At 45.6% G+C, this 124,927-nt stretch overlaps 3 protein-coding genes across 6 annotated transcripts; 2 read left to right on the top strand and 1 right to left on the bottom strand.

Moving 5' to 3' along the window:
* The first annotated feature begins 23,212 nt into the window (after window positions 1-23,212).
* DENND2D (DENN domain containing 2D) lies at window positions 23,213-52,510 on the top strand. The gene is made up of 12 exons (XM_045016911.1): window positions 23,213-23,341; window positions 32,268-32,446; window positions 33,240-33,352; window positions 34,191-34,260; window positions 37,325-37,402; window positions 37,733-37,873; window positions 42,432-42,580; window positions 46,089-46,266; window positions 47,318-47,359; window positions 47,885-47,975; window positions 50,466-50,705; window positions 51,934-52,510. Exons 1-12 carry the CDS (start codon window positions 23,278-23,280, stop codon window positions 51,996-51,998), a joined length of 1,410 nt encoding a protein of 469 aa, XP_044872846.1. The 5' UTR covers window positions 23,213-23,277; the 3' UTR covers window positions 51,999-52,510.
* A 5,815-nt stretch (window positions 52,511-58,325) lies between these two features.
* Window positions 58,326-104,997, bottom strand: CEPT1 (choline/ethanolamine phosphotransferase 1). Of its 4 annotated transcripts, none has more exons than XM_045014629.1 (9): window positions 104,981-104,997; window positions 100,255-100,660; window positions 93,630-93,777; window positions 91,123-91,264; window positions 68,853-68,937; window positions 63,145-63,276; window positions 61,259-61,417; window positions 60,284-60,409; window positions 58,326-59,214 (listed from the first exon to the last, which is right to left on the bottom strand). In XM_045014629.1, the coding sequence occupies exons 2-9, from the start codon at window positions 100,591-100,593 to the stop codon at window positions 59,095-59,097; spliced, it is 1,251 nt and encodes a 416-aa protein (XP_044870564.1). In that variant the 5' UTR covers window positions 100,594-100,660; window positions 104,981-104,997; the 3' UTR covers window positions 58,326-59,094. The 4 variants fall into 4 exon arrangements, with proteins under 4 accessions (XP_044870564.1, XP_044870561.1, XP_044870562.1 ...); XM_045014626.1 differs by lacking the exon at window positions 104,981-104,997 and adding an exon at window positions 103,946-104,065; XM_045014627.1 differs by lacking the exon at window positions 104,981-104,997 and adding an exon at window positions 103,822-103,946.
* Window positions 104,053-124,641, top strand: DRAM2 (DNA damage regulated autophagy modulator 2). The gene is made up of 9 exons (XM_045014630.1): window positions 104,053-104,187; window positions 109,019-109,151; window positions 111,841-112,103; window positions 114,348-114,415; window positions 115,306-115,445; window positions 120,174-120,336; window positions 122,422-122,504; window positions 123,506-123,598; window positions 124,268-124,641. The coding sequence occupies exons 3-9, from the start codon at window positions 111,973-111,975 to the stop codon at window positions 124,373-124,375; spliced, it is 786 nt and encodes a 261-aa protein (XP_044870565.1). The 5' UTR covers window positions 104,053-104,187; window positions 109,019-109,151; window positions 111,841-111,972; the 3' UTR covers window positions 124,376-124,641.
* The last annotated feature ends 286 nt before the right edge of the window (window positions 124,642-124,927 follow it).

The following is a 124,927-nucleotide window of genomic DNA, read 5'->3' as shown; positions in this document are numbered from 1 at the left end:
AACTATTTAAAACTCTCCAAGAAGCAGAGGAGGCTGGAGGGTAGAGTAGGGTCTGCAGAAACAAGGAGAAGCCCAGATAGAGTAAATCACCATCCCTTCTCCACCAGGAAATCTCCACTGCAGGGTCTTGTGGTAGGGGATCTGTAAACAGCAGACTATCCCAGGGGAAAGGCTGAGGATGGCTAATTAGAGACCTCCTGAATTGGGGCAAGGACGCCTGGAAACGCTCAGGGTGAATCAACATGCATTAACCAGAGACTGGTTCCTGGCAGATCCCCAGGCACCTCGCCCTGTTTGGAAGGGATGTGGAGACAGAGAGCTCTTCCTCCATGTGTGGGGGGGGATGCTCAGGAAAGGGGTGATTTGGGCACTTGATTGGACTGTATACCCTGGGGTGTTACTAATCTGCATCTCCTCTTCGACCCCCACACTCTCTCTCTCGCTCTCTTGGCAATCTACCCAATAACCCATTTCACTGGCAGTGTGTAGGATTCACTGGGTGTAATCATCTTACACTGGGAACGGAGGAGTTGCCAGATTGGGAGTATATCTAGCACAGGCTCCTGTCTCTGACAGCAGCCTGCACCAGCTGCTTCAGGGGAAGGTGCAAAAAACCCCTATTGCAGAACAATGGACTATGCCCTTTTCAGTCCGTGCTTGGCTCATGCTGCAAAAGGAATTCAGCTCCAAACAGGGACAAGGGATATGACCCATGACGGAGAAGGATCAGCCAAAACCTTTACTGAGATACAAGGCCTGATTTTTAGCAACTGCATGAGCAACGTGTTGCACACAGGTCTAGAGCTTCTAGGCCAGCCGAGCTGTGCTTGGCGTGGGCCCGAGGAAAGCAAAGGTCACTTTAAGTCTCCTTTGGCCACAGAGGAATGGTGCCCATGGCTCCAAAGGTTCTCAGCCAGATGCTGCTACGTCCCAGCCATGCCCTCGTTGCCTGGATGCATGGGGCAGGGGCCGTAGAAGCAACTCGAGTGCCTCTATGCTGCCAGAAGATTCACTTGCCATGGGGGAATCTGTCTCCTGGATCTACAGATCTACTCAGAATTTGCCTGTTCTATTACGGCAGTTCAGCTGAGTTCCCGCAGTTGTTCAACGACCTGCAGACTGGGCAGATCACGTGCCTGCTGCTCTAACTACCTGCCCCATGAATTGCTGGAACACAGAACCATCTGAAACACTCAGAGTCAGGAGCACCATCAGCTTTTTTGGTGCCCTAGGTGGCGGAAGGTCCCGCCCCCAAAATGGCGCCCCCGACAGAGGCGGCGGAAGGTCCCCCCACCGAAATACTAACGACAACCAGGGCGGCTGAAGATCCAGCCGCCGGGGTCACTGCCCCCCAGATGTTAGTGCCCTAGGCGACTGCCTAGGTCGCCTAATGGGTTGCACCGGCCCTGCTCAGAGTCTCCCTCCACATGCATTGCCAAACCCGAAGGCATCAAAGAACTGTAGGGTACGGGGATGACACAATGTTGAGAAATGCTGGGGGTGAGCATTGATAGTATGGGAGATGTGGGTAAAAGCAGAGAGCAACACTGCTCCTGTCTGATGTGAAACCCAGACACAACAGGCAACATTCTTCTCTGGGATTGCAGGAAGAAAGGCTGATTCACATCCCTGAAGGGAAGAAGAACTGGTCCAATCTGCAGGCAGCCTCATTAAACCAGGTGGCTTTGGACCAAGCACAGAAGCTACGAGTGATTGGATCCTGACTGCTTTGACCAGTGTCGAGGCAAAACCTGGGGAGAACTGCATATTCTTTCCTGGTTTTCAGTGCGTTTGGGGAGTTGTCACCAGTGGCCTATCAAATGGACTGTCCTGCATGCTGATTAAAGCAAATGGAGAGATTTGGGGGTGGATATTACTGACAACTGGTTAATACCTTCTTTGGGAGAACAGGGACAGCAAGTGGGGATTAAACCCTGGCTCAATATACAGATCTAGTGGTGAACAGACTCTGCCCTCATCACCTTAGGCTGAATGTCCCTGTCTAGGGAAGGTTGCTGAGAAGTGGTGATCCAGCTACACTTAGAGATCCTAGATTTATTTTGGTCCATCTTCCCCTGAAGCCCTACAGAGAAACAGCAACGGGAGAGGAAGTAGGCGCAGCCAGTTCCAAGTGTGTTTTACCCTTCTATAAACTGCCACCCCTGTTACACACACACGTACACACAGTGCGCGTGCAGGTGTCTTTTTGCATATAGTTATTTAGAGGGACCTTAACTGTCTACGTAGCAACATGATCTTAGATTGATAGTGTGTGTCCACCCCCTCCACACACACACACCCCAGCTCTACCCCCCCCCCCCGTCCCCCGCTGATGATAATACACAGGTCTGAGTGTCTGTAGTTCAGACTGACAAGGTGGGTGAAGTAATATCTTTTATCGGAGCAGCTTCTGTCGGTGAGAGAGACAAGCTTTTGAGGTTACACAGAGCTCTTCTTTGGGTCTGTGTAAGCTGGAAAGCTTGTCTCTCTCACCAGCAGAAGTTGGTCCAATAAAAGATATCACCTCACCCACCTCGTCTCTCTAATCTCCTGGGACCGACACAGCGACTGCGACCCTGCATCCGACAATGTCATTCAGACTGTGAGCTCTGCCTGGCTCTCAGCACTTCTGGGGGCTCGGTGAACAGGTGTCTCTATCAGCTGGGGAGGAAGCAGAGACTGTGTGGATATTGATGGACAAGAGCGAGGTGGCCACACTGACACCGCAGGGTCTGTCATGGCTTTTGATAAAACTGACCATGCTGTGCTGTTTCCTGACCTGGGGGCTGGAGGAATGGATCTATAGGAGGTTTGCACCTCCCTGTCTGTGAAATTCCAGCTTCCCCCTCAGAGAGTCCTGCAGGCTTGTACCCCCTCCCAGTCAACGTGGGCGAAGTCTTCCGCAAGGAGCTGAGGATAGGCTGCCATCACCGGACCCAGAGACCCCAGGGACTGTGTCTGTCCAAGGCAGGGATCTACTGACTCAAACTGGCAATGACTTCACCCCTACGAGCCGGACGTGGAACTTGACAGATGCAGTTATTATCCAGACTACAAAGCTCGCTGGGGAGCAGGGTGCCGGAGGCAGGAAGAGATCTGTTGAATTAGGCAGCCTGAGGGACCCTGTGGGGGAGAGAAGCACAGTAGAAACGAGAGGGAGCTCGGTGACTCTCCAGCCTACAGACACTGCAGGATCCAGGGGAAGAGAAGGGCCACAGAACGTGAGGAGCCGGTTTCATTTCCCAGCCTATGCAGCCATCAGGCTCCCGTGTGGCCACAGCTGCTGTGGAATGGGAGGGGCTGGTTCATTTTCTGTGCCAGGTTCTGTGACTCGCAGAGGGAGGTCAAGGCCGCATGCTGTGTTAATATTTTCCTGAACGGCTGTTAATGATTTATGAATAAAACTGAAAGCTCCCCCACCAGCATCCACACGCACACATACACTATTGTGTGACATGGCTTTTGCTTTTCCCTCTTTCCCGAGCACTGCTGGCCGAAGCTCAGGGCTGCTTCCTCATTCCCTGTTTCTGGGAAGTTGTGTTGTTTTGAGGCTCAGGAGTGAATGCAGCCGGTGCAGCCAGATATCTGAGCCTGTCCCAGCTCCAGGGTAAACTTAGCCTGGCCTTTTGCAAAGTACTTGCTGTGGCAAAATGCACAGTAAATCAGTGCTCCAAATGCCAACAAATACTTAGGGATTATCAAAATGTATGGAATGGCTCAGTGGGAACGTGGAGCTGATTGGGAGCTGATTCAGCCTTCCTCAACTAACCCAGGCAGAAGACAACCCAGCTGATCCCTTCACCTTGGCCCAGGGCACCCTGGGGAACAGTCCCTAACATGGGCCCTTATTGTAACTGCTCTTTATTCCTTCCAGCTTGAAGGTAACTGGGGAAGATGGTGGACCCCAGACTGTCCAACCAAATCCCATAGATACAGGCTAACAGAAGAGCAGAACCTGTCAGGTACCAGAGGCACTGTGGGCCCATGATGAAGCTGGAATGCTGCTTTATTACCCGTTGCGTCCTCCGTATTTTTTCCTTCATATTTCCATGGGAATTTCGTGCTGGTGAAAGGGGAGAAGGTGGTGGCCCCGCAGAAGCACACAATCCCCATCACGCCACTCCCATGACGCCTCCTTTTCCTCTGGCATTCGCCGTGTGACGCAAATCGTCCCCGACTTGCCTCATGGTCTCTCTCAGGGGTCAAAGGTTGACACATACGCTCCTCAGCGCCCACCCATTTTTCCACTCTAATTATTGGGTGCTAGAAGATTTCCGCAGTTGTAGAGGAGAGCTAGCGCCTGTGACCGAACGCACCCTGGTGTTCACACCCTACTCGCCAGTGTAATCATCCTTGTATAAAATATGCCTTGTGAGGTATCATTTGAAAACTAATAACTCCCTGGTAAAATGTGGGTAGCAACATTCTATGTAAAGTTATAAATTCCCACTGAATGATGTTGGTGGCACATGTTCAAACCCACGTAGCCCCAGTTAGGCAGGACTGGTCAAGGAGGGTCTAAACAAAGGAATGTGTGTTTACCTCAGTTTACATTTAAGTTGTAAACAGGATCCCCAGACATTGAGAGGGGGAAGCCAGGAGACAAGAAAAATCCCCATTCCAGAAAACAGATGAGAGAAGAACCAGCTTGTACCCTATTTCACCACCAGACACCAGCTCGCCTTCTTTGCTATGAACTTCAGCTAGGGGTAGCCCTCAAGCCAATGCATTTCAAAGGGTAATTGAACTATAAAAGCAAGGGTCAAAACCACCCCAAGTCATCGCTCCCGATTAATCTCTCTCTTTTTCACCTAAGACGACAAAGAAACAGCCACTGGGAGTCGATCCTGGCCTGAGAGTTTGAACAGCAACGTGCTGAAAACATACAGTAAGGGGCTTCACCTTGAATCACGTCTGGTTTGTTACGTTTAGAAAGCATATTATCTTCATTTGTCTTGTAACCATTTCGGACTTTAATGCCTCATTAGTTGTACTCGCTGAAAATCTCTCTCTCTGTAGTTCAATAAACTTGCTTTATTCTGTAATTCAAACTAATCCAGTGTTATGAACTGTTTGGGGAACTCCACTTAAGTCAGCAGACTGTGACTTAGAGGGGCAACAGACCTAATATACCTGAACTGCCCAGGAGAGGGCTGGACAGAGCAGAACACATGATTTTGGGGGGAAATCCGGGCATGGGAGTGTGTTGGGATCACCCTGCAGGTAGTAACTCAGGCTGGTGGGAGCCAAAGTGTGGTTGGTATTTGCTGACAGCTGCTGGACCAGAGCTGTGGAGACAGACACTCAGGATGGGACCTGCATGCTGTTTGGCTGTTCTTGAGGAGCCCTGGTTGGGAGCTGCAGCAACGGCGCAATGGGAGGCGCCCCATCTTACAGAGCAAGTGGTAGCACAGCCCCTCACTGGTCTGGTTGCACCCTGCAATGTCAGAGTGCCCTGAGTCACTGACTAGAATACGAGGAGAAAATATTGGTGCTAAAAAGCTTTGTAATCCAGTGGAAAAAGGAAGACCAAGAACCAAGGGCTGGACGTTAAATCTAATTTGAAATGAGGCACACAGGTAAACAGTAAGGGTGAGTAACCACTGGAGCAAACTGGAGAGTCTCCATCTCTTGATATTTTCCGATGAAGGCCAGGTGCCTTTCTGGAAGATGCGTCAGTCAAACACAAGTTACTGGGCTCCGTGCTGGGGTAGGTGGGTGAAATTCTCGGGCCTGGATTATGCAGGAGGGCAGACTAGAGGATCTAATGGTACCTTCTAACCTTAAACTCTATGAGCCTCTGATTGGCACGCAGCTGGAAGAGTCCAGTCCCTGTCCGTGGTCTCTCTGCTCAGACTGCCAGCTCCGTCTGCTAACAGCCTTTGCTCATGACAACACAAGGCTAAATCTGAACCTGTGACGTGGCAGTAAAGAAGCGTACAGCCCATATGATTCAATCAATCTAGAATCATAGAAGATTACGGTTGAAAGAAACCTCAGGAGGTCATCTAGTCCAAGCCCCAGCTCAAAGCAGGACCAACACCAACTAAATCATCTCAGACAGGGCTTTGTCAAGCTGGGCCTTAAAAACCTCTAAGGACAGAGATTCCACCACCTCCCTACGTAACCCATTCCAGTGCTTCACAACCCTCCTAGTGAAACAGTGTTTCCTAATATCCAATTTAGACCTCCCCCACTGCAACTTGAGACCATTGCTCCTTGTCCTCTCATCTGCCACCACTGAGAACAGCCAAGCTCCATCCTCTTTGGAACCCACTTTCAGGTAGTTGAAGGCTGCTATCAAATCCCCCCTCACTCTTCTCTTCTGCAGACTAAACAATCCCAGTTCCCTCAGCCTCTCCTCGTAAGTCATGTGCCCCAGCCCTCCGATCATTTTCGTTGCCCTCCGCTGGACTCTCTCCAATTTGTCCACATCCTTTCGTAGTGGGGGGCCCAAAACTGAACACAATACTCCAGATGTGCCCTCACCAGTGCCGAATAGAGGGGAATAATCACTTTCCTCAATCTGCCGGCAATGCTCCTACTAATACAGCCCAATATGCTGTTAGCCTTCTTGGCAACAAGGGCACATTGTTGACTCATATCCAGCTTCTCATCCACTGTAATCCCCAGGTCCTTTTCTGCAGAACTGCTTAGCCAGTTGGTCCCCAGCCTGTAGCAGTGTGTGGGATTCTTCCATCCTAAGTGCAGAACTCTGCACTTGTCCTTGTTGAACCTCATCAGATTTCTTTTGGCCCAATCCTCCAATTTGTCTAGGTCCCTCTGGACCCTATCCCTACCCTCCAGCTTATCTACCTCTCCCCCCATTTTAATGTAATCCTCGAACTTGCTGAGGGTGCAAGCCATCCCATCATCCAGATCATTAATGAAGACATTGAACAGTGCCTGTGGCTAGCCTAGTGTGGGCAAGGCACATGCTCAAACGTCATGAGTAAGGCAGCCCAAAATCCTGAGCTTGGCTCAAAACTCATGTGGGCTTTTCTAACTGCTGGGATCTTTTTCTTTCCTTTCTGGGTTCTGAGCCTTTAGGGTCACACACAGGGGGGCACATTGTCAAGCTGTTCTCCACAACCACGATGGCTAGAACTTACTTACCAAAAAAAAACCAAAAAACGAGAACAAAAAAAACCAACTCAGATTATCATACAGACTTCTGATTCCAGCCAACAAGGCTTTATGCAAAGTAGCAGGAGACCTGGCAGCCCTGCCATCCAGCCTCCATTCCCTGACTCACCAGCTTCTAAATCTGTATTTGCTAGAGCAGGGGAATGCTTGGTGATGAATGATATAGTCAACACACGGAGCCAACTTTTCTGTTCGTGACCAACTCTTTTTTAATGTTACCCACATAAAATGCTCTGTTACTCACACACCTAGGGCACCTGCTCTTACTCTGTTCCTAGGGCTCAGGCTTAATCCTCCGGGTTTGCAGGACTTTTACCAGAGAAAGAGCCTTACACAGTAATATCAGTATTCTCTATTTATTAACAATCACTAAAAATAGACTGCACACGCTACCCATACAGTGCTCCCCATTCCCAATAAAACAGATGAACGTTTCTTGCTGGCCAGTCAGGATCAGGTCGTCTAGGGGACTCCAGTTTCTGCACAGTGTCATTGGTAGAGTGTTGAGGTCTGACAGCTCTGATCTTGGGGGCTGTGTCCTGGAGTTGGTTCCCAAAGAACTTCCTTTTGGAGCACAGTTTATATAGTGAAACTTGAGTCCTTAACCACTCATTATACAAAAATTTGACTAACCAATCCTAACATAGTGTAACAAAATTCTCTAACCAATCCTACCCCACCACCTTAATTCATTTACACCTAGCAAAATTAATTATGTAACAGACAGAAACAATCAAAGAACCAGACAGCGACCATTCAGATAAACAATAGGGATGTGGGGACCATAATGACAAAACAATAAAGAAATGAGGATTTCACAACCACAACTATTGAGAAGTGATTTCTTGCCAGACAGGATGCTACCAAACTAAGTTTTCTTTAATTCTTTTAAGCTCTGTTTCTCTAGCTGGTGATAGTGGGGGGGGGTGGGGGGACATTAGGACAGGGTCTCCTTCTTAACAGCCTGACATTACATTGTTTTAGTGTAATTTAGATGGAATCTGAGGAGGTGACTTCCTGCTCTCAGCTAATGGCTGCTGCTCGGCTGCTCTTTTAATCTGGCTGCAGACAAAAGCCTTGGGCTGTAGGCCTTGCAATATGGCTGGAGACAAAGGCCTTGTTCTTACACTAACTTGTTCAGTCTGACCATTGTTTTACTGTTTATTTAGGTGTGTGGATTTAAAATAATTACAAGATGCCTACCTAGGGCTCTAACCAGTTGTTAACAGAACAATCAATGCAATGAAATCCAAACACCATTAAAGTGAAGGCCTATAGCTCAGTGATCCAGCATTTGATGACATCTGAAGAGATTCCCTGGTCCAAATCCAGGTGCTTGCTCATTGCAGGAGAGCAGACTAGGTGATCACTGGTCTTATACTCTGTGAAACTCAGCTAACCAGACACCAACGGAGCTGGCTTTTCATCCCTTCACCATGTGGTGAAACATACCCTCATTCCTCTCCAACGACCATACCAAACATTTTTCCATGAACAAATTTTAGCCTATGGACCACTTGTACTTGTTGAATTCTTACTTCCATGGTGTCACAGAGCATTGCTCCCACTTACTGATTGGATGAGTGAAACTATAATTAGCAAAGGCAGAGTGTGGCCAATTAAGGGGGTCTTAGTGGGAGCAGTCTGTGGCATTAGAAGGATCTAGGCCGCCAGGATGAAGGAATTTTTAGGAGTGATACACCTTTTCCTCCCCGGGAAGCTGCTGCTGTCGTATAGTGTAACAGACGGGCCTTAACTGAAATGGCTCCTAAATCACTGCTCTTTCCACCCCTAGTGAATTCTGTTTAATCACAACATCAGCTGAGCTCTTTGAGCCAGGGTCTGTCTCTTTGTTCTATGTCCGTACAGTGCCTAGCATAGTGGGGGTCCTGCCCCTGGCTGGAGCTCCTAGGCGCTAGGGTGGTGCAAATAAGACCCAGTCATTCGCTTTTCACAAACATTCTGCGAGTGAAACACCACTTCCAGTCTGCTGAGTTCTTTGTGAACAGTCGTTCACCACCTGAACCAAATTGATTGAACGCCTGCCCGTAAGCCAGGCCGGTCACCCAGTAGCGTCCCTACCAAGCAATGACTCAGCCAAGTACCTGCAGCTCTCACACTGGACCCAAATGGCAGATTCCCTCAAACCCAGCCACGTATATCCAGGAGGCGGCTGTTGCTCTCATCAGCACCCCTGCTGGCTCTTAAAGCCATGGGCATTTCACCCTCAGAGGACACCCTCAGCACCCAAAGAGCCGAGTCTCTTCTCAGCTGGTGACTATGTGATATCAGATCTCCACTATCCATGGCAGCCAGCACCCCATGGACCAGCACAGGATCTCATGCTGAAACAAGAGGCAGTGATGTGGCAGTCGCCAGGAAAAGGCAGATTATAAGCAGGCTGCAGAAGAGAATCAGGACAGAGGGTTTTCCCGTGGGGACTGAGGGTGTCTAGCAAGGGAGTGACAGTGTATTTAAAAATAGCTGTGCAAAGCAAACCATTAGACCTCAGCTCCATCCTCACATCTTCCACCCACATTGCGCTTTGATTCATATGCAGCCAGGCCCTGCCTTGCAGAAATCCCTCCCTGGAGCAGGGCAGGAAAAGCATCTTTATCTTTCTCACCTATTTAGTCCTGTTCTTATACCAGTGCTGTGAGCATCTGATGGTAAAGAAACATCCCTGGGAAACCGGTGTCTCTCGTGTCACACTGTGCCTGCCCTGGGCAACGGAAAAAGCCATCCTGCTGCACCATACTGTGCTAGCCCCATCCCAGGCTAATTGCCCGCAGCTTGCACACTCGCCATTCCAGCATTCATGTTCCTGTGCTGCTGGCAGCACCTGTGTCTCTCTTCTGTTACTCGTGGAGAACCCTGGTGAGGGGCGGCTCTATCTGATACTGGGCAGGTGGGTTATGATACATGTGCATTGGCAGGGACTCCGGATCAGCTTCCCTTCTGCATATGTGCTGAGATGAAGTGCGGCAGCCCTGCTCAATATAGACACAACAAGGGGACCTGTCAGTTGGTCCTGTCTTACGCTAGCATTGTAAATGGGAGTGGTCTCTCTTTCCCTCTCTGTTTCACACTAACAGGAAGTGGAAGTCTTTGCCCACCCTTCTCACTCCCATCTCCTTGGCCTTTCAGGATGGGTCATCTGGTCTACCTCATACACACGCAGTTTTTACTCTTTACCACTAGAGGGCTCACTCTTTAGCTAGCCCATACACCAGACAGAACACATAGGATCAGCCTAGGGATCCATCTAATGCCATATTGCAGGGTGGCCAACCTGTGGCTTCGGAGCCACCTGCGGCTCTTCAGAAGTTAACACGTGGCTCCTTGTATAGGCACCAACTCCGGGGCTGGAGCTACAGGCGCCAACTTTCCAATGTGCCGGGGTGGGGGGGACTCACTGCTCAACCCCTGGCTCTGCCACAGGCCCTGCCCCACTTCACCCCTTTCCATCCCTCCCCTGAGCCTGCTGTGCCCTCACTCCTCCCCCTCCCCCCCAGAGCCTCCTGCATTCAGAAACAGCTGATCAGGAGGTGCGGGGAGGGACGGGGAGGCGCTGATCGGCAGGGCTGCCGGTGGGCAGGAGACACTGGGAGCAGGGTCAAGGAGCTGATTGGGGGCTGCTGATGTATTACTGTGGCTCTTTGGCAATGTACATTGGTAAATTCTGGCTCCTTCTCAGGCTCAGGTTGGCCAACCCTGCAATATTGTGTCTCCAGTAGTGGCCAGCATGAGCTGTTTCAGAAGAAGGTGCAAGAAACGTCCCTTAGTGGGCAATGATGGAATAACCTGCCTATGGGCTTGGGGGGAAAGGGGGGTTTTCCTTAACCCTTCCTAGCCCAATTACACCTGCCTAATCTGAGCTGTTCCCCATTAGGTCCTTTCGGGTGTGTACCTGCCACCCACTCAGTCTGGCACTCTGCCCCCCACTAGCAATGGCTGGGCCATACATAGAGGTTGAGGAGCCTGCTGTACGCTGGGTTAATTAAACTGGCTTTTTTTTCCAGCTCTGGAAGTAGAGACTCGTGTGCTAAAGTCCAGAGATTCAATCCCCACAGACAACAACCCTCCCTCCCCCACAGGGAAGTTGTGTTCCAAGATCTCCCATGCTGAGTGGATGTGGGTCACAGGGGCTTCAAATAACCTTTATTCCTCATCTAAACCTGCTCCTTGCTGAAGCCCCCTTGCCACAAGGGCCAGTCTCCCTTCATCGTGTGCAGATAGGGAGGCGAGGAAGCACAAGGCATGTGCCCAGTGCCTTCTCCAGCCACTCGCATTTACTGTCCTCTGCTATGACACTCAGAGACCTACAGAGGCACTTCCCTAATCCATTTGGAGCTGCCGCAGAGCAGGTATTAAACTGACTGGAGTACATGTTCCTCCGGCAACCCAGCCATCCACACCGCTCTCACTGATCCTCCCTGGGGGGAAGCTGGCAGCTCTATCTAGTGACTAGCACCCCAGACCTGGGCACATCATTACACAGAATTGCCTCTGTTAAAGACAAATAGAGAACCAAGAGCACGGGGAGGAGAGATGCAGAGGGCCTGATGGGGCTCTGCATTACCCCGCCATGAATCAGGAGTCACTCCATTGACATCACGCTGGCATCTAATCGGCCTGAGTGGGATAGAGCTGCAAAGATATATGTGCTGAGTGGAGCCACTGTTTAAAATGCACGGAGTTCCTACTATAGCAGGGGTGCAGGGAGAGCTGTATGCAGTGTCTCTCGTTGCCAAAGAGCCCGACAGAAAAACGAGCGAGGGGGGAAGAGGCCTGAGCGAAATACAAAGGAGCTCACCCCCAGCTTTCAGTCAGAGGCATAAAAGCCTCAGAGCTTAACAGCACAACAAGAAAGGGAAAAGGGAGTCTTCTGCAAGGATCTTCCTCTCTTAGGCAATCAGGGGATTTTCAACACAGCAAACTACTTAGGGCTTGGCTACTCTTGCAGATGTGCAGCGCTGGGAGTTACAGCTGTCTTCGTACAGCTGTGTAGGGAAAGCGCTGGAGTGTGGCCACACTGACAGCTACCAGCGCTGCAGTGTGGCCACATTTGCAGCATTTGCAGTGGTGTTGGGAGTGGTGCATTATGGGCAGCTATCCCAGCGTTCAAGTGGCTGCAACGTGCTTTTCAAAAGAGGGGGGTGGGGTGGAGTGTGACAGGGAGCATGGGGGGGAGAGAGAGAGAGAGAGAGAGTGGATTTTTGGAGCCGACACTGTGTCAGCTCCCTGCCTTGCAAATTCTGACCACTTCCCCAATGCCTCATTCACTCTTAAATGCAAACAGTCTGCAAACCAGATAAGCAGCTTCTCTGACGGACTCCCTTTCCCCCACTCCCCCTCCCCGCCGTGCTGTTTCTCTCCTAAAGCAAACACTAGCTGTAGACATTCATCCCCCTGCCTGCCTCATTCACAGCAAACAGGAGCTGTGTTTGTTTTTTAGATAAGCAGCTCCGGGAGCCCCGAGTTCACAACAAAACAAAGAGAGGCATCATAACAAAACAAAGAGTTCTTTAGTTAAAAGCATTATGGGAAAATTCTGCTGGAGGCCAATAACAGCGCTTTTGGTGGCCACACTGGCGGATCAGCACTGCATCACCAGCGCTGCAATAGTTATACCCGAGGCAGAGTAGGAATACAGCCAGCGCTGCAGCCAGGGAGATGCAGCGCTGTATGTGCCTTGCAAGTGTGAACGGTGTGTAAGTTGCAGCGCTGTAAACCCACCACCAGCGCTGCAACTCTCCAGTGTAGCCAAGCCCTTAGTCTTGGAGTCTCTCTCAGGCCTCTCCCCGCCCCGGAGCAGTTATGTTGCTGTAATACTGCCCTCGGGTAGTGAAAATTCCATCCGACGAAGTGGGCTGTAGCCCACAAAAGCTTATGTTCAAATAAATGTGTTAGTCTCTAAGGTGCCACAAGTACTCCTGTTCTTATTGCCTAACATGGCTGCCACTCTGAAACCTAAGAAAAGACTGAAGATCAGATCTTTGGACACCACCCCACAGACACCTCCTACAACTTGAGTTTGCTGTTAGAAAAGGCCGGGAACATCACACCCACAGCGGTAGGATCCAGGGCAGCCTCCACCAGGGAGGGAGCTGTGTTTGGGTCATTGACCCTTTCTCTAAAGGTAAAGCTGCAGCTATGGACTAACCTTGCCCAAGTCTGTCTATCTTAGGTATTGATACAGCCCTCCTTACTCCAGTACCTGGGCCCCTCACAATCTTCACATGCCCCATGAGGCAGGGCAGGGCTCGTATCAGATGGGGCACTGAGGCACAGCGCTATGAAGGCCAGGGCTAGAGCCACAAAGATACTTAGGTGCCTCACATTTAGGTCAGCACCAGCATTCTCAAAACCACCGCTCAGCAGCAGCCTGACCATGTAAGTACCTAAATACCAACTGGCGCCTCAGTTTCCCTTGGTGGGTCTGCACCCGACCACCTAGGTCCTGACGCCAGCCCACAGCTAATGAACTGCCTAGCCCCCTAGCTCACACCTCCGCATGGTGGATAAAAATCCAAGATTTTTTTTTATCAAAACAATCATTTTTAAAAACTTCAGTTCAGATTTGTATGTATTTAAAATCAAGGGGGTTAATTATAACAATTAAAGGGCACCACACAATAATCCTCTGATAAAGAAGACTACAAGTAATCACAACCAGGCAGCAATATGGCTTTGTGATGGGGTGCCCCGCAGAACTGATGATAATACCAAGCTATGTGCATGGGTGAGAAAGGAGAGGCAGTCAGACAAATGTGCAGAACGGATTAATATCTATCCGAAGGGTCCAAGGACTTCTACAAATCTATCAGGGGGAAAGAACTAAAAAAAAAACTGCTAGAGACAAAACACGCCTCTTAATAAATGAGGAAAGAGCTGAAATGAAGGATGACTGGGTCATGGCTAGGATACAAAACAGCCTATTAAACTGTGTCTTTACGTAGCATTTCCCTTTCTTAGGACCATAAGAATTGCCAAGCTAGGTCAGACCCCATGTCCATCTAGCCCAATAGCCTATCTTTTACTGTGGCCAATAGCAGATGCTTCAGAGGAAGGTGCAAGAAACTCTGCAGTTGTGCAATAGCTGCTTACCCTCAGGGAAAATTCCTCCTGACCCCATTGTAAGAGGTTGGCTTAATTAAGCCCTGAAGCAGGAGGGTTTAGATCCCATCCAAACCCCTTGGGTTTTCTTTTAGTGTTCGTGACTGTAACTCTGAATATTCTTGTTAACCATTAAAAGGTCCACCCCTTTTTTAAAAAACTTACTATGCTGTCAGCCTCAGTGATACCTTGCGGCAATGAGTTTCTTCTTTACCTGTCTAAGTTCTTATACTAGAAAGAAGGAAGAGGAAGAGTTCCATGTATCTCGAAAGTTTGTCTCTTTCACAAAGAGAAGTTGGTCCAATAAAAGATATCGCCTCACCCCTCTTGTCTCTCCAATATCCTGGGACCAACACAGCTACAGCAACACTGCAAACAACAATGTAAGCTCTTATACCTCATCTAAGCATCTGCTCCCAGAACATCGTGTGGCTAGCCACCCCAGGGACACCTTATGGAATTATTCGAGTGCTTGTGGAAGCAGTCTGGATGAGCTCTCTCCTTACATCTCGTGGTGATCTGTGGAAAAAGACTTCAGAAGCTGATCTCATTTGTATGGACACACCCACCCTGCCTAGGTGCTCAGCATGATGGGATTGCTTGCCCAAATGATCACTTGTGGCTGGTGTTCGATCCCCAGTCTTTTTGTTATTGGGGAAGGAGTAATAAGGGGTTGTCATCCTTGTTGTGTGAACCAAGGGCAGCAGAACTGTACCTGGCATACCCCAATGGAGGGACTCACCCTCAACTCAACAGCACTCGCTAGGCAGGGGACATGGGTTCCAAAGACTACAGCCACCCCCTTGTGTTTAAGGGTCTTAGATATTAGTTGGCCCTTTCTCTTTCATGGTATAATAAAAAAGCTAATTTAGATTCAATTGGGAGTCTTGTTACAGGCTGCAGAGCTGAAATCACTGATACCTTGGTCTAAGTATTAGACCTACTTTGGGATAGTGTCTCTATTGCAAGAGACTCCCTGTGTGCATCAGCAGTGAGGCTCCTCTACTAACAGCTGAAATTAGTGAGAGCTGTGTTGTAAGTGTGTGTGGGGGGGAGCGCTGAAGACATCTTGGTGAGTGGGCAGCTGGTAGAGAGGTGCAGCTAGCAGGGTGGCTGGCAGGAGGCATGGTAAGCAGCCAGCAGAGCCCTGCAGAGGCGTGGCAATCGGCTGTTGGGGTAACGAGTGAGTACCAGTGCAGTGTGTAAGGTGCCTCCTTTACCCCTCCATGCCTTCCACAAAGGGTGGGAGGTGAACTCTGCGGATTAACCTCTGAACTCTGGGGCTGCACTGGCCAAGGACAGTAACTGTGAGTGGGGTACAGAGAAGGGACAGGCACGTTAAAGGGACTTTTGGGTTACTGGGCTTAAGATCCTGAGGGGTAAAGAACACTGCCCAACTTACTTGGGGATGGGTCCTTTGCTCATGGTTTGTGTTCATGAACCCTAGTTGCGTTGTTTTCCCAAATTAATGCTGAGTTAATTCCCTCCTTTTATTAAAAGTTTTTGCTACACTCAGATTCTGTGCTTGCAAGGGGGAAAGTATTGCCTCTCAGAGGCATCCAGGGGGTGGTGTGTAATTGTCACAGGTCACTGGGTGGGGGCTTGAGCCGGTTTTGTGTTTTATTGTTAAAAAGGCACCCCTAGATACTGAACCTTGCCCTTGTTGCTGCTGGCTCCACCTGACAGAAGGATTACACCTATATGATTCATAAGAATCTTTATGGCACAGCAATGCTAGCCAAACTCTTCGTGTCCATCCTGCAAGGGCAGTGACATACAAGAAGTTAGAGAGGCTTCCTCCAGCAGCTCTGTAATTGCATATGTGGGGTGCATTGTAAACATACAGCCCTTCGGGGAGGGATAGCTCAGTGGTTTGAGAATTAGCCTACTAAACCCAGGCTTAGGAGTTCAATCCTTGAGGGTGCCATTTAGGGATTGGGGTGGGAACTGTCAAGGATGGTACTTGGTCCTGCTAGTGAAGGCAGGGGGCTGGACTCAATGACCTTTCAAGGTCCCTTCCAGCTCTATGAGATAGGTATATCTCCATATATTTGCCTGGGAGAACATAATATTTGCAGAAAGTAAAAATCTCAATTCTGTTTATTGGCCCTGGAGTTAAAAAAAAATAAAATCTCACCCTGTTTTTTGTTCCCTGTGAGCAGAAGTGATCTAACCATCATGAAACAACAGCCTGGTAGTAAAGTTTGTCTATCATGGCAACCAGACAAAAGAATACAATTCACACCCTACAATGTGTCCATTTTGCTGTCACTGTGGGTGGCTCTGTAATTCCTCAGAAAGGCGCTTGCAGTGCAAATGTTAAAAGTTCAGCCCTTTTAGCATTGCCGAGTTTGCTCAATTGTGTTATCTGCACAAAGGCGTAGTGTTTCTTCAGGGATGTGTTGTAGATAAGACTCTTGGCTTTGTTTTCTTCCAGCCAGAAGCAACCTCAGCAGTATCCAGGCTGTAGCAGAGTGGGACAAGATCCATGGACTTTCCCTAAGAAAAGATAAAGATTTGAACAATCCCTAAAGAAAAGAAAGGATTTCAGAACTAGTGCCTGAGCAGGGGCAATAACCATTCTGTCAGTGTGATCCTCTGCTCTCAGCTGTTCTCAGGAAACTGAAAGTACAGAGACCTTTTCCTCTAGGCATAAGAAAAACTGGATTTTTTTCTTCTGCAAACATCAGATTCTGCCAGGGGAATCACCTCTGTGTACTGCATCCTGGGTATGCAAATTCGCTGTTGCTGCCCCATGAGTGTAATTTAGCCTCTACCATGCTTCCCTGAGTTGGTGGAGCAGAATGGCAGAGGCTAAATTATACTCATTACACTCAACTGAATAACAGTTAGCGGTGACTGCCCATGCCACAGGCTCTTAGTACAAAGGCCCCGTACCATTCCCCCGACATGACTGCCAATCCTGCAGCACTTTGCATCCTCGCTCATCCCCAGGCATTGGCTCCTCACTGCCACCCTGGGAAAAGCACCCCCCTGTCGAATTGCTAACACTGCTTTGTGCTATAGGTTCCATACTTGAATCTCCAGCACCAAGCTCTGCAACAGAGCATCAACTAGTGCCTTGCTGGAGCCTTGATCTGATGGAGGAATATGCACCCTCTATTGAGTCACCAACTGCTCCTCCTGCAGCACAGCCCCCTGAAGAGTGTGACAGGGTATTGCAGGGAGGGGGTATCAGTATTATTATACTATCATGTGTGTTTGTAAAGCATCCACCAATGTTGCATATGGGTGAGTTTCAGGCTGGCCTGCAGCCACCAGACATGATTAATTCCACAACAGCAGCTCTGTGTTTGAGAGTCCACAGTCCCCCATGAACCTGAGCTCCAAAAACGTTCCTGCTGAATTTAGCAGAGCGGAGAGTGCCCCCACCAGTCTCTGCAGTGCAGCACCACTTCCTAGTGCAGCGCTGGAGCGCCAGAATCAACGCCAACTCTGATCTGGATGATGGGATGTACTGCACCCTCAGCAAGTTCACAGATGACACTAAACTGGGGGAGAGATAGATACACTGTGGAGTAGGGTCCAGAGTGACCTAGACAAATTGGAGGATTGGGGGCCAAAAGAAATCTGATGAGCTTCAACAAGGAAACGCGCAGAGTCCTGCACTTAGGATAGAAGAATCCCATGCACTGCTACAGGCTGGGGACTGACTGACTAAGCAGTTCTGCAGAAAAGGACCTGGGGATTACATTGGGCGAGAAGCTGGATAGGAGTCAGCAGTGTGCCCTTGTTGCCAAGAAGGTTAACGGCATATTGGGCTGTATTAATAGGAGCATTGCCAGCAGATCGAGTGAAGTGATTATTCTCCTCTATTCCGTACTGGTGAGGGCACATCTGGAGTATTGCATTCAGTTTTGGGCCCCCCACTACAGAAAGGATGTGGACAAATTGGAGAGAGTCCAGCAGAGGACAATGAAAATGATCGGAGGGCTGGGGTACATGACTTACAAGGAGAGGCTGAGGGAACTGGGCTTATTTAGTCTGCAGAAGAGAAGAGTGAGGGGGGATTTGATAGCAGCCTTCAACTACCTAGAGGTGGCTCCATGCCCCAGCACGCCAAACGCGTGCTTGGGGCAGCAAGCACAGGCGTGCCTGCGGAGGGAGGTCAGCCGAAGCCACGGGACCAGCGGACCCTCCGCAGGCAAGCCGCCGAAGGCAGCCTGCCTGCCGTGCTTGGGGCGGCAAAATGCCTAGAGCCGCCCCTGCAACTACCTGAAGGGGGGGGGGGGGTTCCAAAGAGGATGGAGCTTGGCTGTTTTCAGTGATGGCAGAATGACAGAACAAGGAACAACCATCGCAAGTTGCAGTGGGGAAGGTCTAGGTTGGATATTAGGCAAACCTATTTCACTAGGAGAGTGGTGAAGCACTGGAATGGGTTACGTAGAGAGGTGGTGGAATCTTCTTCCTTAGAGGTTTTTAAGGCCTGGCTTGACAAAGCCCTTGTTGGGATGATTTAGTTGGGGATTGGTCCTGCTTTGAGCAGGACATTGGACTAGATACCTCCTGAGGTCCCTTCCAACCCTAATCTTCTATGATTCTATGATTCTAAAAGTCACGCCCCACTGAATCCTGCAGCACTTAGGTTTTCATTTGAGGCCTTCCCCCATCCCCTACTGACTCAGTTTAGCTTGGGAGATGTGAAAGGTTGAGGGGTTACAGGGAGCTGCCGAGGGGATAGCTAACTATAAGCAGCTTTTTACTACATCAGCTACTTCAATTTAACGAAAAAAAATCTGGTTAAGGGAAGTGAAAGCAGTAATAAACAATACATATGTATAAACATGTGGGGAAAAGGGAAAGTTTGCAGTAATGATTATAAAGGAGAAATTATGAGATGCAGATGATTGATAAAGAAGATAAAGGCAACAATGAGAAAAATCTACAGCTGCTACAGCAAGGACAATAAGAAGCAATTCTTTACACATATCGGGAACAAAAGAAATTCTGGCAATGGGAGAGGGCTGTTACCAAATGGAGATGGGTACATCGTCTGTAATGATACAGAAAAGGCAAATGTGTTCAATAAATATTTCTGTTCTGTGTTTAGAAAGAAGCCGGATGTTGTAATCACAGTTTACAGGGATAGTGGAATCCTCCCTATTCCAACAGTAACCAGCCTCGAATGAAATGCAGCATTTTTAATCGGCAGGATCAGATCACTTGCACCCAAGCGTATTTAATGAATTAGCCTTGGCACTCGCTCACAGCCCCTAATGTTGATTTTTAATCAATCTCGGCTTACTGGGGAAGTTCCAGAGGACTGGAAAAAAAGCTAATTTTGTGCCAATGTTTCAAAAGGGCAAACAGGAGGATCTGGAACTAAGGCCAGCTAGCCTGGCGGTGATCCCTGGCAGAATCGTGGAATGGCGATATAGGTAGAATGAGTGAAAAGAAATTGAAGGAGAAAGGGTAATTAATGGCAGTCAGTAATGAGTTGTATGGAAAATACATCCTATGAAACAAACTGGATCATTTTTTGATGAGATCGCAAGTTTGGTTGGTAAAGGTAAGTGTTAAGATAATGGACTTCAGTAAGGTGTTTGATTTAGTACTGCACAGTGTTATACTTCAGTCCAAATGTACCTGTATTCCCCCTCCAGGGTTTAGCAAGGGCATCCATTCTAGCCTCCAGGCCCCTCTCTTGGGTAAAGACCAGTGTCTCTCTCTCCTCACCTCCAGGTTTTCCAGACTGCATAGTTCCCTGCTGACAATGAGAATTCCCCAGCAAGTCAGGGCTGTTTGGTTTTCTCTGCAGAGGCTCTGAACAGCGTAACTGCCCACAGGTGTAAGTTACCCCCCCCCCACCTCTTTGTAAGCAAATACATTTATTCTTAAGGTGAACACTTTACTGAGAAAACACATTCAAAACAATAAAAGAATCAATGCTTCCAGAGATCACCCCAACTCAACAAGAGCTCTGGCCGGTGTGCACTGGTTCAGTGGGGTTATCTGTGGTTACAGATTCATAATAGACATTTGCTCAGAACAAGCACACAGACTGGGCCAATCCTTCCCAGGAAGGATTGCCCCCCTCCCGGACAGAAGGTCTTGTCCATTTTCTGGATCAGAAAACAGGCCCTGAGTCAGTTTAAACTCAGGCTATTTATCCAAAAGTCCTTTCTTTGTGTGCTGGCCTTTGGAGAATCCAGTGTCAACCAGTATGTGCAGCTTCTGGAGGTGTTACGGCCTGAGACAGTTTGGCTAATCACTGTCACTATTCTTAGTTCATGGAGGGCTGGGGTCATCCTTCCCCATGGAATTAAAGACAACCACTGACCCACAATAATATATAAATGTCATACAGTGAGATCTCCCAAAGACAGTGCAGGAAATCAGCATGCCTGTCACACACTGCATTCAGATTAACAGTTTAGCACTATACAATACTCAAAGTAGCACATATAAAATTAATTTTAAAAAACTGGTTAACTGATAGATCAAAGTCATTTTAAAATGGGAACTCCTCATCTAGAGGAGTTCTGCAGAGCTCTGTTCTCAGCCCGATGCTATTCACTATACCTACCAATGATCTAGGAGGAAATATACATTAATTGATGGTAAAATTGGCAGACAACACAATGATTGGTGAAGTGATAAATAGGTCAGTGATACAGAGCACCTTGGAGCCTTGGAAAACTGGGCTTATTTGAACAACATGCATTTTTAATACAGCCAAATAAGGTCATACATCTAGGGTCAAAGACTGTATGTCACACTTACGGCAGGACTCATGGAAAGAGTGACTCTGAAAAGGACTTAGAAGTCCTGGTGGAAACCAGCTGAACATTACCTCGCAGTGCAATGCGGGGGCTAAGAGAGCTAATATAATCCTTGGATGCATAAACAAAAAGATGTTGAAACCACTGGGTAACTGAGGCTCTCTGGCCTGTGTTATGCAGGTCAAACTGGCTAAGGCCATTGTGGCCTTCCAATCTTAGAAATGTTGTGGTCCTACCACAGGCTGTCTGTGCTGTGCTAAAGGACCTGAAGCTGGCTTTGTGCCTGGAGGTTTCCCTGGGTGCCAGGCAGTGCATTTTGCCTCTGGGCCCTGGCTGAGGCAGGAATCCTTCCGCTGGTCCGGATTTTGGCAGCCACACTGGCTGCCGAGTGACAGATGAGGAGCACAGCCCCTTCTATTGAGAGGCCCCTGCAGCAGGAGCTGGAGCAGAAACGTGATGGGGCAGGGCAGCGGGGCCTGACAGCAGCTGCCCCCAGGTATGAAGCAGAGCTGTCCCACCTCCCGCCATAAGGAGCAAGGCTGTCCTGTCCCAATCTCACCTTCTCCTTCCCTGGTGTGCAGATTAACCCCACTTCTTCCCCTACAGGGGCAGGTTCACAACTCCCCCACAGGTGCAGCTCCCCCACCAGGGGCAGGGTTCCCCCCTCCAGGTGTACAGCCAGTGCCCCGCCCCAAAATAGGGCCCTCCCCCAGGTGTGCAGGTCTGTAACACTTTCAAGGCTACCTGAGGGGTACAGAGTAAATTGCTACTGCCTGCTTGTAGCACAAGGGAGCCTTGTCTGTGCCCACTTGGGGAACCCCGCCCCAAACGACCAGCTGTTGATGACACAAGCATCCCACTCCGGGCTCTGTGAGCCCCATTCTTTCCCTTTGCCGGCTAAGCGATTGACACACCCCAGCCCTTAAGATCTCTAAGTGAGCAGAGACAACCTGGGGCTAAATCTATGGATTTTGTTAGCCCCCAGAGCTCACACTGGCCCTGGGGCACAGGTGCCCCCCTTCTTGACAGCACTTTGGTACCCTCGAGTGCCCAGCCCTTCAACTTCTGGAACACACCTAGCTTCTCTGCCTCTGCCACCCAGCTCAATCGCTTCCCCTCCTTCAGCGCTCCCTGAGGCACCTTTCACAAGACATTGGCAGAGTGTCGCCTGCATAATGGACACCATCTTGTGCCTTTCTTTCTCCCTTTGTACAGTTCCAAACTCTGTGTCTCTTTTCATAGCTGGGGTATTTTGTTCATTTCAGTTCGCTCTGATGGTGCCCCCACTGAGAGTATTTTTCATGGGCTATTTTGGGCTTTGCAAAGGCTCAAGCTCATGCCTTGTCTGGACTGTCAAGATGTGGCCGGGCTGGGCCAAAAGATGTCAAGGGTTCTCATGCTTGTTGCAGGGCTGCCCAGAGGATTCAGGGGGCCTGGGGCAAAGCAATTTTGGGGGCCCCTTCCATAAAAAAAAGTTGCAATTATATAGAATACAATATTCTGCGGGGCCCGGGGCAAATTGCCCCCCCCCCCCCCCGTCGGCCCTGCCTTGTCAGAGTTAGCACTGAGACCCGCCCACTCCCAGGTGACCAGTTTCACCTAACAGCTTTGGACCCCAATATTCTACAGGTGACAGAACCCCCAAAATATTTTCCATGCACACCTCCTGCGAGAGCCAGGACAACCAGTGAGTTCTTCGCTTTCGGCAGAGACTGCACCCCACCCCCATGGGTGAAATATTGTGAAGATGGTGATCAGAGGGGAAACATGCCCATTGGGGCATAGGCAGGGGCCTGGGTAGAGACTCAGAACTGTGTCCTCGGTTTCCAACGTGGGGCATCTGGGTCACAAACTTCACTCCCTGGGGGTCAGGGCTCTGTCCTCCATCTAGGTCTGCAGCCAGCTCCCCAAGGACTTGGTTCAGGGCCCTCCCCTCATCCCCAGGTATGCAGCCAGCCCCCCCCCCCATATATGCAGCTCCTCACCCCCTATCAGGGCTCCCCCAGGTGTGCAGCCCCCCCTCCCGTCAGCCCCCCCAGGTGTGAAGCTCCCCTCCCGTCAGCCCCCCCCCCAGGTGTGCAGGGCCCCTCCCATCAGCCCCCATCACCCCCCCCCGCAGGTGTGCAGGGCTCCCCCCCATCCCGAAAGCGAAAGCGGCGGCGGGAGCGAAGGCGGAAGCGCGGTGCCCGCTCCGGGCTGCAGAGGGACCCGCCGGCCGGGCGCTGCGCTCAGGGTCACAGCGGCTCCGAGGGGAGCGAGCGGAGCCGGCATGGCCGGGACAGGGCTCGTCAGCTTCTTCCGAAACAGCATGCGGCGCAGATCGGCTCGAAGAGGTGAGGGGGGCGGGGGGACCGACCCCCCAGCCCAGCCCCACCGCGGGCTCTGGGACTCCGCATCCTGCCTCTGGCCTCACTCCGGACCCATTGCTGCCCTCCCCGCGTCTCCCTGTCCCATTGCTGCCCCCCCCCGCCGGGTCTCCCTGCCTCCTCCCCGCTGCCCCCCCTCCCCGCGTCTCCCTGCCCCATTGCTGCCTCCTCCCCGCTGCCCCCCCCCGCGTCTCCCTGCCCCAGTGCTGCCTCCTCCCCGCTGCCCCCCCTCCCCGCGTCTCCCTGCCCCATTGCTGCCCTCCCCCGCCGGGTCTCCCTGCCTCCTCCCCGCTGCGCCCCCGCCCCGCGTCTCCCTGCCCCTTTCCTGCCTCCTCCCCGCTGCCCCCCCTCCCCGCGTCTCCCTGCTCCATTGCTGCCCCCCCCGCCGGGTCTCCCTGCCTCCTCCCCGCTGCCCCCCCTCCCCGCGTCTCCCTGCCCCATTGCTGCCCCCCCCCGCCGGGTCTCCCTGCCTCCCCGCTGCCCCACCTCCCCGCGTCTCCCTGCCCCATTGCTGCCCCCCCCCGCCGGGTCTCCCTGCCTCCCCGTTGCGTCTCCCTGCCCCATTGCTGCCCCCCCCCCCGCCGGTCGGGTCTCCCTGCCCCTCGCTGCCCGCCGCCCCCCTTCCCCTAGCGCCGGGTCTCCCTGCCCCTCACTGCGCCCCCCTTCCCCCCGCCGGCCGGGTCTCCCTGCCCCTCGCTGCCCGCCGCCCCCCTTCCCCTAGCGCCGGGTCTCCCTGCCCCTCACTGCGCCCCCCTTCCCCCCCCGCCGGGTCTCCCTGCCCCCCCAGGCGCTTGGCTGGGACTCGTAGCTGTTCGGGAAGGCGGATCCGGGACTTTCCTGCGGGGGCAGCAGCCTGGGATTCCCGAGGCCGGCGCGGGAAGGCAGCCCAGGTGCAGCGCTGGCCCGAGCCACGCGGAGCTCGGAAGGCAGGACCGGGCCCACTCCAGCTGTGACTGTCCCGCTGCGAAGGAGCTTTACGGGGGCTCCCTCTGCCCAACCCGCTTTGAATCCTGCCTCCCCCGGCACCTGCTGCCTCCCCCCCCCCCAGCCCAGCACGATTTGGGTGGAGAGCTCACAGGAGCTCCCCCCCCCCCGCCAAGTCTCCCTGGCCTGACCTGCTGCGGTCATTCACACCCCTGCAGAGCCCCACCTCCCCGATTCACACCTCTCGGCACTGGTGCGAGTGGCTGCCCACGATGCAGGGGCAATGGACATTCTAGTTTTACACCCTGGAAATGCTGCTGGGACAAGCTATTAAACAGGGTATAGCATTCAAGCCTGTGGTTCTTACATGCCCCAGTTACTAGAGAATCCCAGCCTGGCCCAGTCTGTCTTGTATATGTTCGGTGAGGTAGGGCAGTGCCACTCTCCCCGATTTACAGGTGGGAAACTGAAGCACAGAGTGATACAGCCACACAGGACAAATTGAACTGAATGTGAGTCTCCTAAGTCCCAGCCCTAACTCCTGGCCCTATCTTGGCCTGGCTCTGTCAGTCCTCAAGATGGCAGGCCCTACAATCAGCTCAGAGTTGCCCTGCTGGGAAAACATTCTGACCATCATTGGAAAACTGGGAGATGGCTTGCAAGATGATGTACCTTGAAATTGTCACTGGTCTCTGGACCGGGCAACAAGAGAGACCGTTTTACAGGATGCTTTTAGTGTCCCAGATACCTCGGGCTCTGTGCTGCCTGAATTCAAATGCCATGATTGATAGAAGTGGAGGCAAAGCTGAGGGTCGCCTCATTAGAGGCAAAGCACTGGCTGGGCCTTCTTTTTCTCATCTGGTGTTTGCCGTGTGGCACCCAGGGAGTAGTGGACCCCAGGGGCCGCCTTGCCCGGAATCTGCATGCCCGTCATTCTAGTGCTCTGCGGGCACTGGAGCGGCAAGCCTTTCGGCTCTTCTGGGGGAGGCTGGGTTTGTTTTTTTGATCCTTGTCAAGTGTTGGTAGAGCTGTAGAAAACCCATTTCCTCTCCGCTAGGGCAGCTGGGTGTATGCACGTTGCAAACAGAGCATGAAACAAAATTCTGCTGCACCGCAAAAAGTGGCCAGAGAAATGGAACATTTTATGCAAATAGTAAAATATTAAGGTAATTCTGCGCTTAAGAGGCTGATGTTATCACAGCAGGAACCGCCTTGCTAAGCCAGAGTGAGCCTAGTAATTATTCCCAGTTCTGATCTCATGTAGACAAGGCAGAAAGTGTCCCTTCTGTACCCCCCCATGCCATGCTGCCGGGAGCCTGATGGGAGTGTGTGCAGGGCTTATCTATGCAGAGAAATTACACTGAGCTTAACTCGCTCAGTTCAGAAACCAGTTTAGTGAAATCAGGGCAATTTCAGTGTCGATTGGACCTCAGGGGCATCTTCCCCCCACACCCTCTCCCCTGAGGGTCATGCCACGCTGTACCAGGAGAAAGAGGTGGAAATCAGCTGCAACCGCTTTGGGTTCCAGCTGCAGCTGTTCACAGTACCTGCTCACCCAGCCAAACAGACAGACTTCCCTTAGTGGGATGGAGTCTGGAGCCCAGTCCCCTCTCCCTGAGATGGTCACACTACCCACCTACTTGCCTCCCGCGCACTCACCCTCCTCATACCCAGCCTTCACCAGCCAGGCCTGTTCCCTCCCCCGCTTTCATATCATCATTGATGGAGAGATCCATCAGAACCACTCCCACCTCAGTAAGGAAAAACCTGCCCCCCACTTCACAAACTGATGGGGACCAGTTCTGGATGATTCACCATCAGCATGAACTCCCCTCGCCAGCCACCTCAGACCCAAAACCAGCAGGGCAGCCTCTGGGAGTTACTGGGGTGTGGGCCGAATGTCGGGTGAACGAGGAGATGTAGCAGCAGCACTAAATGTTTGTTGCAGAAGCCGAGACCTTCCCTTCCTGTTCCATGGCTTCTGAGTAGGGTGACCAAAAGGGAAAATGGGACACAGCGTGGGGCTAGCTCGAACGCACCCCCTCCCATGCGGGGCTGGCCTGAGCTGCTCCTCCCCCTGTCCATGTGGGGCTGGCCCATGCTGCTCACCCCCCAGGCCCAGGCGGGACCAGCCCAAGCTGCCTACCGACTCGGGACCGGCCGACGCCACTTCCTCCACCCCTGCCCGTGTGGAGCTGGCCTGGCCGGAGCCACTCGCCCGAGCCCTCCCTCCCCTCACGCTGGCATTACCCCCTGCACATTCCTCTGTGCCCCACTCAGGGTCACACTCCACTTTTGGGGCAAAACTGGGCATTTGTCCCATTTGCTCTTGCCAAAGTCAGGTTGGCCGGGACAGGGCTTAAAAAAGGGACTGTCCCAGCCAAAATGGGACGTATGGTCACCCTACTTCTGAGTGGATTGGTTCGTGTTTCTGAAAGTGCTTTGGCGATCAAGGTCCCTGCAATAGATTTGTAGCCAGTCTCTCTAGCTCTGGTAATGGTGCTCATTGCCAGTCTCCAGTTCTTTCCCACCACCCCGCCGGATTATCACCATGGCAATAGCTATGTGTCCCTTGCTGGAGTTCATGGCATGCTTCTTATTTAGCGTGCACGGGGCCCATTGGTTGACCTGTGTAACCAGTTTGGCCCAGTTTCCTTCCTCCCATCTCTCTGTATGGTAGGATGTCCTAGAGTGTAAGTCCTCTGGGCACTCTCATCTCCTACTGAGGCCCTATGGGATAGATGCCCAGATTTTCCCAGCATGCACTGACACAAACCCTGTTGGCCTGGAAGGTATGGATAAGCTCAGGTGGCTTTTATGACTGCCAAGCTGCTGAGTGGACACAGTGCTATTGTAACCCATTAAGATGATTCTCCCCCTAAAATCTCAGCTGCATTTGCAAGTGGAGGGGCTCTAAAAGTGCTGTTGGTGCTATTTTCAGTTAGGGGTGTCGGGATTTCAGAAGGGAACCAATTATTAGTGCTTGGTCACTTGGTAGCTGGTGGAGAGATTCAGACCGGGGGCGTCTTGATCCTGCCAATATTGGAAGCGCTGTAGCCGGAGTGTATTTTAAGGTTAGACCAGGCAAAGCGTTAGCGAGGACATTTAGCCATGAGCATTCCTGCATTGGATCCTCAGACATGGGCTGGGTGGGGCCTAATCAGGCTCTCACTTCCCAGGTGGCAGCTATATTACTGGAAATCAGAGGATAATATTTGAATTCGGTCAGTAGGGTAGAAACCAGAACCTACTTTTAGCTGCAGCCTGCTGCTTGGCTGAGGGTGACCTTACCACAGGGAGGGTGCACTCCAATAGGAAGTGCAACCTTTTGACCATGGCAGCTCCCTCCCGCAGCTGCTGTACACTGGCATGGAAATCTTCCTCCACTTCCAGTGCTCGCAGTTATGCCTGACCAGGCTGCTGTCCCTGCTTCCATAAGTACTCTGAGAAGAACCTCAGTACCATCCAGGAGGAGCCTGGCTCCACCCTGCACCCAGCGAATCTAATCTCTTCCCGTAAAGGACACGCATCGTCTAGGTGCCTAGCAGGCGTGTCCCTGCTGCTCCTTTCCGAGGACAGAGCAGCAGCACCTAATTGCAGTTCTGCTCCATGGTAAAGTCGCTCAGCAGCTGTGCCTTCCACGCCCATGTAGGGGGTGTGCAGGCCTGTCCTACAGCACTGGGGTGCGAGTGTATTACCCCTGGTGCTGCTGGTATCCGTCTGGCCCACTGCCTAAGGCAAACAGGTTTGGTATTTGCACTGCAGAGCCAATGCAGGGACATTCTGCTTTCCCTGTGCGTCTGCGTGCACTGCTCATCCATCAAACTGGTTTGATTTTTTCCTCTCGCATGTCAGCTTCCCTTGTGTGAGGATTTGTCTCCCCAGTGAGCTTCCCTTTGCATTGAATGGGTGTGGGAAGACCATGGTGCAAAAGCTCAGAGCAGGTGATGTCAATTTGGAAACGGATCTCCCCTCTCTTTTTGGAGGGGATCCTCCTACCCCTAGTCGCAGCTGGCAGGAGGCATTGGGGGGTGGGTGGGAGAGGGATAGTCGCGGGGCTGCTGCCTGAGTTGCACCTGTTCTGAGGATAAGGAGAGGCTGCCTGTTCTCAGCATCTTTCACTGGCTGGAACTAAAGAAGTAAAGGGATGAGGCTGTTGCCCGAAGAGGTCCCCTCCCTTCCCCCACACAATCTGCTCCGTGTCGGTGCCGTGTACGCCGGAGAATGCAGGCGCAGGGGTCGGAGAGCAGAGCGGAGGGGACGTTTGCAATGGGCATGTGCAGCACAGGAAAAAAGGAGATGGGTGATAAAGGCAGCCAAAGGGAGGATCCCAGGGACCAAGTCAAGATCACAAGGTTGGACCTGAGTCAAGATCACAAGGAACAAGAGTGGGAAGGGAAGAAGGAAGGAGGGCAGGAAAGGGATGGAGAAACTTGTTTCAAAGCTGACTTGCTGCTGATGCTGGACTTCCCTGCGCGGAGGCCCTGGCTGTGCCTGGGACAATCGGGGGACTGGGCTAATGTGGGGTTTGGAACAGGCCCCAGTGTGTCACTGACAATATCAGGTCAAAGCGCCCGATAAGAAATGCACACGGCCCTCTTCGGAGTGCATGCCCAGCGTGTGAGCAGTAGGAGAAGACTGATGCCAGGCTACAAGGATGGCACTGCACCTTTGGGCCCCCTCTCACTGGAGAAGAGGAAGGTGGTTGTAACTGGCCCATTAGACACCCCCCACCCTTCTGAGAGCCCATCCCCAAAGCTGTGGCAGAAGGAGAGGGTGGCAGCCAAGACCTTGTGCTCTGGGCAGAGGAGAAAGGGCTTCAGGGTGACCCACCATGCACGCAGTCCTCGCAGCCCTCCCTTACTCCTATAGTTGGTCAGAGAGGAAGAGAGCCTCCATTAGATCAAAAGACTCCATCTCTACTTCATCTGGGCCAGAGCTGGGGGAACAATGCGTCTTTGGAATGATGGCCTCACATTTGGAGTCCAAGGTTGCCCTAAAGCTGCTTTGTACAAGGAGGGATGTGATGCTTGCTTAAAATAAGATGGATGCTACCAGCGAGAACGCAGGGCAGAGAGGCTCTTCTCTAAACCTGCCTCGTATTCATCCCTTGCTGTCGGAGTGCTGTGAAAGGGGCAGACGTCAGGCCCGGGTGTCACTATGCTGGCTGCATCCAAGGCTCCCATCTGCCCAACTCTACTGACCAGGGCCGGCTCCAGACCCCAGCGCGCCAAGCAGGCGCGTGGGGCGGCATTGTCGGGGCAGGGCGGCATTTGGCTCCGGCGGACCTTCCGCAGTCATGCCTGCGGGAGGTCCACCGGAGCCCGGGACGAGTGGACCTGCCGCAGGCATGACTGCAGAGGGTCCCCTCTTCCCGCGGCTCCGCTTGAGCTCCCGCAGGCATGACTGCGGCGGGCGCGCTGGTTCCGCGGTTCGGACGGAGCTCCCGCAGGCATGCCTGCGGATGCTCCACCGGAGCCGCGGGACCACGGGACCGTCCACAGCCCTTCTGCCCCGGCTGCGGGACCGGGGAAGGGAGGCGAAGCGCGCCGCCCTGCTTGGGGCGCCGTAATTTATAGAGCTACCCCTGCTACTGACATCAGTTTGGATGAGAACTGGCAGGTCTACACTAGCAGGGTATGAGACAACACGGGACCCTGGCGTACTGGCAGAGCTGTTGTTCATAGGCTCCATGATGGGTATAGACACTCGCCATGGAGGTTGTAACTCAGCTGAGATGTGGCCCCTGGAGGGAGAACACCTCCCAGCTGTGCGCTATTATTCATCTCTAGCAGTCGTCCCCCTCATTCCCCCAAGAACGTTCTCAGGTCATTGAAGACAAAGCTGAGGATTCCAAGAAGATGGACGAATGGGAGAGTAGATCTAGAAATGTCACACTCGTTAATGCCTGTTGTGATAATTGGGCCTACCAATTTACCCTAGTTGTAATCTCAGTTGTAAAAAGTATATGAAAGTTCATAAAATGTTACTTTCCCTTAAGGTTTGTTGTTATAGGTTATTGCAGGGATCGGCAACCTTTGGCCCACGGCCTGCCAGGGAAAGCTGCTGGCGGGCCGGGATGGTTTGTTTACCTGCAGCGTCTGCAGGTTCGGCCGATCGCAACTCCCACTGACCGCGGTTCGCCGCTCCAGGCCAATGGGGGCTGTGGGAAGTTTTATCCTTGAGATCATGGGTCAGCTGTGCACCAGGCTTACATTAACTGCCAGTAGCCAGAGTGTAGGGGAGCCCCCTCTCCCTATGCCAACCACAGGGCAGGGGGGTGATGTAGGAGCTGTTGCACCTGTTGTATGCTCCCGGACGTTTCCCCCTCCCAGGTCTGGCTATATCAGCTTTAGGGGCACTCTGTGCCACAGGAGCAAAGCAGCCTAGTACATGAGCTGGAATGACAATTCCTCCCAGAGTGCGCAGTGCAGAACAGATAGACTGCAGTAAATACGGCCCCATCATTTCATGATTTCTTGGTGTCCTAAAGTGCGTTTGCCCCATGTGCTTTGCTGATCCTCTGCCTACCCCCACCCCTGCGTTATACAACTTGTGGCTATTATTTCTGTTCTGTTGAGCCTTGGACTCGGGATGAGCAACCCTGCCCCACTCTGATAACCCTCTATTGTAGCCGCTTGTCACCTGCTCTGGGGGCAATAAAACTCGAAAGTTAATGGCACAATCCAAATGATAACAGCCACGTACATCCTGGGATGAAGAGGTTAAAGGAGTTGGTGTTCATTGCATTGAAAGGACACCTGCTTTGTGTGTGCACACAGTGTCTTGTGGGTCTGAAGGGGCCTGGCTGGGCTTGGTATAAAGTGCTAGCAGGTCTGGGCTGGGTTAGTACCGGGATGGGAGACCACTGGCTATTCCAGGCTTTCTGTTTTGCAATAGCAAAGGCTGTTCTTCGGGACACTGAATGGAGAAAACAGCGTTAATGCAAAACTCCCACACTCCAGATAAGTGGCCTTTGGATTCCTCGCTGGGGGACACCCTGCACATTTGTGGCTTTAAAATACTGCCCTTGCTGATGGGCGGGGTCTCTGATGGACTTCGGACGTACTGGCTCTGCTGTGTTGGTGCCAGGAGGTGCTTGGCCTCCCTGCCCTGGCTCAGTCAGCCTGCTCTGTACTCCTTCAGGGCGAGGTGTAGAAGTTAAACAAGCAGCGACTGAGTGACCTGGAGAGCCTAAGTTTCTAGGTTACAATGTGAGAGTGACTCATGTAACCTTAAGAAATAGCCCACGTGGCTCGATACTGCAACTGTTTTTAACTTCCTTCTCTCCGGAAGCTGCAGGGCAATTTTCACACCTGCTAGGATTTCCTTTTTCCCTTGGCAAATTTGTAAAAGCCCTTTCTGTTCTCCCCTGATGGTATTAGCTCTTTTTGCAACAGCAGCAGCCCTTGTCTGTTCCTTTCATGTCTGAAAAGGGGACTTCTCTTTTCTCCTGTCACCTGCGCAGCAGGCAATTAAACTTGAAAGTTAATGGCACCATCCAAATGATAACGGAGGTGGCCAAGTGCATCATGGGATGAATACATTATAGGAGTTGGTGTACATTGCATTAGGATGAAAGCTGCTTCCTGTGTGAACACAGTGTCTTATGGGTGCAAAGGGGCCTCTGGACGTTCTTATTCGGAATTAGCTTAATCCAGTTTGGAAGTGGATTAAGCTAATTTTGAATAAAATTCTTCTATTCCAGAATAAGATCATGCATACAGGGAGTTAACCAGGAATAGCTATTATGCTTTACATTTGCACACTGCCTTAATCCGAATTAACACCCCAGTATAGACAAGCCCACAGTCTGTGTTTCCTTGTTTGGTTGCCTCCCTTCTCCATTTCCGGTGCAGGTCCTGGTGCATTATTCCCTGCTCTCTGAGCCAAACTGCGTTCTGGATCACTACAAAAGGCAACCCCACTGGCTGCCACATCACCATGCACCATAACTTTTGGGTTACAGATGTAAATCGGGACGCACCCCGGGACGAAAGCAAATCTGAATCTGCAAGGAGGCCGGGAGAGCGAAGCCCCTTCTGCTACTCACCAGGACAGTTCTTCTTCGAATACCTCGTTGTGGTCTCCCTAAAGAAGAAATCGGGGAGTGATTATGAACCCAAGATAATCTACCAGTTCCCAAAGGTGAGGAGCCCTGTCCTGGTTACAGAATGTGCACATATTTATTAGAAGTCACCTCTAAATCATCAGGGCTCTGGGCAGCCTGAGCATAGATTACAGCAGCCTGAGGCCATTTTAACTTAGTCTGGGGGGACAAACTGACCCCCAGTGGGGCCAGAATATGGGAAGTGCAAAGGAGGCTGAGCACAGGCTCTCTCAATCAGAGCCGCAAACTCTTTTCTTCTGTCCCACCCACCCCACATCACCTAGCAGAATCCTCCCTGGGGGCGAGATGCGGTGTGTGAAATTTCAGGGACTTGATCCCTTTTTGGGGAAAGGAGGAGAAGGGTTGAAAATCGTGCTTCTGATGGGAGGTTGGCTCTTGCCTTCCCTTGGGAGGGTCAGCCCGGCTCCAGAATGCACCTCTGTTCATGGTCATGGTGCCTCCTTTTCAGGTTGGAAAGCTTCATTTTGGGCTGCATCAATACAGCTGAGTCTTGAGTCTGGTCTTGTTGCTACCAACCGCTATGCTGCCCTTCTTGCTCAAAGCCTATGCTCCCCCCAGGGAGCGGTGGGCATGCTAGACTGGGGAATCCTCCTGTCCACCCTGGAGGCAGTCTAGAGAGATCAGGAACCAGTCAGCTGTTGGACAACGGACTGGGTAGTGACCTGGGGCCCTGCACTGCTCTGCCGACGCACCGCAGCCCTGACCCACACAGAGCCCAGCTAGAGAGTCCAGACTTGTTTCCCTTGTGCAGTGGCCGAGGCTGGATCCTCTTTTATTGTGATTTTACTTCTTGTATCATTTTCATTTCAGCGCGAGAACTTACTGCGGGGTCAGAAGGAGGAGGAAGAGAGGCTGCTGCAAGCCATCCCCCTCTTCTGCTTCCCCGACGGCAATCACTGGGCCCCGCTCACGGAATACACCAGGTGACTCCCTGATTAATACGGGTTAAGGGACGAGCCCGGAGCCAGCGCTGCAGGCAAGGGCCCGTGGGCAGGGAGCGGGGAAGGGAAGGCGAGTTCTCGTGCTCCTTCCTACTGCCTGGATGTCACAGGAACCCAGTAGCTGCTTGAGTAGGGAGAATTTCCCTGCCTGGCTTCTGCAAAATCAAACCACTCCTGGCTGAGGTTTCACATTATTGGCTCTTAGCCATTGTAGTTTATCTGGCCAGGGGTTAGTGCTTCATCATCCCACACTGCTTGTTACTCACGGCTGAGCGTCTCCTCTAGAAGTTTAGTGGTCTGTTTATTTGTTCCTCTTGATAGTTATTATTCATTGTGATAAGAATTACACCTAGCTCTTATCAGGAGATCTCCAAGCACTTTGCAAAGCAGGTTGGTGTCATTATCTCTGTTTTACAGATGGGGAAACTGAGGCCCAGAGCAGGGTCATGACTTGCCCAAGGTCACCCAGCAGGCTGGTGGCAGAGCTGGGAATAGAACCCAGCTCTCCTGAGTCCCCATCCGAGGCTCTGTCCACTAAACACACTGCCAGCCCGTAGCGCCTCAAAGCCCCAGTCACGGGCCAGGCCCCCATTGTGCCTGCCCCACGGGGCTGACAGTCTAAGTCAATGGACCTGACTGGTAATTAAGTGGAGGATCCAGCTGTTAGGAGGGTCAGTCACTGGCAGGGTCGGGGGCTAGGCTGCCATCTTGGGTAGTGCTGGTGACTCTCTCCCCGCCCCCTTTTGCCCCGTCGCTCCTGCGGCTCTCGCACCTCAACCCTTAGCAGAGCAGTGGAAACACGTCTCTCCTTGTCTTTCAGTGAAACCTTTTCGTTTGTCCTGACCAACGTTGACGGCAGCAGAAAGATCGGCTACTGCCGGCGGCTGCTGGTGAGTATCCCTCACTTTAAATAATCTGGTCTCATGCCGGCCCTTAGCGCCCTGAGCAGCCAGCTTGGCTGCAGCACATCACCACCCCCATGGGCAGTGTCAAGAGAGCAAGCTGAGCGGGCTAGCCCCAGGGAACCACTTACAGGAGACTCACTCTGCAGTCGGCTCTCAGGGGAAGTGCTTGTGCCCAGCCCTACTGCAACTGCAGGCATAGCCTGACGCCAGACAGAGAGGTGATCGGGGATGGGTGTGTGTGTGGTGAAGGGTAACCAGCGACAGGTGCAGGATGGGGGTGGGGAAAATGTGCAGAGAGGCAGGAGGAAGAGGAGGGCTGGTGGCACCTTGGTACCTGCATCTAGTATGATGAAACTGCTGCACTCTTTCGTGGCTACCTTTGAGGGCCTGACTGGCTCAGAGGCAGGACGATGAGATATGGATGGTTACCTCTCAGGTGCTGGTTTGACTCCAGCCTAGTTTGGCTGTGGTGGAAGACTGTTGCCAGGGCCTCTGAACTGTGTATCGTGGTGTTGGTCACCTATAGTCAAGGTCCTGTGTTGTCTCAGGCAAGAGTCACCTAAATTCTGTGTGGAGATCACTAGATTCTTCAGCCTCTGGTTGAAATTTGCTGGCACTTTCAGATCAGCTTGATTTATCTGGAAGGTTTAGAACATAAGAACGACCACACTGGGTCAGACCAAAGGTCCATCTAGCCCAGTGTCCTGTCTTCCAACAGTGGCCAATGCCAGGTGCCCCAGGGGGAATGAACAGAACAGGTCATCATCAAGTAATCCATCCCCTGTTGGCCATTCCTAGCTTCTGGCAAACAGAGGCTAGGGACACCATCCCTGTCCATCCTGGCTAATAGCCATGGATGGACCTATCCTCCATGAACTTATCTAGCTCTTTTTTGAACCCTGCTATGGTCTTGGCCTTCACAACATCCTCTGGCAAGGAGTTCCACAGGTTGTGTGAAGAAATACCTCTTTTTTGTTTGTTTTAATCCTGCTCCCTATTAATTTCATTTGGTGACCCCTAGGTCTTGTGTTATGAGAAGGATTAAATAACACTTCCTTATTTACTTTCTCCACACCAGTTATGATTTTATAGATCTCTGTCATATCCCCCTTAGTCGTCTCTTTTCCAAGCTGAAAAGTCCCAGTTTTATTAATCTCTCATCATACGGAAGCTGTTTTCTGAACCTTTTCCAATTCCAATATATCTTTTTTGAGATGGGGCGAGCACACCTGCATGCAGTATTCATTGTGAGTAATCCACATCCCTGAGAGATGTAAGTTACACTGACCTAAGCACCAGTGTAGACAGCGCTATGTCAGCTGGACAGCCTCTCATGGAGGTGGAGTAATTCAGTCGACGGGAGAACTCTCTCCTGTCGGATTAGAGCGTCTTCACCAGACGCGCTACAGCAGCGGAGCTGCGCCAATGCAGCATTTTAAGTGTAGACCTGCCTATAGCATTCTCGGCCAGAAGGGACCCGCAGGTCATCTAGTCTGATCTCCTGTATTTCACAAACCACCACACACCACCGAACCCCACAACCAGAATTAGCCCAGTTTATTACAGCCCTCAGGAGTCTCAACTATTGGTGCGACAGGCGGAGAGTGGGAGGCTAGCAGTGCCTTCGGTTGTCTGCAGGCTCAGGAAAGCTGCAGAGTTTCGGTGACTCTTAGTTCATGTTTTCAAGCTTTTCTTCAAGCCCTTAAAGGCTAGGAGCACACCAGCTTGTTTTAGTTTGGTGCTTAGATTCTGAAGCACAATCCTGCAGGCCAGGAATTGTGGACCCCACAAGGTCCTGCCTCTACCCAGCACCAAGGCCCTGTTTGCTGTTCGTTCTATTCAAGGCCCGACGTGATGTGATAGCGGAGATGGGTGCGTGCTGGGAATTGTGCTGCGCTGAAATCATTGCCTATTTGGTTCTCTTGAAATAACCCTAAAGATGCCCCCAGCAGGGAATATATAGCGTGTTGGCTGGGGAGACAAGCCCGCTCAGCTGCCTGAGAGGCCTCACTGCCTTGGCATGCCAAAGCCTCTGTGCGCATTGAGTTCAGACAAGTCCGTGCTAGCGCTTCCCCCAAACAAGCCGAGGTCTTTGCCAAGCGACGCGTCCTTCGTCTCTGCACGGCGATTCCTGAACCAGACTCCGCCCCGGCCCCGAATTCCACCCTAGGAAGGGAGTCTGAATCCCTCCTGAGCCGCACCGCTGACTGCCTGCTCTCGGAGCTGGGGAGGCAGATGTTGTTGCGGGGGGGTGTAAGTGACGCCCTCCAGAGGTGGTGTGTGTGGAGGGTGGCAGCTCAGCACAGGGCTATAGTGTGCTGCCCAAACCACAGACTCTGCCTCAATGTCTCCTGCCTGCAGCTTTATCTCCCCTCCCCGGCCCCATAAGCCTGTGAACCCATCTCTCCCAAACCTGCCGTGCTTAGCTAGCCGCCAGTTTAATTCCTCACTTCCCTTCCTGACACGTACTCTGTTCCATGGTCTCTACTGTTACCCTGTGCCCCTCACCCAGACCTGCCACACCCCATGCCCAGAGGTTCCAGCAGCGTGCTGGGCAGCACCCTCAATGATTCCTCTAGTCGGTCTGCAGAGTCTTTTTCTGGAGGTCTGTTGGCCAGCGGGAGTCCTAGGTGCCTTCCCTTTGCCTCAGAGACTGTGTACATGCGTCTGCTTCTGGGGTGGGGCATCTTCTGCAGCTGAGTTTGGAGAGGAACAGTGCTGGTACCAGCCTCCCTCCTCTCCCTCCCTTGCTTTTTCAGCTTGTTCTGCAAGTTTCCTGACTTGTATTTTGTTAAGTAGCCGGTGAGGACCAGCTGAGCTGGGTGGTATCAGTAACCAGGTCTCTGGGATGCAGGCAAGGCCAAGCCATGGCAGGCTCCTAGCTTTGCTGACGTCTGACTTTGCATTCCTCTGAGAGGCCATGGCCCCACCCTTACTGGCAGTTCTCATAACAATGGGGGTAGCATGGGGGCTGTCTCTGTGCGCCTGATAGAGGGGATAAGAGATTGTGGCATACAGTTAACCCTTTGGGTGCTGATCTTTCTTTCAGCCTGTTGGCCGGGGCCCTCGTTTCCCAGAGGTCTTCTGCATCATCAGCTGCCTGGGCTGCTTCGGATTGTTCTCCAAGGTAGGAACCCTGATTCTCACGGGCAAAACACTAACCCAGTTTGCATGCCTGGCCCAGGTCTCATGCAGCTGCTGATCCCTCTCTTGTTGCTGCCTGATCTGCAACTCGGTGCAGGGAAGGACATCTGCCTGGGGGAGCAGGCAGTGATGCCACAGCACTCAAGGCCACTTGTCCAGAGGTGAGGAGGGTGAGGACTGTGGTGCTGAGGCTGGGGCTGGCTGCTGTTCCTCAGTGAGGAAGCAACTGAGTCACTGCTGTGGTGCTGGAGGGAGGGGGGTAATCAGGGAATTCATTGCCTTGCTGTGGCTGACGGGTCTCTCCTTCCTGTAGATCCTCGATGAAGTGGAGAAGAGGCGGCAGATCTCCATGGCCGTCATTTACCCCTTCATGCAGGGCCTCCGCGAATCCCCCTTCCCAGCTCCGGGGAAAACAGTCACCATTAAAAGTTTCATCCCTGATTCTGGAACAGAGGTTTGTGTCGGCTCAGTAATCTGTGCTCAGTTGCTGCTGACCTCCAGCAGGCCTGTCTCTCCAGCCCTAGGAGCTGGTCTATGAGGAGGCGATGCTGGAGCAGCCGGCTCTGCGTGCATGTGTCCGGCCGTCTGGCCAGCTGGAGCTTTGTAGGCTTTGCTCAGTGCAGCCTCTGCTAACGCACTTCATGTCTCCGGCTGCCGGGGGCAGTAATACACGAGGGTCACAGGTCAGGGTGGACCAGGAGCTCTGGTTGAGTTGAAGAGCAAGGTTGTGCTGTGTGGGAACGACAGGTTAGGGAACCACCCCTTGGAACAAGCTGGCCACTTCGTGCTGGTGGAGATCGAGCCAGCAGTTCAATCCATTCTCTACCCTCTGTGGGAGAGTTAGTGATGGTCGTATGTTCCATATCCCAGCCATCCAGCCTGACCCCTATGGCCGATTCTCCCAGGTGGCTGGAAGGTGCAGTGAGATGGGTGCTGCCCAGTGCATAACGGGTGTAGTGTTCCATGAAACGCTCAGTGCCGGTCCTACTGCGAGAATCTATCAGCACTAACAGCCGTTAATGCCGGCGTATGTGGCGTTCACGCTTCCCAAAGCTGCTATTGCAGCCTGTCTCTGCAGCCTCCAGACTGCAGTGCATTGGCTCTCTGGAGCCACAGCTCCCAGCCCTGCTTTCAAAGCGGCTGCTGATTTTGGAAGCCCAGCTTGAACCCCCTTGGGCCTGATTTCCAGAGGTGCCGGGCATCCTCTCATGTCAGCCAGTGCTAGATGTCTAGTGCCACCTAGAACAGCTCGCTCTGCTCCCAAGCGTGCTTTGGGGGCCTCGCCCTAACAGGCAACCAGGGGAGAGAAGTGAATTCTAGCAGTAAAACAGGGGGCAGAGCTGGAGGAGAAGAGGACTCCTCTATAGTAGAGGAAATGGGTGTGTGCCTTGGATTTTCCAGAGACACCCGGAAGTGTGAGAGCTGGGGGGAGAAAGCGGATGTGGTAGGGGGCCCACGGTTGGGGCGTGGTGGATCATAGGCGCCGACTTCCCCTCTTTCCCGTGGGTGCTTGACCTCGGCCCCACCCCACTCCACCCCTTCCATGAGGCCCCGCCCCTGCACCACCTCTTCCCATCCCCTTCCCCGCCCCCATTCCAACCCCTTTCCCAAATCCCCACTCTGGCCCCACCTCCTCCCTGAGTGTGCCAAGTTCCTGCTCCTCCCCCTGCCCCCCCCCCAGCTGTTTGGCGGTGGCTGGGTGGGAAACGCTGGGAGGTAGGGGGAGGAGCAGGGATGCGGCATGCTCAGGGGGGGCAGAAGGAGGTGGGGCAGAGGGTGAGGGGAGCTTGGCTGCCGGTGGGTGCAGAGCACCCACTAATTTTTCCCTGTGTGTGCTCCAGCCCTGGAGGACCCATGGAGTCAGCACCTATGTGGTGGATTGGACTGAATGGTGGGAAAGGGGAGCAAAATCATGCTGGGTGAAGACAAGGGTGGTGTGGCAGAGTCAGCTGTGCGAAGAAATGATTTGTAAGCAATTGTCATCAGTGACAGGGTAAACTCTGCCAGGTTAGGAGCTGGGGAGTTTGGCATCAGGTCAAAGGACATGAGGCTGATTTTGGAGACACCGGTGTGAATCTGGATTGAAGCTGGTTTCAGTGGAATTACACCAGTGTATCCCAGGTCCCTGGAATTACATGACACTGCCCCTAGAAGCCTGCACTGTTTTCCCCACCTCTGGAGTCCAATCCAATCAGTGCAGGATCCCTTGTGTTACTTAATGTTGTGTTACACTTAGTTGATTTGACTGTGTGTCCGGATTTTCGGTGTGCTCAGAATTCTATACTGACCGCTCCTAATTTGAGTTGTTTGGTCACCGAACCGGCGAAAGCTTGGACTTTCCGCACAAGGAAGCAGAAGCCTGGCCACTTTCACTCCCCCATTTGATCAGAGGCGGCAAGGACTTTAAATATGGTGTGGGTTGAAGTCCTCCTTCTCCAGCAGCCGCCCTTGCTAAGAAGTGACACACTCTGTGCTCAGCAACAGGGTTTCTACAAAAACAGCGGTGAAATAGTTAACAGCATGGCCTTTTTAATCACTTTCATTCACACCTCCCTTTGCTGAATGGGAGCCATTCATTCACACCTCTCCTTGAGCTATTGTTTCATGCTGAGTGCAGAGACTGCTTTGCATCTGCTCTTCTCAGCTGGCAGGGCTAGAGACAAGACACTGGGTTTATATTAGACAATTGTATTCATTTAAGGAAACAGATTTTAGATATCTATCTAGTTAAACCGTAACAAACCCTAATACAGATGCATGGGGATCAGTTTCAGCTTTGCTGGTATGTGTCGTTAGCTTAATTCCGTGCAGTCAGCTTTGCTTTAGGAGTTTGTAATTGTATAAGTCAATCCTGTCAGTGCAAGCCCTGCAATAGAGACAGCCTTTAGGCCTCATCTGAACTGGGGTGGGGGCTGCTCTGGTGTGGTTTATCCTGGTTTGAAGGGGGGCTGAGCTGGTGCATTGCTCGTGTGCAGCCTCGTGTAGACAACGCATTCATATTTCTGACACGAGAGGTTTGACTCTGCAATGCGCTGATGCAGCATTTGCTTTGGAATGGGGAATTGCAGCCACCTCGTCCCATTGCACATTGGGTGCTGCGTGTAACTGAGAGCAGCAGCAGGTTCCTCTGTGTCAGTTTCCTGGGTTATGAAATCTCTTGTGATTCTGCAGCAAGAAGGGTAAGATTGTGTAAAGACTTGGCCTATTGCTTCACGCTTTGGTTGCTGGCAGAACTGCAGAGATGGGAGCGTTTTCTTCAAAAGAGTCAGCGTGGCCGCTTATCCAGCACTGTCAGTGGAGAAGGGAGCTACTGCTAGGGAAGGCTAGACTGGGAGCTGGCAGTGCACGGGGGAGAGAGGGCAATGGAGACCTGTGGGTAGCCCGATGTGCAGCAAAGCACGGGATGGACTAAGGTCTAAGTAAGGCCCTTCACTGAGTGGTGGGAGGTTGTTCCAAATGCCTGGGGCTTCTCCTGGATCATTAACCAGGGCTGAGGTTTTGAGGCTGGGGAGAGGTTTGATTTCACCTGATGGCAAAGGCACATGATACAATGACACCAATTAGTTGTATGAGCTCACCTGGGCTCTTGGCTGGAATGAAGTCTAACCAGCCTAACAGGAAAAGATGTAGTGAAAGGTAGGAGTGTCTGGAAACAGGCATTCCAAATGGCCACCTTTGCCTTAACTACAGTGATTGCAGCCTCTCCATTACCTCTGCTTTTGTGCAGTCTCGATGCTGCTTAATGTGGCCATTTGGAAGAGACATGTAAGAGATGGTGCTGCATAGGTACCTGCATGGGGCAAAGCAGGAATCAATGCTAGCAGACAGAGGCAGATCAATGTCCAACTGCTGGAAGTCAGAAAAATTACAGCTGGAACTGGGATGCAAATTTTCAACAATGAAGGTTATTGTGACATCATCCCATGGAGTCTTGACATCCAGATTGGGTGTCTCACTCCAGCTCAATCACAAGTTACTGGCCTCAGTGCAGGTGTCACTGGGGGAAATTCTCTGGCTGGTGTCATGTAGGAGCTCAGACTAGATGGTCAGAGTAATTTCTTCTGGTCTTAGAATTTATACACTCCAGTGCCTAATGAACACTTGGGAGAAAGGATCTCTTTGTTAAAGATTCAACTCCACCCACCCCGTTCCGTGAGGCTCACAGAGCAAACCCCCAAAGGTCTGGTCTACATACTAGTTTTAACCGGGTTAACTATGGGTGTGCTTTGTAAACTGGTCTAGTTAAACCAGTACAAGTGTGTGTGTAGACAAGGACTAAGATATCCTCCATCAAAACCAGAGCAGGCCAGACATGACGCCCCAGATACCTGGGCTCCTATCAATGTCTCTCTGTACTTTCTCCCACCCTGCACTCAGAGAGCCCTTCATGAGAAGCTCTGCGAGGCGGCTGGGGGCTGGTGAAAACTCCTAGAGATTATTGGTAATTGGGGATTACCTATGAATTCATGGTGTTGGTAAAGCAGCTTTGAAGTGGAGGACTGGTCCCCGCTGGGGCCTTGTGCCAATTCTAGCCTGTGGCGTAGCTGTATGGTGCACACCAGGAAAGCTTTGTCTTGCCTGTCGCGATCTTATCCCGCTGTCAAGATGGAGTTATCTCCACCAGTAAACAGCGGCTGTGCCCATCTGCGCTAGGGGTTTGCATCGAGGCACAACCCCAGGGAGGTCACAGTCAAGTAGGGCTGCTTATTGCCTCGGCCATGCTCCTTATTTGGTGCACCAGTTTCCCCCCCTCTTGGCCTGTTAGATCAGTGAACTCTGGGTGGGACAGTGCTGGGCACTACCAAAAAAGTAATCCTAACAAATTGTAATATTGCAAAGATCTCTCATAACATCCCCCCGCACTCATGCCACACCCTTCCTGCCTCCTTTCTCCACCATATGGAAGCAGGCAAGGGCCCAGCCCAGCATGTCTAAAACCTTCTGGATGGTGCTTTTAATAGAATTAATTAGTGATTTGTTAGCTCACTCATGTCCCCTTTCCTTCTCAACAGCTCATCGAACTCACGCGGCCCCTGGACTCCTGGCTGGAACACGTGGAGTTTCAGGCCCTTCTGCAGCATCTTAGTCCGGAGAACATCCTTTGGCTCTTCGCCTCTGTGGTTCTGGAGCGACGGATTATCTTCGTGGCAGAGGAGCTCAGGTGAGCGCCCTGCATTTAACCAGAAAGCAAGTTCTGAGAGCTTCAGAGAGCTACAAGTAATTCTTCCGCTCTACTCTGCGCTGATTAGGCCTCAACGGGAGTATTGTGTCCAGCTCTGGGTGCCACATTTCAGGAAGGATGTGGACAAATTGGAGGGAGTCCAGAGAAGAGCAAAAATGATTAATGGTCTAGAAAACATGACCTATGAGGGAAGATTGAAAAAATGGGGTTTGTTTAGTCTGGCAAAGAGAAGACTGAGAGGGGACATAACAGTTTTCAAGTACATAAAAGGTTGTTAGAAGGAGGAGGGAGAAGAGTTTGTTCTTAACCGCTGAGGCTAGGACAAGAAGCAATGGGCTTAAATTGCAGCAAGGGAGGTTTAGGTTGGACATTAGGAAAAACTTCCTGTCAGGGTGGTTAAGCATTGGAATAAATTGCCTAGGGACGTTGGGAATCTCCATCATTGGAGATCTGTAAGAGCAGGTTGGACGAACACTTGTCAGGGATGGTCTAGATAACACTTAGGCCTGGGCTACACTAGCGGGAGGGTTCGAACTAAGATACACTATTTGTGTAGCTGAAGTCGAAGTATCTTAGTTTGACTTACCCGGCCGTCCTCACAGCGGCGAGTCGACCACCACGGCTCCCCCGTTGACTCCGCTTACTCCTCCTGCCGAGGTGGAGTACAGGCATCGATTCAAGGATCGATTTATCGCGTCTAGACAAGACGCGATAAATCGATCCCCGATACATCGAACACTGCCCGCCAATCCGGCGGGTAGTATACATGTACCCCTAGTCCTGCCATGAGTGCAGGGGACTGGACTAAATGACCTCTCCAGGTCCTTTCCAGTCCTATGATTCTATGATTCTCTCAGCTCATGAGTACAGGTCACGTGCAGCTCGCCCAGCCCTGGAATTCAGCCTGCAGGTGCCCTCAGTTCCACTCCCCGTTCATAAAGGGGCAGATGCAAATGTCAAATGATGTATCCTGAAGTCTACTACTCTGTGGATCTCGGTCCCAGGCTGGGTGTAGTTGGGGCTGTCTGAGGGCATCCTCCCCATCCCCACAGTGCAATGAGTGGTGATTAATTTTTTCTGCCCCATCTAGTTCAGGAGATAAAATCAGAATAAATTAATTCCAGGTGCAGGGGAGGAGAGAGAAGCCGAGAACCTTCCACTCTGAGAGCAGACCCTGAGGAGTCTGAGCAAGCAAAGGGTCACTGACCTCAGGCAGTTCATGAGGCATGGAAGTCCTGATCTAGTGGACAGAGCACTGGTCTGGGACTCAGGAGCCTGGGTTCTATCCCTGGCTCTGCCACTGGCCTGCTGCATGGCCTTGGGCGAGTTACATGTCCTTCTGTGCCTCAGTTTCCCCATCTGTAAAATGGGGATGATGCCCCTCACCACCTTTGCAGAGTACTCTGTGGATGAACAGTGCTAGATAAGAATGAGGTGGTATTATTATGTATGATGGAATAACAAGACAGATGGAGTCTGTTCCCAGTTGAGCCCAAAGGGTTAATTCTCACTAAGCTGACAAGCCCAGGGGAGGCAGGTAGCCAGGAAAGTGCCCCTCTCACACTAACATCAGCAAAGCGTAAAGGTTATGCTCAGTCCTCGTTAGACAGCCAGTCGACGCAAATCTCTCCTCTCCCTCTTGGATTTCGTCATTCCGACTCATCAGCAGGAAGGATGTCTCTGATTTGATCCCAGCCACCAGAGACTTTCACTCTTCAGGCCCTAGGAAGAAAAATACACATACTGACCGCCCTGCAGAAGGATCCTCTCTATAAAATTAGCAAACAATAACTATGTCTAGTGAGGATTAAGCCTTAAAAGCATTGAAATAAGGAGTGAAGGAGGAAGACTTGTGCACTCCTTTCAACCCTCCTATTGCCCCCAATGCTGTCGATATTGCACTCCAGCACTCCCCGAGGCTTCCACTTCCAACATATACCGAAAAGCAATTCATACCCCAGCCTCCTCAGACTCACGCTGTGAGGGTAGACCACCAGACCAGCACTCGGGAGACGTGGGTTCTGTTCCCAGCTCTGCCGCCGGCCTGCTGGGTGACCCGGGGCAAGTCATGCTCCCTCCCGAGCCTCAGATTCCCCATATGCAAAATGGGGATAATGAGCCTGTCCTCCTTTGAGAGCTACTGATGAAAAGAGCTAGGCATGATTATTAACTCAGAACCTTAACAGCTTTTGTGTTAACTGATCAGCACTGTCCCCCATTCCCTGCATTGGGGAGGTTATTTTGCCTTAACTCTGCCAAGGTCATTGTTAGGGTTTTGTGTTAGAGTGAAAGAGAATGAGGTTTATGACCCTCCGAAGAGGCAAACCAAACTGCAGCTTGTGCTGAGGGGTAGGGGTAGGGGTAGGGATAGGGGGAGGGGGAGGGGAAGGGGAAGGCTAGTTGTGTGGGCTGATGGCCGTCTAGCTTGTTGGGTCCTCTGCTGAAGGCAGGGGGTTTCCTCTTCTCTCTAGGGGAGTTTAGTCTGCAACTCAATTTATTGTTTTCTAGTTGGGGAAACTTTTTGTACCAAAAAGGCAAATCTGGAGGCGGTTGATGGGGCAGCACTGGCAGCAGGGCCAACTCCTGTGAGGCTTTGGCCCCCAAATCATGAGATTGGGTTAAAAATAATGAGTTGGTTTTTTTTAAAATATATATTTTGGGCAGGGGGGGTCTTCTGGTTTTTGAGCCCTTAGGGGCATGTATTCAAACTTTCCTCCGCAACCACAGAGCTAGAAACTTACTTTTCTTTAGATTTTTTCGTTAAAGAAAGCTGAGATTCTGATGTAATCACCTGACTCCAGGAGCTGGGGATTTAAGAAGAACATCAAATATTGATTTGTGATGAAATCCTGAGAGTTGGCAACACTGCCATGTGCTAAGGGGAGGGAGACTTCCCAAAAACAGCTGACAGAGACCAGTAGAATTGAGCTCCGGGAGTTCAATCTATTTAGCTTAACCAAGAGAAGGTGAAGGGGTGATTTGATCAGTCTTGAGCAGTATCTATAAGGGAAACAAAACTTTGATACTGGGCTCTTCAATCTAAGAGACAAGATCCAATGTCTGGAAATTGAAGCAAGACAAATTCGGATTAGGAATAAGGTTCAAATTTTTTAACAGCGACGATTATGAATCATGGGAACCGTTTACCAAAGGCCATGGTGGGTTCTCCATCACTGGCAATTTTTAAATCAAGATGGGATGTTTTTCTAAAAAATCTGCTCTCATTGGAATAGGAATAAATTCAAGGGTGGTCTCTGGCCGATGCTATACAGGAGGTCAGACCAGATGATCACAATGGTCCCTTCTGGCTTTATAATCTATGAAAAACAGCACCCACCTGTTTTGGAGCCTGTCTCTCCTTGGAAGTCATTTAGACTTTGGCTCCTGTGCCACTCAGATGCTCTTGAAAATCTCACCCAAGGCCTAACATGCTGGCCAGCTACTTGCCAAATCCAGTTAGTAACCAGAACCCTTATTTATTCGGCAGCGTCCTGTCCCAGTGCATCCATGCCGTGGCAGCTCTTCTCTACCCCTTCTCCTGGGCGCACACCTACATCCCCGTGGTTCCCGAATGCCTGATCGATACTGTCTGTTGCCCCACACCCTTCATGGTTGGAGTCCAGAAGCGCTGCCTAGAGCAGGTTCTCGATCAGCCGATGGAGGAGGTACTGTCTGAGGGGTCTCTGCCGGGGCAGCAGATGGGCTTGAAAATGAATGTTTGCCAGTTTGTGCCTCTTGATTGTTCTCTCCATGCGGCAGCAGGCAGGGATGGATTTACATCTTAGGCACCCCTAGGCACAGCATCTTCAGCACCCCTCCCCCCTCCCCCGTCCCGCCTACGGCTGACCTTTGTGTTGCACACAGTTTTAGAGAGGCAAGGCACCCCTAGAACGCAGGGGCCCCTAGGCATGTGCCTACTGTGCCCAATTGGAAATCTGGCCCTGGTAGCAGGCCCTGATTTTGTCTCCATCCCAGCCTCAGGAGGAAAAAAGCCCAGAAGGAAACAAGAGCGGACTCCAGCCTGCTCCTAGGGTAACACCCAAGCTGTTCCCTAGGCCAGATGGGATGCTGATATCACCTACCCACTAGCTGGGCAAGGACTTCAGCCCAGATCCCCTGGGGTAAAGGGGGCATGCCTTGCCCTCAGCTCACCCTGTAGTCAACATTGCCCTGAGTGTCTCACTGCTCATAGCTCATGGGAGGGGAACACGCATCTTAGAAAACTAGTGTAGACACTGCCAGATTTTCCAGGCCGGTTTGCTCCTTGGCCTTCTGCTGGAAGCACTGACAATGGGGCAGTTGTGGGGCTGTGGCCCTCTCCCCATGGGGATGTGGGCTGAGACTCCTGAACTCATCTCATGTGGGCTTCCCAAGAGACACTGTACGGGACGGGAACCACTTTCAGTCTGGGCTGGATTGGACCCAGTGACTGATTCTAGAGGTGAAAGGCTCCAAATCTCCTTTCCATGTCCCGGGTCCATTCATCCCCCCCAGGCCAGGCACTGCTGTCCCTCTTTCACCAGGCAGGAAGTTTGGAGGAGCCCTTTCCATTGCAGTGTCCTAGAGCAGTTCATCATCAGGTGCAGCTCAGAGCTTTTCAAACGGACTTGGAGCACAGAAGACTGATCTCGAAATACATTCTCTTAAATCGCTGCCGCTCAGAAGCAGCCTTGCAATGCAGCCTGGCTAATGTTGGGTCCTGTCTGTTGGTTTTAGGTGCTGCTGGTTGACTTGTGTGAAGGGAAGTTCTTAAGATCGGTAGGTGTCTCTGGTGCGATGCAGACTGTTCCCCATGCCGTCGCCAGACGCGGGCGCTTGAAATGTTCTTGTTCATCGCTTGACCAGTATTGCTGAGCCACTGCAGGCTCCTTAATCCTGGGTTTTCAGTAGCTGTCATTCACTCCTTCCCACCTGTCACTTATTTGCACTCTGCAGGCTTAGGGAGGCAGGGCCTCTTGGCCAAGCTTACAGAGCACACTCTCTCTCTCCAACATCCTTTGGGATAAAAATTGATAGGCGATGGATTCTGGCGGTAGCTAATGAGCCCCACTGAGACTATGGTAATGCAGACTGCACAGCTGCATTAAAGAATGGGTCACAGGGGATCTGGTGGGGGAAGATGTGTTCATTCCAAGATGCTTTGGGCCTGAAGGTATGCTCAGAAAGTGGTTCGGCGAGCTAGAATCCTCTGTCATGCTTCAAAATCACCAGTAAAAGCCACCATCTCAGGCTTCCCTGGTTTGCAAGAGCTGGCGGTGCTAACATCAGTCCATCCTCTTTCAGGTTGGCGACGAAAGAGACATCTTACCGGCCAAGCTGGAGACCGAGATGCTGACTTCTTTAAAGACGCACAACAGCAACAACAACATACAGAGTAGGCAGAGAGTTCTTTCTTTGGGGTGCACATGGTGGAGTATCTGTGAATGCCCCACAAAGACTGCCGGTGTCCCAGGTTAACCAGCCATCCTGGGGCTAGTGGGCTAAGAACCCGGGACCCAATTTCCTACACTGCCCTCTCAGCTCCAGCCAACCCATCTCTAGGGCTGTGTATGCTTTGGACTCACACGCATGCAGAGAGACTAGCTAAGTGGTCTAAGCAGCTGGACTGGAATAGACATGGTCCCTGGGTTCCACGCGCTCAGCTTCTGCAGGGACACCTCAGCCCTTCCCGCTTCAGAGGTAGAAAGAGACTGAGGTTTGTGCAACTTATGGAGTGTGGGGCAAGTTCTCAGCTGGTGTAAAATTATCACTCTGTTGGCTTCCTCTCCACATGGACTTCAGTGGAGCTATGACATCTCCCACCAGCTCAGGATCTGCCCTGGTGTGTCTGCAATACAACGCTCAAAAGACCAGCTTGGAACTGTCAAGGATCCCAAGGCACTTAGCTATGATTGGGGTTTACTTTGTGGTTCTTACCCAGCCTTTCGCTTCCCCCACCCATTCTGCCCCACCTGTTGTTCAATGTGATATGCTCTGATTAGCTGCAGCTCCCCACCCCAGAGGTGGCTGCATTTCACCTGCATTTCAGCGGTGCTCTCTGTCTGCAGGTTGGGAAGTGCTCTGCTTTATTCCCCATCCCCAGCTAGCAGGCATAGTACATTGTTTCTGGTCTGCATGGATACTAAAGTGCAGTTGTGGTCAGAAAAGCCCCTGTGGTTATAGCACCTTCTTTGTGTGTGCATCAGCGTCACCTGCTGACTTCATTGACAAAAATAGATCCTTTTTATTGTTAGCCCCGCAGAGCCAGCACAGCTCTGGGAGAAGGAGCTGAATTCTAGCAGACGTTACTAAATTCCAGTCTTCATTATTGGTGGTGATGGGCGAAATGGACAGAGCCCAGCGTGACTCTCAGATGCCAGGCTGAGTTTGATGGGCTGGGTGTTGTGTAGAGATTTAAAAAACCCCACCACCTTTCTAGCTGGCGCATGTGCACATGGGATCTGGAGTCTTTGGAACACAATAAATGTGGGATTTTCACCAAGTCATTTTCAGAATAGTACCATCACCTGCCAGTTCTCATAGAGCATCTTCCTCCCTAAATTCCACAACCATGTAGGACTGTGAAGACCAGTCAGGGAAGAGAAATAATCCATCAGTAGGGAGGGATGCAAAAAATCCAGAAGGCTCTTGATAGCTTTATCTTGACAAAATAGAAAGCCAGTGACCCTGAATCTCCCTCAGTGAAATCTGGATCTGGGAGATCTGGACAGCTAGACTCCCTTCTGTCACTACAGAGTGTACGTGCTAATGCAGCAGGTGGAGTCCTCCGTCCAGAATGGCCTGTGAAGAGCAGTACCATGTGCTAGTGGCTGTTACAACTCTTTAATGATTTAACACCAAGAAATTGGATTTTAGAGTGTGAAGGAGATGGCAATTGCTTCTGACATGAACACAGCATGTGAATTAGGTCAGCGTGCAGTGAGGGCATCCATCTAGCATCTCGGCAGGCTGGGGTACTTCACATTTTAAGGTGGTAGACACAATTCCTTGAATGTATATACAGTGCTCAGAGTTCCTTGGAAGCAAAGTGTTATAAGAATAATAGAATATCAGGGTTAGAAGGGACCTCAGGAGGTCATCTAGTCCAACCCCCTGCTCAAAGCAGGACCAATCCCCAACTAAATCATCCCAGCCAGGGCTTTGTCAAGCCTGTCCTTAAAAACCTCTAAGGAAGGAGATTCCACCACTTCCCTAGGGAACCCATTCCAGTGCTTCACCACCCTCCTAGTGAAAAAGTTTTTCCTAATATCCAACCTAAACCTCCCCCTCTGCAACTTGAGACCATTACTTCTTGTTCTGTCAAAGTTTGGTAGTCAGCAGTAATTATCCATTGGACTGGGGCAATTGAATACCACATTGGGATTGAACAATGGTTCAGTTTATATTCCTGCCGGCTCCTTAGCGAATGGGACCTCCTGGCTTTTCTCCCATGCCACGACTGGGTTTGGGAGTCACACAAGTTAGCACAATTCAGGTGCTACAGCTACTTTTGAATGGAAAAGCAGGGGGGTTGTCTTTGGAATGCCCCAGACTGTGGCACAGAGAGGAGACGAGAGGTGGGATGGCCCAGTGGTCAGCACTAGCCCAGGACTCAGGAGACCTGGCCTCAAGTGCCCACCCCACCACAGACTGGGTGATCCATGGGGGTGTGTCATTTCGGCCCAGATCCTTTAAGGAAATTTGGAGCGTAAATACTAATGAGGATCTGACCCTCCGTTCCCCCATGATAGCCCTGCCCTGCCTCACAGAAGGGTTCTGAGTGTAAATACATTCAGATTGTGAGGTGCCCACGTCCTGAGTTAATAGGGGTCGGGTGACTACCAGCCCCCATGCCAAAACTGTACGTCTTCTATTCCCATTTCAGCGTCCGAACAAGTGAACGCCCACGTCTCCAACACCTTTGTGCAATTCTTCGTCAAAACCGTTGGCCATTATACATCGCACCTCAAGTGGAATAAGAGCGGCCAGAGCTCCTTTCAGGAGAAGGCGTTCTGCAAAGCCATCACCTCCAGGTCCTGCCGCAAGTTTGTGAAAAGATTTGTGAGGACTCAGATGTTTTCCCTCTTTATCCAGGAAGCGGAAAGGAGCAGGATAACCCAAGAAGGTAAATTGCCCCATCTCCTCCTCTTCCCTGCTCCCTGTTACTGCCCTGGCATTCAGGAAGCAGCAGGATCCCTGGAGGCCTCTCTTTGGTTTCTTTGGGCTAGAGGGAGCAGGGCTCATTTGCATATTTGCTTGTGCAAATGAGATGCAAATGTTTTTGTGTGACTGCTCCTGAAAACACAACCCAGGAAGGGAGAGACGCTGTTAGAGAAGATGGTACAGGCAGTGATAGTTAGTCTCTCCAATAACTTCTGCCTGCAATGCACCAGCAGAGGCACCTGTATCGGTTGCAGTAGTCTCTTTCGTCACTGCAGCTCCTGGCTGGCAGAAGTAATTGCAGACTCCAGAACTCGGCCTGCATTTGTATTGGAAACAGTCAAAGGGCAAGGAGGAAAGCACTAGTGCAAAGCGCTTCTTGCTTATTCTCTTCTCTACAGTGTATTCCCTGACACACACACCCCGCGTAAGGGCTGTAAGTAATGCAGCATGGCCTAGTAGATGGAGCACTGGACTGAGCCTCAGGAGAGCTTCATTCTAATTCCTAGCCCTGCCACTGGATTTCTGGCTGATCTTGGGCAAATCACCTCACCACTCCGTGCCTCAGTTTACCTATCTGTAAAATGGGCTGTATAACACCTGGGTAGTAGTAGTATTGCCACTTTCAATAAGAATTTCAACGTCTCAGTTACTGAGCTAGCTGCACCTCTGATCCCCCTGCACACTCTGAGTGCGCTCCCCCAACCCCTTCAGTTTGGATCTGGTACCATTTTATCCCCGATATTTGTAATGCTTGTGCTGCTGGTTCAGCTTCAGCCCATCGTTGCTGAAGGTGCAGGTAGATTTGGAGCCAGTGCTGCTGCTCTGGTGCCCTCCGATGCAAATTGACAGGAACCGTTAGATTCTATTCCTGATATTAGATTCCACCAACCCCTCTTCCAGCCTGCCTCTCTACCTCCTTCAGCACCTAAATCCCATGGCGATTGGTGTACTATAGAAATGTATATGGAGAATATGACTATAGCTCCATTTCCCCGGTCCATCTTCAGGTTCTCTGCTTTGATCGCTGGTTCTTATGGAGTTTGTTGGGCTAATCTCTGCTTCTGCATTCCTTCCGTAGCATGTTGTTATAAAATAGAACCCAGCCAATGACCTCTACCACTCTGAAACCTGTCAATTGTTGATGAAACTCCAATGTAGTGTATGACTGATCCAGCTTTTGTTTTCCACAGGGTATTTCCAGCAGAAAGTAACTGAATATCAAGAACAAAAAAAGAAACAAAGGAGAAATTCCTGAAGTACTGTTCTGAAAGAGGGGAGCCCGGCTGGGCTTGGGCGGATATCTTCCTGCAGCAATATTCTGTCCAGACTGGGTCAGCATCTCACTCAAAGGCAGAGCGCCCTGTGCTCTGCTGGCTCTGAGCATCTCTGGAACCTTGCCCCTCTTCCTGTGAATGATGAGATGCCTGGTCAACACAGGATACCAGTCTCTCCTTCCTCAGGGCATGATTGCACTGGAAGCCTCTCTTCTACATCGCTAGCAAACATGGATGTGATTTTTTTTTTTTTTTATCCAGGCCAACTGACACCATGGACCAAGCTGCAGTTCTTAGCCGAAGGGCAGCATATGGCCCCGTAATGAGTTCCTATTGGAAGACAATCACGGACCTTACATAGAAATAGAGTGAAATCGAGGCGGGATTGTCTGCTTGCTGTATAATGGCTAAGAATGTAGAATAATTGTTAAGATAAAATGTATCTGTAAGAAATATTTTTAATTCTTATTAAAAAAAAAATCTAAATTTTCTAGCTGAGAGATGTTCTAGCCAATGTGTGTTCCTGAAGGGCTCCCATTAACAAGGTGGTTTCATGTTCTTTTTATAGCGAACGGCTTGTTTCAGACTTACATGAGCTAAAAACGACTCCGCAGATTTTGATGAGACTTCCTGAAAGTCACCTGTTGGCTTAGGCATTGATGAGAACAGTAAGCCCAAAATAGACCGTGTGAAGGAGTGCAAACTGGGGTTTGGCGTGAAGTTGCTTGTTTGCACTAGCTCCATTTCGAGAGGCTGTAGGCGATGTGCACCGTAGTGGGGGACATGGGAAATCGACAGCTCAGAGAAGGGAGACAGCATTGTTAAAATTCAGTGGTGCATGTGTTCCTGAAAAGCTGTACTCTTCTTTCCTGTTTTGGATGCTGAATTTTAAAACTCTTTTCCAGTTCATCTTTCAGAGGCTGCATTGAGCTTAATTATGCCTGCTCATCTCTCCCCTTTCTTTAGCACATTCTTACAGGGAGCATAGTGCCAGAGTCCAAACTGATACCGCCTGCAGTTTTGACTGGCCCCAGAGGGGCGGGAAATATCTGGATAAAGCCAGACACTTCACTCCTGCATGTGTTGGGATGGTTGCCCAGATGAGGGAGCTTGCTGAACTCTTTCCCAAAATACATATAGTTTTTTCACTTTACTCAATGATTCCTCAAATGACTGCTGCCTTTAGACCCTAGAGATTGTCCAGATGTGTGTGTTATATGTTACCAAAGATTATATTAGCCTTTGTTATTTGTAGTGCCTAGGAGTCGCTCATGGACCATGACCCTGTGGTGCTAGGTATGTACACTATTAGGTGTATTACAGTAGTACAGAGGATCCCCAGTCCTGGACTAGAACCCGATTGTGCTCCTCTCTTTCTCTCTCTGTCCCAAAGACTCTCCCTATTGTGTAGAGCTGATGCAATGGGTAGTTTTCAGAAAATAACTATTTAGGATTAATGGTTTCTTTTATTTTTCATAAGTTTTCCTGTTAGCAAAGACTGGCTTGTGAAATCTTCTTCAGAGAACCCCCAGGAAGAATTGCCTTTTTTCAAAATGACCACCACCTCCCATTTTTCCCAGTGAGAATGAAGCAATGAGGTAGTCAAATATTTTTTTTGTCAAGGTCCAAATTTCTTGGTCAAGGTACAGACTCCAGAAAAAATAATAATAAAAAAACCCCAATAATGAGAATTAAATAAAAAGATTTCAATCCATGCAAAAGCACCTGGGGGTCCAGATTTGGCCCATGGTCTGTCTATTAGCTACTCCTGGCCATAGAGAAGATGGTGACCTTCTGCTGTCAGGCAGTTACCTTAGACCTTAGTCCATCCCGTGCTTTGCTGCACATTTGCCATCCTTGCCTGTCATCTGCCCTTCTCTCCAAATCTTCCCATTTCATGCTGAGGTGCTGTCAGGAAGTAGAGAGAGAAAAAGGGAGGTGGCAGCCATTTTACGGATAGCTCATTGTATAGTTCTCTGCAACTGCTGAAGAAAGTTATGAAGAATAACTGCAAGGAATGACCATTAAGCCTAAGAAGATTTCTTCAAATGCAGAAGATTTCCATGATTTTTAACTATATGGGAAGTTTGAAGAGTCTGTGTTATCCAGTAAGAAAGAACATTAAGGACAAAAAAAATCTGAAACAGAGTGCTAAATTTCTTAAACTTATAAAATGCATTTTTTTTAATGGTATGTGCTGCAGTTGGGTTGGGGGACAGGAAAGACACCGTGTTCTGATGTAACATACATTGAAGCCTTGCTTTAATAGCAAAACTCGATCTCCTAATGGTTCTCTTTTTACTTACCTGTGATAATGCTCAGTCTCTCCCATTCCCATGGGGCTGTTCCTCTTTCTGACAGCTGATCTCTTGGATGCAATTGCAGTCTGTCTGCTCTTTCTAGCATCAGAGAGAACTGTCTCCAGGTGCTGCCATGGAGATGATTGTAATACTTTGGTTTCATTTCAATTGTTGACTTTTAGTGTGCAAGTCCTGGATGGGGCTGGTGGCTTGTGATGTGCAGGTCAGACTGGATGATCTGGTGATCCCATCTGGTCTTAAACCCTACGACAGTGCCCTTCTTCCCTCCTTAGCCCAGTGCTGGCTCTTGGGATGCATAGCTGCTAAGCCTTTGTCAAGCTCATTGTGCCACATATTGCTGTGCAGGCTGAATGGCGCAGAAGTCTCGCCATGACCTTGGCAGTATCAAGGGGCCATCTGCTGCACAGAGGCCAGATAAACAGCGAACTTGGCATTAGTGAGAGCTTTGGCGCACACATGGTGGATGCCCTAAGTTGATGGTTCTCTTTCCTACCACCTCAGTGTAAATGAAAATCTCTGGGTCCCCCCAGTGGTTACCACCCTCAAAATGTTTCATTTGCATAAGCTATCTGAACGATGTTCATTTTTGTACTGGCAATAGTTGTAAGCATTAGTTTTAGGGTGTGTGTGTATACCCTTATATACCCACTTTATATCCTGACAGGGTTGGCCAGTTTAGGATCTAGGTTGAATCTTCACTCTGTCTACACTGTGGTAATCTTGAATGCTTTATAAGAATTCCAGAAGGCCAACAGCTGTTGTTTGGTTTTCTCTCCATTCTCAAGAACTCTTAGGGTTGTTTTTCCCTTCCTGTCTCTGGTGGTGAAGAGGTGGAGCTAATAATTCCTTCTGAATGTGGTAAGACTTTGGTCACTCTGTTCTCTTGTGGGAGTGAATTCTAGTTATGGGCTATCTGACTCTGCCAGGATCTGTCCTCAGCACCTGTAAATCTAACCTATAGTGTTGATATTGCATCTGAGAAGCAGAGTTATTATGGCAAATCCTAATCAGAGGAGGAGAGACTTTGAAGATTAAGGCTTGAGTTTAATTTGATTCAGTATGCAGTGGGGAACCAGACCCAGATGAGCTTAAATTCATAACTCCGTTAAACACAAAAAATCATGATCTTTATACAGACACTGGGTTTATGGTTTATCACAACAATCAGTAACTCACTCTCCCCCCCCCTTTTTTTGTTTTTGTTTTTTTGTCCTTCCTCTAGCTGAAGCGGTGTTAACAGGCCACTTCACCTTGAATGGTCTCTTACAATGTGTGTTAATTACTTATGCTAAACAGTCTGTTTCACCTTGTAGTTAGCTGTGACAAGCACCTTTCCCAGACCTGAAGAAGAGCTCTGTATAGCTCCAGAGCTGGTCTCTCTCACCCAAAGAAGGTCCAATAAAAGGTATTGTCTATCCAGATCCTGAAAGGCATTTAGGTGCCTAGCTCCCAGTGATTTCAATGGGAATTAGGCTCCTCCATGCCTTTGAGTATCTGGGCCTTAACCTCCCCTGTGCCTCAGTCCCCGACCTGTAAAATGGAGATAATTGCACTGCCCTACCTCTCAGGGGCATTGTGAGAAAAAAAATCATTAAAGATTTTGAGATGGTCAGATATGACAGAAACAGGGTCTATATACGTACTGTATATAGACAAATTGTCTGTATCACACTCCTTGCCATAAGTCTGAGCCGTCTTATAAATTTAAAAAAAAAACAAAAAACAATGTTTTCATTTCATTAGCCCACAGGTGGAGGGGAAATTTTCTGCCTGGCAGTGTGGTTTTTAGGGGAAAGCTAGCTCAAAGTAGCTTATGTCACATTTTGTTTTCAAGACACTTGAGGTTTGTACTCATGCTGATGCGTTCCAGGAAGTTCTACATGCAAGAGAGTTCTGTAAAAGCGCTGCATCCAGTGCTTGCTTGTACTCTACATCAGAAAGGGCAAAGTTTAAGGTTGAACTTGCAACTTGCTGTCTCTTTGGCCTTATGAAGTATGATACACTTTACTTAGAAATCTCATTCAGTTTCTCAATTAATTCCGCAGCCTTAGGTCCATATGTCTATAATAATCTGCAATCACATACAGTATCATAATGCATAAGGGCAAAGTTCATTTATTACAGGCAATTTATACAGCAGCTATATACACAGTAACTGGATGTACTTTATGATCAGTAACAATTCTCAAGTATAAGGAGCAAGCTTACCACAGCACCTACTGAAACTTTACAAGCAGAAATGGGAAAATCTTCCTCTTAGAGTGAACACTAGGGGTACTGGAGCTACCAGTTAGTGAAAAGCCTGGGGAAAGGTGCATCTTATAGCATTTCCTGAGCAGGCTTTAGTTTAGATGCATTTCCAGAAGTGAAGGCCTCATGTTGGCTCCCTCAAGATTAATTGTTCCAGACCAACACAAATGGTGCAGTGGATCAGACTGGGAGCAGTGGTCTCTGAGATAGCTAGACGAGGAATTTTAAGGCTCTGGAACTTCAGCTGGTAAACAGCACTTTAACTTTCCTATCTTGGGGTATGGCTACACTTGCAGCTGTACAGCGCTGGAAGTTAAACCTGTCTTCGTACAGCTGAGTAGGGAAAGCGCTGCAGTGTGGCTACACTTGCAGCATCTGCAGCGGCATTGGGAGCGGTGCATTATAGGCAGCTATCCCAGCATTCAAGTGGCTGCAATGTGCTTTTCAAAAGGGGGGTGGGGTGGGGTGGAGTGTGACAGGGAGCATGGGGGAGAGAGAGTGGATTTTTGGAGCCGACATTGTGTCAGCAGCTGCCTTGCAAGTTCCGACCCCCTCCCCCACCCCTCTCTCACTCTGAAAGCAAACAGATAAGCAGCTACTCCAAAAGGGACCCCTCCCACCCACCGCGCTGCTTCTCTCCTCAAGCCCCCTCCCTCCAAGCAAACACTAGCTGTGGGCATTCCAAAGGGAGCCCCCTGCCTCTGCTCATTCACAGCAAACAGTAGCTGTGTTTGTTTTTTTGATAAGCAGCTCTGCCCGGAGTTCACAACAAAACAAAGAGCGGGACCTTCACTTAAAAGGATTATGGGAAGCTTCGGGAGGTCAGTCACAGCATACTAAGATTATTCCCTGTTTACACTGGTGCCCCAGCGCTGCAGCAGCAGCGCTATATTCTTTATTCCTCTCGGAGAGGTGGAGTACAAGCAGCGCTGTAGCCACAGAGATACCGCGCTGTATGTGCCTTGCCAGTGTGGACGGGGAGTGAGTTACAGTGCTGTAAACCCACCACCAGTGCTGTAACTCTCCAGTGTAGCCAAGGCCTCAATCACGGTCTTCTGTGCCATTGCTAGTAACCTGCAGCTCAGTGTAATGCACTGGTGTGGCTCTGAGCTGAGCCCGCTCATGAGCTAGTCAGTGCAACTGTACCTTTGAGTGGCTTTTACCTTTCATTTTAGTATTTAAATGGCAAGACACACTCCTGCTCATCTGTTGCAAGTATTCAGTTTTGATTGATTTCAGTAGATTACATTTTGCTTTGGTCCTGGAATTCTGCATCAGCACATACACCCTTAGATCAGCATTTGACTGCTGATGGAGCAATCATATGGGAAGAGATTCCTGGAGAAATATTTGACACATTGAGATTGTGCAACTCCTAATACCTAAAAGGGGGCTGTATGGCTTGTCACTCAGAAAAGAGAAGTAGACTCCAGACTCTTAGTAGTTCTACTCTGGACCCAATATGAACTATGGTGAAGTTATTTAAATTCATTGTGCCTCAGTTTACCACACATAAAATGGGCATAATATGCCTATGGCTTTGGGAGCTGGGCTGTAAGGCTTTGCTAATTAACAAAGAAAGTGCTTTGAGATGCTTGGATGACAAGCACTGTAGACACATGAAGCATTGTAAGTGTCTCTCTAAACAGCACACAAGATTTTGCTTCACCAGACCAAATACTTAACCCAGTGTGACAAAGCAGCTGACACACATGGAAAGACGATTGTAGCGCTTAGAATTTCCTTATTTATTAAAGAGCAGAAAGAAATTTTTGCTTAAATTCTATACGTAAAAAAGTAACAGTAAAATTTGCTTTTAAAGTGTTTCCACTGAAAATTGTGAAGCAAGTTTTCTTTTTTATTTAAAAAAAATTAATTTACAAAGACACCACACTATATTGCATGCTGATAGTCACCCCCTTCTCCGACACAGCCCTGCTAAAATATACTGTTGAACAGTATATGTAAGCAAATGAACCACCTCAATCTGGACTGAAAGTCCCTTCAGCTATTTCAGTCACACAAGCTAGTGGGATCTCTGTTTTACAAGCTCAGCTCTTTAGTAAAAGAAATTTCAAGTGAACACTAAAGTATTTCACTAAGATGATGAAATATTAAAATTATAAAGCACATTTTTTGCAGTTTGTAAATATACTACATTAGAAATTTCAGTTGTTAGGGATCCATTCACCACAGATAGTTTATTCTGTATTCAAGGTAATTACAAAGACAAAGCATTACTTCCTGCATGCTTTCCCGGGCACAGAACCAGTAGAGTTGACTACATGATGTTTGACTGGAGAGTACTTGGAATTCACTCTCTCATAGGCAAAGACTAGTTAAGGAGTGTTACCAGTAACAAAGAATAAAAGTTATACAACGTTGATTATTATAAATTAGATTTGTTCTTATCTGCTCCTTTTGCCTTAGTCTCCTAAATATGTTCATATTCTTCCCCATAGAAAACACTTGTTTCATATTTCTCATCACAGTAACCCCCCAGGGACTAATGGTGATTAGAATGTGTGGAAGAGACCTTGATTCTGAATACATGGATGTGTAGATGGGAAGCAATCTGATTGCACACGCTGATGCAGTAGCGGAGCAAATCAAAGAGGGAAAAGATCTGCAAAGGGAAAAATGGCATGTGTTAGATCTATCCATACTGGACATGAACGTACCATGTTTCATCTATCCTTCATGTTACCACAGTCTCTCTAAAAGCATCAAGGACTGCTCTCTGGAGTCATCCTCTTCCTCCACTAAAGGTTTATTCCTATAGTCTCTGAAAGCACCAGGCTTTTTTCATTTTTCAGCTAGAATTTAAATCTACATTTCAATAAAAGAAAGAAATTATAGTGACTGTAGAAAGCTTTTGTAAGATGCCCCATGAGCTGTGGATATTAATGATTTCAAGTGTAGAATTCTGATCTTACTTTGGGACAAAATGTACACAACGCTGTATTTGAATGTATTTTAAAGTGTTTCAGTGTAATTTATGCAGGTTGAACCATTATTACATACCAAGCTCCCAACTAAAACACATGCCCCAGTGAGCATGAAGTGAACGTACTGTAATTCCCTAATAGCTGGGCTATTACATGTTACACCTGCAGAGCATGCTTTAGAATGGCTGTCTAGAAAGTGGCAGCCTGATCTGAACTTGGTTTGGTTTTCAATGCTCTAATCAAGGAGAGACATGGCTCTATAGCCAAGACTTCCACCTCTGTGAGACTCATCTTGGTAGCTATCATTGCTCTGATACTACATGAATTTCAGGAATTCCACCTGTGGGTTTGTGTGTTATAGAGCTTTTGCTGTGGTGCACTCCAAAGTCTGGAAATTACGTTCCTGCAAAAATACATCTCAGCACATTTCTCCCCAATGGGTTCTAAACCTAGGACTTGGAGTACTGCTCATTCAACATGGCTTTAAAACTGTCTTTAAACAGAGTGGGGTCCATAAGCCCAACCAAACCATGTTTCAGCCAAGTTAGCCTGAACCTTGTTTAAAACTGATTCAGGCAAGAAGGTTCCCAAGTCCATGCTTCTTTGAGTCATCTGTGCACAATTGGTGCAAACTGTGCGTGTTCTGTACACAACTGGCACAAACTCTGTATGCGTGTGGGGAGCGTGAGCGAACAAGAAGATGCACAAAAAATCATTGATAAACAGAAAATACAATGACCTACTTACCATGGCTATCCAAAGTACAATATATTCATCAATAAAGCTGTTAAAGTACTGGTCCAAGAACAAAAGTGCTGGACCTATGAATGCTGTATCATGCAGATGCATTTCACTTTTGGTCATATGTGCAACCTATTTAAAAAAAAAAAAAAAAGACAGTAGTCTAGTCTAAACAAATCCCAAAATATATTTTGAACCAATGTTTTCAGCTGATTATTAACACTTCTGTATAGAGCAGGGATCTCAAACTCAAATGACCATGAGGACTAGTACATTGGCCTGAAGGCTGCATCACTGACACCTCCACCGCTGCCCCCGGCCCTGTCCCCACTCCACCCCTTCCATGAGGCCCCACCCCTTCCCTGCCTCTTCCCACCCCTTCCCCGCCCCCATTCCAACCCTTTCCCCAAATCCCCGCCACTGCCCCGCCTCCTCCCCTGAGCACGTGGCTCCCCGCTCCTCCCCCCTCCCTCCTGGAAAGCACTAAGCACCGCCAAACAGCTGTTTGGCAGCAGGAAGTGCCTGGAGGTAGGCAGAGGAGCAGGGATGCAGCGCCCACAGGGGGGCGGCAGGTGTGGGGAGATTGGCAGCTGCAGGAAATAACTCGGGGGCAATGGGGAGCTTGCAGGCCGCAGCAAATAACTCTGCGGGCCATATGTTTGAAAGCCCTGGTATAGAGTATTTTAATGAAATGTCACCAAAATTATTGCAATGTAAATTACATGCTGCTGGTTCGTTCCTTAGTGGGCTATGACAAATTCTCAAGAAAAATGTGTGTTGTAGGTACCAGTTAGAACCACTACAGATTCATGGGCTACGCAGAAGCAGCATTAAATCACTTTAATACAGTGAAGGAAGAGCGTGGATAATCAATTCAGGGAACTGACGTTGTGGGGAAGGTAGACCTTTGAGAAACTACAAAGACCATCTTATAGAATAACAAAGATGAAGGAAAAGAATCAATGACTCTGAAGCACTTACCACCAATTTGTTAGTTATCTTAGCAGATACAAAACCAAAAGTAAGTATATATAGGCAAGGATGCTTTTCAAAGAGCTGCACAGCAGATTTCTTGTAGATCATTGCAGCTAATATGATCACTGATCCAATATGAAGAAAGGGTGAAAGGACACTTGTTCCCTATAGTGAGGGAGAAGAAAGTGTTAGCTTAATGAAAAGTGCACACAATTGAACAACAGATGTGTTGTGTGCATATTATTTAAATTAAAATGTTCCTGTTTGAACTCACTTGTGCCAGTAGTGAAATGTGACTGAGTGGTGAAATGTGGTTGGAGACTTTGGTTTGAAGGTCTCAAATTGTGTGTTGTATGAAGGAAACATGCAGTTTCAGCTACAAAACAAAAATGTATTGGGGGGGAGGAGAGGGAAGGCTTCAAATTGCAAAAATGGTGCTGTGGTTATCTTCTAACTCTTGTACAACAGGCAGGAGAATATTCTGTTCTTAAATGACAGGGGCCCAAACATGTGCATCTGTATAATGGTGATAATACATTTTTGTTAAGATGTCAATGCTCAAAAGCAAAATATAACTAACAGACTAGTCCAACTAACTCAACTGGCACAAACACAAAATACACAGACTCTCCTAAAAAGTTCACAAAACCTTTCTCCCCCCACCCCCCAAAATAAAAAATCTGTTAAGAAAGAAGTCTGACAAGAATATTAACTTTGACTATCCCATCTCTTCTGGAAGGTCAATAGCTTTCATATTCTTGTCAGATGCAAAAACACCAAACAAAAAGCATGCATATCAGAGAGGGAGTTTGGAAAATTCCTGGATTCTAGAAGATAAGACCTTGTAGAACATAAGAATGGCCATAGTGGGTCAGACCGATGGTCTGTCTAGCCCAGTATCCTGTCTTCCAACAGTGGCCAATGTCAGGTGCTTCAGAGGGAATTAACAGAGCAGGCAATCATCGAATGATCCATCCTCTGTCATCCACTCCCAGCTTCTGGCAAACACAGGCCAGACAAACTCTGACCATCCTGGCTAATAGCCATTGATGGAACTATCCTCCATGAACTCGTATAGCTCTTTTTTTAACCCTGTTATAATTTTGGCCTTCACAACATCCCCTGCCAACAAGTTCCACAGGTTGACTGTGCGCTGTGTGAAGTAGTACTTCCTTGTGTTTGTTTTAAACTTGCTGCCTATTAATTTCATTAGGTGACCCCTACTTCCTGTGTTATGTGAAAGAGTGAATAACACTTCCTTATTCACTTTCTCCACACCAGTCAATATTTTATAGACTTCTATCCATATCCCCTCTTAGTCATCTCTTTTCCAAGATGAAAAGTCCCAGTTTTTTTAATCTCTCCTCATATGAAAGCTGTTCCATACCCCTAGTAATTTTTGTTGTCCTTCTCTGCCCCTTTTCCAATTCTAATATATCTTTTTTGAGATGGCGTGACCAGATCTGCACACAGTATTCAAGATGTGGGCGTATCATGGCACTTTGTAAGATTTTTTTGATTGCCACTGCATCGTGAGCAGATATTTTCAGAGAACTATCCACAATGACCCCAAGTTCTCTTTCTTGAGTGGTAATAGCTAATTTAGACCCCATAATTTTGTACGTACATAGGACTAATGTCAAAGCATGGAAGGTGATTTTATCATTCACCTATTTCAAATCCATCCTTTTAAAACCTTTTCTCAATTCCAAAAGCTACTATTTTCATTTACCCCTTTTTTCAAGCTAGTAAACGTGGTGAAAGAGGATTTTACACTCAAAGCAGACATTAAATTAACACACTTGAAAGCATACCAGTTTTCTATAAACCATCATGCAAACTACAGAGCACTCAGAAAAGAAAGTAACACAATAGCAGAACAAAGCACTCACAGCTATAGTTGATCCATTTTTGCCAACACCACCTGTGAAGATCACACCAAAATAGTTTGTGCAGGAGAATATGGTTCCTGCAACAGTACAAAGAGCTGGGAATATTTTCATTTGAATATTCAGCACTGGAATCTTGACAACAGAGAAATAAAAAGATTAAAATATGTACAATTAATCTAAAATCATGTTTACCTATTTCAAGTAAACTCAAACACTCCACTTTTCTAACTCCACATTTGGGTTGTCCTCTCTCCCCCAAAATTAGTTACTATCAGTTTAAATTTCTAGGAAATAAATTTGGGAGGAAGCTATATTTTCCTCACCCACTATATTAGCAAAATTCTCTGATCCATTTGCTTTTATATTTAATTACCGGAGAAGAACAGTCAGAGAGCATAATCTCTGTCTCCTAATATTATCCTTCACAATGCTGGACATTTATCAACCAACTTCTAAAACCCAAGTGAGGGGTTCCTCAGCACAGAGAGAACAGAGGGCTAGCAGGGGCCAAAGGATAGGCCCCACACTTAGTATCCCAGTCCTGAGTGCAGAGAGAAGCCAGGTATCAGTGGGGATTAACCTGTGAAGACCCATAAACTGGACCACATCCAGAGAACAGACCAGGTATAAAGAGAGGAGGCATGATAGGGAACAGCAGAGAGGCAACCAGCCACTAAGATTACTTTTCAAAGTAAAAGGGGAGTGGGTGGCTGGGTTGTTAGCAAGGGAGTGAGAAACGAGGGCAAGATGGGCTGGGAAGGAAGTCTAATAATCCACGCTCATCTTTTCGTCATAGTGCCTTGGGAGGAGACGTAATTATAAGAAGAGATGGAACCACCCAGCAACAAGAGTCCCCCAACCTTATCCAACCGACTGCTAAAGAACCACTTGGACCCTCCGGTAACAAGCATCTACACTCATAACTCTTTCGAAATGAGTAAATATGCTCCATAGTGAAGGTCCCCATATGTCTATTTCATATGGGAGCTTAAATGGGTTCAAGTTGTTTTTATTTTAGTATTTTTAATTGCCCGCCAAGTCTGGCTTTGAGGCTTTTCTAATAGATAATTCTTAGCCCTTACATCATGCTTTACAACTTCAGAGCACTGTGCAAACATCAGTCCATACACACCCCCATGTTTGGTACTTTATTAACCCCATTTTAGAGAGAGACAGGAAGTGACTCACCCAAGTTCACATTGAATGAGTGGCTGGAACTGGGATTAGAATGCAGTAGGTTCATGCAGATTTTTTGTTGAATTAAGGTGCAGTTAGAGATTAATTTGGCTCCATAGTTCTATCCATGAGTTGCCTATATGGAGCCTACAACCAATACCAAGCGGAGAAGGAGGAATAACAGCACCTCACCTGATTGTTGCTCTGCACTCTGGAGTTCCACTTGAGTAGGAAGTTCTAATTATGCTCTTTTGAACAACCTTAGGGACCCCTCCTGCCCATCCTGCTTACTCTGCACTTTTGCTCAAAGACAAGATTCAGACAGTGAAACCGCAACAGAGTGGAGAAAGCTAGCAGAACTGAAAAATTCAGTAACAAACACACTGTTACTCACAGAGGTGCTCCAAATCTTGTACCACTCTTATTAAACAGCCTGCCTGTGCTGCCATCTGTTTTGATAATGATGCTTTCTTCAGTGGAAGTATTTGAGAATGTGCTTCTTTGTACACGTGAGGAGAGAAGAATAAGAGTAACACTCTGCCCATGCTGGAATCTGGACAGAGGCGGTTTCAGGATGCCACAGAGAAAGGAGCTGCAATAATCAAGAGGTCTTGTACACTGGCAAAAAAACAGGATTTATAATTCACCACTAGGGCAGCTCCAGGAACATTGGACAATACGGACAGTGGAAGCTGTAACGTGAAGAGGGCTCAGAGTAGGGTGAGACTACAGAATGGTAAAAATGTTTGATTCCACCTGAGCCATATCTATATTACGGCTCCCACCACTGCTATCACTGATGGAGCTGCACCAAGTAGTTAATTACAAGGTCCTACTTTTGATCCGTGTAAATGGAGCCTACATGATAGCGATGAAGGCATGGACAAAGACTTCCGCAGTAGTGGAGTGAAGTAATATATTAAATTAATGTTGCAAAGCCATGACAAACCGATTTGCAGATAAAGTAAATGTGGAAAGAGTTCCTTGTCAAAGATTATGAACAGCTGAGACAAATGGATGGCGAGAGTCAAAGAAGGAAACAGGCGATAAAGTTGTGCTGGAGGATGATCCTCATACTTTATTAACACTTCTGTCTTTAGAGTGCTTAGCTAAAGGAGGCTGAGATGAAGCCCCAGGTTTACTTGCTCTTTGGTATTCCATATATAATTGTAGCCAATACTACAGTTTTGCCCTTTACACAGTTTGATCTTGCCAGGTGTTGACCACTGACTTCAGTGGTCGTTAAAGGTGTGCAACACTTAGTAGGACTGAATTTATAGTGCTGAAAAGAGTCCCAGGTCATATCTTCTTCAGGTAAATGATGCTTCTCTATTAAATCCTTTGAAGTTGATCAAGACTGGTTATGCTGCTGCAACAACAGGATACCCAACTTCAAAAATAGAATGTAGTCTGCTTAAAAGTAATGGGATTCCAAGTTCTGCCACAGAGACATAACCATGTCAATAAAATAAATGTCACAGTGGGTAAGTGTTCTAATCTGTCCTTGGGCAACCAATGTTCAAATCCAGATTCATTCACAAAGGAAAATGAGTTTGGGATGCTCATTCATGACTCATTCTAATTTGTTTACCTCCTATAACTAGGCTTGGAAGACCCAGATTTTGATCAGTAAATGTCGATTTCACTGCACACACCAACCAGTGAAAAAATATTACCATAGACAATAATCAAAGTTTACAAATAGGCAAAGTAAGAAAAATGCTACTTGAGAACTTATTAGAGTTTAAGGATATATACTCTGAATATTTTGACATGTGATGTTGACAATGTGTGTTTTAATGAGTGTAAAGCTCTAACTTTTTGAATCTCAATGTCTCCCGTCATTAGATAATTATTGTCTGACACCCCCATTATTTGACCTTCCCATAATTTCCATAACGGTGAATATTTAAACTGATAAAAATTGAAAAAAAAAAACTTAAAAATAATCAATATAATCCATCAAAATTTATAAAAAAAATAATAACTGAATTTGTCCAAGCCTACATATAACTGACGCACAGCTCAACATGTCCACAATCAACAAAACCTCCGGTCACGAGGAAGAATGAGGAAATCTGAGAGAGAGTCAAGAATGACAGTCATCAGAAATACATATACTTTCTATCTATTATTCCTGTTCCAGGAATAACAAGTTATTGAGCTCAGAACCAGATCTACCTTACATTACATGAAATGTATACCCAGCACACTCAGCAAAAGAATATTTTTTACTAAGTAATGAAAGTAATTGTTGCATTTTATTTCACTTCCAGTATAACAGGAACAAAATCCAAAGAATAATCTATTAAGAGCTCCACCTAACCTCACTACTCCACTGAAACCTACCAAATGGGAATCTCACCTGCAGTAATACTCACCACCTCTCAGAAAACACTGGATTCCAGGAGTCTAACAGAATGCAGTGGTGCTTTAGCCAGATTTAAAGAGAAACTTCGTAGACAGAGAGAAGGAAGCAAGTATACTGCATATTTTGCTGGGTACAAAAGGCCAATAAAAGCAATAATGGATGACAACATAGACAGTTAACTATTTCAGAATTTTCCTGCTTTCTAATTATTAGAGGGAAAAGTGGAATGTTTGAATATACAGCTGAGGTATTTTCATTAAATAAAAGAGGTCTTTCTTTCTTTTAATAAACCCAAAATCCCTCTGTGAGAGGTGAACAATGTTTTTTTTCTCTGTCAAAAATTAAATACATAACAAAATAAAACAGACTGACTGAAATATCAGGGCAGGTTGAATGAAATATCAGGGAAAGTCGTAAGTCCCATGGCAATCCTGGGAAAAGTTTTTGTCTTCTGAAGAAATGCATCCATAAATCTAATAGAAATATTGGACTTCAAATGCTTTCATCTTTTTGCAGCTAGTGAAACAAACCTCTACACCTCCTGAAATCTGCTATATTAATAGCTATTTGCTGAAGCAAAAATTGCTTGAAAGGATGAAATTTGTTAAATAATAAAGGGAAGACTTTCCAAGCTCTAAGCAATAATACAAGCAAATTTCTGTCACACTGAATTGTACCAGAAATAACTATTGCAGCAAAATAATTTTAACAACAACTGGAAACAGAAAGCGAGTAGTTATTTTATAGTACAGAAGTGTTTTTGTTTTAATGGCAGCCAGACATCATGCTCAAATAGCTGCTACAGACAAGATAAGACAATACACTTTTGAGAAGTAGTTCTGTCTACATGAATTCACAAGAGTTCAATCACATCCTTTAGGTGGTATTTCTTATATGACTTGCATCCGACGAAGTGGGTATTCACCCACGAAAGCTCATGCTGCAAAACGTCTGTTAGTCTATAAGGTGCCACAGGATTCTTTGCTGCTTTTACAGATCCAGACTAACACGGCTACCCCTCTGATTCTTATATGATGTTTGTCTACAAGCTCTGAAATCAAATACCTGTTATGGCAGAAGCCTGGCACATCTTTAACTGAGTCAGGCCCTTATTTTGGGCATTCTGTATATGGCAGCGTAGATTTCAGGATCTATTTGGCTGTAACAGATTAACTGTGCTACAACGCAACATATTTCGCCCTAAAAGAGTCACTGCGAATTGTTTTTTGAACATTTTGATGCTTTTTTCTAAAATTAATGAGAATTTTTTTCAGACCACCTTCGGAAGTGATTTCATTAGCTCTTCGAAGTTAAGCAAGGTCAGGCCCGGTCAGCACCTGAATGGAAAACCTTCAGGGAAATCATGCTTCAGAAGGTAATGCTGGCAATTCATTATGTAGCACATTTCTCTCTGAGTCAATTCTGCACCAGCACTCGAGGATGGTTTTAGACGGTGCTGATATAAAACTGAGTTGCTGAGCACCCTTAGGCCTCAATCCAGCAAGCTGATCCAAATAGGCAGTACCTTATACCCACACTGAGCCTCAGTAAAATCAACTGGGATCTGTATGGGTGCATAGATCCAACCATGCAGATCAGCTTACAGGATTGGGGCCACAGTCATTAAAAATCCTAAGGGAGAGAATGTTAACACCCGAGTTCTGACCAATTGCAATGATGGGCAATTACATGCTGCATTCCAAAAATTCCCCCTGTAATTTCAATTTGATGAAGTATTCTTCTCTTTCTGACCTAAAATTGTTATATATTGTTGATATCTTTGTCAAATTGATCCAAAAATCACTTTACAGACTTACGTTTACCAATAGAAAATTACTTAGTTCACCCAGAGGTGCAGGTAGACATTCTACATGAATGATGGTACAGCATGCAAAAGAATGACTGACTGTTTTTCATGTGGTGCTGGTAAAACCAGAATGCACCATCACTGCCATTTGTTAGATTTGAAATCATTCACGTTCTTCAAGAACACAAATCTTTTAATCTTATGGGAAAATGAGATCTTTCCCTCCCAAAGGAAACTGATGCTGTTCTAAATATGGTGCTCTTCCAGATGTATACCAGATTAGAAAAGACAAGACAAGAAGCAGAATAATCAGAAACATACATTAAACTTAATATACAATATGAGCAAAATTACCATTGATTGCCAAAAAGGTGGTCCTCCAATCACGGCCAGTAAATGCATGATTATTATGAAGATTTGCACTTCAGTCACATCAATTCTGATTAGGTACAAAAAAGCCAAAAAAGCAGAATTATTTGAAGCAATTTCAAGTCAATTATTTGCAAACTCAGCAGGTCTCCTCTATCATGCACAATAGAAAGGACTCACAATACTGGGGGAAAATTGAGAAGGCATCAATAATTTATTACGCAAATATATTTTTGAGCTTTAAGTAAAATCCATGCTGTAATGTGACTATTTGATTAATTTCACTGCTTAATAAAAACCCATCTTGTCAAAAGGAATAGTTAGAACTCATTTACTTATTTAAATTGACCATAACTAGTTGCAGAAATAAATACAAAGGTTTAACCTTGCCCACCAAATAAAATAAATAAATAAGAGTGTGTATGTTAACTGCGGGGGGCGGGGGAAAATCCCCCTTTATATTCCATCCTCTGCCACCTTGTAAAATTATATTGTTTTGAAAAATATCAAACTTGCAGTTAAAATATACAAGCAACATAAAACCCCATGGAGCTTGTGCAAATGCAAACTGTACAAATGAATGTATTGCTAAAGACTACAGTTCAATATGCAGCAAGAATAGGAAACCCTTTCTAGTTCTCAGTGTGGCAACTGTCCTCAGAGGAGATGCAGGAAGGAGAGCCTTATAGAAAAGGCTGCCCTGAAGGAAGTTAAGAATTTGCTTTAGGGATCCTGCATAAGTCTCACTGCTAGCAAGAGAGAAAAAACAGGGGCACAGAAATCAATGCCAGAAAATGAAATTACAGAAAAAGAACTAGGTCAAAAAAAATTTCGAAAGAAAATGGGGTCTGCTATGGTATATAACGTGAATAAGTTTATGAGGTTTCTAAGGGAATACTGTGATTTTTGTGGCATACAACATGAATTAGTACATGCCGTCTCATAAGGGAAGATTGTGCCATCAGACTATAGAGATCTGCCCAAATATTTACAATGTATCTTAGTTTGAATCGTAAAATGCCTAAAAAAGGACTCCAAGATCAGCCAATGCACTTACACACACAAATGTCATTGATAATGTATCAGAGAAGAACAGACTCCATATTTTTAAACTAGCTACTGAAAATATTAAATCTGTATCTGTGGCCTTGAATATATTAAATATTAGACTCCTGTGTACCACTCCCCCTCTTCTCTATTGGATCTCTGACCTAGTTCTGCAGTAGATCCTCTTTATTTGGAACAACTCCCTCCCAACCCAACCAAAATTTCTTTATTTTAGAAACAAAATATGAACAAGAGATTCTTTAGATAGGATGTGGCTATACAGTTACTTTTGATACATACATGTTTAATGACAAATGGAATGAATCAGGATGAAAAGAATCTGAACAGCTGACCTGGTGTGCGGTGTTTTCAATAAGGGGGAATTAGATTCAGAAGCAGACTCAGGAGATTAAGCAGGTGGCAAAGATGATCCACTCAGTCTTGGATGGAGTTGGGTGCACATCATACAGCTTTTTTTGCTTGATATATGAAGTAGCCTTTTGGAAGGGGAAGGGCCAGAAGTATAGAATTACAAAATAAAAATGGAGGGGAACTAAGTGCAGCGTCACCTACACAATACAAGGTTGTTAAGTAAACAGCGTATTTAATACAGTGAACAAGCAATCTCCTCTAATCTTCACCACAAATGCCAAAAAGGCATTCAATAGGCTCTCATGTTGTCCTATTTAGAAATACACAGAACAGCTAGAACATATAGGATTAGGCTCATACTTAGACCTTCCCTGATAATATGGGAAAGCGATAGGGTGAATTTACTTACCAGTAATTGTGTATTTAATGTAGTCATCTCTCATCTTTTAATATAAAACCCCTAACTCTGAGCTGTTGATTCCAGCTACCAGGAAGCAGAATGCAAAAACACGAATGTCTCTACGGTATAGGTCCACTTCTTTCCCATCAGTCAAAGAGACTTCCCGAACAACTTCCTAAGATGTGAAGTGAAGCTGGCAGAGAGGAAGAGGAGAAGACTCCAACAAGTATAATTCCCTTTACTTTGTAATATGTCTTTCCATTATATCTATTATGCCAGTGTGAGAGTAGTAACCATGTGGGTCATCTTACAGGCTGACTTCAACGTGATTAATCCTGTTGGGCAATCAGAGCCAGTTTGCAGAAAGATATTAGCAAAAAAGGTTGTCAGTCACCTGAAGATCTGAAACCTCAGTCCTCATCCAAACAGATGAAGCATCTACATGTTTTAGAAAAATCTTGCACAGCTGCAAACATTTGGGCTGTGCAAGAACAGTGAGCTACCATGTGCCTGAAAATATTTCTATATTAACTGCCCAAGCCAAGAAAATGCTTAGGAGCTGCTTCCTCTCAATCAATACGCTCATTTGACTAGATGAATGGGAAGGATTTGGAAATCATCATCTCCTGGGGCTGTTTCTAGTGGGGTTTTGCAGGGATCTGATGTTGGTCTAATGCTATTCAATATTTTTATCAATGATTTGAAAGTATAAAATCATAGTTGATAAAGTTGCAGATGAAACAAAAATTTATGGAATGGTAAATAATTCTAAGGACAGTTCAGATCTAGACAGTGATCTAGATTGCCTGGTAAGCTGGGATCATTTGAACTATTTTAATACCACCAAATGCAAGGTCATACATCTAGAAACAAAGAATGTAGATCACAAGATGGAGGAAATTTGCAATGCAATGACTCTGAAAGGGACTTCGAGGTTATAGTTGAAATCAACTGAATATGATCTCCCAATTCAATGTATTGGCTAAGAGAGCTAACTCAATCCTTGGATGCATAAGCAGGTGAATATAGAGTAGGAGTAGGGAGGTGACATTATTATTTCTATGTACAGCATTTGTGAGACCACTACTGAAATATTATGTTCAATTTTGGTGTCCACTGTTCAAAAAGGATGTTGAAAATCTGGAAAGTGTTCAAAGAAGAGCTACAAGAACGATTCTACGTCTGGAAAACCTGCCTAACAGCAAGAGTCTTAAGAAGTGCAATCTATGTAATTTATCAAAAAGAAGGTTAAGAAGTGACTTGACCAGTATCATAAGTTCCTACATGAAGAGGAGATTTCTGAAAGTAGGTGGCTCATTAATCTAGTAGACAAAGTTATAATAAGACCAAGTTGCTGGAAGATGGAACTAGACAAATTCAGCCTGGAAATAAAGTTGCAAAAAAGTCTTAACAGTTGGGGTAACTAATGATTGGAACAACTTATATGGATATGGTGGATTCTCTGTCATCTGAAGTCTTTTATTTAAAGATTGGATGTCTTTCTAAAAGATATGCTGTAGTTCAATCAGAAACAATGGGGTTGATACAGGAATTATTGTATGAAATTCTCAGGCCTGTTACGCAGAAGGTGAGACTAGATGATCATAATGGTCCCTTTGACCTTAAAAACGTATGAATATAGGGATCCACCTAACAAACGTTCCTGAAGCTAGGACAACGTAGGAGAACAACATTTGGGAAATGGGAACAGAAGGTGGGTGATGGGAAGAAGAAACACTGTATTCTTTCATTCATCTAGCTAGAGGACAAACTAAGAATGCTTGAATATGGGATCTCCTTCCAAAAGTACCTGAGCACTAATGCAATGAGTGGGAGTCAATCTATTTCACACACCACGGGAGTAGAAGTATGAATGGGAAGAAGTGAAGGCTCTTGAATTCTTATACAACCTTAAGTGAGTTATTACCAGTGTTTATTGTAATTCTGAAGTAGCTGAGTTGCTAAACTGCTTTTTAAAGTTTGTCCTTAACAAGAAAAATAAAGAAAAAATGATTGGTTAATTAGGAAAAACCATAATGAAGACCTTGTAAATTTAGGTGTTGATAAAAAGTAGAAAAAGGACTACTTGGAAAATGTTAACATATGTCAGCTGCCTAGATAATATTGATCCTATGAGGTTAAAGAATAACCAAAGTTTGTAAAGCACTTTCACAATAAAAAGTTCTCATTATTATTAAGGAGCAATAAACTTCCTTGAACCACTGAATTATTTTTGAAAATCTGAGAGACTGTAGAAACAGTAGACTGGAGCAAGAAAAACATGGGCGGGGGCAGAAGCCTGATTGACCAGTTTAAATCTAGATTGATTAAAGCACTAAAAAGCTGTACTGTTAAGAACAATACTGCACTGGCCTCTGGGGAAGATGGACTATATCCATGATTCTTAAGCTGTTTTTGCAAACACTTTACTGGGAGTTACCAATATTTCTATGCAATATAAGCTTTAATTTTAAAAAGTTATATTTTTGGCCCTTCTGTCTGCAAAGGAAACTTTCCAAATGTAAGCTGTTTTTTTAGTAATCAGATTAATGAACTATAAAGCATTGGGTAATATGCAATTCATGGCATTTTTAGTAAGGAATATTTAGAAGTATAATTTATATTTTTAATTCAAAGAAATAGAAGCTTATATGCACCAAACATAAGTGTCATAAAAAGCACAATAAATATTAAAAACATATCACATTTATTGCATTACAACCTATGGAGATTTTTTGGCTTAAATACACAAACACCACAAAGATGAGGAGAGAAGAGAGAAAAAAAATGTGGGATTTGGAAGTTAGGGTCACAAGTGAAAAGAGGAGAACCTTTGGACCAAGAAGGCCTTTTCTGCCTCCATCTTATATAAAAATCAGACTATCAGTCAGACAGATGATCTGCTCTGGTCCAGCGGGCCTGACCCTATGGATGGGAACCACAGAGCAGGAGAGGCAGGCCTAGCAGAAAAAAGGATCAGGAGTACTTGTGGCACCTTAGAGGCTAACAAATTTATTTGAGCATAAGCTTTTGTGGGCTACAGCCCACTTCTTCGGATGCATGGAATGGAACATATATTGAGGAGATATATATACACATACGGAGAGCATGTCTTACTGACAACTCCCACCTTTTCATGCTCTGTGTGTGTGTGTGTGTATATATATATATATATCCTCAATATATGTTCCATTCCATGCATCTGAAGAAGTGGGCTGTAGCACACGAAAGCTTATGCTCAAATAAATTTGTTAGTCTCTAAGGTGCCACAAGTACTCCTGTTCTTTTTGCGGATACAGACTAACACAGCTGCAACTCTGAAACCAGAAAAAAGAAGGTCCATCACATTTCAGGGTCTGATTCTAGTTTTTCTTGTGCTATTTTCTTATTTCATTAAATGTAATGATAAAAACAACACAGAAAAAAAGAAATCCAGCAGCACAAATACTAAAGCCAAAGTAAGAGGGCTCAGCAGAAAGCTTCTTGACTGGGATATTTTTAGCACCCCAGTCATTTTGGACCACTCTTCCACAAGACTGACAGTTCTTTTGCCTGGTGCTTCTTGATTTAGTGGAGTCATATCAGCTCAGCAGAAATATTTTTTCACCGGATAAGGAAGAGGAAAAATGCACAAACAGTGGATCCCTGATAAATATGATATGAAAACAAAAATAAATAATTTTCTTTTGTGTGATTACCTCAAGACAAGACCCAAAACCACAATGAACAGGAGTACTTGTGGCACCTTAGAGACTAACAAATTTATTTGAGCATATGCTTTCGTGGGCTACAGCCCACTTCATCAGATGCACAGAATGGAAAGTTTATGCTCAAATAAATTTGTTAGTCTCTAAGGTGCCACAAGTACTCCTGTTCTTTTTGCTGATACAGACTAACATGGCTGCTACTCTGAAACCACAATGGTTTTCTATAACTGGGCCAGATCCTTATCTTATGTAAATCAGCTTAGCTCCATTAAAGGCAACTTATTCAACTAGTACGGTGTACTTCTTTTCACATAGGCACTCACATTTTAATTATCCAGAATAAACTGGAGAATTACACTTTTTTAGACTCTCCAGAAACACAGACCAACTATCTCCTTGCCGTTCTTTATTAATATTTATACTGCAGTAATGTCCAGAGGCCCCAAAGAAGGTCAGGCCCACATCATGTGAGGCGCTATATAAACACAGACCCAACCTTGAACAGCTTACAATCTAAGTAAGACAAACCATAACAGAATCACAGAATTAGTCTGAGATGGAAGAGATCCTTTAAATCATCCACTCCGCCACCCTGCCAATGAAGAAGATACACTTTGGGTCTAGGAAGCCTTCTTTTAATATAGTAATTTAGAAAGGAAAAAAAAGGCTAGGCAAAGTGTTAAATTTGAAGCTTGAGAAAGTCATTTAAACCATAAGACTGAAAGAAAAATATATTGATTTGTAGCAAATGGACATTGCAAAAGGACAACTGAAAAAAGTAATTCTGCATTAACTTAAGGAGCTTAGCTATGACTAACTAAACAAAGACTTTACAGAGCATCTACCATTGTAGCTGCTGAAATTCATTCATTTTAGTTCTGAACTCATAAATTCAATGCTTATTTAGAATTGCAGCATAATTACAGCTGACTTTTTGAATTAATAGGAGTCACCTCCCCTACTTCACCCTTACAGTCAATACAGGTGCAGAACTAACTAAAGAATGTTCAACAATTGCTACTCTTAAACCCATCTAAGAATTCTAGTAGCTCCAAAACCATAAACATTTGGGTCTTTCAGTTTCACTACTTGCAAAACACAGAAACTCTCCCCGCTGCAACATTTCTATTCTCTAATCTGTTCATCAACATTTGTTTACAGATAAGAACTTTTTCCCAATTGAATACAAACACAACACAACATTATGGTGAGATCTTCCACCCACAAAGTCAGGAAATCCAAATGTAAGGCTCTCAAACTGACTAACTATATTTTGTATTACTCTAGATGGTGGTCCAGTGTGATTCTGTAGGAAGAGTGTATAAAGTGTCAGATCTATGACAAAGCTTAATAGCATTTTTTAAAAAGTGTTTTAATTTATTTGAGACAGGTTTCAGAGTGGTAGCCGTGTTAGTCTGTATCAGCAAAAAGAATGAGGAGTATTTATGGCACCTTAGAGACATATTTATTATTTATAAACAAATTTATTTCGGCATAAGCTTTCAAGGGCTAAAACCCACTTCATCAGATGCATGCAGTGGAAAATACAGTAGGAAGATATATATACACATGGAGAACATGAAAAAATGGGTGTTGTCATACCAACTATAACGAGACTAATCAATTAAGGTGGGCTATTAGCAGCAGGAGAAAAAAAACTTTTGTAGTGATAATCAGGATGGCCCATTTCAAACAATTGGGCCTGTCCTGGAGTAGGTGACTCTAGGACAGGCCCAACAAAGAAAGTAACAGAACGCCACTAGCTGTCACCTTCAGCCCCCAACTAAAACCTCTCCAGTGCATCATCAAGGATCTACAACCTATCCTGAAGGATGATCCCTCACTCTCACAGATTTTGGGAGACAGGCAAGTCCTCGCTTACAGACAGCCCTCCAACCTGAAGCAAATACACCTCTACCCCGATATAACATGACCCGATATATTAATAATAATAATAATTCGGATATAACACGGTAAAGCAGTTCTCCGGGGGGGCAGGGCTGCGCACTTCAGCAGATCAAAGCTAATTCGATATAATGCAGTTTCACCTATAACATGGTAAGATTTTTTGGCTCCCGAGTACAGCGTTATATTGGGTAGAGGTGTACTCACCAGCAACCACACACTACACAACAAAAACACTAACCCAGGAACCTATCCTTGCAACAAAGCCCGTTGCCAACTCTGTCCACATATCTATTCAAGGGACACCATCATAGGACCTAATCACATCAGCCACACCATCAGAGGCTCGTTCACCTGCACATCTACCAATGTGATATATACCATCATGTGCCAACAATGCCCCTCTGCCATGTACACTGGCCAAACCAGTTGGAGAACACTTCAGCCTCCCTGGTCACTCAATTACAGACATAAAAGTCACAATTCTCCAACAAAAAAGCTTCAAAAATAGACTCCAACAAGAAACTGCAGAATTGGAATTAATTTGCAAACTGGACACCATTAAATTAGGCTTGAAGTGGATGAGTCATTACACAAAGTAAAAACTATTTCCCCATGCTAATTTCCCACCTACTGTTACTCACACCTTATTGTCAACTGTTGGAAATGGGCCATCCTGATTATCACTACAAACGTTTTTTTTTCTCCTGCTCATAATAGCCCACCTTAATTGATTAGTCTTGTTATAGTTGGTATGGCAACACCCATTTTTTCATGTTCTCTGTGTATATATATCTTCCTACTGTATTTTCCACTGCATGCATCCGATGAAGTGAGTTTTAGCCCACGAAAGCTTATGCTTAAATAAATGTTAGTCTCTAAGGTGCCACAAGTACTCCTCATTCTTTTAACTTATTTGTGTATCTCTAGATAAACACACTGAGTCTCATAAATAAAACAAATTAGAAGTAATGCTAAATTCCCAGAGAAAAAGTACATTATTAAACTGAAAATTGTAAGTGAGGAAAATATTTAAAAAAGAGTATTTCAGTTAAATGAACAAACACTAGAAAGAAAGGAAATTCTGTTATGATAAAACTTTTTTTCATTGCTCATCCTCTGCCTAAACTCACTAAACTACCATATGCCTATACAATACACATCCCAACACTGGCAATGAGCCAATACCTGCATAACAGTGTACTGTATTGTATTTACCAAAGCCATGTACATGAGCACAGACAATACACCAATTCACTCATCACTTACAAAACCATCTCTCTCTTCTCACTCTTCATATATCATCAAGCCTTCATACCATCTTCCCTCATGACAGCTGCTGGAAATTTAACTACCATTTACAGAGGAGATGTGGGGGGACAAAGACATAGGGTCACATGCCCCCCCAGATTTCTGCCAGGATTTATCTGCACTGCCCTGAACCCTGCTGCATACCATCAGAACCTTTAAATTGTGCCTCCCACTACCAAGTTGCAGGTCATCTCTGACCACTTAAACATTTTATCATCTACAGAAGTCAAATTCCCTACAGCTTCAACCACCTAAATATGTATTTGGGTTCCCCTATGTAATCCTGCCACATAAACGATAGGGAAACATTGCAGTTGCAGACTTCAAGTCTACAAGCAAACTGCCAAAGTATTGGGGGGTAAGATATCTCTAACCTCAGGGGCTTGTGACCAAACTAACAAGGTGTAAAATGTTTAAGAGATCAAGTGAACAGGGAGAAGAGCAGCCTGTGAAAATTAGATGGTTTAATGTTCTTAACTCTACATTTCTGTAATTTTCAATTTTTTATTTTAACTTGACTGAATTGCCTAGCATTTCATTGTCTGTTAAAAATTTCAATGTTCTTTGAAGTATTTTCCCTAGCAGTTATTGATTCCTACTTGCACATTTAACTCTACATTTTTCTCTCTAGAAAGTTGCTTAGTGTTTTTTTTTTTAATTTATCAAGAATAAAACAATAGACCCCCGGTCATATGGAAGGATATATTGCATTAAATTAGATTATACCTGTCTTCATTAGCCTTCTTTGGATTCCTGATTGCTAGATTTGCCCCCAAATTACCTCAAAACTACACTTGCACATTTCATAACCTTTCAGCCCAGCTGATTCAGAACTGGACTATGAAGTCTTCAATCCGAGGCTAGGGCACTCCTTAACTTCCTTTAATGCAGCTGGTTTTGCTAATAGCATATGGAGTCCCTGTACAGCTTAGAAACTCTCCATGACATAAGTCCATTAATTCATACGTATGGTGGGATTGTGTGTTTCAGAAATGATGCTGGGGACATTGTGCATATGTTTGGGATGGAAGGCTGGAAAGGTGTCTTTGACCCAGTCCAAGTTCATATTGTGGTTTCTAAACTTCCCCAGAGTTTACATGGAGGTTAGAAGTCCAGAGACATTTAAATAAAGCTTAGGACGTCCTTCAATTCCTTTCAGGGTTTATGACCTCCACAACAAATCATTTCCTCAGTTCACCTTTGAACTGAAGACAATTCACCTTCCAAGAGACAAGTGTGAGAATGTTCTGCCTTAAGTCATTCTTTAAGTAATGAGAACAGGGGCTTTTACAAAAAATGCCTTCTCTTCAAGTGTAACTATAATGCCGTTACCAGGATACACTAATATTTTGATTAAACCTTTCCTTCCTTTGCTTGAAGCCATTGCTTGTTGTACTACCATTTCCTGAGTAATTTTTTCCAATCCTTCATATCTTGTCAACAAGAAGGTATTTAAAAGTCATAACATCTAACCATGTTCAGAGCAGGTCTAACTGACATATTGCTTAAAATGTCATATGCAACCAGTGGCCCAGGTACAATAATGGCTCCCAACGTTAACACAATTGGAGCTGAACCACAGCAGGGATTTTTGAAAAAAGTCCCCTATTGTAGAAAGATCTTGTGCCACAAAACTAAATGATAAACACAGGAGTATAATACCAGTTTCCATTTATGTCAGTGATGGAGATCCATATCCCCAGGTAAGTTGTTCTAATGGTTAATTCTCTTCACTGTGAAAAATTTTAGCCTCATTTCTAGTCTGAATTCGTCTAGCTTCAGCTTTTTTGTCACCAGCTCCCAAATTTCTGGGATTGCAAATTTCCTTGCTACTTCTGCCACTTTTTAGAATTAAATAATTATCTCATAAAGATTAAGACCCTGACTTTATAAAAGTGTCTTATCTAATAAATAATACAGCAGTTGAAAATCTCCCATTATTACAATTTCTTCCAATACTGATGTAGCTGAAACCTGCTTCATTAAGTAACTCCTCTTCCCTTGTTAGCTAGTCTGGAAAATACTCCCTCCTCCACCACACCCTATTTTTCTAACATTTATTTTAATATGTACTTATGGGCTATTTCTGTTTGAATGCGCTCTGCTGTTACGTGATGCAAAGTAAATCAAAATTATTTTAATGGATGTGAAACTCTTGCTTTTCCAGCCTATTACCCATTCTCCTAGCATTCACACAGATCCATAGGACAAGAGCATAGCTCTTGTGCTTTTTTAAATATTGCTTTAATAGTTAGCTATTCCCATTTCCCTTCACTATATAGGCCAGAGACCCAATGGGGTCTCTGCCTTCCTACTTTCTCTCTTTTTGGGGGGGGGGGGGGAGTGGAACACATTCAGGAACTCCCTCATTGCAGTTTCTTTTCAACTATCACATTGTTTCATGTAGCACTGAAACTATTTGTAGTCAGTTCATGTTCAACCACAGGCATCTATCTATTCATCTAGGTTTGCACACCATACTTGTCACTATGTTACTTGAGAGCTTATCTGGAACCTCAGTTACAGCAAACATGACAATTGAAAAGTCACATAAAATGTGAAGACTGAAATGGCAATAGCTTTGTCCTGGTAGCCATTTTAGCTATAGAGTGCAGTGCATTCTTGAAAGGAGGAAAGAGGGGGATTTCCCAGGCTACAATGTCTGTGACTCTCCCACTGGCATAGCTCCCCCTAACTCACAGGCATCCTTGCTTGGGGAAGTGACCACCACCTGCTCTCCTTTTCCTGAACACTGGCTTTTCCATTAGACTGGCTCTCTCCTGTCACCTCTTCCCAATGCAAAGAAACTTGTCTGTTGGCAGAGCTGTTTCCAGGGGCATCTCTAGGAATTTTGCCGCCCCAAGCACAGCAGGCAGGCTGCCTTCCACGGCTTGCCTGCGGACGGTCCGCTGGTGCTGCGGCTTCGGCAGAGGTCCACCGAAGCCGTGGGACCAGCGGACCCTCTGCAGGCAAGCCTCTGCAGACAAGCCACCGAGAGCAGCCTGCCTGCCGCCCTTGCAGCGCCGGTAGAGCGCCCCCCGCGGCTTGCCGCCCCAAGCACGCGCTTGGCGTGCTGGGGCCTGGAGCCGCCCCTGGCTGTTTCCCTGATTCAGACACTGTTTACGTCTACTCATTTGTCCCACATTCTAGCTGGTGCCCTAATCACTCCCTCCTGCCAGCCAGACAGCCTCCTTCTCACTACTATTCATACTTGGACTTTGCAAATACTGAAGCAAACCGCTTCCCAGTCACCGAAATGCTAGATTTGCACCTCCCTAATCAGCCCTTCATCTTAGATTGGAAAACCCCTCAAAATAGTGTAAAGCTCTGATGTCCTTCAAGAACAAAACTAACAAAGAGAGAGGGTTCAAAGAAAGGGGCGGGGGGGAACTGATGCAAGTTCTTGAGAGGGACACAAGTACAGAAGAGGGGAAGGAAGTGTTTGTCTGGATCCCAAGGGATAACAAGCTAAAGATGAAAAAGGATACATTTAGATTAAGTATTAGGAAAAGCATTTTTTAAAAAAGGTCAATTAAACAGTGAAACTGCTAATGATGAAGTTATGGTATAGTCACCAATTTCTTTAAGGAAAAAGCAATACATGACCTTTCCTGAGCTTGAAGCAAGGGTTTGTTCTAGATGGCCAAGATATAACCTTTATAACCTTAACTGGCATATGATTCTATTAACCACCCAAACAATTCTATTTTCTGGTGGGAAAGCATTTACCAAAACACAACAACTTTCAAAAGGTGGTTCCAACCAAATTAATCCAGACCCTTGTGTAAAGAGGTGCTTTCACCATTATGGCTATCTTTATATGCAAAGTTGAAGCCAGCACTGTAAGTTTTAGAATAACCAATGGGGGAAAAAAACCCAAAACTTTGTTTAAAAAGAAAGTTATCTGTGGTTTTAAGTAAACAGTGAAACACTCAAAACCTCATTTCCAATCAGAGTGGATTTTTTACTGCCCCTTCATACACTACAGATATTTTGTCTTTTAATAAAGCAGTTGTCTGTGAAATATCATTAGAAAGACACTTCTCATTTTCCAAGTTACTCTGTGCATGACAAAAGGTGTTAGCGCTACAGAATCTATGCCATTGTTTATCGGGTAGTATTAATTCTAGCGGTTACCATATAGTTCCAGAACCAGGGCCCCACCATTCCTGTGAAAAGCTGGGATACTAGAATACAAAGCAGGGACTCTGTAACATCAAATCTATGTGTGAGGGAAAGAAACATTTAAAAAATACTGAGATTTTCATTGAAGTAGCCCCATTAGAACCGATTTTCAATAACTGCTAAAGAGTATCAAATATATACTTTTAATCTAGAAAGGTTTCCCCTTTAAAACATACAATAGTTACAACTAAGATTTTTGGAGGTTTGGGGGTGGGAGGTGAGTTTAGCTTTAATAACCGTGAAAGATGATGGCTTAGAAGCCCCAAAGACTAAACACCACTTAGCACTTATATAGTACTTTATATGTTCAAAGCACTGTATGAACATTACCTAATTAGTCCTCAACACCCCTGTGAGTCTGATGAGCAAATACTATAATCTCCACTTTATGGATGGGGACACCCAAGACTTTCTACACGAACATTTAGTTTTCGGCACACTGGAATGTGAATCTACCCCGCACTAGTTTGCCACGGACTAATTGTCCATGTGGACACTGCTGAGGCACATTAGTAGTCCATTAATTAATGCACTTTGATCTAGTCCCATTTCAAAGAGGACTAGACCATAGTGCATTAATAAAGTGTTAATGTGCATAACCAGCATCCACATGGATAGTTAGCGCGTGGCAGACTAGTGTGGGGTAGATTCACACCCCCACTTGCTGCAAACTAAGAGTTCGTGTAGACAAACCTTGAGTAACAAAGGTAACATGGCTTGCTCAAAGCCACACAGAATGTTAGGGACACAACCAGAATTAGAATTCAGGACCGCTTGTATCCAACCCCATGCTCTTAGTTCAGACAATGCTGACCTTTTATTAAACATTCACATGCAGTAGCACCCTAAGTTTTCCACTGAACAAATACGTGGGCAGTGGTAGTGCAAGCTTCCTCATAGCAGCCTGGCCAGTATGGCTAAATCCTCAGCTAGCTGCCTCCAGTGAGCAGGGAGGTCTGTCTCCATACTCATTCAAGTCCTTGGCTTCTTGCCAGAGATTGCGAACAAGTGAGACAAATATGAGATGGACACCTGTCCAGTGGTAACAGACCTGTTACCAGTGTGCTGATCTTTATTAAATATAAGTTTGTATTTCTGCCAGAAAGAGTGGGAAGAGTAATAAACTGGGGCATAGTGAAGCAGAGAGCTAGCAAGAGGAGCTGAACATATTCCCCACAGAGGCGCAGTTAGAAAATACAGTACCTGTAATAAAACTAAAAGATATTTTTAGGTAAGGCTGAACAATTAAAAATAGAATCACAAAGCCAAAAACTTCATAAATTAAAGGTCGAGTAGTAACAGATCCACTATATTTTATATCAGTGGTTCACAAATTGAGATGCATGTAACGGTGGTATGTAAGCTGCAATCAAATAGCATACAGGTTAATTTAAATTTTAGAGTATAGTATCAGAATAAGAATCCACTGTAACTGCATTGGTTGAATTTATGAATATGGTGCATCAGATGCTTTTCAATTTTAGATGTGATGCATCAGGTTTCAGTGTGAAAACTGCTATTTTATGGTGTATGTATAATAAGAAACAGTAAGTATATTGCCACAGTTAAGGCAAGTGGGAAGAGAAAATTACATGTTACTCTTGAAACCTTGACTTTTATATTTTCTGACTCTATGCAACCTTACCATCGCATTTTTAATCAATTATTGTTTAGCTGTAACTTTACTTAGAGGGATTCCATTGGGCCACTCACTTAATTAAAGTTAAGCATGTACCTATGCAGGTGTAGTACCAGGACCTAATTTCTTATACTTTGTGTTTAGTTTTGAAAGAAAGAGATCAGCATTTGAAGCTTCTAAGATCTTGTGGTTTTCCTAGCGGGGGTTGTAAGCATATTGAACCAATGACTGTACAGCTGACTAGCCCTACATGCCTGTGCAGTATATGCCTGTTGTCTTAAAGTTTTCACTGTATATGTTTAATATGCAGTTTTTAAAATTATACTATTTTTGCTAAAACAAAATCAAGAAAAGACACTGCTCCTTCACGAAGATTATGTCCCCACCAAGTTTCAAACTCTGGCCATTTTTGCTGTAGTTATAGTCAAAAGTGTGGTTTGTTTTTCCCTTTTCTACAGTAGAGAAACAGTAATTTTATTTATACTTCATAAGGGATTTGGCTCAAACTTTTAAAAGATTCGCCTTTTAAGAGAACCAAGCAAATGTGGATGTTTTGGAAAGCTATGAGCACTAGAAAACAGACCGTTACAGGGGAAATTGTTCTGAAATCCCTTTCCTCACACATCTGCCAAGTGCACAGGATTACTGAGTTTGAGCACTGAGCTGTGGATTTAGGCATACATGACAAGAGACTGCTTTGCTACTTGAATCTCTGTACTAAAGAGAAAAATGCACAAGAACCCAACATAATTTAAAGGCAAAAAGAAAAGGTTAGTAAGTCTAAGGTGCAAGGAATGTGACTGTTGAATTTAAATGTATACAAGTGTCATTTCAGCTCATTCTAATCTAACATTTTCATATAAATGAATGCAGTGAGATGTGTAAATGGAATGAATACAGCAGTACTGTACAGAACTAAAGATAATAAGTAGGGCTGTCTAGCACTTAAAAAATAAATCGCATTGTTAATAATAGAATACCATTTATTTAAATATTTTTGGATATTTTCTACATTTTCAAATATATTGATTTCAATTAAAATACAGAATACAAAGTGTACAGTGTTTACTTTATATTTATTTCCGATTACAAATATTTGTACTGAAAAAAAAATAGTATTTTTCAATTTACCTAACATAAGTACTGTAGTGCAATATCCATCATGAAAATTGAACTCAGATGTAGAATTGTTTAAAAACAAAAACCCTGCATTAAAAATAAAACAAGTCTACTCAGTCCTACTTCTTGTTCAACCAATAGATCAGACAAACAAGTTTGTTTACATTTGCAGGAGATAATGCTGCCCGCTTCTTCTTTACGTCACCTGAAAGTGAGAACAGTCGTTCTCATGGCACTGTTGTAGCCAGTGTCACAAGATATTTATGTGCCACATGCGCTAAAGATTCATATGTCCCTTCATGCTTCAACCACCATTCCAGGGGACATGCATTCATACTGATGGCGGGTTCTGCTCAATAATGGTTCAAAGGAGTGTGGACCAACATATGTTCGTTTTCATTATCTGAGTCAGATACCGCCAGCAGAAGGTTGAATCTCTTTTTTTGGTAGTTCAGGTTCTGTAGTTTCCACATCAGCGTGTTGCTCTTTTAAGACTTCTGAAAGCATGTGCCACACCTCGTACCTCTCAGATTTTGGAAGGCACTTCAGATTCTTAAATCTTGGTTCGAGTGCTGTAGCTATCTTTAGAAATCTCACTTGTTTGTCTTAGCGATTGGCTGAACGAGAAGTAGGACTGAGTGGACTTGTAGGCTCTGAAGTTTTACATTGTTTAATTTTGGAGTGCAGTTATGTAACAACAACAATCTACATTTGAAAGTTGCACTTTCACAACAAAGACTGCACTACAGTATGTGTATGAGATGAACTGAAAAATACTATTTCTTTTATCATTTTTACAGTAAAAATAATCAAAAATATACACTGATTTCAATTACAACACAATACAATATATATGAAAATGTAGAAAAACATGAAAATATTTATTACATTTCAATTGGTATTCTATTGTTTAACAATGTGTTTAATGGTGATTAATTTGAGTTAACTGATTAATCAACAGCGCTAATAATTAACTGAATTACAGTTAAGCACTATTTCCAGTTATAGGAAATGCATCTTTCTAATTTAAAAAGGTACAGCCAGTATTTCCCCTTCCTCTTTTGTACTGTATTTTGTAAAACATGTGCAGCGAAAGGAAATCCCTAATTATTTGACATGGTTGTTTACAAATTTTGCACTGTAATTTTATAAATGTGTATGTAAGGTTGTGAAATCTTCCTTTATAATTAGAGTTCTCCTACAAGAAGTTTTCACAAGATAATTGGGTAGAAAAGCTGTCAGAACATGTATAAAAAGAAAAGAGGGACTTGAAAATTGCAAATGTAATGTTTTTTTAAACCAAAATGGGTTTTGAAAACATTAAATAGGACCATTCTTGAAAAAAACAAAAATGTTTTAGATCTAATTTCTTATCTTTATTTTGTGTGTCTCAGTCATTATACCACAGTAAAGGTTGTTTTTGTTTTGTTTTTTTAATTCATACATACTGTAGCAAACTTTAATTTCCCTGTTATTTTGAATGTCAAACAGTAAAAGACAAAATTACTTTATTTTGGAGGATATCTCCAGCTAGAAAGATCCTTTAGGGAACTTTTGTTTTACTTATATACACATCCTGCCAATAAGTGCGGTAGTAGTCTATGAAACATACCAAACCGATTCAAAAATGAAAATAAATGGGGAAAAAATATGTATTTTACAAAAATGGTTTAGGATATAGTTGGAGAGACTTATTGAAAAATAAAAAGGCAATAGAACAATTGTAATAAAATTGTTAAATATTTGTAACCTGCATTTTAACAGATTAAACCTAACATTTCATTTTTTCCCCCTTCTAACCATTAAGAGGAAGGTGGAGAGAACACTAAGAAAGTCAATATTTACTTACTTGTAATCTACCTCTTCACTGCTCAGCAATTTTATAAATGACAATATTCTAATGGGGTCCTCAAAAGACAGCATGCAATGCTAAGAACATTGTTGGTCCCAGTGATTATGCTGGTGCACAGATATACTGTCTAAATGCAGGTTTTTAACTAGAATGACCAGGTTAGATAAAAAACCCACAACTGTGAGCTAATAATGGACTATGTTTTAATACAAGTTCTATTGTGAACTGAACTTTAATTCTGTTTGATCATTTTCTTTGGGAGAAAATTAAGCATTTTGGGGTTACTGTCTCATTTCAACTTGTGCTAACAAAATTATTATGGTTGGACAGAAGGCATACATGAGGCACACAGAAGAATTAAGCTATTGGCACAAAATAGTTCCATTCAAGGAGCTTTGTTCTTACAGGTCTCTGTACCAATCTGGGGTTTGTAGGGCTTACTTTGCCTTCCTCAGTTCCTCACCAGCAGGTAGAAACTGAAGAAAAACTTCAGTTAGACACTACTTTCCAGTACACCTTTGCTCAGTTTAGTATATTCTACAACCCTAGGTCTTGTACCAGCTGAAGATATTCCTGGTATTGTATGAGGCTGATGCACAGTAGATTTGTTTTAATCCAGCCTGGATATGAAGGCTGGTTTATGGAACCTCAAGCAAAATGAGATACACTTTTACTCTTTATGCTGCATCTGAATTTGCTGATCTCAGACAGTTCTTCAGAAACTTCAGAGTATACCAGGTTTGGGGAAAAGTCTGTTCTAAGCAGGTGTTAGCTTCTGCAAAGAGTCAGATCCCAAGCATTTGCTTTCTTCCCCAGATACTTCATCTATATTTTAACTCCTCTTTAAATGAAGCATTTCTGCCCAAATTTCCATGTATTCCTAGTTTTGCGTGCACATACACACTTTACAGACAACAAAGCCAAGTACTTTTAGATTTAGAACTTTATTTCTGAGAGGCAGTGTAGCTGGAATTGTGGTCATGTTGGAATTTTAGGTTCAGCTCAGCTCGTGAGGGGTATGAGGCCTCACTTAATATTAATTCTGTGCCTTTCACAACCTTTATCAATCTGTCTCACTTTTTGTGGTGACTATCTCATGGTCTCTTAGTACCCAGAAAAGTACACCTTGTCAAAGGTGTAACAATGATGGAAAGCAGCGCAGGAGGAAGACAACAATGATCATCCTTTCTGCCTCTGCCCTGTCAGGAGGTTTGACTGTGTGTGGCATGCTACAGAAAGATGCATGCACAGTACTAATAGAACCCTGACAGACATCTAGGAAGCTCTACTGAGGAAAAAACAGATGGGAAGTAGCAACTGTTGACAACTTCTAACTCAGACAAACTAGAAGAGATATTCCTTGTGACAGCAAAAGGCACTTTCCTGACCTCAGGACAATCCTCTGCCAAACTTCAAGTTCCTTTCTGCATACCATGTAGCTGTTAGGATTCTTCAAGAAATAGAATAGTTTTTATAATGTGAAGTGTTAGACAACAAATATAGGGGCTGCTGCCATTTAATGAACTCAAATCCTATAACTGGTCCCGGGGTACTCCACTCGTATCACATTTTCAACTTGTAGCACTTCCCTCTATGCTTAGGGCATACTTCCTGATCTTAATGCCAATTTTCTATCCAGTACAACATCTTATCTCCTTCTCTGTAACTCTTCCATGTCCAATGAGCTCTGACGTGGAAAGTTGTCAAATGCTTTTTAAAGATACGTACGTTTACTAAATCTACCTCATGGCTTACAGTTATACCACCTTCAGAAGATCCCAGCAGGTCAGATGATCTATGCCAGAGGTAGTCTATTTTTTCCTCAAGGTCCAAATTTCTCGGTCAAGGTCCAGATTCCAGAGAAAATAATAATTTCTGGTATTGTGGAGTCCACGACTGACTGCAATATTGTGGATGTAGTCTCATCACAACATATAGAAAGTGCCCATCAACTCCTTGTTCTTTGATGCTTCTCTGTATACAGTCTACCATGGTATTGAGAGGCCATTTCTAATTTGGTATCAACTATCACCCTCAAGTCTCTTAGAGCATCACAGCTTTCTACTGCCCTTCCTATGTATTGTTTGGGGGATTACTTTCTCTCAGACATATACAGATGCGTTCTTCCAGACTGAATCTCCTTTTATTTCCTGCCCTTATTTCTAACCTCAGTAGATCCGTTTATATCTTTCTTCACCAGTTTATATGTCTCCACATTTTATTTCATTATTCTGTTTACTTCCTCTTTCACAGCTACTGTAACATATTAATTAATGATTTAACATCAGATCGCTGGGGTATTTTGTAGCCTACCTTCTCCAACTCATCACACTCCCATTTACAGCTGAATAGCCCATTTTCAATTTATGTAACCCTTGAATATGAGTTCTGTATTTGAATAAAAATATCAAGTCATATTTCTAGTGAATGCAGTACACAGATCCAGTTATACTGCCATTTCCCTTTGGGAACTAATTTTGTAATTTGACAAATAAAAGCATCAAATTTACTCTAACACTTCAGCTATACTTCTCATATTCAACTTTTTGATTTCCAATTAAATCCAAAATAGCCACTGACTTTGTTGGCTGTTAACATGTCAGGTAACAAAGTAATTCTTTACTACTAAAGACGCAACAAAAATAACCTTTGTTACTGTAGAATAGAAGTGACAAGTCATCCAAGGGGAAGCAGCCAATGAGAGCTATCAACATCTATTTGGAATGTAGAGGTTCCTATATCTGCAAGTCTCAGGAAGTAGGCAGAATAAGTCTTACAATGCAAAGACTGGTAAAGAGAAAGCTTCAGAGACAAGCTAATATTTAGCACTGCTTATTGTCTTCTTTCCTAATATTCATTCTCAGGTTTTTGTGGCAGTTTGTTGTAAGCCTATTAGCCTTATGACAGTGGGAATGTTAAAAGTATGAGTTCATTATACAAATGCTGATCTGATACCTGTAATATTAAGCACATAATATAGTTGTGTGACCTTTATGATGTATTATAAATATTGATTTATCAGAAAATACTGATAATTTTTCATTTTAACAGTGAGGTTCCTGTAGAATTAGATTTTGAAACATGGCATCTGTAAAATTAGAGAAGTTTTGGTGCATTGATCCCAGTGAAAGGGATCTTAGAATTTGTATGGGGAAATGAGAATATTTACATGGCTACTTCTTTGACTGCACCTGGAAATCAGATAGTTTGAGATGTAAATATAACTTGCACCTTCAACATTTAAGCCCATGCTTAGGCCTTTATAAAAATCAGACTCTTTGTGCTGGTCTGTGCAGGGTGCCCATTGTCCTCAATGCTCACTGATTTCAATGGGAGCTGAAGGTGCTCCGCTGTCCCAGGGTGGAGCCCTTATCGTGTTCTGAAAGAATAAGGACCTAACATTATGGGCATAAGTCTTATGTGGATAAGTCCAGGAACTGGGACCAAATTTTCATTTGTTACAACATGAATCTTAAAAGACGCCAATGAGGTTGCTAAAGTTGCTCTGGATTTGTGTGATTGAGATTAGAGTCTGACCCTTGATTTTTATGGAATACTGACTATACACTGAATACCGGTTATCTTGACGTTTCATATGGCTCTATCAGAAATCTATTCAATGAGCTAACCAATTAGACTTATCAGGTAAGATCAATGAATATTAAATATCTCCTTAAGGGGCTATTTCAGCCAAAAGGCTCAGAACTTGATTATTTTTAGTTTGATAAAATTTTGCAATACCCAGAAACCTGTTGACTGACCATTTAATGAATAATGTTTGTACCTTGTACATACCTTAAAGCTGGAAACCACCACAAATTAATAGAATATCTAAAATTTCTAGAAATGTTCAAAAATTATGATTCTTGTTCAACACAGAGGGCATCCTTCAATAGGCTGCTTAACCTCATTTGAAATATACTTGGCAGATGGACTTCATACATATGTAGATATTTCCAATAATATAAATATTGTATTTTGAGGACACTTTAGAGCCAATAAGATTACACAACAGCCATTGATTAGGGACTTGATCTTGCATCAGCCCTAATAGCCTATTCTTCTAGATGAAATCCTGCCACACTAGCGCCCCCATTGAGTCAATGGAAGTTTTGTAATTGATTTTAATAAGGCCAAAATTTCACTTCCAGAGTCAAACTTCTCACAAGCACTTGGGATCTGTTAACACAGACCCCAATGCATGGTCAGGGCTTCAGATTGTAGGCAAAAATGTCAATTTATATTAATTTTCCACATCAAAATCTCACCACATTCTATTAAGAGTTAAGTAAATCTTATTATTTAAGATCAGCGCTCAGGGGCTAAACATGCACATCTTGCAAAAATCAACTGCTGTGCAAATGCTGTGGTTGATTTTTCCCAGACACACAGGAATGACTGCATAACTGAAATCACGTTGCCATCTATCTAAATACACATTATTTTGTGTTTAATTCACATCAGAAGCTGTTAGCAATTATTTCAGACAGCAGCAGTTTTTCTTCTGATAACAAGAGGCTCAAAAATTCTTTAGTGTTATTTTTGTATGCAGTGGCTCCAATATATAGTAGTCATCACAGGTTATAAAAGTGTGTGAATATACGTATCCATACATACATACCCACCTTTTACTAATTTAAGAATCTTAGTACAGGACATACATTGAACAGAAAACTGACTTCACTGTTTACAGTTTTACTTTCAACTGAGTTACTTACATTCCAAAGCGCAATGTTCCAGAGACGTACGTCTGCCAGTGTGCACAATAAAACATGAATGTCCCAGCAAAACAACAAAAGAACATCCAGTCAGGGTTCGTCCCCAGCTGCACAGCAATACAAGTTCCCAAAACCACAAAGACTGCAGAAGAAATCAGACAAAAATAAACAAGCATGTACAAAGAAATCTTTACAAAACCATACAGGAGACAGAATTCTAGCAAAGGACCCACTGTGAGATTACAGTAAATTGCTACATTATATAGTAAAGACTTTTAACAAAGATTATAGGTCACATAATAAACAAAAAGTTCAATTAATGCAAATGTTTCATTGCTTTATTATTGCTGTTCATTGAGGGTGCTCAGCATCTCACAGGGTGACTGCTGAGATGCTGTTGATTATACATTACTGTGAACTACAATACCTCTGCATAATCTCATCACAACAGATTGCAGACCATCAGCTAAGAGAGTTTGCAGAGGGTACCCATTGTAGAGGGCACCCATTCCTACTGAGGTCAATGGGAGCTGAGAGGGGGCACAGCACTTTAAAAGAGATTCTCAGCAATTTATGGGATCAGGCTTTTAATTTGGAATTTCCTTGTTTTTGTTTACTTTTGTTCAAGTTTGCCATTTTCTTTCACTGTGTCTTTCATTAAAAGAAATTACCAAGTTTTCTCATGTGAGAATCACAAAAAAGGCAACTATTACTCCTGGGGGAATTCTTCGCTACTGCGCATGTGCAGAATTTCTGTCCCCTGCAGATTTCTTTGCTTCCCTGCAGAAAAATGATTTTTACAGGGAAGCAAAGGGAAGCCACAAGAGCGGTCATGCAACCCTCTCCAGCAGTATGTTCTGGGTGCCCAGGGAAGTCCACAGAGACGTAAATCACTGTGGGACAGAGGACGGAACTGGGGAAGACCCAGCTAGAGGCTCCTACCCTGCGCTAGGCTCAACTGCTAGTCCTGGCTAGGCTGGGGAGGACCTCTTCCCCTGCATGGCATCTGGGGCCAGGTCAGACCCAACCCCAGATTTCTCCCCCAGCTGCAGGAATCTCTGAGAACTCCCACACACACTCCTCAGCTGCCAAGGGAGGGATCCCTGTACAGGGAGCTGTTCCGCCATCTGCCCAACCCCCATGCATCCAGACCCCCTCATACCCAGACCCTCCCACCAAGCCTCACCCCCCCTACACTCCGAATCACTCCAATGAGCCCCACTCCCCATGTACCTGGAGCACCCCAATAAGCCACCCGCACCTGGATCCTCACCCCTCTAAACCCCAACCAACTGCAGATGGATCTCCACTCCCCTACACTGGCCTCCCCCAATGAGCCACAAGCATCTTGACACCCCCGGCAGAGTCCCATTACCGTTGCACCCAGAACCCTCCCCACAAGCCACTGTGCATCCAGATCCCCCCTGCACCCAGATCACCCACTGACCCACCCACACCCAGATTGCCCCACACAGAACCCTCTCAACCAACACCTGAATCCCCCCCCCACACACACTAAGCCCCTCCACATTTGGACCCTACCTTGCTGAGCCTGCCTGTCCACACCTGGTGTACCTGGCATGGAGGGCCAGGGCTCTGGGGTGTTCCTGGGGCAGACCCGGTCCTTGCGCTGCGTCAGGATTGGGTACAACCTCACCACTGAATCTGTGTCTGGGGAGGGGTGGGGGGGGAGAGGAGGGAGGGAGAGCTGCACAGTGATCTCCCACCTCTGTACAGCCAGTGGCCTGTGATGCCCAATGCCATGCTGGAGCCTCCACATTTATTTGACAAATAAAATTTACATCATTTTAAAATACTGTGCACAGAATTTTTGGCACGGAATGCCCTCAGGAGTAAACTATGCATTCTATACATCTAAAATTACAAAATCATAATAGAGTGATCATCCATCAACATTTAAATGTTAGAGTCTTATAAACTGTGATCTAAGTACCCAAACAAAAACAAACAAACAATCTCTTTCATTGAAGACAGGTTTAAAGTTACCTCTGCTTTCAACAGAGCAGAGTCGGGGATGAATTTGGACTCCCAGTGTCATAGTTTAGGCCCAAAATCTAACTTTAAAATTGTTTTAATAAAGTAAATCTAAAACTAAATTAAAAGCGTTCTTTGTACTCTAAATGTAAGCTAGGTAAAGTTACTAAATTAGGCTCAAATTTAGCAAGCCACAAGCCATAACGTCAACAGAACCACTCACATGCTTAGAGCTTTATAGATTCTTATATACCTTGCTGAATCAGGGCCTAAATTCCCTCAGTGTCAGTGTAACACTAAACTAGTCAGATTTAGGTTCTGCTTAAAAAAAGTAAATTACAACCAAAAGAAGATTTGTTTGGCAATACAACAATAGCATCAAATTGCTCATCTCTTCAATAGTATGCCTGACAAAAGGTTTTTCTTTCTATATTCTAGTTTATATTTTGGAGATTTTCCTAATTATAAATAGACTTATTTAACCATTATCTTCCAGTTACAAGTGACAATACCTGTGGACAGTGAATCACAACCATGGTCAAAAAGTTCTCCCAGAGGAGTACTACTATTGGTTCTTCTTGCTTGTTTTCCATCTATAGCGTCCAAAGACTGGTAAATGAAAAGGCCACATGCACAAGCAAGATATGCCCACGGAGGTGCCTAAGGGAGGGGAGGGGGGTGGAAAAAGTGAAGGTCAGTAAAAGATTAACAACAAAGATTTGAAACGCCTTAAACAGATCTTTATTCTCCTACCAAAGTATTTTTAATGTGCAGTACCCGCAAATATTAATGAATACATTTTTGATAGTTGATCCTTGGGGGTGGGGGGAAAATGGTGAGATGCAAGAAACAGAAAATTCCACGTTAAAAAAAGCTACATTAAGAAAGTGCAGTATTTATACAAATCTAAGGCTGAAGAAAAAACTGCACAGTACCAGTCTACATTTGAAAAATAATAACTGTAGAGTAACACATTTGTAAAATGGGGCACAATTAAGGTCGTTTCTAGGTACACTGCTACCTCGATATAACGTCACCCAATATAACACAAATTTGGATAAACCAGTGCGGGGGGGGGGGGGGGAGGAGCTGCACACTCTGGTGGATCAAAGCAAGTTCAATATAACACGGTTTCACCTATAAAGTGGTAAGATTTACAAGGACAGCGTTGTATCGAGGTAGAGGTGTACATTTATGGTTCCTGGGTAGCCCTCTGCAGATCTGAGCACCTAATTCTCAGCATTTAAACATCAGAATTATTTAAAGTAGGTTGCGGATGGTATGCATTCTTTGAAAATCCTTCGCTCAGCACAAGACTCTCGTGTGCTCCAGATGTCCAGGCTCAGAGAGCCTCACATAGTGAAGTTTTGAAAAAATCTCAGTGGCTAGAGAACTATGTTCTCATTCCTACAGCTCTTCCAGTTTCTAAGTAACACTGCTTTCTCCCAATCTGTGGTCATTAAAAACACCATGAACATTCCTCTTTAATAATCCAGATGTGGCTGTGAGGTACATTATTCAGTATTAAAATCCCTGTTTTACAGATGACAAAACAGGTACCAAGTCTTAGCTAGATCAAGGATTCAAATCCAAATCCTTTAGTTCAGTGGTTAAAGTCTAAGTCGCTATTAGCGCCATCAACGGAAATCCTTCAACCTATCTTTGTCTCAGTTTTCACATCTGTAAAGTGGGGCCAGTAATACTTTGCACTTTTTCATCTGTAGATCTCAAAGTGCTTTACAAAAAGGGGTATGAGAGATGCATAAGTAGTTCCATTTTCCATGAGTAGTTTATGGAAGCACAGTGAAGCTGACAGTCACACTAAACAGATGTGTAACAAATGAAACAAGACTCTTCCAGAACCATGTCTCATTTGCTATACACCATGAAATACGTATACTTGCTATGCCACTAGGGCTACGCCTACCCCTCCCCCACAAAAATTTGGATTAAAGAGGTGTGAACTGCAGAACACACTGGTATGCTGCACTCCAACTCCCTCATGTGGACACTGCTGCTGCAAGCTAAAAGGTATCAAGTTCATGTTAACAGTCTTCTTTCAAACAGGGCTAAGCTAACTAAAAGGTACCTAGTTCAGGTTCATGCCCACAGGGTCTACCCAGGAGAGTTACAGCATAGCACACTAGTGTGAGCTTCAGTTCACACCTCTGTAGTCTGAACTCTGGGGCCATGTAGACAAGCCATAAGTTAGCTATGCATGCATCCACAGGATAGCCTTTGCTCTGAATGTTGGTACATATGAAATAAGGCCCCAATCCTGCAATACGCTTCACAGTGGTAGGATCCTGACCTACATGTCAAGCTCAAAACTAACCCCAGGTTAATTGCAATACCAGTTATGCAAATAATAAATAATAATGTTTTGTACTAGAGTTCCCCCACCCCTCTCCTGAGGATCTCAGAATTCTTTGCAAAGGTAGGCATATAGGTATAGCCCAATTTTACACACTATAGCAAATCACATGGATCCAATACTTTGAGAAGCATTACAGTTTACTGGGTGAAACTTCATTTTACTCCTAGTGTACACATACTACAGTAGTTTTATGTCTTTATATTACTTCACTGTCATGCAGTTTTCTCCTACAATCTTAGAGTACCAACCTATACATTTACACTGTTTTCAATTTCAACTTATAATTTGTTTTTTTTAATACAAGTTCCTCTCTCTAAGATATGCGTTTTCATCATTTTTGTCATGCACTACACATAACAGGACAGTTTTCCCCATTGGAGACAGTCATCCCGCTGAACGCTAATTTGTTATTGTAGAATATCGCTAGCTGTTTGCTACTAAACTAAATATACTTTAGAACTGTAGTAACTTTATATTGTTTGATTACAGTAAGATTTTCAAACACATCTAAGTGACTTCAGAACTTAAGTCACATTGACTTACAGTAGATACTCATACTGTGGTGAGAACAGTCAAAGGTTACGTGATCCAAGTATTGTATGTTATTTGAATTTCACATAAAAATGTAAGCTTTTTTTTAAAAAACACCTAACATTATTTCTAAACGGAAAAGTACAAACTGAAAATTGAGATTTTTCCTAAATAGACCCATGTGTGTTTTTCTATATCCAGTTAAAATAATTAGCATTAAAAAGGTATTTAGAGTAAAATTTATTACCAAAGCACACTTAGGACAGAGGTGTTGAAAGTTATTTTAATTGTAAACCCCTTTCTGCCAGCTTGTACTTTTCACTATCATTATTCAGTATTACATATGTTGTCTAAGAATGTTTTAGTGTGTATTTTCAAATAAGTGACTTTCATTAACTTCACCTTGAATGGTCCCTTAGAATACATGCTAACTACTTATGCTAAAAACTGTCAGAGCTAAAAAACAAGATCTGAGACCCTGAATACCTTTCCCAGACCTAAGGAAGAACTCTGTAGCACAAAAGCTTCTCTCTCTCACCCACCAACAGAAGTTGGTCCAATGAAAGATATTACCCCACCCACCTTGTCTCTTTCATGAACTTTGTTATACACAGTATACTCCTGAGGCCATTCTGCACCAAAAAATTAAAAATTCTGCACACAATATTTTAAAATTGTGCAAGTTTTGTCAATAAATAAATGCAGAAGCACCAGCACAGCAGTGGGGTGCATAGGCCACTGGCTGCACGAAGGTGGAAGATCATCCTGCAACCCCCCCCCACACACACACACCAGGACACAGATTCAGCAGTGAGGCTGCACCTGACCCTGACACAGCACAAGGCCTGGGCCTGCCCCAGAAACACCCTGGAGCCCTGCCCCTCTGCACCAGGTGTGGGGCAGGTAGGCTCAACCAGGAAGGATCCAAGTGTGGAGGGGCTCAGTGTTGGGGGGAATCCAGATGTGGGGTGAGAGGATTCTGTGTGGAACAGTCTGGGTGCAGGCAGCTCAGTGGGGGAGTCTAGGTGTGGGGGGATCTGAATGCACAGGGGCTCATGGGAGGGAGGTCCCAGGTGCAGCAGCAATGGGACTATACAGAGGCTTCCAGGTGAAGGTGGTTGCAGCTCAGCAGAGGAGTCTGGGTGCTGGGGAGGGGGGGGGGTGTCTCATCAGGGGAGTCTGGGTGCAGCTCATGGGAGGGAGTGTCAGTGGCATGGGAGTCTGGCTGTGTGGGCTCAGGGTGGTGCAGGGGGTGGGGCATCAGGGTGGGGGGTTTGAGTGCAGGGCGCTCAGTTGGGGGTGGTCTGGGTGCAGGGGTGGGGGTCTGGAGGCAGGGGGCTCCAGATGCAGGGGCTGAGGTTCAGGTATGGAGGGCAAGGGGGGTTCTGAATGTACCAGATGGAGGCTTAGCAGGGGTGTCTGGGTATGAGAGGTCCAGATGCATGGCGGTTGGGTGGATGGGGGAGCAGCTCCCCATACAGTGCTCCTTCCCCCCACCCCAGCTGAGGAGCGATGGGGACAGGAAGCAGGGGAAGATGCTGAGCTCCCTGCAGCTGGGGGAGGTTTCTGGAGGTGGGTCTAACATTTCCCCTGCAAGGAGTGGCTAGGGCTGAGGAAGTCCCATCCTCTCCTGCCTCCAGCCCAGCCAGACTAGCAGCTAACCCTGGCTCAAGGTAGGAGCCATTGGCTGGAGTGTCCTCTGCCCCGCAGTGATTTACCTTTCCACCAGCTTCTCTGGACGCCTGAAATGATGTACCTGTATTGCTAAGGAGTACTGCGGGACTGCTCTTGGCAGCGTCCCTTTGCATCCCTGTCAAAGTCATTTTTCTGCAGGGAATCAGAGAAATCTGTGTGGGGACATGAATTCTGCACACGTGCTGTGGTGCAGAATTCCCCTAGGAGTAAGTATTATATTGTACAACAACAGATTGCAGTTAATAGTGTAGAACAAGTTTTATAATGTGTTGTATTATTTGAGAAGGAGTATGTGATCATGTAACTAGACTGCTGAAATACATAAGGGAAATAAAGTTAAAGCAGCATTCACCACCTTAACACAAAAACACTAGACTTCTTTCCAAAGAGTATGCCTCCACTGGTGATAATAGCAAGAAGGGCTGCAGGCAGATGCCAGAACTTTAAGCATTTGTCTTCTTAGACCAACCCGTTCTAAGCATGTAACAACAGCACTCCATACATTGCTAACACCAGTGGAGCTGCTCTACTGTTAGGGCATGGCTACACTTGCAGATGTAGAGCGCTTTGAGTTAAAGCAGCCTTCGTAGAGCGCAGTAGGGAAAGCGCTGTAGTCTGTCCACACTGACAGCACATTGGTGTGGCCACATTAGCAGCTCTTGCAATGGCCACAGAGAGCAATGCATTGTGGTAGCTATCCCAGCATGCAAGTGGCTGCAATGTGCTTTTCAAATGCTGGTGGGGGGTTGAAGTGTGACAGGGAGTGTGTTGTGTGTATGTGTGGGGAGAGAGAGTGGGTTTTTGCAGGGCTAAGAGCATGTCAGCATGCTGTCCTGTAAGTTCAGACAGTAGCAGACCTCTCCCCACCCCTCTCGCACGCGCACACACACACACAGCATTCCACAGTAATGGTTGCTTTGTCTCAGAGCAGATAAGTAGCCAGCTGTCAAACGGAGCTTTCAAAAGCCATATCCAAAACAATGACAAGAGTGGCCACTTGACTTAAGGGGATTATGGGATGTTTCCGGAGGCTGATCAGAGCACAGTAAGGCAACACCTCCTTCACACTGATGCTGAGGTGCTCCAGCAAACGTTATTCCACTCGCCGAGGTGGAGTACCAGCAGCGCTCTAGCCGCGGAGTCAGAGCGCTCTACGTGCCTTGCCAGTGTGGACGGGTAGTGAGCTAGTGTACCCGGGGCTCCTTTAACGCACTGTAACTCGCAAGTGTAGTCAAGCCCTTAGTGTTTTTCAACCCAACCTATTTTCAGGTGGATATTAAAAGGCCTATTCTGGTATACATGGGTATGCAGAAAGACACCATGGCATCCCTCACTGAGGAAGTAAAGTTTGCTTAATGAAAAAAGGATTGTCAGGCAAGCTTGGCTGAAAATGCTGGAAAGAACTTTGAGTGAGGTAAGCTTAAGGATAACTTGTTAGTTAAGTTTAGGCTCCAGAATGCATGTCCTGATTACCTATAAATCAAGCATTGTTCCCATCTCTCACACTGGCTTGTTTTTAATTGAATCTATTATAAAATACATTTATATTTTATAATTGAACTCAAGTGCTGTGCATAACACCGGAGCGGTAGTCTATGGTAAAAAACTGTGGTATACTGGGTGATCAGGGCTGGATACCACAGGGCAACACTTCAATGGGAGTCAGGGGCTGCAGTGCATCTATTGTCAATCTGCAAGGCAAAGCCAGGGCTGGTGTAGCCCATGGGAGAGTGCTTGAGTGGCTGACAGGCTGGCTGTGTTAGGGAGCTATCACCCAGCTGGCACAGGCAAGACTTCCTCATGCTGGAGGCAGGTAGTAACGAGGTGACTCACAGCCCTGTGTGCACCAAGAAGCATCAGACCCACCTATCAATTCAGTTTGAATTACAACACAACAAGAAACTCTAGTCTACACAGAGCTTCAGGTGACCACCGTCCAATCACAAGTAATAAAAAACAGGTGGTAACTAGACATGCAATGCCAAGACAGGATAGCTCCAGCTTCCTTTTCTTAAAGCTTCCATAGGAACTCAGCAGCTTCTTGTGACGATGCAAACCAAATTCTTCTGTCTGCAGCAGCCTCCACACAATTGCTCCTAGAACAGATTGAGCTCCCTTCCCATTCTATTGTGACATTACATATTCCTTGACTGAATGTTTCACATAGTGTTTGGGCAGGGCCAGACAGACAACACAACATTAGTGCATGTTGGCTCTTGACATCACTTCCACTTGCCCCAGTGTAACTAGCGAGCAGCAGAACCCAGCTGTTTTCTTCAGGAAGTGCCAACATGGAAATCCACTTATAAGCATTTGTGTGTAGTTAACATACCGTAAGTAGGAAGACCTCTTTAAAGAAAAAGAAAAAAAAAACCACTTATGTGTGTGCACAGAACAGCTCAAAATAAGAACTGTGGATCACTCAATGCAACACAACCTCTTCTCCAAACACAAGAACACAGCCAAAATAATGTTGGCTCCATGCTACTCACACTAAATATGAAGTTTGTCATAGTTAAAAGCCCATATCTTACCTGCTCTGCAGCTGATGGACAGTAATACACTAATATTACTGTTGTACATATGTTTATTAACAGTCCAGTAATGGTGATCAGATTTGGGGCAATCCAGGCTGGAATTCTTCCAACTAGCCATTCCCAGTAACCTTGCATTAGTGGCTCAAGCAAGGACTGTCCAGCACTCTGATATTTGTGTTCTTCTAACCGCTTTAGCTGGTGCTTTGACAATGGCGGTGTAGGCAACTGAACCAACTTGCGTAACACACACACTGTAGCAGGAACATGACCACAATCCATAGGGGATTCTAAGCGTGACTCTGCACATCGCTTCCTTGAGGATCGATGGCCACTCATGGATTGGTTAGCCTTGGAATTTTTATTTGGCAGGTTATAGTTGTGAAGTCTTAAGATTCTGATCTACCTGGAAAAAAGGAATACAGACATATTTAAGAGGAAGAAAATGTGATAACTTAGTAGCATTCAACCTCTAAGCGTAACACAATTATAAGTCTGAAATTTGACAGCCCGGGACAGTTGCAAACCAAATGTGTCCTAAGACAGTGTTCAGAGGCATTTGCAGAGAGGAATTTTTGAGGGGAATGGAAGTGTCATCGCAGTTCAGCTACTACTGAACATGTGAGCACATAAAAAAATTATAGCCACAAGTAGCACTAGCTTTCACCCCTTGTTGCCTCTCCCGGCAAATATACTGCTGCCCTTGGCCTTGTTTCTAGCTCCAGTGGAAATATACACCACTGATATGCATCAGAAACCAAAGATCATCACAAACCCAACCATCTTTCGATCCAAGTGCAAGTCCCACTTCTTCAAAATTGCCTTCTCTAATATAGAGCGTAGCATGTCTGGGTCTGTGGATGAGGGGAAAGCAGTGGATGTGTTATTCCTTGACTTTAGCAAAGCTTTTGATACGGTCTCCCACAGTATTCTTGCCAGCAAGTTAAAGAAGTATGGGCTGGATGAATGGACTATAAGGTGGATAGAAAGCTGGCTAGTTTATCGGGCTCAACGAGTAGTGATCAATGGCTCCATGTCTAGTTGGCAGCCGGTTTCAAGCGGAGTGCCCCAAGGGTCGGTCCTGGGGCCGGTTTTGTTCAATATCTTCATTAATGACCTGGAGGATGGAGTGGACTGCACTCTCAGCAAGTTTGCAGATGACACTAAACTGAGAGGAGTGGTAGATACACTGGAGGGCAGGGACAGGATACAGAGGGACCTAGACAAATTAGAGGATTGGGCCAAAAGAAACCTGATGAGGTTCAACGAGGACTAGTGCAAAGTCCCACACTTAGGATGGAAGAATCCCATTCACCGTTACAGACTAGGGACAGAATGGCTAGGAAGCAGTTCTGCAGAAAAGGACCTAGGGGTCACAGTGGACGAGAAGCTGGATATGAGTCAACAGTGTGCCCTTGTTGCCAAGAAGGCTAACGGCATTTTGGGCTGTATAAGTAGGGGCACTGCCAGCAGATCGAGGGATGTGATCATTCCCCTCCATTTGACATTGGTGAGGCCTCATCTGGAGTATTGTGTCCAGTTTGGGCCTCACTCTACAAGGAGGAGGTGGAAAAATTGGAAAGGGTCCAGCGGAGGGCAACAAAAATGATTAGGGGGCTGGAGCACATGACTTATGAGGAGAGGCTGAGGGAACTGGGATTGTTTAGTCTGCAGAAGAGAAGAATGAGGTGGGATTTGATAGCTGCTTTCAAGTACCTGAAAGGGGGTTCCAAAGAGGATGGATCTAGACTGTTCTCTGTAGTACCAGATGACAGAACAAGGCGTAATGGCCTCAAGTTGCAGTAGGGGAGGTTTAGGTTGGATATTAGGAAAAACTTTTTCACCTGGCTGAGATGATTTAGTTGGGAATTGATCCTGCTTTGAACAGGGGGTTGTACTAGATGACCTCCTGAGGTCCCTTCCAACGCTGATATTTTATGTACATTTAAAAATAAAATAAAACCCTACCCAAACACTATGTTGTACACTCAGCTCTCCTCCTGCAAGGAGGAGTATGGTGTCAAGTCACAGCATTAAACAAATTCAGCTAGGAGGAGGGGAGTATAATTACATGGAATGGAATAGAATAGAATTAAGTTTGCCACAAGTCATTGTACACTTCCAATATTTCATTTAAGCCTCCAAATATGGTTCCAGCTTTTCCAGTTGCAGTAGAAAATGGAATGCAATTTAAAGCAGAATGGTCTCTTCTGATAGCGCCTACCTGTGTTAACTCTACAGCCTAAAGATCACACAAGCATCAACACTGTTCATGAAAGCTCATGCTCCAATACATCTGTTAGTCTATAAAGTGCCACAGGACTCTTTGTTACTGTTCATTAGTTCACTGCTGCTTATTAAAAACATAAGAACATAAGAATGGCCGTACCGGGTCAGACCAAAGGTCCATCTAGCCCAGTATCTGTCTACCGACAGTGGCCAATGCCAGGTGCCCCAGAGGGAGTGAACCTAACAGGCAATGATCAAGTGATCTCTCTCCTGCCATCCATCTCCATCCTCTGATGAACAGAGGCTAGGGACACCATTCTTACCCATCCTAGCTAATAGCCATTTATGGACTTAGCCACCATGAATGTATCCAGTCCCCTTTTAAACATTGTTATAGTCCTAGCCTTCACAACCTCCTCAGGTAAGGAGTTCCACAAGTTGACTGTGCGCTGCGTGAAGAAGAATTTCCTTTTATTTGTTTTAAACCTGCTGCCTATTAATTTCATTTGGTGACCCCTAGTTCTTGTATTATGGGAATAAGTAAATAACTTCTCCTTATCCACTTTCTCGACATCACTCATGATTTTATATACCTCTATCATACCCCCCCTTAGTCTCCTCTTTTCCAAGCTGAAGAGTCCTAGCCTCTTTAATCTTTCCTCATATGGGACCCTCTCCAAACCCCTAATCATTTTAGTTGCCCTTTTCTGAACCTTTTCTAGTGCTAGAATATCTTTTTTGAGGTAAGGAGACCACATCTGTACACAGTATTCTAGGAGAAACCTCCAGATAGCATATTTGTGGATTACATTTGGAGAGACAATTTGCAACAATGCAAATTGTTGACTAGAATATCAAATACCTAGGAGTCCGGAAGAAAGGTGGTTGCATTTTGGGGGGGGAGGGGAGAAACAAAAGGATTACATAGCAAGACATTTAAATACAACTGACTTTCTAAACTACCACAAACCCCTAGATCGCTGAGTAACTCATAGAGCTTGTAGGACTTTCAGCTACATTTGCTTTTCAGTGACACCGATTTTCTGAGAAACCAGAGGGAATTTTGCAGGGTTTCCTGCCCGTGGCTGCCGGTCCCAGCGATGTTTTAGAGAAGCCCAAGCCCCGGCCCCGGCCCTGCTCGGTCGGTCGGTGGGTGGGATGGATGAGTCGGGACAGCAAATCGCCCCGCACAAAGGGAAGCTCCAGAACTCGCTCCGCCGGAAGCTACAAACCCGGACGGAAACACCCCACTCCCGGCATGGCCCCCCCGGCTCGCTCAGGCCGCCCGCCCAGCCGGCAGGGACCCCTCGGGGGCTAGAGCCAGGACCCCGCACACACCAGGGAGCCCGGGGCCAGAGACTCCGGCCGCCGCCTCCCCGGAGGAGCCGGTCACACAGAGCCCGAGGCCCCGCGGAGTTCGCGGCTCGGCCCCTCAGCCTCCGTCGGAGGACCCGGCATTTACCTCAGCCTCTCTCCGCACAAGCACGGGCGGCGCTTTTACGTCTCTTTTCCGGCTGCCGTAAATGAACCGGGGACGGGGTGACTCGGGAGCGCGCGCTGAGAGGTGGGTGTGGGAGCCCGGCTCGGGAGCGCGCGGGACTGGGCGTGTGGCGCGCGCGCGCCCCGGGCTCACTCGCCCTTGTCCCTGCCGTGCGCGCGCTGCCTGGGCGGAGAGGCCATGGGGATGAGCCAGGAGTGCCCGAGGTAAGGCACCCGCGGGGCAGAGAGCGCGCGCTCCCCCCGGGTCTGTCAGGCACCGAGCCGGGTCCCAGTCCGTCCTGCCCCCCCTACACTGATCCCCCCACTGCCCTGCCCCCCTCCTACCCCCTACACTGATCCCCCCACTGCCCTGCCCCCCTCCTACCTCCTACACTGATCCTCCCCGTACCCATTCCCCTCACTGCCCTGCCCTGCCCCCCACCTCCCTACACTGATTCCCCCGTACCCCTTCCCTGCCCCCTCCCACCCTCCTACACTGATCCCCCCACTGCCCTGCCCCCCTCCCACCCCCTACACTGATCCTCCCCGTACCCCTTCCCCCCACTGCCCTGCCCCCCACCCCCTACACTGATCCCCCCACTGCCCTGCTCCCTCACCCCTACACTGCCCTGTCCCCCTCCCACCTACACTGATCCTCCCCGTACCCCTTCCCCTCACTGCTCTGCCCTCCTACACTGATCCCCTTCCCCTACCTGCCCTGCCCCCTCACCCCTACACTGCCCTGCCCCCCTCCAGCCCCCCTACACTGTTTCCCCCATACCCCCGCCCCTCCTGCATCTTCCCCTCACACCTCCCCAGCCCCCCACCCCCTCCTGCCATTTACCTGCTGTACTAACTCATCCCTTTACACCTCCCATTGTCCTGATCCAGCTCCCCACCCCCTCTTTCTGCCCTGTCCCAATGATGCTCTTCACGCCTCCTGTTACCCTTCCTGGCTGATTCTCTCAGTCCTGATGTTATCCAACCCCTTCCAGCTCTCCTCACCCTTCCTGCTTACTTAACTGATGCTTTTTCCTTTGGAATCTCCTTTCTAAAGCTCCACCACTGCCTAGCCCCCTTTTAAAATCTTCCCTTCAGCCTGGCTCAGATCAGACTAACTGCCAGGGGGTTCTTTCTGTGCACCAATACTCTTACTTTGTGGTGTGTATTATTCCTTGTTTCTCTGGGCTTTCCAACCCGCCTCCTTTTTAGTCACCTTAGCTTTACCTTTAGCTTTTACCCTGAGACAATACAATATTCAAATGAATTCTTTTGACACATTTAATGACTCCTCCCTATCCATTCCTTGTGCTTGTCTTGACAAAGTAATGTGCACCTGTGTGCCTGCTTGCTTCAACACAATGTCTCAGGGATGGAAATACTTATTTCAGATACAGCTCATTCTCGTTTATCTCCTATCCATTCCTGAGAGGGTCACGCTGTATCTTTCAGAATTTTCCTTCTTTCACAGCTGCTGTTGGGCTTTCTGCTTACTCTGCAATACAGGCCGCCTAAGCAAAAATTTTAACTCTAACTCATCCATGCCTTGACAGCCTATCATCTTTATTATTACAAAATCCCTTTTCCATAGCCTCATAAAGTCTCCCTACTTAATCATATGCAGAATATTCCTGCACACCGCACACATTCAAAGAAACAAAACCACATCACACCTATCCTCAAAGGAGTTTTCAGGTTTTTAAGCTCTTCATTGACTTGCTCCAGCCTATTGATTTCCCCCCACACACACCTCATCTCTGCCCCCTTCACCCCACAGTTTTACTCCTGCAGCTGTGGGAGTTCTTTCCTCTCCAGTTCTGTCTTTTTTTTTCAGATTTCATTTAAAAGCATCTTTACTAACCCTTGCCTAGTCCTGATCATTTCTCTCTTCCTCTTGCATTATTTATCCAGTGTAATTATAGGTAATTAAGTGCTTTAATATTCTATCCAACAGAAGGCTAAAAAAAAACTCCTTCAGAAAATGGATATAAAGAGCCAGGGATTGAGATAACTATTTAAGAATACTTAAATACATAAGGAAAAAAGATGCCTACACTTGTGTCTATCTAGACCAGTTGGCAAAGGAGGATTTTTATGACGTAGCAAGGGAGTTTAAGTATTTGTTTACATAGTTCTTTACATAGACATAGGCCATAGGACATCTTCATAGAGTAAATTGTTAATCATTTATACCAGCGGTCCCCAACCTTTTTGTCTGGCAGGCGCCAGCCGAAGGACCGTGGCGGCGGTCAAGCATCCGCCGAAATGCCGCCAAATTTCAGCGGCATTTCAGCGGTGACGCCTCTTGATGACGCCACTTGTTGGCGGCAAGCAGCGTCATCAAGAGGCGTCACCGCCGAATTTCGGCAGCATTTTGGCGAATGCTCGACCGCCAGCCAGGACGCAGTGCCCGCGGGCACCACATTGGGGACCGCTGATTTATACAATACTATAAATGTACACCACACTTTACAGATAAAGTGAAGACACACTCCCTTCTCTGCTTACACTGTACAAGGCCTTTATATGCACAGGCATCTGCCCAGATAGCTCCAACTGCACAATACAGTCCTTAATTAGACAATTAGAAAAAATAAAAAGAGGCAGGACACGGCAGCTGTCTAGGTGAGGGAGCATGAAGAGATTGGCTATGAGGAGAGTAGAAGAATTCTTAGAAGTGAGTTTTAAAGAGAAATATGAAAGAGTTGAGAAGGGGTGCTTGGTGGACAAAATATAGAAGGCTTTTCTAAGCACAAGAAGTTGCTAGTGTGAATGAATTTTGTACACAAAATCCTGGCATTGGATGTTCACAAAAGCACAATTATATGGAGTGTCACCTGTATGCTTTCATGTATATCCTTACCATTCTTCAGAAAGTCTGACCTTGTGCTACATCTTAATATTATAGTGACATTATGTATAGATTAAATAAATACATTAGTCAAACTGATGTTGCACAATTAAGCACTCAAAGGCAGGAAATTCTAAAGTTAAGGCTGCATCTTCAGTGCCTCCTTGTGAGTATTGCACTGTGATATAGTTGATTACATCATCATGTTTCTCAAATACTACAATACATCATATCATCTTTTCTATATCTTTAGCTAGAGCTACAGAATTTTGTATGTTTATCATTTCTTGAATACTTCTACTAATTCAGTTGCCGTAATAATCCAGTATATGATAACTAACTTTTTTATGACAAATTCTCTGTTCGCTAAAGTTGGTAACTAAATTGAAGTACCTTACATTTAACAGGATTATTTTCCTTTGGAGACAGTTACATTTCTGAACAGGAGTTCAGTATTGTATCTCACAAGCTTTTTCTCAGACAGAGTTGTATAGTCTTATTTCTGACTTATCTTTTATGTGGATGTGTACATTAGTATTTTTGGTATGCTCAAACTATCTTAATAAAGCTCAAATTTTACTTACGACTTTCTTTAATTTCTCATAAGAACATGTGTGTAGAGATTATGCTTATTTGCCACTGATTTGCAAGTTATCACTATATTTCTAACCAAGCAAGTACAACACTTAAACATGTTGAGTTGTGACTTTAAAGCCAAAGACCTTTTTTAAATAGTGGATCTTGGGTTCTTCTTATTTTTGCTATTTGAGTCTTTAAAGCTCTTGTTTTCAAGGTTTTTTCTACAAAGGCAGACAATTAATTTAAAAAAATGAAAGCTGAGATTCTAGTGTATTCACATGAGTTTTGCGGAAGCAGTTTTAAGAAAATCCTCAATAAAATCAGAACAGTTGGTAGCATTGAATTACACCTCTACCCCGATATAATGCAACACGATATAATGCAGGTACGCATACAATGCAGTAAAGCTCTGATATGCTGCTCTGAGCAGCATGTTAAGGGTGCTGGGCCAGGCCGGGGCCGAGGGGTTCAATAAGGGGCAGAGGGTCTAGGGGGCGGTCAGGGGCTCCCCCCCTCCCCAGGGTCTGGGGGGCAGGAGCTGTGGGAGGGCACTTTTGGGGGCCCCGCAGTCCCAGAGAGGTCCGGGGGATTAGCGGGGGGCCTGGAGCAGCCCAGCCCCAGCCAGCTCCACTCCGCCAGCTCCCAGCTGTGGCGCTTCACTTCCCACCGCAGGTGAGTGCAGGACTTTTCCCCAGTTGCCCCCCAGCGACACGGCTGGGGCCGAGGCAAGGAAAGCGGAGCAGGCTGGGGCCGTGTCGCTCTGCTTCCTGCCACAGGTGAGTGTGGTGGGCATCCTTTCCCCAACCTCCCCGCACTCACCGACGGCGGGAAGCAGAGCACTGCAGCTGGGAACTGGCGGAATGGAGCAGACGGGGGCCAGGCTGCTCCGCTTTCCGCTGCTGCCGGTGTGTGCCTGTCAGGGGGTGGGAGGAATAGGGGTCGGAGCAGCCAGGGGCGTTGGGTAGGGATTGGAGTCCTGGGGGTGATTAGGGACAGGGGTCTCTGGAGGGGGCGGTCAGGGAACAAGGAACAGGGGGTCAAAGCAAGTTTGATATAACGCGGTCTCACCTATAACGTGGTGAGATTTTTTGTCTCCCGAGGACCGGGTTATATCAGGATAGAGGTGTACTAGTGAAATTCTATAGCTTGTGTGATGCAGGGGGTCATACTGGATGATTAATGGTCCCTTCTGGCCTTAAAAATCTATAAGCCTAAAACACTTATCTGACATCTTGTTATGTTAACACTTTTCTTTATGGAGTCTGCTAACACTTCCAATTAGGGCTGTCAAACGATTAAAAAAATTAATCGCGATTAATTGCGAGATTAAAAAAAAATCACAATTAATCAGTTTTAATCACACTGTTAATAACAGAATACCATTTATTTAAATATTTTTGAATGTTTTCTACATTTTCAAATATATTGATTTCAGTTACAAATCAGAATACAAGGTAATGTTCCCTTTATATTATTATTTTTTAGTACAAATATTCGCACTGTAAAAAAAGATAAAAGAAATAGTGTTTTTCAGTACACCTCATACAAGTACTGTAGCGCAATCTCTTAATCGTGAAAGTTGAACTTACAAAGGTTGAATTGTTTTTACCTGTTTGTTTTTTATAGGTTTTTTAACCTAACCTAACTGTCCAGAGGACGTTTCCATGCTGATGACAGGTTCTGCTCGATAATGATCCAAAGTGGTGCGGACCGACGCACGTTCATTTTCATCATCTGAGGCAGATGCCACCAACAAAAGGTTGATTTTCTTTTTTGGTGGTTCAGGTTCTGTAGTTTCTGCATCGGAGTGTCGCTCTTTTAAGACTTTTGACAGCAATCCTATAATGGAAGTTCACGAGAGTGCTAGTGTTATTTTATTAATAGCTTGAAAATGAAATATTAAGGGGCAGAAAGTTAGTACATGTGCACTTCAGATTCCCACCAAACCTTAATTCTGCCTCTGTATCCCCATCCACCTTCCACCTCCATGCTAGAGACTATCATGCGTCATAGCAAAATACATTTGCCTTTTTGTTGTATGATGTAACCCACACCCCTTCTTCAGGTTTTATCCAGTATAAAATAGGTTTCTGTCACATGTCAAGAGGGTTCCAGAGCCTGATTAATGGCACCCGGCTATTATGCTTAGAATCTACACCCGATACTTGAAGCGGTCCCCAAATTTATCAGCAAGTGGTGGACAGAGGATTGGTGCTGGTGTAGCATGTAAGACCCAGACTGTGTGGGCAGAGGACCAAGAGTACTTAAATTAGTGACCAACCTCAGGGAAGCAGTTGATGGAAGGATACTGGCAGCCATGTGCTGTCAAGCATGGCCGCCACACAAATCCTACACCCCTCCGTCGGGAAAGGGCAGAATGAAGACACCACTGAGGGACATGGAATACTCTGAGGTTTCAGGGAAGTATGCAAAGAGTGGGTAAGATGAAGATGCATGTCTGGCCTGTCTCATAGGGGTTGGATCAGTTCATAACAGAAGGGTAATCTGGATAACTAAATTATCCAGCCCTCTAGGACATGGAGGAGGTTGTCAGCTCTGGACCATATATCTTTTCTTCTCTTCATATCCTTCCTCTCCTATTCCTGCTCTGTCTCCTGGCTTTATGCTTGCCCTTTGGACTCTTCGCCTGCCACCCCCGATCTCCTTCCTCCTCCTACTCCACTTCCTGTCAGTCTGTTATCTCTGTCAGAGTTCACGGCTGAGGTAGGAGCAGATGCAGGCTGGAACCGGGGCAGGCTAGGTGGGAAACAGCCACAGGTACACGCTAGAGCAGGAGCAGCAGTAAGGGCAGTGTTCCCAGCCAAGTAGTGACATTGAGCAGACTAGAGAGGCTGCTTCCCAGGAACCTATGTACCTGCCTTGGGATCACCTGGCAGGATCTCGCCTGTGGATTGGCTGAACCCTGTAGGTAACTGATCACTCATTACACTCAAGCAGGCTCAGAGGTAACTCAGGGATGAGATCTCACACTTTTATCTCCCACTTCCTCACTCTGAGACCCATCTCTCTCTCTTTGACTCGGCTTCTGCTCCCTTCTTGGAATCTAGTTTCTCCTTCTCTCATTTCCCCATCCACTGGCTGGAGAGGAGGAGTCTCCTCATCACTTTCAGATTCTCTCTTCCCATACAATCTGTTCCTTTCTATCTAGTCTCTCCCTCCCCCTCCATGGGGTCCTCTACCACTCTGGCTCCCTCAGTCTCTCTTCCTGTACTTTGATGTCTGGCTCTCTCTATTCCTGTCACTGCAGCTGACCACCCTCATTCTGGTTAGTTTCAATGCTGTATTTCCTATCCAGCTCTGGACTGACTCCACACTGCCTTATTCATCATCTGGCTCTGCTCTTTTCTGAGGGTTCTGTCTTTGACTTTCTCTGATCACCACTCTCTCCACATTGCTCACTTCTTGTCTTTTTTGCCCGGTCCATTGCTCTGTTCACAGTCTCCAATCTTTCATCTCTTTGGACCCTTACATCTACTAGGCTTAACCAGTTTCTGTGACCTTTGTTTCTTAAATGTAAGACTGGCCTTGTGGTTAAAGCACAAGACCATGATTTTGTAGAACTGGGCTCTATTTTTAGCTTCCTGATTGGAGCCGGTAGCAAACTACTGTCTTCCCCTCCCACCAGCAGCAAGGGAGGAATTACAATTCCTTCCCTGTGCTCTTGTGGGGGTGCCACAGCTACACATTGGACCTGTGCATCTAGCTCTGTATGAAGGGTAATCTTGCTCTGAGACTCGGATTTTCAAAACTGGATTGGTGCATAAACGCAGTGTGATGCACTTAACTAACTAGGTGTGTAAGTGGAACTTTCTCTGCAGCTGGATTAGGTGGTGGTTGTCTCTGGAGGTCCTAGATGGCAGCAGCCAGCTCTTGCCAAAAGAAATCTATGAACATATTTACTGACTTAAGTGTGAGGTGGTAAAGTGTCTTGAGAGCCTCAGATGGAAGGTGCTCGATAAGTGCAAGAGTTACTAATATTTCCGTGTTGTCAGGTCACTTTGTAAATATGACCGGTTTGTTGTTAGTGGCAGTTGTAGAACCTTTAATTTCCTTTGTTGGTAAAACTGTCACTGAGGCATATTCTGTACTCACTGCACTCATATCCTCTCTGATCCCTGGGGCTTAACCTTGGAGAGATTTTATGCACAAATAGAGTTGAAAAGAAAGAATCACAACACAGTGGCTCTCCTGACACAGCTGTGGAAGCAGACAAATGTTAAGGCAGTAAAATGACATCCGTGAGTTTCTTCTCTAGCTTTCTTCTGTGAGTTGCAGTATGAAAGTTTCCAAAATAAGTTTCTGCTTTTCATTTTAAAGTTCCTTCTGGGTTGAAAGAGCAGTGACTTCCTGAAAGCCTCCTGTTGTGCTTTCAATGACAGTGATACTAAATCCAATTTGTCTTCTCTTACTATGGCTGTTTATAACAGGATGCGCATGGAGACTGCATGTTAACACAATTCACTCTTTGGCTTCAAGAAGAGAAAAACACTGAGACGAAACCAAAGATCTTTTGCATATTTGATTCTTCACAGCGTTTGGACTTGTGAAACAGTGCTGCAATGTGGTGGTTTCAGCAAGGCCTCTGTTTCTTGCCTTCGGCTTTGGTTGTTTGGTCAGCCGCTTCTTTCATATTTTCATATATTACTGCAGTCCTTCTACATCATATCGACCCTTTGGTGCCCTACATCAGGTCAGTAAAACTCTAACTGTTGCACTGTTAACTATACCACAGTATTCATGCCAGAACTGGCCTTTCCTTTTTATGCAGTTGTTTCCCCTAACATTTAAAAAAATTGTAGTTTAAAATATATAGTTTTGGGATTAGCAGTTTTAACATTAAACTAAGAAGATATTTTTTTAAAAAACAAACATCAATACTTGTCTTGTTAATTTAATTTAGTTTAATTTTTTGGACAAACACAAACATTTACATTTTAAGGTTTTCATGGCCTGTGTTAATGTCATTACGATATCATAGGGTGTTTTAGTGATCACTAGAGATTTTGGATAACTGGAGGCACAGAGCCATAGAATAAGTATCTGAATCCAGAGTTCTTGTTCTCTGAGGCCAATTCTCGGCCTTTTCTGTACTTGGACTCATCCAGACACACCCTCCTTTCTAGCCGTATGCGAAGGGCAGGGTGGTTACATATGCAATCTTGAGATTGGAAACCCGTGTTCTGTGACAATATGCCTTTTTCATTTGAAACGTGGATATTTTCCTCTTTGGTTTTAACATGTTTTTTAACTAAAATCAGTTGCTGGTGCAATGTCGTAGACAGCCATGGGTAGTTCTTAGTTCTGCTAACCAAGCACAGTCACAGAATTTAACATCTCTCTGGAAGTACTAAGGGAGGGTCTGCATGTGCCTCTGCTGCTGTCCTCCTTCAGATGGCTGGACCTACCATCATCTTCCCCCTCTAATTTCTCCTCCATTTGATGGAAGGACTGGCAGCCTTCACAACTTGATCCATTGACTATTGAGCTGCTAGAGATGAGTTGTAACTGCCCTTATCAGAAAAGGTATCATGCTTTGTGCAAATTACTAACAAAACAAAACAAACTATCCAGCATGAAACGTAGGGAGAATTAGCTTTCCATGAATTCCAGAATGTATATTTATATCTAATCTCTCATACTCCTTAGTTTATTGCCCTTCTGTGTCATGTGATTTACTCTCACTTAGGCCAGGATTTCACTTCTGATTCAGGATTTAAAAAAAAACCACACACACACACACACACAATTTTTAGCTGCTGTTGAGAGTATTAAAACATTGTTAGTCACATAAGATGAGATTCACTCCATGCGGACAGTCAGCCCCAAGCCTGTGTGCCACTTAATTCCTACTTTGGTCCTCAGAATAGGGTTTAAAGGGATTTAAACAGGTCCAAGGCCTCATGCTGGCTTTTGCACTGGGTCTTTACAAATTAAATTAGCAGTGAGAACTTTTCACTAATTGTTTAATCTCTTTAAAACTCTCCTTTCTAACATTACTTCTTACTTATGTGGGTATGGCAGCTTCACCTTTAGAGTTTGAGAGACTAGCCTGCCTGGAGGCTTGATGCCCGATCTTCGCCTTTCTTATGATTAGTACTGCTGCCTTTTTGATCGCCTGATAGATTTACTCAGAGTTCCACCGTGGTGTAATGGAGATACAGAAATGTCAAGCAAGTTTTTCCAGAGATTTTGAGAGCCGAATTTGAGACACTTTAAAGGGGCCCTTTTTTCAGAAAGTGCTGAGCACCTACTTTAGAAAGTCAGGCCCCATTAAAGTATTTCAAGTTGGGCACCCAAAAATTGAGGGCTCCCAACCTATTAGCCACTTTTGAATATCTTGACACTCATTTACAGGTGTAAAAATGTAACTCTGCAAGTCTGCTTTGTTTATAGTGAATCAGGCAGAAGTTTGATTGTATGCAGTGAATAACATATGGGACCACATGTTGAACAGTTAAAGAAAAAATAATGAACAGCTCCCACATTCACTGTATACAGTCCAGCCTGCACACTAAATGATGAAAGTGTACTTTGAAAATGTGTAATTAAAACCTGTATTGTAATCTGTATGTCCTGTTGAAACCTTAATTTTGGCCTTTCCAGAGTTTAGAGTGCTTCATTTTACAGCCTTAACTGTCTTAACTTTTTATGGAGAAGTAACATAAACAGGGTAGCTATGTTGGATTGTACATATTGTTCATGTTCTAAAAACATTGTGCCCATAACAAACAGGCAGTCATGTTGGCTTCTGCAGCCCTAGAAACTAGCACCGTAAATTGCTTAAGTAGTGTACCACAAAATAAGTGAAACTGCTTTGAATGCTTCATGACTCTGTTTCTCCTTTCCTTCCCTCCTCTTATAAAGATGCATTTCTTGGGTGGAAATTTACAGTACATGATGGAGAACCATGTTTTATATACTGTTTTTCTTACAGTGACACAGGGACAATACCTCCTGAAAGATGCTTATTTGGGATTATGTTAAATATTTCCACTTTCTTAGGTAAGTAGATACAATGACCTCTAGCACATTGTAAACACTTCTGGAATACAAATTATTAAACAGGAACGCTAAGTTACTTAGTTTCATTATTACTAACTTACCCATAATTCCCAGACAAAAGCTACATTAAGAGAGTGAGGCTGAGAGTACAGATCAGTTATTTAGGGTGAAATGCATTATAGGATTGTTGTAATTATCCCCAAACCAAGCATTTATTAGTGCAGGAAACTCATAGTTAAGGTTAAGCTTAAAAGAAATCAAGACATGTTAAGGTATGAAAATGCACATTCAAACAAGTCAATAACCTTAACTGTGCCCAGTAGTGACATCATGGGGGAAGTGGAATCTCATGTGTCTTTAAAAATCAGTTTAATCTAGTCTGGGATCACAAACACTACATGCCTTGACCAGAAGGTAATTCCATTTCTGTCACTTCACTTTATTTCCTGACTTGAGTTCCTCACTTTGCTCTCTTAGGGCTTGTCTTCACTAGTGGCTAAATCAGCGCTGCTGCAATTGATGCAGCAGCTGCGATTTACTGGGTCTGGTGAAGACATGATAAGTTGATGGCAGAGCGCTCTCCTGTTGACTTCAGTACTCCACCTCCTCGAGAGGTGGAAGCTATGTCAACAGGAGAGTGTCTCCCGTCAACATAGCGCAGTGTAGATACTGCTGTAAATCAAGCTAAGCTACGTCCACTTAACTTACATGATTTACATAACTTAACTCATGTTAACTTAGATTGACTTCCATCATTAGTGTAGACCAGACCTTAATGTAGTTTTTGCCTTTTAAATAACAATGACCTCTGTCTCTTATCACCTTACAGTTGACAAGAATAGTCTCCTTGTTTACTCAAGCCTCACTGCATTTGGGTTGTTTGTTCACAGGTATTGCTACTGTGTATGTTCGCTATAAACAAGTTTATGCTCTGAGTCCAGGAGAACCCAAGATCGTCAGATTAAATAAGGCTGGCTTTACACTTGGAATAATAAGCTGCTTTGGACTTTGCATTATTGCCAACTTCCAGGTTTGTGTTCTGTCTGCAGTTTTCTGGATGTTAAACTGGAAGGACAATTCAGTATTTTGGACCAGATTTCAGAGGTGCTGAGCCCCCACTGACTTAAGTTATAGCTGTGGGTGCTCACCACCTCTGAAAAGCAGGTCCTTTATATATGTTTTCTTTCAAAACAGACAGATATTTTTGGAAGAATTACAAGCCCTAGTAAACTCTGTTCTTCTCCTGTCTCTCAAATGTCTATTTTTCTCTACATTATTATCTTCCTTTTCAGAGTTTTCCTTCTCTCAAATTGATAACCTTTTAAATATTCACACCAGCAAGAAACGCCATATGCAGGGCTTCCAGGTGTCACCCATCTGATGGCAACAGTCATGCATTTGGTAGCCATGTTATGCATATCCGCATCTCAGTTGGAGTCTCATGCATCCAGCTGATCTGCCAAAAGGATGCTGGCATTTATCTGCAGTTATGCAGCCTTTTGGCTACTGGGGAGCCTGCTTAACAAGGATCCAGGTGCCTCCTTCCCCTGCTGGATTAGGGCCAGAAGTGAGAAGCCAGGAAGTGGCTAGAGCATTTGGTGGGAGCAGAAACACAAGGTGAGGAGCTTGATACTGGCCTCAGGCTCCAGCCTACTCTCTTCCCTCAAATCCAGTTGTACCACATGCTTTATAGCACATAGCCCCTGCCCACGGGGAGCCCCAGCACCCAATGTCCTCAGCTGCCACCAAGAGCTTTAACACTTCCTATCCATCCACGGGCCCAGCACTTCCTGACTTCCCAGCAGGCACCCATCTAGCTCCTCCTCCCTCCCTGTGGCCACTCACCTACCCTGGCTAGAGATGCCAAGTTTTATTCAGCTCCATGTCCTAACCCCACCAATGATCAAGGGATGCTGTGTTTGACTAGGTCTAAATTTAGGGTTATATGCAAGTTAGTTAATTAAATACTATACATAAAATGGCACATGGTACAAACCAGAACTTGGCAGCTATGCTTATTAGCATATTTGACTCTCAGTGCTAACAAGGAGGATCCCACAGAAAAAAGGAGCCAAAAAAGAAATTATATTCCACTAATTATGGAGGATAAATCAAGAGGGGGCAGAAAGTGGAGTAAGATCGAAGGGTGAGCAAAAGGGTGAGCAGAGGAGGACACCAAGCAGAGAACCCCAGATAGTGGTCGATGCAGAAACTGTTGAGGGTGTCAGTGGATGCCGCCTCGTAGAACTCTGCCCAGATGGGTGCATGTGAGAGGCCGAAGGCTTGTCTGCAAGGAGTAATTGACAGGCATAGCTATAGCAGAGTAATTGAATAATTATTGTGCTATAGCGATCCAGCTCAATTTTCCCCATGCAGACAAGCCCAAAGAAAATTTCTCTGCTTCTGCCAAGTCTTGATCTCTACATTGTGTGATGGGGCAAGGCCAGATGGCTATAGAAAAGTAGTGGGAGATAGATATTAGCCCCAGGTTAAACAAATCCCTGGTACCAGGATAAGTAAATGGCAGCTGCTCAGGTCAGTTAAGACACCTGGGGCCAATTAAGAGCTTTCCAGAAGGCAGGGAGGATGCTAGGTTGATTGGGACACCTGAAGCCAATCAGGGGCTGGCTGAAACTAGTTAAAAAACCTCCCAGTTAGTCAGGTGGGCATGTCAGGAGCTGTGAGAAGTTGCACTGTTGGAGAGACTGAGCTGTATACACCATATTAGGCACAAGGAAGGAGGCCCCAAGATAAGGGTGAAGTGGAGCTTGAGGAAGTGGGGGCTGCTGTGGGGAAGTAGCCCAGGGAATTGTACATGTCCTGTTCCTAAAAGGTCAGCTACCATAGCTGATACTATTAGGGTCCCAGGGCTGGAGCCCAGAGTAGAGGGTGGGCCTGGGCTTCCCCCTTTTGCCCCCCTGATTAATCAGAGACTGGGAAACAACAGAGACTGTACAAGGGAGGATAGCTTCTCCTCACCTCCCTCGCTGGCTTATGATGGAAATGGCTCAATAGACTGTGACCCTTGTCCCTAGAGAGAGAAGGGTTAATGAGGCTAGTGAAATCACAGAGCTTTGTCACAACTGGCAATATAGAAAAACATATTTGACCACTGGATGGCAGTATAGCAGCACGCAATTTAAATTCTGATTTCTACAGTACAGATACAGAGTCAGCCTTGGGAATTTATTGGTATTTGGTTAAATACGTGGCCAGATTTTGTAAGGGACTGGATGATTTCATTACCATTCATCTCATCTGTAGTTACGTAGCTAAAATAAGGGGAAGCTAGGCTCATGTTTTAGGGCATAAGATGATCTGTGGGGGGAGGAGGAAGTCATGCAGAGTCAGCCAGGCGCATTTTTTTTCCTACCTTCCTTCTGAGCATCGGGAACTGGTCACTGACCAAAGACAAAAAACTTGTCTGAGTCGACCAACAGTCTAACTGTCTATGGAAAATCCTGTGTTTCTTTGATAATAGTAGAGTCTCTTACAATTTGTTACTGTTAAATTTCGAAGTATGTATTCCACTTAAAATGTGATTCTATTCTACTTTTAAAATAAGTAAAAGTGATCCTTTCTTAGTCAAAGGAGCAACTGCCAGTTTTGATGCAAAGCCGTTATTGTTCTTAACCCCTGTTAGAACTGAAGAGTGAACATACCTAAGAGGGAGTAAGGGGAAACTTATTTCTCCTACATAAAAATTGTTTACTAAATATCAGTCAGTGCAATGCTGTTGCATTTAGTGGGGTTGCACTCGTGTCACTGAGGACCTGCTTTGACCTGAAGAACCTTTATTATGGGTGGTGATGTACAAGAGATTCCAGCTTGTTTGAGTTTGCAGAACTGGCAGTCAGAAAAGACTAATACACCGAGCCAATCCAATCTGAAGTAATGGAGACACAAACACAGAACCCCATGATTCCATTTTTACAGAGTCACTTTTCAGAGTAGAACCACTAGGTTTTAGCCTGTATTGTGTGATCCTGTTGTGTTCATAAACTTAAAATTTAGACAGGGGTGAAAGTAACTTAAGGGACTTACCGGTACACAGGGCTGGAGTCTGAGCAGGGCAGGGCCTCAGACAGAAGGGGCAGGGCCTTGAAATCCCCGGGCCCTTTAAATCACCATTGCTACCCCGGGGTTCCAGCCATGATTTAAAGGGCCAGGGTCTCTGGCTGCTGCTGGGAGCCCAGGACCCTTTTAAATTGCCAGCCTGGGGAAGCTGCCCCCTGCCAGTACAGTTGGCTCTTGCCGATACGCCGTACCAGACCGTACTGACTTACTTTCACCTCTGATTTTAGGATAGAAGGGGTTAATAGGCCATCTGATCCCTGCCCTCATCTGCATAATTGCAATTGCAGGGCTTCCTTTATCCAGCTTCAGTGTTGCATCCCAGTTTTCTCTGAATACATCTTGTGATAAGACCTTGATGGTTTCTTGTCATTAAACTACAGGCTTCCTTGGACAAGTAGCATGCAGCCAAGTTTGCAAGAGTGGTTACAGACTATAGGCAACTCGACATTTCTGTGTCCAGCTTGATACACTTTGTATCATGTACAAAAGTGCTGAGCACCTGCAGTTCCTAGTGACTTGAAATGGAGCTGCAAGTGCTGGCCCAAAGTGTCTGAAGTTGGGAACCCAAAATCAGTGGCCTTTTTTTAAATGTCGGCTTTGAACTCTGTGCCTTGGCTTACTCATCTGTAAAATGGAAATATGAATACTTACCACAACAGTCATGTAAGGATCAGTTTTTATAAAAAAATATTTTGATCCTCAGATGGAAGACTCTCTATATGTGCAGGTTACTGGTACTATTCTCATTGTAACGTTATTTCATTGTCTGATGGGCCTATTCTCATTTTACTTGCCTCAAACCCTCCTCAACAATTCCTCCACTTTCTTTTTGTTAGTACTGTTGAGTTATTTACAGACCAGTCTCATTAAGGCTGTATTTCACACAGCCATCCTAGGAGTCAGATTGTCATCTTTTCATTATTAGATGAGAATCTGTGACTTGACCATTGAGTCTTTTGTGTCTGAATGATGGGAAGTGATGACAGACGAACTAGCTTAATTGAGAACACTGAGTGTTGCCAAGTCAAATAATGTGCTGTTTAGGAGGCTTATGCTTAGCAACAACAGTGTTATAAGAAGTATGTGGCTAATGAAAGCTCAGTAAAAGCTTTTATTCTTCCATGGTGATGACCCCCACCCATTTCCTACCCCACCCTAATAACTAAAAACAAGGATTGTTTTAAAAAAATAAAAAGTTCATGCTATTTTGCTCAAGTCCGTTCACTGTTATCATAGCCCTAATTATTGCAACTAACTAAAAGCCCTGCTGTTCTGGCCAGTTTACTAAAATCTCTGCTTTTGAGTAAAGTATCACAGGAACTTTAATAATTGCAAGTGGCCAAGACCTTAGCTTTATGTTTCATCTGAAAGACTAGTCCTCCGGCAGCCAATTGCTCCATGACAACATGTACTGACAGAGTTGGCAGCTGCTGAATTATTGCTAACCATATGTGGATTTCCTTTGAAGGTCTCCCATCCAAGTACTGACCCTGTCCCAGCACTGCTTAACTTGAGAGATGTGAGGAGATCACAATTAGAGGTGGTGACAGCTGCAGGCAAAGCTTTTACAGAAATAAGTTGTCTGAGCTTTGATAAAGTGGAGCTATCAGCACTGCAATAAGCTAAATTGTGTTCTGTATATTTTATGTACATATTATATTTTATTTGTCTTTCCACCTAGAAATATACTCTGTTTTATATGCACGTAGTTGGAGCCTGTCTAACATTTGGAATAGGAGCCATTTACATACTGGTTCAAACTATTCTTTCCTACACGATGCAGCCAAAACTTTTTTGGATCCGAGTGATTGTGTTACTCTGGTGTGGATCAAGCATAGCAAGCAGTATCCTTTGTTGTGAAATACAAGTAACACTAGTAGTACAAGCTAGATCATGAAATAGAGTAAGTTTGTGAAAAATGTGCAAAGACATGTGTAGGGTCTCTTCTAAATAATTGTCAGTGCTAAAAAACATGTGACCATAGAATATATACTAGTCTATAGACGTACAATCTACGTTGTGCTCTTTACTCGTATTGTCTCATGGGGTTTTGTCTAACATCAGAAGAAAAAGTTAATCCTGCTAATCTGTCACACTAGTTCAAGGCAGGCGGAAGGGATGGTTCACCATTTACTGAGATTGCAAAGTAGATTATTTCTAAGAGAGTTGAAGATGGCAAAGAAATGTGGTATCAAAGCACTAAGGCCTGAGAAGGGGAAGTGCATGAAAGAGACCAGTGTTTTTAGTGGGCGAGCATGAGTAGTTAACTAAAAACAAGCAAACCCCGCATTAACTGTGCTTTCATCATCTTGCATTTAGAGTATGGGAGTGTGCTCTAGGTTAGGATACATCTTAAATCCATTTCAAGATATAAACTAGTACAGAATGCACAAGATCACAGAACTAAAAATTAGCAGTAGCTTAGGTACAAGTAATCACAACTTGATCACTTGTTATGGGGCAAATATAGAATACTGGTTTGGACTCTATATAAATTTGGTGTTTTAAAAAGGGCTAGCTTCACAAAGCTGAAAATAAGTAGAGCCAAACCAGTTGACAAAGGATTTAAACCAAAAATAATGGATAATTGGGAACTATAAGAACATTTTACTAGATACTTAGAGCCACACTAAAGAAAAGGCCACACTAGTTAAAAAAAAAACAAAAACAACCACCAGCCAATCTGGTATATATGGGAAGTGAAAGTAATTATTTAAAATAAAACTCACCCACTCGCAAAATGGAAGAAAGGGCAAGTTGACCGCTTCTGAATTATATTAATACTATGAATTGTAGAAAATTGGTAAGGGAAGCAAAAGGAGTAATCCTATGGCCAGCAGCATTAAACATCTTATTATCCTTAAGTGTAGGATTCCCTTTGTTCCTAACAATGGTATTGGTCCGCTACTAGCTGGACATGGTTAACCTGTCAAAAAGAAACTGAAAAGGTAAAAGTGTTCAATAAATATTTCTGTTCTGTATTTGGGGGGGAAAAAGCCATATCATATGGTGATGAAATACTCTCCATGCTAATTGTGATTAAGGAGGATGTTAGAGAGCAGCTACTAAAGCTAGACATTTTAAAAAATTATCTGGTGTGGTTAACTTGCACTCAAGAGTTTTAAAGGAGCTGAAGTTGTTGTAATGTACTTCGAGTTGACAGGGTAGTGCACTACACTTTGATAAGAAACTACAAGAGTACAAAATCAACATGGCTCACATTAAACGGATTAAAAACTGACTGACGGGTCTCAAAATGTAATTATAAATGGGGAATCATCATTGAGCAGGTGTGTATCAACTGGCGTCCTCCAGGGATTAGTTCTGAGCCCTACACTATTTAATATTTTGGGCCAATGCATTAATCTGCCACTGGCCTGGATTAGCAGCTAGGAGCTTCTGGCTGAGGTATCCCAACAGGATAGGGGAGATCACACTCGCCTCTACCTCCTGGAGCCTCCTCTGGCTGTCGTAAGCTCCATGGCTGCTGCCTTCAGAGCTGGGCTCTGAAGGCAGCACAGAAGTGAGGACTCTCCCTACAATCCAGGGACTCCCCTACAACAGATTTGTAACTGCCCCACGACCCCCTTTTGGGTCAGGACCCCCACAGTTACACCACCATGAAATTTCAGATGTAAACATCTGAAAACATGAAATTAACTAAGCCAGATTGGACCATGAATTTGGTAGGGCCCTAGTTATGGGGTAAGAAATTATGCTTTTGTTGCAAAGAGTAACTTTCAGTTTCACCTGAAGGTTACTGTTCATTATTGTAAATGCTTCTTACCTTGGCATTTCAGAGCCCAGACTCTCATCTCATTTATGCAGATACCAGGCCACAGGGTGAAACTTAGTCTAGACCTTAACTTGAACATTCTTTCCAAATTTGCCATTTAGCATCTCGCATCTTCCTTACCTTGTTTCTTTAGTGTTTGTTTCTTCGGTCCTTTTGTACAGTGGCCTGTATGGAACTGACCTAGTTCAGAAGCTGCACTGGAACTCACAGGAGAAAGTAAGTCAGATTTTGAGAGCGGGGAGGAAAAGGTAGGACAGTTCCATAAAGGAAGTTGTGTGCATTTAGCATTGGGAAAAAGTGTTCCATGTGTGAAGGCTAATGCAGACTTTCTAACTCAGGGATCAGCAATCTTTGGCACGCGGCTTGCCAGGGTAAGCACCCTGGCGGGCCAGGCTGGTTTGTTTATCTGCCACGTCCGCAAGTTCATTGGGAAGCGGCGGCCAGCACATCCCTCGGCCTGCACCGCTTCCCGCAGCCCCCATTGGCCTGGGACGGCAAACCGCGGCCAGTAAGAGCCGCAATCGGCCAAACCTGCGGACACGGCAGGTAAACAAACCGGCCCGCCAGGTACAGGTTTAATGACTAGCAGCCACTATGCTGTACATGACCTGCCTTGTCTTTGCTCACCACAAAGTTATGATCAGAATGGTCAGCCAACAAGACTCTTCACCGTCACATTTTAACATGGTAGCGTTTTGCATTGAAGATGAAGCCTGTGTGTTCGTTGCTGTTTGGTGGGTTACTGAAGTGGGTATATGAGATTAATAGGAAGAATGGAGAAAGAGGAGAGAGGAAGGGAGCAAGAGAAGGAAGAAGAGAGGAAAGTGGGCAAGTTAAAGGTACATGGGATGTAGCTGTACTTTGTTAGTTGACCTTTAGAGGCCATTATGTAGTAAAGCAACACTCTAGCCCCCAATATACATTAGAAGCAATGTGTACAAGGTCCATGACTTCCAAAATAGTGAGTTAGGAGTTGTCAGCCATCTGCACATGACATCTCTGCACTCTTCTGGGGAAAGACTACTTCACCCTTTCCCTCCCAGACACCAGGTAAATTCAGCTTACTTCATTCTCTTATGAAAGAGTTAGATAAAGGTAATGGAAAAATCCTGACAGATCTAGGAGAGCATCCTTTGAAATGCAGAAATATAAGCCTTCTACCACTGGTGACTGAAAAAGCAGCCTCATTACATAGATGTATTTTCCCTTCAATACAGGGCTACATAGTTCACATCATCAGCACAATCTCCGAATGGTCTCTGGCTTTCTCCTTCCTCAGCTTTTTCCTCACCTACATCCGTGATTTTCAGGTAATGTGAAGTTTGTGTCCAATGCTTTATAGCCTGAGACTCATGAAATAAACTTAACATCCTTCATCAACTATCAGAGCTGGTAAACTCAGCCCCACCAGCCTAGTTACAACAACACACGTTTCTTTTGGTGGTTTTGAGATTCTACCCTGAAAGAGCAGCAAGGTCCCATCTTACTCACTAGATTTTCTTTGTGCTGTGTCCCTAAGGTGTATCTACTGAGGGATCAGAACTAGCTTTCACTACTTTCTTATCCTAAAGGTGCTGCAGAGCTATCATAGCTCAGGGAATAACATGGGGAAATAGCACAGGAAAGGAATGTTGCGGAAAATTCTTGGTAACTGAAAACGGGATTAGAATTAAAACTCTTTTGCCACCCTATCTGCACCTGCCATCACCCATAGATCAGCCAATTATCTCCTTCCTGAGCTGTGAAGACTTTCACACCCTGAATAGTCGTGAGAGAAGTTTGGACAAACCCATGAGGAAATATGGCAATCTCAGGGCTATTTGAGTTACTAATATTTTGCTTTCTTGGCAGGCAAGTAGTTTTTGGAGTGAGATGCATTTCAGAGTGCGTGGCCTTGTCTGTAGAAGCTACTCTAGGAAAAGAACAATAAATAGTGGAGCTGTGCTATGTTGTTTTTGTTTTGTTTTTTTCTATTACAGAAAATTTCCTTGCGTGCAGATATCAGTTTAAGTGGACACAGCGTTTGCAATACACCCAATAGCTTTGTGGCTGATGAACACACGCTGTTGATTGGAGGACGTTTATAACTAAGTGGGAGAGAAAACACTCTCAGCTTTTTATATCTCAGGAATTTAGAAAGTAGCAACAATACTAACAATTTATATAAGTGTTTGTATCAAATTCCATCCAATTAAAGAGGAGACTAAATGTAATCACTTTGACACGTAAAGGGCTTTGCTATTAACCCACATAGCAATGCAAAGGTGATTAATAATCAGTATTGTCAATAACCTGTAATACATTTCTGCATTTATACATTTTATAGAATGAAGAATAAAATGGATATTGGAAAGTTGTGAGTGGCTCTGCTGATTTGGTCCATGCGTTCTACATGCACAGCAAGGCCTTGGACAAGCTTCCAAGCTGTTTCCACTCAGGGCCTGATACAAGTCCCATGAAAGTCAGTTACAATGAATGGGAAGATGTATTTAATGAGGATTAGCTACATAGATTGGCATAGGTGGGGAGGAGTTATACCTTATCCAGGTCCTAGCATTGATAATTTTGAGAAATGCATATGCACACAAGGGGCCAAACTGAAAGTTGTACAGCCTTCATTCTGGCATTTCTTACCTTTT

Source organism: Mauremys mutica, chromosome 4 (assembly GCF_020497125.1).
Source record: "Mauremys mutica isolate MM-2020 ecotype Southern chromosome 4, ASM2049712v1, whole genome shotgun sequence".
In the NCBI taxonomy this organism is placed as follows: domain Eukaryota; kingdom Metazoa; phylum Chordata; order Testudines; family Geoemydidae; genus Mauremys; species Mauremys mutica.
The sequence above is the reverse complement of the archived record's forward strand: the minus strand, read 5'-3'. Positions and strand labels throughout refer to the sequence as shown.

Coding starts and splice junctions, on each gene's coding strand:
- DRAM2 (XM_045014630.1), top strand. CDS start 111,973: ATGTGGTGGTTTCAGCAAGGCCTCTGTTTCTTGCCTTCGGCTTTGGTT. Junction 112,104..114,347: donor CCTTTGGTGCCCTACATCAG/GTCAGTAAAACT, acceptor TTTTTCTTACAG/TGACACAGGGACAATACCTC. Junction 114,416..115,305: donor AAATATTTCCACTTTCTTAG/GTAAGTAGATAC, acceptor GTTTGTTCACAG/GTATTGCTACTGTGTATGTT.
- CEPT1 (XM_045014629.1), bottom strand. CDS start 100,593: ATGAGTGGCCATCGATCCTCAAGGAAGCGATGTGCAGAGTCACGCTTA. Junction 68,938..91,122: donor GGAACATTGCGCTTTGGAAT/GTAAGTAACTCA, acceptor GTACCTAATCAG/AATTGATGTGACTGAAGTGC. Junction 60,410..61,258: donor AGATAACTAACAAATTGGTG/GTAAGTGCTTCA, acceptor TTTTTTAAATAG/GTTGCACATATGACCAAAAG.
- DENND2D (XM_045016911.1), top strand. CDS start 23,278: ATGGCCGGGACAGGGCTCGTCAGCTTCTTCCGAAACAGCATGCGGCGC. Junction 33,353..34,190: donor CCGCTCACGGAATACACCAG/GTGACTCCCTGA, acceptor CTTGTCTTTCAG/TGAAACCTTTTCGTTTGTCC. Junction 37,403..37,732: donor GCTTCGGATTGTTCTCCAAG/GTAGGAACCCTG, acceptor TCCTTCCTGTAG/ATCCTCGATGAAGTGGAGAA.